Source organism: Ceratotherium simum, chromosome 22 (assembly GCF_057802395.1).
Source record: "Ceratotherium simum simum isolate JZ-2026a chromosome 22, ASM5780239v1, whole genome shotgun sequence".
Lineage (NCBI taxonomy): Eukaryota > Metazoa > Chordata > Mammalia > Perissodactyla > Rhinocerotidae > Ceratotherium > Ceratotherium simum.
The window spans coordinates 30,953,556-31,094,373 of NC_141921.1; the positions used below are offsets into that span (position 1 = coordinate 30,953,556).

At 48.1% G+C, this 140,818-nt stretch overlaps 4 protein-coding genes and 1 pseudogene across 14 annotated transcripts; 4 read left to right on the top strand and 1 right to left on the bottom strand.

Annotated features, from left to right (window-relative positions):
- The first annotated feature begins 5,659 nt into the window (after nt 1–5,659).
- On the top strand, nt 5,660–11,812 carry SLC30A2 (solute carrier family 30 member 2). Its single transcript, XM_087445752.1, has 8 exons — nt 5,660–5,681; nt 6,078–6,326; nt 6,906–7,052; nt 7,788–7,941; nt 8,699–8,855; nt 9,612–9,717; nt 10,807–10,941; nt 11,423–11,812. Exons 1-8 carry the CDS (start codon nt 5,660–5,662, stop codon nt 11,566–11,568), a joined length of 1,116 nt encoding a protein of 371 aa, XP_087301878.1. The 3' UTR covers nt 11,569–11,812.
- A 3,368-nt stretch (nt 11,813–15,180) lies between these two features.
- EXTL1 (exostosin like glycosyltransferase 1) lies at nt 15,181–28,282 on the bottom strand. 2 transcript variants are annotated; one of them, XM_004425760.3, is made up of 11 exons: nt 26,661–28,282; nt 21,434–21,524; nt 21,023–21,130; nt 20,033–20,152; nt 19,332–19,464; nt 19,026–19,132; nt 18,129–18,218; nt 17,307–17,393; nt 16,749–16,909; nt 15,568–15,739; nt 15,181–15,408 (listed from the first exon to the last, which is right to left on the bottom strand). In XM_004425760.3, exons 1-11 carry the CDS (start codon nt 27,431–27,433, stop codon nt 15,226–15,228), a joined length of 2,025 nt encoding a protein of 674 aa, XP_004425817.2. In that variant the 5' UTR covers nt 27,434–28,282; the 3' UTR covers nt 15,181–15,225. The 2 variants fall into 2 exon arrangements, with proteins under 2 accessions (XP_004425817.2, XP_087302653.1); XM_087446527.1 differs by having other exon boundaries at nt 15,181–15,385; nt 15,533–15,739.
- A 13,854-nt stretch (nt 28,283–42,136) lies between these two features.
- On the top strand, nt 42,137–72,866 carry PAFAH2 (platelet activating factor acetylhydrolase 2). Of its 10 annotated transcripts, XM_087446531.1 has the most exons (15): nt 42,354–43,291; nt 45,637–45,751; nt 45,962–46,039; nt 47,188–47,387; nt 48,614–48,754; nt 49,735–49,888; nt 50,692–50,788; nt 54,167–54,205; nt 54,882–54,950; nt 55,343–55,484; nt 56,413–56,526; nt 60,104–60,195; nt 61,681–61,851; nt 63,929–64,083; nt 68,415–70,266. In XM_087446531.1, exons 5-15 carry the CDS (start codon nt 48,665–48,667, stop codon nt 68,507–68,509), a joined length of 1,218 nt encoding a protein of 405 aa, XP_087302657.1. In that variant the 5' UTR covers nt 42,354–43,291; nt 45,637–45,751; nt 45,962–46,039; nt 47,188–47,387; nt 48,614–48,664; the 3' UTR covers nt 68,510–70,266. The 10 variants fall into 10 exon arrangements, with proteins under 10 accessions (XP_087302661.1, XP_087302658.1, XP_087302663.1 ...); XM_087446533.1 differs by lacking the exon at nt 47,188–47,387; XM_087446530.1 differs by lacking the exon at nt 45,962–46,039.
- Nucleotides 72,867–112,403: 39,537 nt separating this feature from the next.
- STMN1 (stathmin 1) lies at nt 112,404–118,165 on the top strand. Its single transcript, XM_004425757.3, has 5 exons — nt 112,404–112,482; nt 114,132–114,204; nt 114,980–115,152; nt 117,034–117,225; nt 117,650–118,165. The coding sequence occupies exons 2-5, from the start codon at nt 114,192–114,194 to the stop codon at nt 117,719–117,721; spliced, it is 450 nt and encodes a 149-aa protein (XP_004425814.1). The 5' UTR covers nt 112,404–112,482; nt 114,132–114,191; the 3' UTR covers nt 117,722–118,165.
- An 11,663-nt stretch (nt 118,166–129,828) lies between these two features.
- Nucleotides 129,829–130,654, top strand: LOC147914123 (actin, cytoplasmic 1-like; annotated as a pseudogene).
- Nucleotides 130,655–140,818: the final 10,164 nt, after the last annotated feature.

Sequence of the window (140,818 nt, forward strand, 5' to 3'; positions counted from 1 at the left end):
AATTAAAATAAAATTTATGCTATGAGAAAATGTTTTCAGTAAAAGAAAGTATAAGGAATGGAGATATTTTTTGTTAAGAAAGTAAATTTGTCTGGATGTAAAACTGGTTATGGCAAAGAAGAAAGAACAAATTCTGAATGTAAAAAGAAAATTATAGAAGTTTTGTGGAAGAGGAACCCTGAGAAGTGTTTTATGCATGGTCAAGCTGGCTAAGATTGGAATGAATTTAATTAAGTAAATGACTTTTAATATCAAAAGTATACTGGTGCAAAATTAGTATTTGGTTTTTCTCTCTACTAAAGGACAAAGTCTTCTCAGATCTCAGGTTGGTTCTTAATAAGAAATTATGAACAAAGTTTCTTTACCTTTAGTGTAATCTGCCTAGGAAACAAAGATTCTGTGTTTTATCAGGTCTTCGATTACTTAGAAAAGTTGAGTCTTTTCTATTAAAAGAGCTAAGATTTTGCAGCTATGTAACCACTATATTTGTCTTTGAAGTCTTTTTGTCACTTTGGTTAAACAGATAACTAAATATTAAGTTTTATAATAATCTGTGATCCTATTTAGGCAAGTGTTTTAAAATCTCTGATATTTTTGACAAACTTCCCCAAATCAGATTCTAAATGAAGTCTTTTTTGACCTCTAGCTAACTTTGGGATTTTTCAGAGGATCTCTGAAATATCTAAAAAGATTTGTTCTCTCTCCTTATGAAAAGATGGATATCAAACTAATGAGGCTTATCTGATATGTTAAATTACATGGGAAGCATTGTTAAGTAGCAAATAACGTAAGCCTTCTTTATACTATGTCTTTATTAGTATATGTTTTAAGAGTTCCAGAAATTACATGAAATTCTTGGAAATTTAATATCCTGGTATAAAATGTTGTCTGTCATCAAAATTGAGGCTCACACTAAACATGAGGAAAGTGCTTTAGCTGAATTTCATGCGAAGGCAGTAACAACAGAACCTATAAAGGTTATGACGCACATAGATGAAGCTCATTCTCCTTCTGCAAAAAAAAAAAGACCTTTCCTTGTCAGACTTTTGCCAGCCAGATATCCTCTAACATGGCAACAGTCTTCTCCCGAATCAGAGAAATTAAGATGGGTAAACAATGGCGTTAAATTAAAGGAACAAACAGGGCTATGGGAAATCCAAGATGGCCACTTGGCTCTTCCTGGCTACCTGGCAAACCCCATTTTTCATTCCTTCACCCACCAAAGTGCATTAAGAAAAACTATTTCTGTCCCCAGAGGCCTCAAACTTCTCCCTCTGGATCCTTTAAGCACCTACAGCTAAATTTCATTCAACTGCTACTTAGTATGGGTTATTACTATGCTCTTGTTATCGTACGTACGTTTTCCAGATGGGTTAAAGCCCTCCCTTGTCACAAAGCTGATGCTCTCACAATGGCAAAGAAACTGTTAAAAAATGCATTTCCCACTTGGGGTACACCTTCCACAGTCTCCAGTGATCCAGGCACCCACTTCACTGGGCAAATCATATGAACCGTAACAAAAACCTTTCAAACTTCTTGGAATTATCACTGTTCCTATCATCCTCAATCATCAGGCAAAGTTGAGAAAACTAATGGAAAAACTGGATTCAAGCAGAAGAAATATTAAATTAGATGGGACAACAGGAACTGAGGAAGATGCTCTAATGTTTTGTTTTTCCAGATTTAAAGAAATCTTTTCTCTTAAGCTAGCAACAATTTGGTAAGATATACCTTTGTGAACAAAGATGAAACATTTACTTTTTCTCCCTACCTTATCCCTCCAGAATTCAGAAACTCTCAGTGAGTATTCTCATTTTCACTTATATAAATAATCAGGCCAAGTTTTTAATATAAACAAATTAGTTTTACTGTGATTATCTTTGGTAAAAAAAAATTGAGGGTAATGGTAGAGAGAAAAATTATATTTGCCCCTTTGTAGATACAGGATTCTAGTCATGTTAATTGTCTTTGAGATTTTGTTATATACCTGCAAACTGGACTCCCCTGGCCTAGGGTATTACTTTTGGTCTCACTGACTGTTCACAGTACCCTCTTTGGAAAGCATGAACTGACTCCACATGAGATAGTCACCAGCAGATCAATGTCTATTGGTACAATCTACTCCTGATCCCTTGTTGTCTTATGCTAGTATGACCAGATACTGTAAGTCTCTGAGATGTCTTATGCTCGAGCCTATTATCAACAGGTTAAAGAAGCTTTCCCAGATCCCAATTTAAAGGAGCCTGTTGGTCACGGTCTACAGCCTGGTGACTGGATATTCTGTAAGTATCATCAGAGAAAGACAGCCCTTGGGCCCCATTGGAAAGGACCTGACCAAGTGCTCCTAACCACCTACACTGCTGCAGAACTAGAAGGCATTGAACCTTGGAGATACATCTCACAGCTAAAGAAGGCTCCACCTGACATCCAGTCCTGCACAAACGCTGGGGACCTCCAAATCAAGTTGACTAGAAGAGAGGCAGCTGACACTAAGGCGGACAACTTTCCCAAGATGGCCAGACCACGCCTGTATACCTTTTACTCGCTGTTGCTTCTTACCTTATTTTCTTTCTCTCTTTCTTGGAAAGACAATACTCATCTGTATCTCCCAATCTATTACAAAAGGGGGAAATCTTTCTGACTATTGGGTTTGTCATCAGAAGCCCCATTCTGTACATGAATCTAGAGAATACTTTAGTACATTTAATTACCTATCTCTCTGCCATTCCTCCCCTAACTCACTATACTAAGCGTCTAGAACTTCTTGCCTAACCAATCAGACCTCCAGAGATTTAAGAGGCAACATTAAATACCTCTTGTTTTACTTGGGTAGACACCTCTGGCAAGGTAGAGACAGAACTAGACACAATTCGGGCACAAGCCAAATGCTTAAATGCAGTGCCCCCTGACATCCTCTGGTTCTTTGATCTCTTTAGCTGGCTGCCCTCAGGAATTGCCTCTTGGTTTGGGTCTATTCTCCAATTTGGACTTAGCATTTTGTTTGTTATTATAGGAATTCTCCTTGTTGTAAAACTTCATCTCCTCCGCATATCTCAATGTTATAAAAACACCACTTGGATAATGGTTACTCAACACTTTGAAATGATTACCAGGGCTTATGCAACTTCACATGAGAAACCTCAAGGAACTGCAGCAGATGATTACCCTTAAAAGAACTTGGCAGTAGAGCCTTTCTCTGCTCTGATGTTCCTGTTGCTCAAATGCGGCCTAAAGGCTCCTAAGGAAACTGCTTTCCCTTCTTTGTGGGACATCACATACTGGGAATAAGCCTTTCTGGGCGACAAGGGACCATGCTTTGATGGTTGGTCAGAAATGCTTTCCAATAGTTGATCAGCAATGCTTTCCAGTGTTTGATCAGCAATGCTTTTGAAGAAAGATCTTGACCAAGAGGAGAAAATGTGCAAGATGACATGAGTGGAGCCATATTAAAATAGAGCCAGAGCAGCCATTTCAGAGGAATTGCCTTGCATGTCTTGTGTTCCTTATCTTCCAAACTGCAGCAAACTGCCAGCATTCCAAAAAGTCAATAAGGCCAAGAGTATCCTGCTTGTAAGGACTGATGAAACTGGACTTTGCTGATGACCAAACGCTAACCAGTGCATGAAGTACAAGTCTAGCCTTTTGCCTGTTGACCCAATCTCAAGCCAATCTATGAAGTACAAACCTAGCCTGGCCTCATCCAGCACCAGTGAACTCTTCCTTAATACAACTGACCTCATCCTCCTCCTTTTTTTCCCACAAAAACCCTGAGCCCCTCTCTTGTAATTGGAGCACGTTTGAGTTTCTACTTGAATCTGTGCCTCTCAAATTGCAATTCTTGAGTCCCCAAATAAACTTCTTGCTTCTCTTGCAGTTTATGCCTCTTACTTGTTAACACCTGGAACCTGCATTTTAACACCTTCTCCAGGTTATGCTGAGCCCGCTGGGTCTTAGACTACACCAGGAAAGCCGGGAAGCATAAGGTCAAGGTTTTCCACACTCAGAGACCAGAGGAGGTGGAAAGGCACTCAGTGGGGACCCAATCTAGGCACGCATGCCACTGCTACCCTCACTCCTTGCTCCTAGTACCCTAACAAGATGACTCTTGTTGGGGGAGAGACTGAAGCAGCCCTTCCTCGTCCTCAGGGTGCAGCATAGACTTTTGTGTTTGTGAAGGTCTACCAAAGCCATGGTCCCTGCGACCAAAAGCGCTGGGGATGACTGGCCAGAGAGGTCGCCAGCCCAAAGTTCTTTCTATATAGAGGGTACCCCTCAGAGGCCAGCGTCGAAGCCACAGCCCGCCCCACCCCCCATCGCCACGCCGCCCCCAACCGCTGTGGGAACGGTGAAACACCATGCATAGCAGCTTTCTGGGGCTCCAGTGAGCTGCTGCGGGGCGGGGGAGAAGGGGTGGTGGCGGTGGTGTCAGCTCTGCCCAGATGGCGACTGCTGCTGAAGCGCGACACTGCTCTATGGAGGAGTGGAGAAAAAGCTGGCCACCCCAGATTCTAATCAGAGCGCGCAGGAGAGGAGGAACTGGCGCTGCTTCAGCGGTGAGGATGGGTCGGTGAGGTCCAACCACTCCTAAGGACGGCTACTGCCCCAGCCTAAAGGGAGGCATACCCCCATCCGAGGAGCCCCAGCGGGAACGGAAGAACACGGCCGACCTCAGGGATCTGCAATGTGAGGGAGGAAACCGATCAAGCCCGCGGGAGTCTCCAGCCTGAGGTGAAGACACAAGGCTAGCCTCACAAGCCCTTATTCTGAGTCTAAAAGCCACCTTTCTGCTCTCAGGGGACCCAAAGCGGATTTCTACGAACCAAGGTCCGAGAACTTCTCGGTGGCACGCGGCCAGCCCCGCGCGGGGGAGAGTGCGCGCAGCCGTCGCCCAGTCCTAACTCAGTAACACCAGGCGGCAGCGCGGGGCGGAGGCGGTTAGGCTTTTCGTCCCAGGCCAGGTCGCTCCAGGAGCGCAGGGGCCCGGTGCTCGGGTGCTGCGCCGGGGCGTCCTTTGCAGCCGGCCACCTCCTCCCCCTTCCTCGCGGGCTTTTGCACACGACGCGCCACGGGCCGCTTCACACCGGGCGGCGGAGGCCGGATAAAGCGGGCGGACGCGGGGCGCAGCGGCGGGCGCCGAGAGGCAGGAGCGCTCGGCGAGCGGAGCAGGTGCTGGGGCAACAGCGGGACGGCCCCACGACGACCCCGGCAAGGCCCGGGTCGGAGCAGCGCGCGAGGGGCGCACACGCCGGGGCGGCTGGGGCGGCGCGTCGGGCCCTGCCGGCAGGTGAGTGCGCGCCGCCGAGCGTCCCGCGCGCAACTTCAGGAGCGCACTGGGCCCGGCGACAGCGCGCGGCTTCCGGGACCCAGCGCAGGGCGCGCGGGGCCGCATGGAGGCCACGGAGAAGCAGCATCTGTTGGACGCCAGGCCCCGAGCCGGGTAAGGCGAGAGCCTGGGAAGGAGCGGGAATTTGAGCTGCATCAGACGCACCTCCTCGCTCGCCATCCTGGCAGTGGATGGTTTGGGCGGCGACTTGAACTGGGACCACACAGGAGGGGTGGGGTGAGGTAAGGAAAAGGGGAAATCGAGCGTGGGCACGGGGATCATCCCTCTTTCGCGGCTGAGCAGAGATTCTGAACCCTGCGACTAGTGGGGAGTCGGATGCCTGAAGCCCCGCCCCCAGGCCCGGCACTTTGCCCCTGGCAGCCCTGCCCTGAGAGGCCCTGTGTCCCCAAGTGCGCGAGATGGGGGTCTGCCCTTTTCCCTGAGCCTTAGCGTTGTTTCTTCTCCGTGCTTGGCTGGACCAGCCCCGCCCCTTGGCCAGTTCCCAAGGTCTTTGCCTCCTCGGGGCCCTGGGAGGGATGCGGGAGGAGGGAACACCCTAGGCCAAGGCCCCAAGACTCCTGGACTGGTCGTTCCCTCAGCACCCACCTCCGAACACGGGCTTCTGGTCACTCCTCAAGGACTGTCGAGCTTGGAGTGTCCTTAGCTGTTCTTCCAGTTGGACACATGGGAATGCCAAGGCCCCTCAGAGAGACAGGACTGGAGTCAGCCCTCCTTACCCCATCTCGGAACTGAGTCTCCCCTCTCTCTTCCTCTGCGGCCAGGTCTTACAAGGGATCTCTGAAGCAGGATGGGTCTGGCTGGATCCCTCTGCCTCCACCTGGCCTGGACTTGCAGGCCATTGAGCTAGCCACTAAAAGAAACCATTACTGCCACGCCCAGAAGGGTCTTGACAGTCACTGTGACCCCAAGAAGGAGCGAGCAGGGCGCCAGCTCTGTGTGGCTTCTGCCATCTGCCTGGTGTTCATGATTGGGGAAATCATTGGTAAGGACTTTTGTGCTAATTAAATGAAATTGATGCATGGATAGTCTGGATGATCCAAAAGGCTTTCTCCTGGATGTTCCCAGTAATATTAATACTAATAGCCTTAATTATTGAAGACTTACTATGATAAGTCCTTTATTTACACACTATCTCAAGCAGTCCTCACAACAACCTTGTGCTGTTGTATGGGTGCTGTTATTTTCCTGATTTTATAGATGATGAAACTGAGGCACGTTAAGGTTAAGTAACTTGTCCAAGATCACACACAACTAGTAGGTAAGGGAAGGCCTGAGTGCCTAGAAGGAAAGAGCGTTTACTGAGTGCCTACCATGCTTTCCAGGCCCTGTTTGAACTTGATTTTCACATTTACCCTCTAAGTAGATGTCGTTAGTCCCATTTCACAGATAGCAGAAGTTGAGGCTCAGAGAAAATAAGTCACTTGTCCATGGTTACACAAGCCAGTGGATAGAGAGGTCCCCAATCCAATGTCTTTCTCCAGAGCCCATGATTTCCCTGCTGCACACAGTCTGGGAAGTTGGCTGATAAGGACCCTCTATCCTTCTGCTCCTGCCCCTGCAGGTGGGTACCTAGCACATAGCTTGGCGGTCATGACAGACGCAGCCCACCTGCTCACTGACTTTGCCAGCATGCTCATCAGCCTCTTCTCCCTCTGGATGTCCTCCCGGGCAGCCACCAAGACCATGAACTTCGGCTGGCAGCGAGCTGGTGAGGGCCCAGATTGGGATGGGGATGGGGTTGGGAGAGGAGGCTGGTCCAGACATGGGTTCTTGGGTGGCTGCAGTGGGTGGAACCCTGAGTGAGGCCAGGAGAGTGACCTGAATGGGGGAAGAGGATGTCAGTCTTGGCCTCTGTCCTTTGGGAGCTCTCTGTCTGATGGGGGAGCCCTGATCCTCTGTCCTCTGGGAACTCCCAGCCTGCAGGGAGGGAGACTTTACCTTCCTAAGAAATGAAATGGCCAAACTTCAAGAACAAATGACTGTGGCATTAACTCTGCACATAACTCCCTGGATCAGCTCTGGGGGGCAGGAAAGTTCAGCAGAGCCTTCTGGAAGATTCAGGCTTTAAACTCTTTTTAGTTCATCTCTGGGCTGTATTGTCATTTTCCTCTTGGGGGGAGATGATGACCCAGCCTCTCTTCCTCAGAGTCTCAGTTTGCCAGTTGAGCAATAGGTATAAATTTTAATCAGTCAGTTTCTTTACATGTAAAACAAAAAGGGTTGACCCAGATGATTTCTTAAGTTCCTTCCAGCTCTGACATTCTCAGATGTATGAGTGGTAGGGTAAGGTGCAACCATGCCGGCCACATCTTGAGCAGAGCTCACTCAGACCCAGACTCTGACTTTCCTGGGAGGTGGAGAGGAGACCATGGAGGGAAGGGGAGGCCTCCTTAGCCTTAGAGCCCCATGCTAAGATTGGTGTTGGGGTCGGGTTCTTCCTCAGAGATCCTGGGAGCCCTGCTTTCTGTGCTGTCCATCTGGGTCGTGACTGGGATACTGGTGTACCTGGCGGTGGAGCGGCTGATCTCTGGGGACTATGAGATTGAGGGGGGAACCATGCTGATCACGTCAGGCTGTGCTGTGGCCGTGAACATCATGTGAGTGTGGTCTTGTTTCCCTGTGAGTCCTCCCTCCTCCCACTTCTCACATGCTTACCTACGTGCCTGCTCTCGGTGGAAAGAGGCCATGCCGCACTCCAGTATGGGCCACAGGAAAAGAATTTCCCTAATGGTCTGAGCTCTGGCACCTGGAACACCTAGGTCCCGCCTTAGGCCTAGGCCATGGCCATCGGGAGTTACAAGTCTAGGGCAGCATCAACTCTACACCCCCTCCCATACATTTCGGTGAACAACCTGGGAGGCTTCATACCTGGAGTGGGGAGGGGTGAGTCTAGTTCTTGCCAGAGCGGATGTCCCTAGGGGCAGAATCCAAGTCCCTTTTCAAGCTGATGTGCCTGAAATTGGTCTCAGTGAGAGGCAGGGTGTTTAGAGCATGGGGGTCTCATTTGGGCTTTCTCCCTTGTTCAGTGGCCTTGGGCAAGCCACTTCCCTCTCTAGGCCTCAGCTTCCCTATCTGTGACATGGTGGGGGGAACTAGATGACCTCATGGTGCCCTCCTACTCTGAGATTGGACACTGGGGCATCTCTGTGCCCAGATTCAGCCTGGTTTCTGAAAGAGCTGAGCCCTTCCTCCTGTGGCCCTCTGAACCAAGGCCATGTGGGTTGGGTTCCTCACATGGCCAAAGGGCTCATGCAGTCTGGGGGGTTTAGATTTTTGCTCAACGGAGGCCAGCCCTAATGGGTGGCATCTACCTGCTACCTCAGTGAGCCCCTTGGCTTGTCTCCACTTCTGTAGAATGGGGTTGACTCTTCACCAGTCTGGCCATGGGCACAGCCATGACACCAGCCAGCAGCAGGAGAACCTCAGTGTCCGAGCTGCCTTTATCCATGTGATTGGAGATTTTCTGCAGAGCTTGGGCATCTTGGTGGCAGCCTATATTGTATACTTCAAGGTCAGAGCTTGGGACAGAGGGAAATAAGCTGTGGGGGTGGGAGAGAGCAGGGGAGTGTAGATCATCTGGGGGCTCCTCTCTGCACAGGTCCCTTTCCAGATTCTAGCTCCCTTCCAGCTCTGGGCAAAACGATGGGGAGAGGGAAGGAACATTTATCCAACACCTCCCATGTGTCAGCACTTCTGATCTTCATAACAACCCTGAAGGGTAGGTGGTGCTGTTTTCTGCAGCCCAGAAAGGTTCAGTGACTTGCACAGTGTCAAGCAGCTGGTGAATTGTGGAGCCAGATTCAAACCCAGGACTGTGTGCTGCTGAAGCCCGAACATTGCCTACCACATAGGGGCAGTGTGGTGTAGTGGAAAGAGCCAGTTGTTGGGTTTGGAGCCTGGCTCCACCCCTTGCTAGCTGTGCGATGTGGAGTGAGTCCCTTGTTCTAATTGATCCTCAATTTCTCCATTTATAAAATGGGGATGTTGGACCAAATGATGTCTAAGATTCCTTTTAGTTCTGTCCATGTCTCAGTCCCTTAGGCAAGGAGGGTGGGAAGGGATGGTGCCTTATCCTGAACTGTGGTCTGTCCTGCCTGTTTTTCTGGACACGGAATGAAAGGTAGAGAGCTGGGAGGCAGGGCCAGGGTAAGGCTCATGCCCACTCTGCAGCAAGACCCTCTCCCTGACTCAGTGCTGGGTGGGAAGGAAGAAGGGAAGCTGAGGTGTTGGTGGTGACCCCCAGCTCTGCCTTCCCCTTTTCCTGTAGCCAGAGTACAAGTGTGTAGACCCCATCTGCACCTTCCTCTTCTCCATCCTGGTCCTGGGGACAACCATGACCGTCCTGAGAGATGTGATCCTGGTGCTGATGGAAGGTAACCTGGGCTTGGGGCTCCCTTTGTGCTCTTGGCTCCCCAGCTCTAGTTGAAGTTCAGGGCGGGGGAATCCCAGCACACTGGCGGGGAGCTGTGGTCTGGAGCCTGGCATAGGCTGGAAACTTCCTGGGGCTCCAGGCCAATCTTGGCATCAAACTGGGCCCTCAGGTGTGGCTGTTCCTGGAAATGTCCCCTGGACCGTGCCTTACCTTCCCCCTGGCTCCAAGGGTGCCTCCTCCCTGCTGAGATGTGTCCTCCCTGCCTAGTCAGGTGGCTTCTGGGTGGTGTCTGTAGCACCTGACACTCCAGCCCTTCCCCATATACTTCCTTTCTCCAGTTGCCTTCCCTCAGGCAGAAAGGGGTGAGGATTATGCTTCCCATTGCACAGGGTGGCAGACAGAGACTCAGAAAAAGACAGTCAGTGTTGGACAAGGCTACTGAAGCCACTCCAGCCAGGCCTTCCTTTCTGCGGCTCCTGCCTGGGGAGGACATGGCTGGGCCTCGTGGGGTGGCAAATGGTCTGCCCTGAGTTACCACACTCATTCATTGGCTTTCATGGTGCCCTAGGGTCTTGAGTCATGTGCCTCTGTGTGGTCAAGGTCAGTCTGAAGTTGGGTGCCAGTGTGGGGTCAGCAGGTGTCCAGGTGCAGGTCAGAGATTTTCCTCCAGGGTGACTGACCCAGATAAAAGTGATGATGATAATGCTCCATGTGGGTGTGGGGATCCCCAAGTTCCCTTCTTTCCTTCTTTCTTCCATTCAAAAAAATATTTGTTAAGCATCTACTATGGGCCAGGCACTGTTCTAGGCACTGAGGATACGGTGGTGAACAAAACAGTCCTGCTCTCAGGGAGTTTCCATTTTAGAGGGGGAGACAGACAAGAAACTAACAAATAAGAAAATTTCCAATGGTGTGGAGTGTGAAGAGGAAATTACAACAGAGTGACGTGATGGAGATCATTTGGGAGGTGAGGCAGTGTCGGATCTGCCGGCCAGGGAGGTCTTCTGTGGGGAGGTGACATTTGAGGAGCAGGAACGAGCATGGGTGGGAGGAAGCAGTTTTCTTCAGCCCCTGTCCCTGCTGTCCTCAGGGACCCCCAAGGGCGTGGACTTCACGGCTGTGCGGGATCTGCTGCTGTCTGTGGAGGGGGTGGAAGCCTTGCACAGCCTGCATATCTGGGCGCTGACCATGGCCCAGCCCGTGCTGTCTGTCCACATTGCCATCGGTGAGTGGTCAGGATACTCAGGGCAGGGTGAGGGAGAGAGGCAGCCAGAGGCCTGGGGCCATCCCCAAAGGGTCCAGCAACCTCAGATGCTTGCAGAGCCCACGTGTTGAACCCTGCCCCATGCCGAGTACTTTACACACAGTATTTCATTTGATCATTTATAGATGAAGAAACTGAAGCTGGGGGTGGAGTGGGATGGTAAAGTCACTTGCCCAGGCTTCTACAGCTAATAAATGGCAGAGGAAAGATTCCAAGCCTTAAAGCCAGTGCTTTTCCTGCCCTTTCAGGATTGTGCCAGGCACGGGAAGCAGAGGGTTGCCTGGTGCAGGAGTGGAATCTGGGTGTTCCTTGATGGCTCATGGTCCCCCATCCTGTTCTGCTGGGGGCTGGGTGTAAGATAGGCTCCTGATTGTTCCTAAGGGCCCAAGAGTGAGTAAACGCTTCTCTGGTGCCTCCCCTGGTGTGTCCTCTTGGCCCCCAGCTCAGAATGCAGACGCCCAGGCTGTGCTGCTGGCGGCCAGTGCCTGCTTGCAGGGGAAGTTCCACTTCCACACCATGACCATCCAGATCGAGAACTACTCTGAGGACATGAAGGACTGTCAGGCATGCCAATGCCTGTCGGACTGACTGCCTGGCCAGGTGCCAACTGGGGCGTGGACAGGACCTGCAGATGGCGGGGCTGAGTGTCCCCCAGGCCCAGCCAAGACTCTGCCTACCCCGGCTGTAAACCGGGGTCCCTCTCCTGACCTCTGCTCCATGTTCACTGTGGAGGAGCCTTGCCCCACTCCAAGGATGGGGCTCTTCCCCTAAATCCCCCATCTGACTACAGCCAGCCTCAGGATGGGGACTCGGCAGGTGCAAAGCTAGTGTGACCCCGCTGCTCCAGCTCCTGGGTCGGCTCCTGGCGGGGCTGGGTTTGTGCCTAATCCTCAGCTAATGCTCTCCTACCACCAGCCTCGGGAAATGCAGGGAGGCACATGAGGAGTGATAGAGGAGACTGGCCTCAACATGCCCTCGCCTACCTGTTCCATTTCCCTTTTTCAGTGTGTCTCGCCTTTGCCTTATGAACCTCTAAAGAAGCTCTGGAACAGAGCCCCCTCCCTCTGCCTCTAACAATATAGTTTAAAGGGACTATGGGGGTTGGGGAGCTGTGAGGACCCTGCACTGTCATATGTGTCCCCCTGAGATGGGGAGCCAGGGGACATTGAGGCCTGTCTGTGCCCTAGTCACTTCAGCTGTGAGCCAAATGTTTCCCTTTCCTGGAGGGAGGAGGTTTCTGAGTAGGAAAAGACCTGGTTTCCTGCTTCCTTATTCCCCAGCCCAGGAAGCTGTGCCAACAGCCCTTGCCATGGGGGTGAGAGGGCAGAGACTTCAGCTTGGGTCCTTCCCCAACAGCCTCACAGTCCCCAGGCCACTTCTCTTGCCCTGATGGTATCCCGGGGGTCGCAGAGCCTGAAATCAGATATGATTGGGCCAGCTCTGTTGCCAGTATGGCCTGACCTGCTCTGAACTTGGGGCTGGAGGACAAGGAAGGCCTGTGCACTGGAACAGGAGACAAGGGCTTCCTGGGGTATGTGTGAAGATTCCTGAATTGGGGGGTGGCTTGTGTTTACAAGATGCAGGGGGAGACCTGTCCCCAGTCTCACAGAGGAGGCAGCCTGCCCCGTCATCAGGTAGCCCTCATCTAGTGGTCTGTCTCTGCCATTACAAGCAAGTGCCCTTAGGCAATTCAGTGCCTCAGTCTCTTAGTCTGTCCCCTGAGAATGTTAACACCCACCTCACGGGGTTTTGTGAGGATTGGAGCCAAAGTCTGCGAAGCACCTGGTGGCTGTTGGAGAGTGGTTACTTTTATCACCACGCTGGAGAGATGAGGCCTGAGGCTGCCTTGCTGAAGAGCCAGGTGGGCTCCCCAGCCTCCCCAGGAGCAGCACTGAGTTTGTCTTGACTGTCTTCTGACCTGTGGCGGCAGGAGGAGGGGTTGGTTACTCACATTCCCCTCTGAGCCTCTCTTTTCCCATCTGTGAGATGACCTCTTTGTGCCTTTCCAGGACTGTCCTCTGGGGTTGCCTGTGATCTAGGTCAGTGGGTTCTTCAGCCCCTTAAAATGTGTGGAAAGTCATTTGTGTTGTCTTGGAAGTGTGTGTGTGGGGGACTGCTGGTGGCCGAGCTCCCCTCCACCCCAATCTCAGGGGAATCAAATATCCCCTTCCCCCCAGCCATGGCAGGCCCCAGGAACCTGGATCCTGGGCTTTAGTCCTTATACCCTCTCAAGAAACAGTCATTGCCATCCTCCATTTTTACAGATGAGAAACTGAGCCCCAGAGACATTGAGTCACTTGCCTGAAGTCACATAGCCAGTGCGAGGTGTCTGGGATTTCTGCCTCATTCCCCTAGGCTTCCCTTTACAGCAGGGGCTGGGGACCTGCTCTGGGCTGCATGTTGGTACAGTGTGAGCTGTTGGGCCTGGCAGTGCCCTCCCCATGGGCAATGCCATGCCAAGGCAATTCAGTGTTCTGGGTGCTGCAGCTGTGAGTGGGGAGGGGAAAGGTGCCTCTTTTCCCTGGCTGGGCCTGGCACTTGGCGTCCTCCCCACCCTGGGAAGGCTGCCTGGGCTGCAGCTGTGTGCTTCCTCACTCACCCTCAGCTGTTCTTGACTCTGGGCCAGACTGCCTCCCCTACCCTGTAACTCCCAGTCCCCACTCCACCTCAAGAATCTAGCAGCCCCATGCCACCCAAGGGAGAGCCCTCTGTATCCCCAGCTATGATTGGCTCCAGGGAGGACCTGAGTCATCCCGGGGCTGGAGGTCAAGCTGGAGGATGGGGGTGGGAGGCCTTGGTGAGGCCTTGGGGGACGGCTTGTTCCTGCCAGAGAGCTAGTCACGGGAGTTTCCAAAGCTGCGAGGCCATCAAAGCAGGAAAACACCGGACACCTTGGACATGGGCTGGACCCACCACCCCCACCCCTCTAGAGTCACCCCCCCATCCCAGAGTCCCCGTCCCGCGCAGCTGCTGTAGGGGTATTTATAGCCTGAGCGTGAGGGAGCAAGGACACGCGCTTTATTTCGGAAGCGATAATTCCAGTTCCAGGTGGACGAACCCGGGAGAACCCAGTGTCCCTTCACCCACTCCACTCTCCCCGCCAGGGCGCTCGGGACAGGCCCTGCTGCCACCCAGCCCACCTAGAAATGGCCCCTTCTTAGGCCTCGGTGTGTGGGCCAGAGGCGTGGGGCTATTCTTTCAGATCCCTCCCTCCAGTTTTCAGACCTCGGGCTGCACACCACCAACCCTCCACGTCCACAGGCCCGCTCTCCGACCCGACGGGTGTTTAAAACTTCAATGCCTTTCGGGGAGGAGAGAGCACGGTGCGGCGCTGACCTCTAGTGATCCAGGCAGGTAATGCAGAGCGACGGTCGTGCCTGAACCGAGGGTCCCAGGCCAGGCAGGGGCGGACCACCTGAATTCCCATCCCCTCTTTGCCCTCCCTATCCTGTTCCGCCGGGGTGGGAAGGAAGCCCCGAAACTGGCTTCTCGGCGCCTTTTTGCTCCATCGCTGGGGCGCGAGGATTGCGCCTGGCAACCCAGGCGTCTGAGGGTAGCTGCCTTCCCACCGGACTAGGAACCCAAGGAGGTGGGGGACAGAGTCTTGTCTCTCACTCCGCACACCGTGTCCACACTCCCGCCACCATAGGCACAGGGCCAAGCATGCAGTTGATGTCTCTTCCACCGATCTGTTCGTCAAATATTTGTGGCGCACCTGCCAGGCCAGAGATAAGAGGACACGACCCTGCCCTCCCGGGGCTCCCAGGCCAGTCCTGGCGCCTGACGGTGTACCTTGCAAGGCAGCGTGAACTGTGTCGGGACTGCAGGAAACACTGGGCCGTGAAAGCGCAGAGAAGACCAAACCCATCCGGGGCGGGGATGGGGGTCGGGCAAGTCCGTGGAGGAGGCGAGGATCTGAAAGACAAGTAGAAGTCAGCTCGGCAAAGAAGCCGAGAAAGGCATTTCAGGCAAGGGGTCAGCGCTGGCACCGCACAGCATTAGAACTGGCGCCGTGGACCTGGGAACGAATGGCGGCTAGCTGCGGGACTGGAGAGTGGGGTGAGGCCCCGCCCCCTCGGGGCGCTAGGGCTGTGATTGGCCAATAGAGATGTGTTGGCTAGCTGGCGCCTTGATTGGCCAGTCCCAAGGGAGGGGGCTGAGCCTCCCTTCCTCCTCCCCCCGCACCCCCCCCCCGGCAGGTGCAGAGTCCCCTGGGAGCAGGGCTGGGGTCTCAGCTGGTCCCTCCTAGGGCTTCTCCAGGCTGCGATACTTCTTGCGCAGCACGGACACCGAGTCCTTGAAGAGCACTGGGTCCAGACGGAGGCGAGAGGACACCAAGGGCATGCGGCCGAACCCTGCCGCCAGCTGGTTGATGCAGTCGCGGACTGGGGGCTGCGGCTCCAGCCTGGGCCCCCGGCCCTCAGGCGCCTGAGAGAGAGAGGAGAAAGGCGTTGGAGGGTTCTCTGTCCTTCCGACACTCCTCTGTCCCCGCGGCAAAAAGGATTGGAGTAGACGGTGAGAGGGAATCCTCCCTCCCTTCCCCACGCAGTGCCCTCCCAGGGCCGATCTGTCTCCCTGGATCCTCACCAGTGGAGGTCTGGCCTCCTGGTTCTGCTTCCTATATGGCACCTTGATAGGGGGCAGCTTGGTGACAGTCGCTACTAGGAAGTTCATCAGGACGTCCACACAGGTGGGTGCTTCATCTGCCAGGGTCCTCAGAGCCTTGGGCAGGGAGTGAGTGAAGAGTGTGTGGTAATACCTGGGAGAGGGAAGAGGACAGGGAGAGGCTGCAGCCGAGTTCACCCCCCCACCCCAGGCCCCCTTCTCTTCCCTCTCCCTTTCAGCCCAATCCCTAAGCTTTCGAAAGCCCTGCCCCCCTCTCTGAGCCCTGGCCACCCCAGAGAGCTCCCGCTCCAAGTACAAACTGCCCTCCACTGTTCCATGCTCGGTGGCTTATCTGCAGCCAATGGTGTACTCCCTGCCCCTCTCTCACAGCTCCTTGGGGCCCCCACCCCTGGGCTCTGAGGTCTGAACTCAGACAGAGCCACATTGAGGGGAGGATCAGCTGGTTCCAAGGCCATCAAACATGGCAGTCCCAAGACCAGTTTCAGGAAGGCTGTGGGTTCACCAGGCTGCTGCTGCTCCACGTGAGCCTTGCTTCTCACAGCCCACCCTGCAGACATTAGGGGCATTCTTCACTCTACTGAGAATTTCCTGCAGAGCTCCTAGGTAAATCTACAAGAGGTTCCAGGTTACACACATTTGGTTTAAACATGTTTAAGGAACTCCTCTAAAGAGGCCCTCCAGAATTCAATCCCTGTCCCAAAACCAGGGCGCATCAGGCAGCTTCTAGAAGGCCTGGAACAGTCCCCAGTCCATCACACACACATTTATAAAGCATCAGTTCCATTCTCTTGTCACTCCCTGCCCCACCAAACCCAGACCCTGTCCATACCCTCTGCATGGCTCTACTTAACACCAGCTACCATTTATTGACCATCTGTGTGCCAAGGACTTCTTTTGGTTTTCTCATTTGATTATCACACCAGCCGTGTGAGGTGAATACATTTTACAGAAGAGGAAACTGAACCTCAAGAGAGATGAAGAGACTTGTCCATCACACAACTGGGAAGTGGCACATCTGGGTCTTGACCCTGGATCTCTGGGCTCTAGGCTGATTGCTGTGTTCACTCCCATGCCACCCTGCTCCTGGGTCAAAGAGGGGGACTCTGGCCCTCTGATCCCAGTGCCAGGGCCATCATCTGTACCTATGGTAGAAGGCAGCCGAGGTGAGAACCATGGAGAATTCGTTGGCCCTCTCAGCAGTGTAGCCCCAGCCACCTCGGGCCTCATCCCAGAAGTGGCTCCACGTCAGAAAGCCCACCATCCGCTCCGGGAAGCTCTGCCACACCACAAAAGCAAAGTCCACCTGGGGAGATATTTAAGTGAGCTGTGAGGAAGGACTTCCCAACCAGCCAGGAACATCCAGAGATATGGAGACAAGGCCAGCCTGGCCAAGGGGACTCAGGGGAGAAGAGATGGGAGCATGAAAATTTCCAGGGGATTCTCAGGGGGACTTTGCTAACTGGGAGCTAGAAACAATGCTTTTTCAGTTGGGAGCTGAAAATAATGTTTTCAAAAGAGTCTGTGGAAAGCTCCTATTAGATTTCTAAGGAAGAGGCTGATTGGCTCGCTGGAATGTTTTCAAAAGCAGGAGGCTGGACCTCTTGGCCTCTGGTCCTCCCAGCTGTGGGAGTTTAAGGGGCTGCCAGGGCCCTCAGCTCTGTCCCTATCCATACTGGGCTCCTCCCAGGCCCCGTCCTCACCTCACTTGTGGAAAGACTGCTGTGGGCATCAAGGCTGAGGATGGCGTCGCTGCTGATGGCACTGTACGGGAAGAAGCGGTCACTGACCTGCAATGGGAGGGAGGTGAGGGCAGCTCAGCTGTGGGAACCCTCCCCAGGCTCCCACAGTGAATATCTAAGTATCTGTTAAGCAGGAGCCCTTGCAGCCATGGTGTAGAAGGACGGGCGGAGAAAACAGCAAGGCTGCCCAGAACTTGGACCTGAGGGACTCATTTGACCTCTCTGGACTTCACTTGCTCCTTTGGAATGGGGCAGTTGGTGTCTAGAGGCCCTTCCAGTTTTGACACCTCAGGATTCCTCTGTTGTCACATGAGATGCTCACCTCAACCCTGGCAGGGGTTGTCAAACATCCTTCGTTTGAAAGAAACAGGTCCAGAGAGATGAAGGGACTTGCCCAGAACCATACAGCAAGCAGATGGCTCACACCATCCCAGGTTCCCAGAAGCCACCCTCCTCTGGCCCAGTTTGCTGCCGTTTGTCCATATTTCCTCTAGATCCCAGCTTTCTCTTCCATCCCTCATCCGAGACATCCAACCTACTCCCTCTCCCTTCTAGCATCACAGAAAACCCCAGTTCTCTGGAAGCACAATTCACCAAAGCCAGGGATGAAAGAGAAGCATCTCTGTTAGGCCTGCAGCCGGAACCCACTGTCTGATTTCTTCAGGCCCAACTTGAAGTCCAGCTTTGGCTCAGGCTCACCTAAAGCACCCTGTGTGTGCCCTCCCCAGTTCCCAGCATTCAGGGGCCGAGCAGCCCCCCACACACCCGGTCCCCATCCCTCACCTTCCTGTGCCCCTCACTGACTGTCAAGGGCACTGTTGTCTCCGGCCACCTGGGTGGGGGCGGCTTCTCGCTGCTCCAGAGAACCAAGATCTAGGAGGAAAGGGGTGTGTTCCTGAAGGCTGGGGCAGAAAAGGGGGTCCCAGGAGTGATCTTTCTCAAGGTGGAAGAGGTATGGGAGATGCTGTCTATGTGATTTTGGGAGGAGAGTTTAGTTGAAGTTGAGCTCCTTTCATTGCTGCCTTGTTTTTGCCTCTGGGCTTCTGGAAGGCAGGAATTCCTGTGACATGAAGGTAGCTACCTGTGGCATTAGAAAGCAAGAGAGCCAGTTGTGGTAGCCCCAAGCCTGGGCCCTGACTCCGTGCCCCATCTTCTCTCAAAGGTTCTCATTCTCTTCCTCCTGCTCCTTTATCAGTCCCAGCCCAGCTCAAATGCCCGTCTCGGGAGCTGCTCTATCTGTGCCCTGGCTGATCTAACTGCTTGCTCTTATTCTCAAGCGTCTATCTGGCTTCTCTGGAAGTGAGATTTAACAGTCTGCATGCTAGGAAATGCTAACTGAATCCGGGTCTGGGGCAGAATCCTTTCCTGCTTTTTCTCTGCATCCTCAGCATCTAGTCCAGGGCCTGGCGCTCAGAAAAATGACTGCTGGATTAATAAATGAATGAATGCCTGTATATTTACTTCTCCAGCCTCCTCAAGAGGGAGGGAGGGATGGAGGTGGAGGAAAGGAACAAGAACCTTGGGGCTTATAGAAGAAGTCAGCAATGACACTTGAAAATCCTTCCCGTGCCTTCCCCCAAAATGTGTGGTTATCCTTGGGGCCTAGATGTCTTGGAAGGCCCTACTCTGTCCCTTGCCCCCACCCTGGATCTCGGGACCCCAGCTGGCAAGGGGGCAGACCTGGGCACAGTGCTGGGAGCCTGCCACCGCCTGGATGAGCTTCAGTGGGGGCTTGCCTGGGGCCCCCACCCAGATCAGGGCGCTGAACCTGCCCACAGGGCGAGAGCCTAGGGGAATGAGACACAGACTATTAGGGTGGGAGGGGACAGAACCCCCTGGAGGTTCTGACCTGAGTTGGGGACTTGGGAGCCAGGAGAGATGTTGGGGATTTGGGGAGGGGCTAGGTGGGGCTCTCTGGTTGAGGCTGCGGCAGACTTGGGGGGAGTTGACTAGGAGAATTCAGGTTGTCCCATCCCCAGGGCATACCCTGTTGTATGTGGTAGAAGGGGAAATCCGAGAGGCTTGTGGAAAAAGTAGGCAGGGCCAAGAGTGCCCCTGGGGGACTGTTCCACTGTAGCGAGGGGTGAGCAGATACTCCCAAGATCCGGTCCTGAATAATCTATGAAATGAGAGAGGGCTGTGCAGAGGGAGTGGCCAGTGTGGCCGTGGGCAGGCTCTGAGGCTGTCAGGACGTGGTGTAGCCCCCCCCCCCTTCAGGCTCTGAGGAGGGCAGCAGCTGCATCACCAGATCATTGGGGACAGAAGGATTCAGATGCAGAAGTCCAGAGGAGGGGGCACTCGGTGATGGTGTCCAGAGGTGGCAGATGGTGGCAACCTGCTGCCTCCTTTTCCTTCCTCACTCATGGCAACATCACTAACAGGTCATGACATTCTTTCCAGACCCAGAATCCCTCCCAACATAGTGCCCCAGGCAGCCACTGCCCATCCACTAGAATTGGGACATGCTTTGAAATCTATTTGCCACAGCTGTCCCTCTACAGATGGGGAAACCGAGGTCAATATTGGAGAAGGAACTTCTCCAAGAGCTCAGAGCCAAGTCTCAGATTCAACCCAGGAGCATCTTCAAGGGGGAAGCCCAAACACGGGGGCAGAGGAGGTAAGTGGAGAGGGGTGGGGATGAGGCAGGAGCCAAGCGCCAGGGCCCCCATCAGGTGAGTCCCCCTCACCTCCAGAGTGGTGTGGATGACCTTCTCCACTGAGGAGAAGTAGGCATCCCATAGAAACTGGGTCTGCTGGCGCAGGGCGAGGACCCGTGTGAGGGGCATCTCCTGGAGGGCAGCCAAGACCTGGGGCAGAGAGGGAGAAAAGGAGAGGGCATGGGGCCGTATCAGGCCCCGACTGACCCTGGGGTGGGGACAGCCTAGGTTGGAGGTCTGGGAACCAGAAACCCTCTCCCACAGTTCTCCAGGTGGCTTAGCAGCAGCCACCATTGGCCAAGTCCCAACTAATTTAGCAATCTAGAGTTCAAGGGTCACACAGAGCTGAGTATAAATGCCACTTAGTAACCGTGTGACTATGGACAAGGTACTTAACCTCTTTGAGTCTGTTTCCTCATCTGTAAAGTGGGGATAATAATAGTACCTGCCTCAGAGGGTGGTTGTGAGAATTAAATTAGATGATACATATTAATTGCTTAGCACAGTGTAGAGGCTTTAGGCATATGGTAGCTATTGTTATGAACTCCCCACACCACTCTCGCTTCTCAGGGGATTCAAGGCTCACACATATGTTTTTCAGAGCAGGCAAAATGAGTTTCATCAGATGGAAAAGTCACTGTGCATTTTGCTTTCCCACCCCAAGCTCCAAGAGCGCACTCAGATTTTGGATTTTTTGTGGCCTTCCCTTAAATTGGATATTTAAGCAGTGATGGACCACTAGGACTGGGTCCATGGAGATCATCAGGTCTAACTTATCCCATTGTACAGATGGGGAAACTGAGGCTGGGAGAGGCTCGGGACTTGCTCTCAGAACCCCCTGGAGTCTCTGCCTCCGTCTGATCCTATAGGAGCTCCAGAGGCTTGGGGCTGGGGGCAAAATCATCAGTATACACAGATGGGGGATAGGAATGAGGACTGAGGCCAGCCTGGTGGCCGGGATCCCGGGGTCCTCCCATGTCCTGGGTTCAGTCCCACCCCATGGGCAGGGCCCTGAGCTACCTGAAGTGGGAGCCTCTCGTCAGCTATAATGGCTGCCTTGGTCCAATCGATGACCTCAGAGAAGGGCAGCTCCCAGTGAGGGCTGAGAAGCACAGGGATGCAGCCAGCCTGGGGGGTAGGGGGGTCAGTGGGGAACCCAGTCCCACCCTGCACATACTCACCCCCCTCCCAGTTCCAAGTCAGCAGCTGCTGCTCTTGGGGGCAAGCAGCAAAGAGGAGAGGAAAGTGGGTTTTTTAGGGGGACGGTTGTTCTGCAGAAGGTGCAATGAATGTGGCCTCAGGCACACCTGAGTCTCAGAGTAAAGGAGGGAGCAGCTCACTGCCCCTGCCCACTGGCCAGGGCCCAGAGTACCCTGCCAGCTCAGGACTGTGGAGGGACAGGGACAGGGGGTGCCCAAGTTGGGGTTGTACCTGCAGGGCTTGGAGGAAGTGCAAGGCATCAGGATGGCGGCCAGGGATGAGGCAGAAGGTGGCATTGGGTAGCGTTGCCCCAGGGTGGGTCCTAAGAAGGCACAGGAGGAGGTCCTGCATATATGAGGCCTGAGACAGCTGCCCCTCTCCCCACCTGGCTCCCTTGATGGCCCCCCAGCCCCCCACACCAACACTCCCAAATTCACAATGTGCAAACCCACCATCGGTGGGTGTTCTTATAAGTTAACAAACACTCATGTACTCACACACCACTCACTCACACACTAACACAAACACAAGCCTCACCCAGGGTTGGGCCAGGAGGCAGGAGCCTGGGTTCCAGCTCTGCCTCCGCCTTTGGTGGCTTACACACCTCCCTTCCCTTCTCTGGACCTCGGTTTCCTCACTTGCAAAATGGGAGGTGGCAGGACCTGCTGTTTCCAAGGCCTTCTCTGACTTGGTCTTGCACATGTTTGCCTTCCCATGGCTCTGCCTCACGCAGACTCTCGGGCAGCCCTCACCTGCATGGCCTCCATGCCCTGCCCTCCTCCCATCCCCAGAGCCCAGGCCCATGAAAGGCTCCTCTGTCATGAGGTGGGCTGGGCCCCCAGCCTGGAACCACACAGGAAGCTGCTGCCCGAGGCCCCCTTGCCCAGAGGACAGGCCTTCTCTGTTCCTCCCACCTCCTCCCCCCAGCCAGAGGGCCATACTCAGGCTATGTGTGCCCGTGGAGGGAGGGGCAGGAGCCACAGCCACCTCGCTGGGACTGCCCACCAGGGAAGCAGCGCCCATGGGGGCAGGACTCCGGGCTCACAGGCCTGCTCAGAGTGGGACTGATGAATAGGACCCAGAGGGTCCCAGGACCCTCCTCAGCTACAACCTATCTGGTTCTGAGTCTGAACCTTCAAGAAGCAGTCTTGCTTCTGGAGTACTTAGCCTCTGGACCAACCCCCATTGAACAGATGAGGAGGGGGTTGAGATTAGTCTCAAAAAGACCCAAGGACTGGCTCAGGGTCTCAGAAAGGGTTGGGGTAGAGCTGGGTTATTTGAACTACCCTAGAGCTGCTGCTTCGGGGTCTCCCAGAGGATCCCTGCCTTCTTTCTCCAATGCTCAAGTGTCCACCAGGTGTCTCCTGTAAGAAGCCACAAGTTAAACAACAGGACACACTCCACCTCATTAAAAGCCACAGCACTGGCAAGCTACAGCCCTCTCCCCCTCCCCCAAAAAAGCCCTAAGAGATGGGAAGCCCCTAAGTTTAAGGCTTCAGAGAACCCAGAGCAAAGAGCGTGCTGAATAAACCACCCCTCAGTCGTCATTAACCTCCACCTCCTCTGTGTCTTTGCATATCCATCTTCCTCAGCCTGGAGCCCCCCTCCCTGCCTTGCAATTCCTCCTACTCAGTCTTACTGTTTGAGCTCAAACATCACCTCCTCTGGGAAGCCCTCTTTGATCTCTCCAGAGAAGGCTCCCTCCTCTCTGCTCCCACAGCCAGTGTATGCACTGTAGTAGTAAAGAGCCAAGCTAACCTCTATTGAGCACGTGCTTCCTTCCAGGCACTGTTCTAAGTGCTTTATATGCATTAACTCACTTCATTCTCACAGCAACCCTACGAGACATGCGCTCTTAGTATCCCATTTTATAGATGAGGAAACTGAGGCCTAAAGAAGTCACACAGCTCTGAAGTAGAGGAGCCAGGCAGGCAGCTTGCACAGCCTCTCTCTGCTTAACTATGTGGGTCATAACCAGTGACTTGTCTGTCTCTGCTACGAGACGGAGCTACTTGAGGGCAGGGGCTGTGCCTCCCTCCTCTCCGTATCCCCAGGGCTTAGCAGAGCATCTGGCAGAGAATGGACGCTTAATGGGTGCTTAATGAATGCTCAGTGTGCAATAAAGGATAGACCCAGGACCAATGGGTCAAATGTCTGAAAGGTTAGTTTCAGCACAAATTCTAGTAATGGAGCTGGCTGGGAGTAGCCAGTGAGTGGCATTGGGAGGTGGTGAGTTCCCCATCAGTAGAAGTAACTAAGGTAACTAAGGTGTTTGCCAGGGGGCCTCAGTGCCCAAGGCTGGAGTTAATGTGGCTCCACTCATGGCCCCAGGGCTCAACTGGGGCCTGGCCACAGTCAGGGCTACATTGTGACTTCCATCTGCCCTAGGCACTTTGGTCTCTGCGCCCCCTCTGCCATAAAAAAATTATATGCGATAACTGTGTTGGTATAAAAATGAATGTATTAATATTAGATATTAAAACATTTTCTTCTCCTTAAAAGTTGTTTTTCTTCTGATTTTCAAAGAAACAAAAATATTTTCATGGACCCCTAAAAATATGGGTCCTGGACACTGTGCCTTCTGTGCCCCTTGGAGACGGGCCAGGGGCCTTTAAAACATGCAGTGAATTTATGTAAAAAAACAAAAAAAACCCAAAAAACAGGGAAGAGCATATATACATGTTTGTACCCACACAGTACCTCAGAAAAGAGAAACTAGAAACAGTATTTTGGCTCCAGGAAGGAAAACTGGGTGGCCAGAGACGGGAGGGAGGGCGTTTTTACTGTATACGCTTTTGTGCCTTTGGAATTTTGTACCATGTGAATGAATTCCCTATTCATAAAAATAAATAAATAACAATTTAAATGGGTGGAGGCTTATTCCAGAGCAGCAGGAGACTGTTCAACAAAGGTGGAAAAACACGGGCTTTGGAGCCAGAAGTGCAGGGTTTAATTCCAAGTCCGCTGCTGCCGATCAGAAACGTGAGGGAGGCCATGGTGAATCAAGGAGCTTGTCACCAAGGGCCCTTGACACCCCTCCCCCTCTCTGAGCCTCAGTTTCCTGTTCTCTGAAATGGGGATAATAATGCCTCCCTTGAAGTGTGCTTGAGAGGGTAGCCATGACTTATGGAGAGGGGCTGCCACAGCACGTGGCCCAGGGCAAGCTGTCCCCAAATGTTGGCTCCCTCCTCTTCCCCCTCCCACCAGCAGAGTGAATGTGGGACAGTGGCCGGGATTCTGAATCGCCTCTTTCTCTAGCCAGCACTTGTTTATTCAGGCCACCTTCAAGGGGCTGGCCCTGTGGCTGTAGGCTTTCCTCTCTCACTCTGTCCCTATACTGTCTGGCTGGCTCAGGCCGCTGTCTGGCACTTCAGGGTAACTGAGGCTCAAGCTACCCTAGAGATGACAAGCCCTTTTGCTTGCAGGTGGGCTGAGGCCAAAGACAGAACTTCTTGAAGTTCAGAGGACAGTTAGAGGCTGCTAGGCCTCACACCTTGGAAACAGACTTATCAAAGAGGCTCTCAGAGGGTGGCCCACGCTGATTAGAAAACCTTGGCCAGGGCTGGCCCCATGGCTTAGCGGTTAAGTGCACACACTCCACTACTGGCAGCCCAGGTTCAGATCCTGGGTGTGCACCGACACACTGCTTCTCCAGCCATGCTGAGGCCGCGTCCCACATACAGCAACTAGAAGGATGTGCAACTATGACATACGACTATCTACTGGGGCTTTGGGGAAAAAAAAAAGGAGGAGCATTGGCAATAGATGTTAGCTCAGAGCCGGTCTTCCTCAGCAAAAAGAGGAGGATTAGCATGGATGTTAGCTCAGAGCTGATCTTCCTCACAAAAAAAAAAAACAAAAAACAAACAAACAAAAAAACCTTGGCCAGTTCTGGCCAATTTTGGATCAATCAGTAAACATTTAGTGAGCACCTGCCTACTGTGTGCAGTTCCCTAACTTTCAGTTTCTCAAAGAAATTCAGGCTGAAACAGCTTTTAGATTGACCAGTAACCAGTTGCATTTAGGAGTAACTGAAGTCAGCTGAAGGAAGAACTTCTTGTAAGCAGGAAGAACTAAGTGCCTGCTCGGAAAAGTGGGGTGGGGCAGACAGCCTTGTCACGAAAGGTGAGCTCTGTCTGAGCTCTGAGCTTCAGGTGCCTGGGGCGATCCCCGACTTTACTGGTTACTGCCGAGGATGCCCACTAGGGTGGGTCCTGGCAGAAGGGCCGTGAGGGCAGACGGGGGCAATTCTGTTCTTGCCCCTGGCTTTGAGGCTCCCTGGAGGCCATGTGCCTTCAGGAGGCAGAGGGATTCCATTCTCACAAGAGCCCTTTGGCTGAGAGAAGCCCCAGAAGCCCCAAGCAGAGGCAAAAATGGAGCTTGGCCACATGAAGAATTCCTGGGAGGGAAGTGGAGCTCAGAATGGCCTGTGTTGTTCTAGCAGAGGGAGGGAGCAGGGAAGGATTCTAGAACGACAGGTTCCGACTCAGGTCTGCCTCTGGAGATAGGGAGGGAACTCTCTGCTGCAGGGGCCCTGGACAACCTCAAAAGGCTTTCTTTCTTGCTTTCCCAGCCAGCCTTTGGATCCTGCTGGCCTCCTCGGGGTGCAGAGGGATTAGGGTGCTTAGAGGTTAACTACTTTATCACCTGAGTTGTGTCACTGCAACTAGCCCAGGTGGAGAGAAGTTTCTGAATGAGCTCTCCACGTCCCATAGGCCCCCATGCCCCTTATATGTATTCATGCACTCTCACTGGCAGGAAGTTCTTCTGTACGTCTGATCTAATTCATATTTGCTGTAACCAAAGGCTGTTTCCTTGAAAATTAATCCCCAAAATTAGACATAGGAGCAGCTTCCATCTGTGACCAGTTACTAATCTCCATGGCTCTGAGGCATTTGACGGGGTTGATCATAAACTCTTGCTTAAAACGCAGAATTCTAATTCTGAAGGCTACCAAGACAGGCAATTCTGGATTAAAATACTGGCTGTGCTGTTTCTGGCTGGGTGGCCTCAGACAAGTTACTTAACCTCTCTGAGCTTCAGCATCTGGTACACAAACACTTAAATGATAGCAATTAGTATATTTTATTATAATCATTATTTATAAAAGTACTTAGCACAGAGTAAGCACTATAGAAGTATATATTAAATAAAATATTAGGGAAGGAGGGATTGGAACAAGAGAAAAAGAGTAAGTAGGAGTGAGACATGTTTTATGTTTTTAAAAATCCCCAAGGGAGAACTGCAAAACTTACCTTGGACACCCGTTGCGGCAAATCACCATCTTGGTGCTAGTGTTCTCTGCTGTCTAACCTGACTCCCTCCTGCTGCAGCTGAGGCCTAAATTTACCAGGACTAGCTGGTTCTCCCATCTCAATCCTGCCCTCCACTGGGCCTCTGGGCTTGCTCCCATCACAGACCCCTCCCATCCAGCCCCCAAGGGGAAAAGTCCACTTACAGCTTGGGTCCATGGTTCTGCTCACAGCGCCCATCCCAGGGGCAGACAGAGAAGTTGGTGCCTGCCGTGTGCCACCCACCCCTCTCCTCTGCCAGGGCTAGCTGGGCCACCCTGGGTTGGGGGCTGTGCTGCTGCAGCTGGCCAGGCGGCCCACCTCGCAGTGGGTGGGCTTCAGGGAGAAGCGGGAGGGCCACGTCAAAGCCGTGCCGGAAGGTGTCCACTGTGGGGCTGGCCTTGGCCACCATCGCCTGTCCCAGCTGGAAGGTCCTGGGGCAGGGGGCTGGGTGGAGACTGAGGACCAGATGGTTCCTGCCCCCATTCCAGTGCGGGGGCACCGGGCTGCACTCTCCAGCTGGGGTGTCGGGGCTGAGGAGGAGGAGGAGGCAGGCCTCGGCAGGGCTGGATGTGTGGTAGCGGGAGCCCTCAATGGAAGCCAGGATCCTGCGGCGAGTCTCCGAGATCAGTCCAGCTGCCGGGTACACGAATACCTTGAGGCCGCCACCCTTGCACTTCGAGGTGTCAAAGCAAGCTCCCCAGTCGCAGCTGCCACCACGGGGGGCTTGAGGAGGTTGAGGGACATCTTCCAGGAGCTCCCTAGGCTGGGAGAAACTCTGCAGGAACTCTGCATCCAGCCAGTGGGGCCAGCCTTGGGGGGTCCCTGCCCAAGGCCTGGAGGGCACTGCCAGGCGGAGAAGGGGGAAGAATCCCAGGAGGATGAGGAGCCAAGAGGCCGACAGTGCCAGCCAGAGGGACTTTCTTCTCCATGACTGCATGTGGCCACCCACAGCCAGGGCTGGGGGAAGCAGGAGGAGCAGGGGCCTGAGGGTGGGCCGCTGGAGCTGGAATCACCCTTCTAGTTCAGCGCCCTCATTGTACAGATGGGAAGAATGAGGCTCAGGGAGAGCAGGCTGTCGGCGTAGGGTCAACAGTAAGTCACCGGCCGGCCAGGCACCAGGAGGCCAGGTAGGACCCAGCTTTCTAGCTTTGCCTTCCTGCTGTCAGGACTCTGCTTCCTCGGCCTTTGGACAACCAAGCCAGCCTTTGCCCTCCCAGCAGGGCCCCCTGCTCCTGGATACTGCTCAGGCTGTTGCAACCCCTGTCCAGACTGCAAGGCTGTGTCCTTCTGCCCTCCTGGCTGCACCCCCTGACCTTGGCCTCAGCGGAGAGGAGGCCCGTCTGCCAGGCCATGGGGGACCCGTCAGGGCTCCCACAGGAGGCGGCTTGGCCAGAGTGCAAGGCTGGATGGAACCAGGGATGGCCTCCCCAATCCTCCCCCTGCCTGAGCAGCCCCTGAACAGCCCTGGCCGTCCCTGTGCCCAGAGGCGGGCACTCCTGGGCTGCGGGCCCTGCGGCTGGAGCTAAAATTAGACCCTGCGCCCCAAGTGAGCTATCAGGGTCAGCTGAGGTCAAGGCCTGGGTGCAGCCAGTGCCCCTGCCTTAGGGACCAGGAGGGCTGTGGGTCCTGGTCCTCTCCCACTCTGTCGCTGTCCCCAGCTCAGGCAGCTCTGTCCCTCCTCCCCCAACTAGCAACTGGTCCTGCACCGTCTGATTGGAGCTATTACGGTACAGAGGCCAGGGACCCTGGGCCAAACCTCTGTCCCATGGGCCCCAAGCCCTGCTGGTTTCTTCTCCCGGTCCCCCTCGGGGCAGCAGTCTGACCAATCTAGATCTCTTTCCTAGTGGCGGCCTGGCTCCTCCCCTGCCAGCCGTGATTTGCTCCTGGCTGGGAGGCAGGGTCTCCACTTAACCCCTTCCAACCCAGATTCCTCAATTGCTAATAATAATAACCAGCAGGGTCCACAGCTCACCGTTTGCCTTGAGCTCTCATAGCCTCTGTCTCTGAATGATCACATCAACCTTCCAAGGCCGAGGTTTATCACTGTTGTTTTCTACAGATGAGAAAAGTGAAGGTCTTAGAGGGAGTGGTATCTTTCTAAGGCGACTCAGCTAAGAAGTGGCAGTGTGGGGATTTGGACCCTGAGCTCCTGACCCTAAGCCATAGAGTTTCACACTGGTCACCCCAGCTGGGTCTGAGTGTGGGGAGTCTGCAGATCAACAGATGAGGTAAGTGAGGTGTTTAGCGGCTGAGGCGGGGGGAGGCAGGGTATCGGGTAAATTGTTCCCCACTATTCCCAGGATTGGTCCCTCCTCCTTCAGCACCCCTTACCCGCCATCTCATCCAGCTCCAGCCTTTTCAGGACCCCTCCTGGCATCTTTCACTCAGGTGCATAGGTCTGCCATTGCCTGGAGTTCTGTAGGGAAGATCTTGATGCTTATTCCAGCCCATATGGGAAGTTCTTCCTGAGGTTGAACTTGATTTTTCATCAGTCCACACCCCTTTGAGGGTTTCCCTTGCTCAGTGCCTTGGTCTGTGCTCTGTGAGGGGAGTGGGAATGGGTGACGTTGCCCATTTAGGAAGCGCTGAAGTGATGGGGGAGACGCAGACGTGGCTGCCAGGAGACCCAATCTAATGAGGGAGGCCACAGGGAACCAGGCAGACCTGGAATGGATGCTCCTTCTACCCCTTACTAGCTGGATGATGTTGGGCCTCTGTCCCCTCATCGCTAGACTGGGGATAATGATATCCATCATGAGATGGTTGCCAGGTTAAATCCAGGCCCATCTCATGGGGGTCTTCAACAAGTGGCAGCCTCCTTTCTTTGCTGGCCTTCCCCTGATCTCAGGGGGCCGCTACTCTGATGAGGGGGCAACCATGGGAATGTTATGCCCTCGGTGGGCAGCCAGTCCAGGGGTGGGGCACAGTTCATGCACTCAATAATGTCCTCAAAATGGCCAACAAAGGGGGAATCTGGCCTCTTCACACGACAGGGTCGGTCTCTCCCTGCACGCATCAGGTTCTCCCCTGCGAAGGGAGGACTTTGCACATGCTGTTCGCTGCTCCTGCCGTTCACCTTCCTCTGCTAACCCTTCCTCATCCTGCAGGAATCAACCGAAGGCTCCCTCCCTACAGGAAGTTTCCCTGACTCTCCTCAGGCTGGGTTAGGGCCCTCTTCTAGGGTCTCATGCCATTTCTTCATCCCTCTATCCCTGTACTCATTCATTCATTCATCCAACAAGCACTTGTAGAGTACTAAATGTGGACCAGGTTTTGTGCTAGGCATGGGGATAAACACTGAATAGCACTAACAGCTGGCGTTTGTATTACACTTGCGTGTGCCACGCTCAGCTCTAAGTGCTAGTGTATTTGCTCATTTAATCCTCTCCTCTGGGGACTTTGAGGAAGATATTATTATTATCCCCATTTTATAGATGGGGAAAGAGAGGCCAAGGGAGCTTAAGTAACTTGCCTAAATTCCCACACCTTAGCCAGGATTTGGACCCCAGCAGTCCATTCCTTTAACCGCTGCACCATTCTACCTCCTGAGGGAGACAGACACGGCCTCACTGAGTTCACTGTCCCGGAGAGAGACCATTAATCAGGCAATGACAGAATGAGGGGAGGGGGACTGCCTACCCCAGGGGGCCAGAGAAGGCATCTGAGGCAGTGGCACCTCCCCTGAGACCTGAAGGACAACAATATGTTTTTTAGAAAAATCACTGTGGCTTGCTCCGTGGGAACAGACAGAAAATGGCAGGAGTGGAGGCAGGGACAGCTTTTTTTAGGGGTCTGTCACCCCACAAGTCATGCATTTGCTCATTCCACAACTATTTAATGAGCCCTTACTGGGGGCCAGGCAGGTTCCAAGGGCAGTGGACAGGCGGACAAAATCTTGTCTTCCCAGAGCTTACATTCCAGGGAGGGGAAATCAGCAATAAACAAACCAAATAAATAAAAGATCTCGTATGTTATTTGGCAATAAATGCTGCGGAGAAGGGGAGGGGCTGCAATGTGAAACCGGAGGATCAGGGCAGGCTGCACTGAGAGCTGACATTTGAGGTCAGGGAATGAGTGGGGTGTTTTTCTAGGGGAAGTTCATTCCAGGTGGGGAAGCAGTGCCTGCCACGTGCCAGGCATGATCTGACCTTGTTTTCACAGCACCCTTGGACTGCAGGGGATAGGCTGACGTTGGGGCAGAGACAGAAGCAGGGAGCCCTTTGGGGTCAGGTGAGCCATGATGATGGCTTGGATTGGGGTGGCAGGAGTGAAGGGGGTGAGAAGTAGTTGAATTCTGAATATATTCTGAGCCAGGGCACAACGACAGACGTGCTGATAGACTGGATGTGAGGTTTGGCCTGAGCCACAGGTGGGATGGAGTTGCCATCATCCAAGATGGGGAAGACTGAGGGGGGAGCCGACTTGGAGGCTAGGAATCATGGCTCATTCATCCTTCCCACCCACAGCACTAGTATAATAAATGTCCAACAAATGCTTGTCGAATGAGTGAATGGACGGATGGATGGACAAAGTTGGGAGCACTAGGAGGCCAAGGCCAGCTGGTGAGGGGCTTGAGGGGGACACCTGATCCTGCCCCAGCTCCCCCACCCCCAGCCCTGGGCACTCTGGCTGGCTCATGCCCATGCCCACACTTGTGTACATACACAAGCCCTCTCCTACCTTCATCCCTGCAGGCGAGGCTCTCAGGGCAGCTGGGGCCTGGGCTTGTCTGGACTGCGAGTCACACGGTTGCCGTGGGGCTTGGATAGAGGAGGAGAAGGCAGGGCATCCTGGCAGGCAGGACTGAGCTGGGCTCACCCTAAAAATACAGCTCTGGGCTCTGCCAAGGGCTTTGGGGCCTCCATCGGTCTCTTCAGGGCTCATCAAAGCCCCCAGGAGTTCCTGTCCTATACCTGGGCTCTGATCAGTGGGATAGAAGGCAACACTTTGGGGAGAGGAAAGTGGGACAGGGCAGGAAGGAGAGGACAGCAGTGAGGGGGAGGAGGGGAGGAGGAGGGGAGGGCCTGAGCTCTGGTTCAGTGTGGGGAGGCTTCTGAGAGGAGGCAGTAGACGGGTTTCTGCAGGGCAGGGATGACGCAGGCCTTCATGTGGATTTGAGGATGAGGAGGTGCTCTGGGTGGCATCCTGGAGCTCTGAGCACTGCAGTGTTTGTTTCATGGCCCTGGTGGTATCACGCTGTCTGGAGGCTGCCTGAGCATGGGGTTGCTTCCTGCCTGAGGTGCCAGGTGTCATATTGGCCAAGGTGCCCAGGCAGAAAATGGAACTAAGATCACTGCATTTGATCTGAAGTGTTCCCTCTTTGCACCCTGATTCTGTCTTCCTCCCACCCTTCCTTCTCTAGGTTGGGCCTGAAATCTCCAGAAGGAATATATCTAGTCTTCCAAGAAGAAGGGGCCTGGAGCACTATATAGTGCTGTGGTTGAGAGCACAGCTCAGGTGCTCTTAACAAGCTGTGTGTTCCTGGGCAAGTTGCCCCACCTCTGTGTGCCTCTTTTTCCTCATCTGTAAAATGCTGATAATAGCTCCTTTCTCAAAGGCTTCCTGGGAAGAAAATTAAATGAGATAATGAACGTACAACATTCAGCCCACCATGCCTGGCACAGAGCAGGCACCTAACAAAAGGTAGACTCTGTCCCTCCTCAAACCCAGGGGGCGGTGAGATGACTTGCCCAGGGGCACCGAGCGGTCCGTCTGGGGTAGATCAGGACCAGGACTTGGTTTCTCCCTCCGGCACCCATGTTTTGCCTGCTGCACCTCCATCTCCGTTCAGGAGGAAGGAAGATGCTCGGAGCTCCAGGAGACGATCACCGTGGAAACCCATCTGCTGCTTCTTGTCTGCTGCTGTTTGTTCCCCAGCTCTGAGCTGCCTGGGTGTCTCACGCAGAACTAACAAGTGCAGGGGGCTGGAGGCTGTGGCAGCCTCTGGGGTCTCAGCTCTCACTTGGTTGAGCACAGATAACCCCAACCAGTGGTGAATCCCCAAGGGACCCCAGGACATGAATCCAGCTGCAGCTAAAGTGAGTTTGACCCGCTTGGCTCCACCAGGATGCAGAGCAGTTCCTGCCCATAATGGATAACCCACACCTAGACCCCACCTGGGGGAGTGCCAGGGGAGCAGCCCAGGGGACCCGGAGATGGGAGTTGGGGAGAGCAGGTCTGGCCTCTTCTCGTCCCCCCAGCACTGCCGCGTGACCTTGGACAAGTCACATCCTTTTTTCTGGGCCTTCCATTTCTCATCAGCAGCCTAACATAGTAGCAGGATAAGGCTTTCCAGAGCAAAAAGATCTGGAATTCTTACTTAGAAGTAATTCTGACACAAGTTGGTAGGTCAACCCTTCTTTTTCGCATCTTATCAACACTTGACTTGGTTAAGGAAATACAAAACTTGGAAGTGAGACAATGAGGAGACTGTGTGACCTTCTTCGCTCCACTGAGCATCATCTAACAAGCCCCCAGGGGTCATTTGACTCCCCATGTGTTTGGGCCCAGACATTTTGTGTCTGAGAACTAAGGTGCTAGTTTGTAGAAAACAGATAAGATACAAATGATTTGTGTATGACAGTGATACAAATCATTTCTGACCATTAGAGATCACCCCAAAGGTTATAGCTTGTGCACTGTAGGGCATCTGCAGTTTGGAATCTGACCAGCAATCTTATTCCAGCATTCTCTGTGCTTCATTGACGATCATCAATGAGTCCTCTGAACCAGCTTTGTCATCCTGAGAGTTTCCTCATGGATGAGTGAAATACACCTTTGACACACGCTCACTATGCATTTGTATGATAATTTTTTTAATGAATTATTATTTTTTTTTAAATTTTTATTTATTTATTTATTTTCCCCCAAAGCCCCAGTATATAGTTGTATGTCATAGTTGCACATCCTTCTAGTTGCTGTATGTGGGATGCGGCCTCAGCATGGCCGGAGAAGCGGTGCGTCGGTGCGCGCCTGGGATCCGAACCCGGGCCGCCAGCAGCAGAGCGTGCGCACTTAACCGCTAAGCCCCGGGGCCAGCCCCGATAATTTTTTTTAACATTTAGAACATTGTGATCTGATAGCTCACTGAACCTCATTTTCCTCTTCTGTAAAATGGGGAATTTGAGGGAGGGGCTGAGACATGTGTGACCATGTGACAGGCACTGTTGAGCTCTTCAGATCCATGACTTCATTTAAGCCTCACAGCAAAACTGCGAGGGCTGGCGGCTATCCTCCACATTGTACAGGTGAGGTTAGTGAGGTTCAGAGAGGTGAAGTGATTGCCCCAAGGCTACACAGCTAGTGAGAAACAGCGTAGATTTGAACCACTGCATCGCAGGGGGCTGATTCCTGCTTCACAGGTTTACTGCAGGGCTCCTTGAGTGAGATGACACAGGGAAGGTGCTTGGTAAGCTGGACAGGTGTGCACACATGTGAATAATTACAGTCAGCCCAAGGCTGCATTCCAACCAGCCACACCTAGACATGTCCCCAGGTCTGGGTTCCCCTCCCCTGGGAGGTGGGTCTCTGCTTCCTGTAGGGTGGGTTTCTGTTACCTGGAGAAAGCCAGAGGAGGACTGAGGTGAGCAGTCATCGCTGGGCCAGCCCCTCGCACACAGGACACCGTCCCTGCCTGAAACTGCACGCTGAGCTTTCAGCCCTGGCTGCTCCTTTGGGGCCTGTATTCCTGGGAAAGGGGTCTGGGGAACAGCAGGACAGGACAGGCCAAGAATGCCTGGTCTTGAAGTCATTCTGTTCCATCCTCCTGAGTGTTTGCCCTGACTTAGACCCTCTCTGAAGGCTCCAGAAGCCATGCCCAGCCTCCCCCAAGTTCCTAACCCCTCCCAGAGCAGCCCACACCCAGACACCTCCACCTCAGCCCTGGGTGCCAAGGGGTTAATCAGTGGAGCCAGTTTGGCAAATGTTTACCTAGCAGGCAGGCTGCTTCAAACCTCAGGTAATTAACAGCCTGCTTTCCAAAGCCAAGGCAGGAAGATTTATTTCTCCTCTCCTCCCTCCCCAGGGATGCCGCTTGGCAGAGTAAACACAGCTTTGTGTTGGCTCTTTGAGGAGATGCCTAGCGGAGGGGGTGGGGAGTGGTGCTGGGGGCAGGGTTCAGGCCTAGGGGAAGCAGGCCCAGAGGTGGGCTCCAAGAAGGAGATGCAGGGGGCTCAGTCCCATTTCACTGGGACCCTCTCGACCCTGGTGCTTCTCCATGTGGCCCCTGTGACGTGGCGTGCCCCCTCCTCTTGGATCTGTGAGTATAACAACTGTCTTTTCAATGGCAAACATCTCCTGATCTGCTGGCCTTGCCATACCTAAATAATAATAAAACCTATATTTTAAAACAAACGCCCTCAGTGGCTTCTATCACAAAGAATAAAATCCAGGCTTCTTTCCGTGCCTTAGAAGGCCCTCCGTGGTCTGGTCCTGCCTGCCCTCCATGACCTCGTCTCCTGCCCCCTCCCTGGCTCACAGTACTCCAGCCCCACTGACTCCTTTCTACTCCTTAGACCCAGCAAAGCCATTTCTACCTTAGGACTTGTCCTCTGGCTGTTCCCTCTGCCTAGAACATTCTCCCAGAGCTCAGTATGGGTGGCTCCTTATCGACATCCCAGGCTCAGTTTACATGTCGCCTTCCCAGGCGTTCTCTGAACACCCACCTTCAAGGAATAATAATAGCTAGCACTTCTTGGTTGTTTTCCATTTGCCGGGCACCATTTTATTCACTACCCATGTATTCACTCTTAGAATCCTCCCAACAACCCTATAAGGTAGGTTATTATTATTTCCATTTTGCAAGTGAGGAAACTGAGGCTCAGAGAGGTAAAGTGACATGACCAAAGTCTTACAGCTAACAGGCGGGGGAGCTGGGACTCAAACCCAGCAGCCCATTTCCAGAGTCCACACTCTGAACCACTGCGCCTTATTTCCTGGTGCAGAGTAAGTTCATAATAACTATCAGCTATTTTTATTATTATTGCTCTTGACAGAGGCTGAATTTCACCCACCCATTTTCTTTAATTGAATTTGAACTCCTTTAGGCAAGTCACTCACTGTCCGGTTTGCCACAGTCCCTCCTGCTCCCTATTGTCTTACACCAATTTACCTGACTTGCTTGGACCCTGAAGGCATTCGTGTTTGCAACCCCTGCTCTGGGTGCCTCTTGCCCATTCACTCATTCTTTTTACCAACATCCACTGTGCCACGCGCTGTACTAGGCTCACAGAGACAAATAAGATGGCAACCTTGCCCTCAAGGAGCCCATGGCTGTGTGGGGAGGCAGATCTGCACACAGGTCCCTTCACTGCATTGTTATGTGTGCTGTCACAGGGATGTCAGTGAGAGTTAGGGAAGCACCAAAGAGCACAGGGGGATTCAGCCAGGAAGGACTTCCCAGAGAAAGTGACATCTCTGCTGGGCTTAAAAACTGGCCAGGAAGCAGATGGGAAAGATGCCCCACAAGCAAATGAACACAGCACCAACAAATGCACGGAGGTGGCTGGGTACATGCATGTCTAGGGACCAGCTGGTCACTTTGCATGAGAAGGAGGAGTGAATCTGACTGGCTGAAGGAAGTTGATCCAGATCTTGAAGGGCTTCTGGGCTTCTGGTAAGGACTGCACCCTTTGTCATGGAGGCCGAAAGCAGTCCTAGAAGGATTTTAAGCAGGGACTGACACGGTATCGTTGGTAAGGGTTCCATCCCCTCCCCACCTGCATTTTCCCAAATGCTGAGAACTTGGTACCCACCAGGCCAGCTCATGTCCTGCAGGCTGGCAAGCCTTTACCAGGCATTTGATGAGCTTGATGATAACAAGGCTGGGGGCCAGGAACTCAGGCCTTCCTCAGCCTCTGGGTGTCCCTGAACTGGCCTAGCCTCCAAGAATCATTTTTGATGGGAGATTCTGGGAAGCAGGATGTAGCTAAGGCCAAGTAAACTCCTGAAGGCATGGAAGGAGCCAGAAAGTAGGAAAGGTAATGCCCTCACCAGTTTTCCCCTCCAGGTAGGGGTGGGCAGGCTGCCCGGTCCCTCCCTTTGCAGGAAGCCCCCTCAGACTGGCCTCCTTCTTCTGGGCTCCATGGTCCCTCCTCATCTCAGCTGGGGCTCCGGCAACTGCCTTGGGGGATATCTCCCCAGCTGTCAACTGTAGGCCTGACAGAGGGGGAATGTTGGAGCAGCCTCAGAGACCCCAGTTCCTCCCCTTTCTCTCCAGCCAGGCATCAAGGTATGGTAGCAGAACAGGGAGATCTGCATTTCCATCCTGGCTTTGCCAGTCATTAACTATAAGACCTCAGGTAAGTCACCTGGGCTCTGTGAACCTGTTTCCTGACGTGCAAACTGGGAATGGCACTACTGACAACTTGGAATTATTGTGCCAACCGAACAAGATGGAGTATGCGAAGAACTTGGCACAAACACGATTCTCACCAGTGCTGGCCGCTGGCCGCCAGAGTTCATCAGGTGGAGGGTGGCAGCGATGGAGTGAAGGTGGACGTTGGATGGACCATGATGGATTCAACACATGTTTCGGCAGAGGAGACAGCAGTTGCAAAGGCATGGAGGGTGACAGGGCGTGGCAGGATTGGAGAATGTTATGTTCCCAAGCTCCAGCTATGCCTGGAGCAAGGGGTGGCTGAGAATGAGGAGATGGGAGATGAGACAGGAAAGATCAGCTTGGGTCAGGATGGGAAGGGCCTAGAGCGGGGCTAAAGGGCTTGGGCTCCATCTGCGGGCTCCTTGTCCTGTGGCGTGGCAGTTAGGACTGTGGACTGTGATCCGTGTGGACCTGGACGCAAATTCCAGTTCTGTTACTTGGTTTGGTGGCCTTGAGCAAGTCATTTAACCTTCTGCCTTAGCTTGAGTTCACCCAAAAGCAGACTCTGGGACTTGGGGGCTGGCAGTCTGCTTGGGAGGTGATTTCAAGAAGCAGAAGTGAGGGCATGGGGAAAGCATTAATGTGCGAGTTCCTGCCTTGAGCAACTGGGTTTAGTTCCCCTGGGGACTCTTTGAGAGACGGTATGAAATGCACTTCAAAATCAACCTATCTGAGGATGGGGAGGCATCAAGTCTCTTGATGGAAGAAGGTTGCCCTTGGGGTGGGTAAGACCCTCCCCCTCCTTCCTGGTTCATAGATGCCTAAGAAAGCCCTTGGGCAAGGAAGCAGAAAGAAGCAAGACCTTGAGTGGAGGGGCTCTCAGCTTGCTGGAAACCATCACACTGGCAAGGGAGCTCGTAGAAGGGATTGGCGATGTGAGGCAGGTAGCAACGCCATCTACTATTACATCTCGAAGACTGCTTGCTTGTCTGAAAAATAAAAAGACTATGACATACTTTCCAGGAGGACTAAATGAAGAATTTGCAAGTGCCTAACGACATGTCTGACACATAGTAGATAATCAAGAAATGGTGGGTATGGTTGGGCTCATGCCAGCTCCTCAGAGAAGACTTCCCTGACCATCCTATTGAGAGAAGCTCACTCCTTTTATTCTCCGCCAAAGCATCCTGTCTATTTCCTCCAGAGCATTTAACATAGTATGGAATCTTCTCGGTTATATGTTTGCTTATCATCTGTCTCCCCTGACTAGAACGAAAGCACCATGTGGACAGGGAATTAATCTCTCTATTCACTGCTTGAGCTCCAGCACTGAGCACAGTGCCTGGGACACACTAGGTGCTCAATAAATATTTTTTGAAGGGAAGAATTATTATGGTAACAATAAGAGAAGGACAGTTCCTGTTCCTGACCTTTATTAAGCAGATATTCTGCCTGTTAACAGGATGTTAAAAGAGGATTCATCCAGACTCCTGCTGGGTCCCAATGCTGAAAACAATAGGTGCAGCTATATTCAAATCAGGACCCAAGTCAATTCCTCCATCACTAGCCCATTGCCTACTAACTTCCAGGCTGTGATACAAGAAAGAGCTAAGAGTATTCTAGCAGGTTTCCACTAAAGGGCAAGGGTATTTGGGGAGAGCTTGTTTGAAGACCAGTGATTTGAAAAGAATAAAGCCATCACATAATTTTGCTCCTTCCCAGAGTCAGAGTTATAGAGAGAGAAGCTAATGAAGTCTAAACTTCAGAGTCCCTTCTGAGGCCCTGGGACTGTGTTTACGCAGTCATTTGTTTTGCGAAACCTGAAAAAGTAAGTTATTTTAAAATTCTTTTTCTTAAAGAAGGTCCCTCCAAATTGTATAAGCTTCAAGCCCCAAAATACCTGGATCCTATCAAAACACCTCTGCCCGCTATCAAATCCAAGCAGTTTAAGTAACCAGTGATCCACGGGTTAGCTCCTTTAATCCTTGTATCAACTCTGTAATGTAGATACTATTGTTATTCCCATTTACAGATGAGGAAACCGAGGCTTGGGGAACAGTCGTTGCCCAAGGTCTCACAATTAGGAAGTAGTAGATCTGGGGTTTAAAGTCTGTAGCCTGTCTCCAGAGCCCAGACCCTTAACTATAGTGCTTTTCAATGGTATATATTTGTTTTCTTGTCTACTTTTCCCACCAACCATGAGGTCCCCAAGGACACGAAGACAAGGCATTTCCATACACCCAGCACCTAGCCCAGAAGAGACATCAACACATATTGGTATGTAAGAAAAAGAAAAGCAGGCCCTGACCTCCAGGAGCTGGCCTGGCACTCACAGCTGGGCCTTGGTGTTTCCGGCTGAACATAATTTCACAGAACATCAACATCAGACAAGGCCACTCTGTGACTATGATGGATCAAGACACAAACAGGACCACTCCATAATCATGTCTGAACACAGACAAAACATGAACATGGTCCAAACCACAAAAAGGACCACGCATCCCCCTATCCTGGCTAATACTGACTATTGCTTCTTACTAATGACACCTTTAACTTTTGTCTGGTCTTCCCTCCTTCTGGATAAAATTTATTAAGATCCCCAGTCACAGAATTACCCCGACTTCTTACAGCATCTACAGAGCAAAGCCCTGCCTCCGTAAGCCCTCCCTGAAATCATCTAACAAAAGCCCAAATTCTATAAGTTCCTTCTGACACCCTCTGTCTGAGATGCCCCCAAATTTCCCCATCGTGTGCATTCTCTCTCACTGCAACGAGTATCCAAATTCTTCAATTACAGGTGTGTTTCTGGTGGTCTTTGACTGGAACAGCATTGATACAGGAATCATCCATTGATGGATCATTGAGCATAAAATATCATTGTCAAAATTTACAAAATGTTACTCCTCCAAAACTGGTTGATGATGATAGAAAGAAAAATAGTGGTTCCCTCTGAGGGATTGGGATGAGTGGTTATAAACTGAGAAGAGACACAAGGCAACCTTTTTGGGTGTAAGAAGTATTCTACATTTTGAACCAGTTGATGGTTACACCAAATATTAAAAAAAAAAAAAAAGAAGGTTAATCTGTTTACTTAACATTAGTGTACGTTACATACTTTATTGTATACATATTATACTTTGATTAAAAAAAGTGTTGTCCACCAACTTCAGCAGGTAGCGGGGAGAACAGGAAATCCAAAACTGGTCACTCAAATACCAACTTAAAGTAACTTAGCAACAAGATAAAGGCCAGAGTGGGATGGTAGCCAACTGGAAGGGAACCTTGGGCCGTTGGAAAAGATCTATGATGAAAAGGCCGGAAATTCAACTGCTTGCTGAAAACTTAAAACATTTGGGTTGTTTATCCCAGGAAAGACTAGATTGGAAGGAAATGCAATTGAACGCAAGTATTTTATTTTACAATAGGAAAGAGTTTGGGCCCAAGGGCAGATCTTCCTAACAGTGACAAAGGAGGTAAAGGAGGCTGTGACGTCCCTGTCCCTGGGAAACTTAAAACTCCATTGGCCAGCATATGTCCCCACTGTAGCCTGGTCTGGGAGTAGGAGACAGAGAAACCACCGCCAGTTGCCCCTTTCATGACTAGGGACTCTGGTTAGTCATAGTGCTCTGGGCCAGCTGCAGAGCACCGATCAACTAGCCAAAGGGAGCCACTCTCTGATCTGCCCTGAGCTTTTTATGTTCTGCCGCCACTGCCACCAACTGCAGCTTTAATTAAATCCAGAGCTTAATTACCACAGTGTGGTGCTGCCATCACTCTCTCCTGATGATTTATCTTGGCTCCTGGAAGGATGGTGGTGGTGACAGTGTGTAAGGAGGAGAGGTAAGCCTAAAGAAGTCTAAAGCCCGGACTCTGGACGCTGGTGATTTGAGGGTATGTGGGGTGGGTGGGTGGAGGGATCAGCTGTAGGACTCAGCACCTGACCTCAAAGAGCTCACAGTTTATTGGAGGGTTAAGACCTCCCACCTAGGAGATGGCACAAGGTGGTGTAAGCCCTGAAATGAGAAGTGTACACAAATACTGATAGGGGCAGAGGTCCCTTGGGACTGGAGGGATCAAGGAAGCTGCACAGAGAGGGAGGGCCTAGAGGAATTTTAAATGAAGAACAGGATTAGACAGGCCACCAGGCAGGGCAGAGCACCTAGTGGAGGGAAGAGCATGAGTAAAAGTGTGGAGGTAACAGTGAGAACTTGTTACATCTGGAGAATGGTGAGGAGGTAAACTGGGGGCAGTGCAGAAGAGAGGAGATCTCTGTCGGAGAACAGCATAAGCAACACTTCTGAGGAAGTAGGTGGGCAGCCACGTTGGGGAGAACCTTGAATGCCAAACCTAGCTGGGACTTCATTCAGTAGGTAGTAGGAAGCCGCTGAAAGTTTCTGAGCTGCCTGAATGATCCAAATTTGTTATGGAAGTTTACAAGATTCTTGAGGATGAGGCCCTGCCTACCTCCTCAGGTGTCTTCTCTGTCCATTCCATCTCTCACACGCTGTGCTCCACCCAGAGTGTAAAACATTCTTCACATTCCCTGTACTCCTGGCTAAGTCTTATTCCTTCAGTTCTCAATTTTAACAATTCTCTAAGATCTCTAAGATGCTTTGATGACACCATCCCATGTCCCCGAAGCCTGGGCAGATGCCCCCTTTCTAGGCTCCCACAACCTCCTGCGTTTCCCCTATTAGAGCACATATCACCGAGTTGTAATTATTCATTTGTCGGAATCCTTCGCTAGATTGTGAATTCTTTTGAGGCTAGGGACAGTATGTTGTTCACCACTGTGTCCTAAGAACCAGCATAGGGATGGAGGAGGGATGGAGGGGCTTGGGGAGGATCAGTGACTGCTCAGGCTCCTCCCTGTTCTCAGCCAGTGAGTCTCTGGAGAAGGACAATGGAAAATTGCAAGTGTCAACAGGTACAGGTTGGTAGGCAGTGTGCCCTTATTGTAAATTATCAGTCTCATATTAAATTATCACTCTCTAATTATGAGTACTGATAACGGAAGCAAAGTACTGGTGGAACAGTGGAACAGTGGAACACAAAACAGCCTCCATCCTCCTCTTCACCTCCCTAAGGATAAAGCAGGGTGTGGCCATTTCTAGGCACGCCTGGGAACTATTTGAGGGAGGGTGAGGCGGAGGGTTATCAACCGGGACTACAAGAAGTAACCCTCCGCTCGAGCCCTGTAATCGTGGCAGCGGCTCCTCGACCACCAGGGGGAGGAATCGCACCGCATCCTGGGCCTTGGGCGGTTTCACCCAACGACGAGGGCCGCCTAGAACTCTGGAAATTGTAGTCCCAAGGTCGTAATACGCAACTTACGCGGTGAACCTCGGCAGCGATAGTTCCGGACAGAGAGGCGGGAAATACTTTCAAGCGCCAACGTTGACTTCTGGAAACTACAACTACCAAAAGGCTACGGGCTCCTGGGCAATTTCTCGTTTCCGTCGAGCTGTCCGTCTGGGCTGCTTCTGAGAGGTCAACTTGACTGGGTAAGTTTGATTGGAGAACGCTCCGATTCTGAACTGAGGTGTCTGCAGACTCTTTCCTATTCCCGCCTGTTTGGGGGCTTCTCAATCCCAGGAACTCCACATTAATCTTTCGTCTACTCCGTTTCCTATTCAGATGCCTGCAGTATCCACTCGCACCCTTAACGTTCCCACTATCACCTCGTGCCTTCACTCGTGGCGCCCCTGGAATCCCACCCCGAGCTCTCGCTTTAGGACCCAGCCCCCACAGCCCCACCCTGAGTCCACAGCCCCACTTTAGACCCTTATAGCCCCACGCTGAGCCTACAGAATCACCTCTCTGAAACCTGGGCTTCTTTATGGCCCGCACCTTCTCTATGCTTCACTCTTACCCTCACTTTCCTGTTTTTCGTGCTGGTACAGAAGGGTTACCATGCCTTCTTCCCAATGCGCGGAAGAGCCCGGGTCCTAGTGTAGCTCTGCAGCTCTCTGGCTATATGACCTTGGGCGAATCATACAACCTCTCTGGTACTCACTCTCTTCATCTACATAATAGAGACGGCACTTGCTCTATCCATCTTAGGGTGAGGCTGTGTTGTGGAGCCGATAAGCTAATATGTGTGAAAGTGCTTTATAAACTGTAAAGCCTCCGCAAGCGAGAGAGAGAGTTTTTATTATAGTTATTAATGCTCTGGCACACTCTTATCTTGGCTGCTTTTCTAGCTCTGTCCCCTTGTTGCTCAAGCCTACCCCTTGGGCGCTTGGTGTCTCCGTTCTCCCAGAGCAGGATGGTGTTTCCTCACTTCCTCCAGAGACCCAAGGTCAGACTAATGAGCTTTAAGTCCCCGGAGAGCTTTGTCTGAAAGGAAGCCCCAGAGAAGTGCTTATCTTGGACTCGGTCCTGAAATAGCCGGTGATGAAAAGTCCACACAGCTGGCAGAGGGGCGGTGCCTGCTTACTGGAAACAGGGCCCCAGCAGGAGATGGACAGCTGCAGTGTAAGCCCTCTCTGTTCCCTCTCGGCTCTTTTGGGCCTGTTTAGTAGACTCTGGTTTTGGTAAGGGTGTCTCAGACCTGAAAAGGCTGAGAGGAAAGAATCCATTTTGCCATTTTGGTTTAATCCAGAAAGAAATGAGAGACCTTGGCTGGGTGTGATGAAAGAGACATAGCATTGTTAACTCATTGCAAACATTTTACGAGTACTTAAAATGTACCAGGCTCTAGGCAAAATCAATTTTCTTGTTTAAATTTCATTTATGAAATGTCCCCATTTTACGTATAAGGAACTTAGGCTCAGAGAGGTCATGTAGTTAGTTATGCAGTAGTCCCTCCTTATGTGCGGTTTTGCTTTCTTCGGTTTCAGTTACCCACGGTCAACCACAGTCCAAAAATATTAAGTGGAAAATTCCAGAAATAAACAATTCCTAAGTTTTAAATTGCATGCTGTTCTGAGTAGCGTGATGAAACCTTGCATGTTCCTGCTCTGTCCTGCCTGGGACGTGAATCATCCCTTTGTCCAGCGTATCCACGCTGTATTTGCTACCCACTCATTAGTCACTTAGTAGCTGTCTGGGTTATCAGATCAGCTGTTGCCATATTGCAGTGCTTGTGTTTAAGTAACCCTTATTTTTGCTTAATAATGGCCCCAAAGTGCAGAAGTAGTGATGCTGGCAATTCGGATATGCCAAAGAGAAGCCGTAAAGTGCTTCCTTTATGTGAAAGTTCTCGACTTAATAAGGAAAGAAAAATTGTATGCTGAGGTTGCTAAGATGTTTGGTAACTTTTATTATAATATATTGTTATAATTGTTCTATTTTAGTTATTGTTGTTAATCTCTTACTGTGCCTAATTTATAAATTAAACTTTATCGTAGGTATATATGAATAGGAAAAAACATAGTATATCTGTATAGGGTTCAGTACTATCTGTGGTTTCAGGCATCCACTGAGGGTCTTGGAACTTATCCCCTGTGGATAAGGGGGGACTATTGTAATAATAGTTATAATTGGATCTACCGTCTATGGTTATAGTGCCTTCTATATGTCAGCTTTACATACATTATTTCATTTAATCCTTTATTTCACCAGCAACTTCATGAGTGAGTGTTATTATTTCTATCTATAATTTATGGATAAATTATGAGAGGCTTAGAATTTAAGGAACTTGCTCAAGATCCCACAGCCAATTAAGTGGCAGAGGTGAAATTCAGACTGTGACCAAAGTCTTTCTTTTCCCACTATATCTTATTTTTAGATCAAAAAGGCAGAGATTAAAGAATTGAGAGGATTTAAATCAAAGCCAAATAAAGGAGCATTTATCGGGTCCCTTCTATGTGGGTAAAGCATGAGGAGAGATGGTTTGGTCTACAAAGAAATATAAAAGTCTTTATCTCTGTAGTATATCTGAAGAGATAAGGCATAAGTGTGTAAAAAATTAAATAGCATTCATTGAATAAGTTGATTGTGGAGACCAGTTATATGCAGGGCACTACGTTAAGCCTAGTGACTGGCAGGAACATGCTTCTGGGTGGCCATGGGGATTAAACCAATGAAATCATGGTCATTATCATTTCATTAATATGAAAGTGGTGGACTGGAACACCATATACACTCAGTACATGTTTGTTGCATGCACGCATATCTGAATAAAAGTCTTGTGTAGCATCGGGACCAGAGGGTCTCAAACCTTGCTGATCAGAAACACCTGGGAAGCTTTTAAAAACCAACTGACCTCTGGGAATGGGGGCCCTAAAATCTATATTTTTGAAAAGCTTTTTAGGTGATTGTGATGATAGGTTCAGGAACCTCTGATCTAGATTCTACTTGGACCACTTATAGGCAAGCCACTGATTGAAAACTGCTAGAATAGGTACCAATCCGAGAGCTGTCCTAAGGCAGCCTGTGAATGGGTACCGGATGGGGGATGTGGACAGTGGTTAGAGAGGAAGGAAGGTTGGAAGGACTTGGGAAAGCTTCACAGAGGACCAGAGATTTCCCTGGGCCTTGATGAATGGGGCAGGTTTGAATGGGTGGAAAGGCTTTTGGACAGGTACCACCACCACAATTGGCACCACCAATTGTTAAGATAAGGCAAGTAAAAGAAGGTAGAGACACCTGGGCTGATTTTCTTGGAAAATTCCATGGCATTTATTAGAAATGACTCTGGATGCTCTGTGTGGATGTTTCTTAGGCAAAATTTGCAAGTCAGATTGGATTTTCCCATCTCCCCATTCTACTTGGGCATCAGTGGATGCGAGCCCAGGGAATGCAGATTCAGTTTCATGTTAGCCTCATTCTGGCCAATTCTCTTCTTTAGTTTTTATTTATTTCCAAACTTAATTTAGTTGATGACCTTCCCAGAAACTTTCCAGGACTACCAGAGTTCTACTCCCCTTCTGTTTGGCTATTTTCAAGTCCACTCATCGTGATACCTGTCCCAAGCACTGTTCTCTATGCAAGGTAAGACCAAAATCTCTTCCCGTAAGAAGCTACTATTGTTCTGGTCACCCATTTCTGAAACCTGGCTCATCTTTGGCTCTTCCCTCTGCCTGGACTCCCCAAATCCACTCAGTTGCCAAATCCTATTGTTTCTACTTTTCACTCAGTCAACAAATTTCCTGGATACTGCACTAGGAGCTTTAAATGCATGATTTCGTTTTATCTCCATAGCAGCCCTGTGAAGATGGATAGTATTCTCCTTGTACAGATGGGGAATCAGGCTTAGAGAGATCAGATAACTTGCCCAAGGTAAGAAAGCTAGGCAGCAAAGGAGCTGGGGCTCAAACTTGGGTCTTTCAGACTTCATCTCTCTCATATCCATGACCTCATTTCCAGAGTAGATTCCAACTCCTTGGCCTAGCACTTGAGGGACTGCTTCCCTCCATATCTGGACACGAATTCCTTCTCTCACCTCTATCCATCACTGACTACTCGCTGTTTCTCACGTGTGCTTTCTCACCTCGGTGCGTTTGTTCACGCACTTTCTTCTACTTGAAAGTCAACTTTTCGCAGCTTCCCCTGCCCTCCACCCCCAAGCTAAAGGAGCTCGCTTTCTTGTCAGTGCTCCTGCGGTATTTTATCTGACCCTCTTTTATGACAGTTAGAACTTGCAGCTGCTTCACTGTCATGTGAGTGACATGTGTCTTGTGCCCCCCCGTAGGTCTTCCGTGTGTGTGCCCTCAAGGACGAGGGGAAAAGGTCAGGGTCTGGCACTAAGCAGCACGTGTTCAGCTTCCCTCTGGCTAATCAGTCCTCTGACTGCATCAGGAGCTTAGCTTCTTTTTAAAAAGAACTGGTTTATTTTTAAGTTTGCTTCAGAAAAACAAAATGAAGCGGTCTGTAGTAGAAAGAAAATCATTTATTATCTTCCAAAGTTAAATAGAATGACGTTAAAATTACTGGTTAGTTGGGGATTTCCATTGGAAGTTGGCAGTCAGGAGATCTATGTGTAACAATAGTTCTGCTGGTGACCTTGAGCAGCTCACTTAACCTCTTAGGACCTTGATTTCTTCATCAGTAAAGTGCATGTAGGTACTAGGGGGGTGAGTCGGGGTGGGGGTGATTGTGGGGAGGATTGACGGAAATGATCTCTAAGGTCTCTTCTTGCCCAGACATGCTTTGACTTGAACTCTCTGATCCATCCCAGAGCATCTTAAAGAAAGCAGAATAATGTAATGATTAAAAATGTGGGCCCAGGACTCTGTGTATCAGTTTAGAAGCTTTTGGCTCAAGCAGTACAAATCTGAACTCAGTTGGTTTAAACAAAAAAGGGGATTTATTGACTCATGTAACTAGAAAGTCTAGGAATTTCTAGATTTCAGGTTTCAGGTATAGTCTAATCCAGAGATTCTTAATGTCTTCACAAATATGACTCCATTTCTCTGTAATTCTTTCAGCTCTGCCATCCTCCATGGCTGCGACAGTTCAAGTGGCTACATCAGTTCAAGGCTTCCTATCTGCACATCACTCTAGTTCAAAACAAGAAAGATCTTTTCCAACCTCAACCATCAAACCAGAGTCCCGGGCTTTACTCTGATGGGACCAACTTATGTCATGTGTCAACTCTTCATCCACATACTGACCAGGGGATACCAAGGTCTGATTGGCTAAGGTCAATTAAGCCCATCTCTAGAGGTTAGGGAGTGGTCAGCCCTGCCTAAATCACAAGGCTGCTGTGTAGGAGGGCAGGATAGAACGGGTATGGAGAAGTTTGACCACGTTCTCTGCTATAGCTACATTGCCCATGATCAAATTCTGGCTCTACTAGCTATATGTTCTTGGGTAAATTACCTAACTTTGTCAAGCATCAGTTTCCTCATCTGTAAGATGAGATAACAATACATATCTCAGAGGATTGTTGTAAGGATTCAGTTAAATAATATACGTAAAGTGCTTAGTGTAGTTGCTGGCACAGAGTAAGTGTGATGATGATGATGGTGCTGGTGATGATGAGATTGAAGAGAGAGCAATGTTATTAGCCCCAATTTGGGAAGCAGCCAAGTTACAGGAATGTTATCGAGTCAGAAGTGTGCACACATGCAATGTTGAAGGCTCCTGTTTGATCTACTGCCAACATCATACTCTTCCCTATCTCTGCTCTTTTTTGCTAGAAATGCTTTCCTTCTTCTCCCCTGCCTTTCAGTCTTCCTCATATTTCGAGGCCTGGCATAAGTGCCACATTTATGGTCAACAGGTTAGGTCAGTGATTTTGTATGTGTATAACTGAGTCTGCCCATGAACAGGATCAGTAAGAGTTAGGAGCTCAGGTCTGCATTTGACAGCCCTGGCTTTGCCTCTTGTAAGTGGTGTGACTTGGGGAAGTTATCGCCTCTCTGTGCGTTAGTTTCCTCAGCTGTAAAACAGGGTCTTAATAGTACCTTCCTCAGAGAGTTGCTGAGAGAATGAAATGATGTAATGTATAGAACGAGCTTAGTTCAATGCTGACACAGTAAATAGTAGCTCTTAGTAGTTACTGTTATTTGTAGCCTCCTGAGGACAAGGTCTGTGCTGTAGTCTCTGCAGCAGTTACTGCTGTGCTGGGCACTAGTAGGTGCTGAGTAAACACTTGTTAGTGGGTTTTGAGGAGTGTGGAAGCTCTCTCTGCTTTTCACAACCGTCTCCTTGCCGCCTCCCCCGACATCAAAAATAGCAGCTCCTAGACCTTTGCAAAGTCCGTGTAGGAAAGTAGATGATGTGGAAGATTGAGTTGCAAGCAGTGAAGAAGGGGTGATAAGGAGGGTGGACGGGCGGCACATGAGACGTGTAAGCAACAGGAAACTAAGAGGGAACCAGCAAGTGGCTGTTCTGTGTTCCACCCTCTAGCCATCAAGTTCAGCGCTGCCCAAGTCATTGTTTGATTCAACTGGTGGTGAAATGGGGGTCAACCAGTCCGTGGGCTTTCCACCTGTCACAGGACCTCACCTGGTGGGCTGCGGGGATGTGATGGAGGGTCGGGGCCTCCAGGTAAGTGTCTCCGGCTCCGTCCCTGCACATCTTCGCTGCTTCCGCCTGCACTGTGACTTATCGATAGCCGTCTGATGGTGCAATTCTGAGTGGGGGAACTGAGTTAGAACTGAGTTAGAGCTGGTCTGGATTTGGTTATACAGCCCCCTGATCTGTCCTCCCTGATCTTTTTCTTCCTCTTTCCAATTAGAGACATCTCAATAGAGGTGATGGGTTCTTTTTTCAGCTAGGAGGAAAGGGCGGTTCTAGCTTCAAAGGCAGCTCTCAGATCCTCTCACTTGTCTTGAGAACAGATGCCTGATCCTGGGAAGGTTTTTGATCTCATCCTAATCTGAGTATATGAGAGGAAGAGCAGTGGACCATGTGCCGTTAGCCTTGAACTCCCTGACCTGGGTAGGAAAACAGTCTCCTTTTTCTCCTCTCCTGCCTTCCTCTGTTTTCCCCTCCTGCTTTGGTTCTGGACTTTCCCTCCATCAGTTGCTAGGTCCTTCTCTGCTGGCCCATGGACTCCCCCGCTCCCTTGTGAGAGGTGCATACTTCCTGGTAACCTCTCAGCTACTCCCATGTAAAATGAATGTGCTGTGTTCCCAAGGGCCAGCCTGGATGACTAGCCTGGGGGACCCACTGATGCCACCCCGTTCAGCACGAGGGCTAATCTCTCACTCTGGGGATGCCTCCAGGCCTGGGCTCAGGGCAAGATTTAAATCTTTCAGTGTCCTAAGCACTGAAAATATTTTGGTGTCCCCCAGCTGTAATTCAAATACAGTCAGCTCTTGTAAGCCTTACATGTAGGCTAAAAATAAAATTGCTTCTTTCTGGATTTTCTGAATGCAAAATTCAGGTATATGAATGGAAGCTTAAGTTTCTTGCTTTGGTGCCTGCTTTGCTGGTGCCCCAAACACCTGCTGAGAGTGTCTGCTGGGAAATCTAGCCGTGCTTGGGCTTCTTGCTCTGAGCAGCTGCCCTCTTCTTTCCTATAGGGGAGCTTCTTTCGACTCTTCTATCCTTGCCAAGAGGCAGAGGTGACCACGGAGCTGCCCCTGTGGATTCCCCGCTATGAATATTGCACTGGCCTGGCCAATTACCTGCAGTTTAATAAGCGCTGGGGAGGATTGCTGTTCAACCTGGCTGTGGGTAAGGACTGGCCTCACCCCAGATGCTTTCACACCTTCTTGGTTATGTTCCTAGGAGGTCCCCAGGCAGACACAGTACCTTATAGCTTACATTGTCCAGCCCTTTTGTGTGGGGCATCCATCAGCCAGTGTGGTGTAGAGAGTTGGGAGAGAATTATATGCATAAGAGCTTTGGTTGTAGAGTTAGACTGTCCTGGATTGGAATGCAGACTTGATCACTTACTAGCTGTGGGGCTTGGGCAAGTTACTTAAGCTGTCTGAATATCTGCCTTTGCAGGATGGTAGTGTGGGGTGTATGTAAAGTGTCTAGCACAGTGCTTGGGACATAGAATGTGTTCCAAAAATGGTGGCTGTTACTCGTTTGTTCAGCGTGTATTAATTCCACTCTGTGCCAGCTATAGTGTAGATCAAAGAAACATTCTTAACTATGAAGGAGCATACCGTCTCCTGCAATTCCCACCCCCAGCTCTCCCTTCTTCTGGGTAGGATCACACTGAATCATCCACTTCCCCCAAAGACTCCACCATTAGGAACTCTGCCCACTGCCTTGGCATCTCTGGGATTCACCCCGTAGTTGTTAGGTGCTTCCCCTCTGGATTTATCATCCCATTTTCTATTGTGTTCATGCTCCCTGGGGAAGAAAAGGGGAAAGAATAGGTGATTGATTGCCTTGGGCTGCTCAGGGGCGAAACATGGTTCACTAGAGAGGAGGGACACATGTCCTCACCCATGCCTGTGCCCAGGCTGCCCTTGGGATTACAGCTCTGGGGCAGCCAGAGATTCTATAGCCCATGTCTTTGCTAGGATCTTGTCGCCTGCCTGTTAGCTGGAATGGCCCCTTTAAGACAAAGGACTCTGGATACCCCTTGATCATCTTCTCCCATGGCCTGGGAGCCTTCAGGTAAGAGCTTCTCTTCCCCAGACCTTGTCATATTCCTTGCCTGGTGACAGCTGCTGAGTCTTGACTTATTCTCAAAGGGTGGAGAAACAGATATTTCCATCTGCCAGCTGTCTTTTCTACCATCTGCTTCATTCCAGAGCATTGGGTCCATCTTCTCTCAAAGGCCTTTCCCAAGCCCCTTTCACCTGCTTCACGTCCTTTTAGCAGGCTTCACGTCCTTTGCTTTGCATGTTCCAGCCTTTATATAAATAAACACTTTTAGCTTTCTTCCTGTAGAACAGCCCAGTGGCACTGTGGTGCTGGTGCAGTGGTGAATAAGATAGACGGCTCCCTGTACTCGCCTCCCCTGGACAGTTCAGCCACACCGCCTGTGCTCTGGGTGAGCTGGGACAGCTATAGAACTCTCTGAGCCTGGACTTCATCATCTGTCAAATGGGAGTGCCGCTCCCACGGGTGGTTGTGAGGATTCAGTTAGTCTGGCACCTAGTAGGTGTACGTGCATGCCAGGTCTCCTGTCCTTTTCTCTACATGGAGGAACATGGGAGGGTGGACTGTAAGATCTCTTCTACCAGACTTCAGGAAACGCTGGCCTGTGTTATAAGTCATAGCCATTCAGGATTCTTCCCATGAATTCTGATTTCTACCCCTTGGTGTGCTGGATAGCTTAATAACCATAGTACATGTGTTCCTATTTAAGCTTGTGAATGTTCTCTCTATAGGTTCATTCATCAACGTGTAAGTCTAGTTTCTGTCCCAGAGTGTTGCACATCTCGATACATCTATTTTTGCCTCCCCATCCCCCAAACCATTGTCCACACTGTAGCCAGGGAGATCTATTTTAAAACCAAATGTGAGGGGCTGCCCCGTGGCTTAGCGGTTAAGTGCTTGCGCTCCGCTGGTGGCAGCCTGGGTTCGGATCCCGGGCGCACACCGACACACTGCTTGTCTGGCCATGCTGAGGCCATGTCCCACATACAGCAACTAGAAGGATGTGCAGCTATGACATACAACTATCTACTGGGGCTTTGGGGGAAAAATAAAAAAAAAAACAACCAAGTGTGATCTTGTCATTCCAGCACCTAGAACAGTGCCCAGTAGGTGCTCAATAAATGTTTCTTGAATGAATGAATGGATGGATGGATGGATGGATGTCACTTCCCAACTTAAATATTTTTAATAGCCCTTTGCACTTTAATTCAGTTCTTGTCATAGTCTTACCTGGATGCAGGCCCAAGAGAAAGTTCCCAGCCTCGTGTCTTGCTACTCGCCCCCCTCCAGCACACTGACCTTCTTTCACTTCCGGAAAGGCACTCTGTCATTTTCTGCCTCAGGGTTTTCATCTGTGCTGTGCTTTGTGGCTGTTCCCTTTGCCGGAATATTTGCTCTTCCGCTCCTCTCTTCCTTTTTTCCCTCTCAGTCTTTTGCCTGGCTAGTTCCAAATTACCTTCAGGGTCTTGGTTTGGATGTCACTTCCTTAGAGACACCCATCCTGACCCCTATATTATATCGGGTTTTCCAATAACGTGCTTTCATGAGACAATCTGTACTTCTCAGTACTTAACATAATTGTAATGAATTAATTATTTTGTATGATTATTCTTTAATGTCTGTCTTTCCGACTAGATTGTAAGCTCCATGAATGCAGAGACCATGAGTGTCTTCTGTCTCTCCCAGTGCCTAGGACAGTACCTGGAAAGTAGTAGTTTCCTAATAAATATTTATAAGTGAAGACAAGGGCTTTGTTTTGCTAGGTTCTCATTCATTCAGCAAATGTCTGCTGAGCACCTGCTCTGGGCCAGCCCCTTAGCATGAGAAGAAAGTGGGACATATTGAGATAGACAAATCAAGGAATCTGCTTCCACTGGAGGAGCTGGAATATGGACTCCCATGACTATAGCCCGTGGCAGGAAGTGGAGAGTAGATGTGGAGATGGGGTTAGAAAGGCAAGCAGATGGTTTTCAATGTTGCTTTCTTATTCAATAAACTTAGTATCTGCCTTGTGCCAGGGCCTGTGCTGGGATGGGGTATTCAGTAGTGAATAAGATAGAGTCCCTGCCTTCAGAAGGATTGTAGTCTAGTGGGGAAAAGAAGCTAAGAAACATTTCTAAGCTCACAGGTATTTTATATAAAGAGCAGGTGAGCACATGACTGGGTGAGCCAGTTATAAATACTCTTCATTAACAGGAGTGAAATTTCTAGAAAAAGGCAGGGATGGAAAGGGACATGGTTTCCTCTCGTGGTTAAATCGGGATCTGAAATCCTTCCCATGGGTCACAGACCTATGACTTCCCACCCCAGGGAAGAGTATGTGCATTTAAATACTCCCTAACAGGTTTGCAGTGTGCCGTTGTCTCCTTTGGTTCCCACACAGTCCTGTGAGGTAGGCGAGGGGGATGCATATTTTACAGATGAGCACACAGGCTCTGAAAGGCAGACTTGCTCAAGGTTGCACAGTTTGAACTGGTTAGGGATCAGAAATCTCTCTGGCTCTTTAAGTTCAGTTCACGGCCTCCCCCAGAGAAGTGGGAGAAGGTGAAAAGAAGCTTAAGAAACTGACTTTCCTGAATCAGTTAGGATCCAGGCAAGTTGTATTTAACAGAAAAACCCCAAACAATAGTTACCTAAGTAATATAAAACTTGTATCTTGCTCAGATAAAAGAAAGCTGGAGGTAGACAGAGCTGATATAGTAGTTCCACAAAGTTATCAGAGAACCAGACTTGTTTTATAATCTTGCTCTGTCACATGTGGCTTCCATTTCTAAAGCTATCTAATGACCCAAGGTGGTTGCTTTAGCTCCAGCCAATACATCCACATTCCAGGCAGGAGGAAGCGAGAACTCTCCTGAAAGTTCTATATAAAACAGCACAACTGCTTACATCCCATTGACTAGAGCTGCTCTCTCCATTATAATAACTTCTAGCCACTTGTGGCTGTTGAACATTTGAAATATGGCTGGTCGAAACTGAGATGTGCTGTAAGTATAAAATACACATTAGATTCAAAGACCTCATATGAAAAAGAAGAAAGTATTTCATTAATTTTTAAATTTTGGTTATATGTTGAAATGATAATGTTTTGGCTGTATTGGGTTAAATAAAATATATTATTAAAATTAATTCTGTTTCTTTTTACTTTTTAAGATATATCTATTAGAAAATTTTAAATTACTTATGAGAGTGGCATTATATTTCTGTTGCTGGGCTAGAACTTAATCATGCAGACAAACCTGGCTGCAGGGGAGGCTGGGAAATGTCATACTTTGGTAGTATGACAGTGTGTCTTCAGCTGAAAATCAGATTCTGTTATTAAGGAGGAAGGCAAAAATACATGTTTGTAGTAGACAGTAATGTCTGCCATATTCCTTTTTTTCTGGAAAGTTGGAGGACAGACAAAAAAATCCACATGCTAAATCACAGGTACGTATTTGCATATTTAAAGAAATATTTGCATATTTAAAGAAATAGCCAGAGCGGCCAGCCCTGTGGCAGAGCAGTTAGGTTCGCACGCTCCGCTTAGGTGGCCTGGGGTTCACAGGTTCGGATCCCAGGCACAGACTGATGCACCGCTTGTCAAGACATGATGTGGCGGCATCCCATATAAAGAGGAGGAAAATGGGCATAGATCTTGGACCAGGGCCAACCTTCCTCAGCAAAAAGAGGAAGATTGGCAATGGATGTTGGCTCAGTGCTAGTCGTCCTCACAAAAAAAAAAAAAAGAAAGAAATAGCCGGAGTCCCTGTCTTCAAGGAGCTTACCAACTAACTTGGGAGACATGCAATATATAGACAATAAAAATGCAGTTGTTGGAAGTAGCCAAACTATATGGGGATGGGGGGGGTGGGGGTGGAGGAGATGAGTCAGTGTATGGGGTGGGAAAACACCATGGATTGATTGCATGTGCTTCCTGGAGGAGGACACTTGGAGCCTTGGTGAGAAAAGGGGTACGCTGGCTGGAGAAACACCTTGAGAAGGCTGCTACAAATGCAACTTCCTCTATTCAATCTTCTGAGATGGCCGCTAGCAGAGCATGATTGGAGTGAGGGCTAAGGGTGAGCCATTTTGATCACTTCTGTGTTCCCTCCTGAATCTCTAGGACACTGTATTCAGCGTTCTGCATGGAGCTGGCCTCCCATGGCTTTGTGGTTGCTGTACCAGAGCACAGGTGAGGGATGACAGTGATAATGAACTGTCATGGCTGAGTGCCTGCGGTGGGCTAGGATATAGGCTAGTCCCCTATCGATACATTGTTTCCAATCCTCACAACAGCCAAGCAAGGTGGCTATTATACCCATTTTAAAGGTGTGGAAACTAAAGTTCAAAGACGTTAAATAACTTGCTGAATGTGCCATAGCTGAGTTGGGGTTCAAACCCAGGTGAGTCTCCAAAATCCCTGTTTTTCCTACTCTCCTATGCATGCCCTCAGATCTTTTTCCCTGCTAGCCAAAGGATGATCTAGAGTGTCTTGGCTGAAAAGGAGGATTTGGTAAAGGGGAGAAGCTATTTCTAAGCTCAAGAGTGTCTTCTGGTTTCTCTCTGGTGGCATGTGTATTTCAGGGACGGGTCAGCTGCGGCCACCTGTTTCTGCAAGCAGGCCCCCGAGGAGAACCAGCCCACTACTGAGTCGCTGGAGGAGGAATGGATCCCCTACCGTCCAATTGAGGAAGGGGAGAAGGAATTCCATGTTCGGAATGGCCAGGTAGGCTTGTGCCAGCTGGGGAGGGACAGTTCGTAAGCCTGTCCTCCCTATTCTGTACTCGCTAAGAAAACTTTTAACTAACCTGCTCTCTGGAAATCTCCATCACAGCGGATCTGAGCTTGCCACATCAGGAAAAGGGGGTGTTAATCAAAGCTCTTACACTTGCAAGTGACAGAAACCAACTTAAGCTTGTTAGGCAAAAAGGAGAATTGATTGGGCTTATATAAGCAGACTGTAGGGAGGGCAGGACCCCAGACTCAAATGCGTCAGGACTTGTTTTTCATTCTCATCTGTCTCTTCTAGGTCAGAACCACCACGCTTGACAGCCTGAGCTTGCGTATGTCTGACCTCACCATCTGAGAGAACAGGGCTGTTTTGGGGTTGTTCCCCCTGCCCCAAGCTGCAATATGAAAAATCCTGGAGAGAGACTCCTAGGCTGGGGAGAAGTACCAAAATGAGAAGTTCCCATCAGAAATACATTGATAGATTTTTTTAGGGGGGAGAGCAATCCTCAAAAGTCAGGGTTAACAGGAGAAGTGGGGGCAAGTAAGTGCTAGGCAGATAAAAACAATAGATGTGTGCTATGAAGGGGCAAGTAGGATCCAGTACTGGGTTGATAACATGAATCTTCTTATTTCCAACTGTTTTTAAAACACTTTTGTATGCATTGTCTTATTTGTCCTGACAACTCCGTGGGTAGGTGGGTAGAGTCTGAACGGCAGGCCTGACTCCACTGTACTGCTAGGTGATGCTTATGTGAGCCGTGGCGAGGGAGCTGAGCCTTTCTCAGAATGTGGGCCCCACAGTGCTTGCTGAGATGGGGTGGGCACACTATCCTTGCATTCTTCCCTGGCTCTGTAGGGGAGTGAGATTCTCGCTGGATAGTTGTGCAGTGTTCCAGCTCCCACTGGGATTGTCTCTGTTGCAGGTGCATCAGAGGGTGAGCGAGTGTACACGGGTGTTGAAGATCCTGCAAGAAGTCACTGCTGGGCAGACTGTCCTCAATGTCTTGCCTGGTGGGTTTGATCTGATGACCTTGAAGGTATGGCAGTGGTTGGAATGACTTGGAGCGCATGTATTCATCAGGACTTTCTTGGTTACAGATAACAGAAACCTAACTCACTAGCTTAAACCCAGAGAATTTATTGGCTCAAATAACTAGGAAGACCAAAGACGGATTGGCTTTAGGCCAGTGTAGCTAGATCTGGGGTCTCAAACACTATCATCAAAGCTCTGGCACTCTCTCCCTTCTCCTGGCTCAGTTCCACTCTGTGTATGTGGGCTTCATTCTCCATTAAGCAAGAAAGGTGGTAGCTGACAGCCCGAGCCTGCATTTCAACTCAGCTCCGGATCTAAAAGGGAAAGAGCCTCTGTTAGCTTTCACTAATCTGGGAAGGCTGTGGCCCTGCTTGGGTCACGCACCCCTTCAGGGCCAATCACTGTGCCAGAGGGGTAGGGTATTCTGATTGGCCTGCCTAGATTATACAGTCACTTCTGGGTCAGGGGAACCTGGCACCAGGACTGATGGCCCCCCAGGGCCACATGGATAAGGGAGAGATGGTCTCTTCCCTAAAGGAAGGGCTATGGAGCAGTGGACAACCTGTATCTACTGCAGGCTAAGTCCTTCCTTTGAGGGACTCCCAAGAACCCTCCTAGGAGGATAGAAACCATCCTGGCTTTGGAATTTGATGCCTATGAGTGTACACTCCACCATCACCACCACCACCACCAATTTTTCCCCCTAATTCCAAAGTAGCTCAGGATCTACTCAGAGAACCAAGAAATCAAACAAAAGCATGAAGAAAAAAGAAGCAAAGAATTTTTTTTTTGACATTTTGATGTTTATCCTTCCAGTTCATTAAAATGCATAGCATAAATGTATGTATTTTTTAAAGCAATAATGTTATCATTTAATACAAGCTGTTTTGTGGCCTTTTTCTTCACTTAGCAAACCACTGTGAATGTCTTCTTATGCCAGTTAATATTTTTCTGTGGCATGATTTTTAATGTAATCTTCTACCGTGTGAATGAGAATGGTACATATATAAAATAACAATTACTGCTTTGTGAGTACTTTCTATGATAAAGGCTCATCATACGAACTTATGAAGTAAGCTTTATTATCTCTCTCTTTTTTTTTTTTGTGAGGAAGATCAGCCCTGAGCGAACATCCATGCCAATCCTCCTCTTTTTGCTGAGGAAGACCGGCTCTGAGCTAACATCTATTGCCAATCCTCCTCCTTTTTTTCCCCCCAAAGCCCCAGTAGAGAGTTGTATGTAATAGCTGCACATCCTTCTAGTTGCTGTATGTGGGACGCGGCCTCAGCATGGCCGGAGAAGCAGTGCCTGGTGCGCGCCCGGAATCTGAACTCGGGCCGCCAGTAGCGGAGCTCGGGCACTTAACCGCTAAGCCACGGGGCCGGCCCTTATTATCTCTTTATATGGAAAGAAATCAAGGATTAAAGAAGCTAGTTATCTACACAAGGTTATACAACTAAGTGGTAGAGTCAAACCTTAAATTGGAGCTTTTTGATTCCAAAGCCTGTGCCTGTAGAAAATATCTTTTAAAGGCTCTGGTGAAGTCTTCCAGGGAGAAGCATCTGCCTGGATGGCCAGTAGGTAAGGCAAAACCTGAAATCTAGACTGCTTTTACCAACTATTTGGTGTGTGTTGTCAACCCTCACCGGACAAGCAGGTCCCCTAGTCCCTGACGTCCAGGCCTGCCTGCCTGTGAGCCTGAGACAGGTACTGGGGCATGGCAGGCTACACTGTGTTTGGATTAGTCAAGAGGCAGCCTTCTGGAGAAATACAGAATTTAAAACGCTAAGTAAATTTTCACCTGTCAGATTAAGATCCAAAAATTAATTACTCACTCTGTTGGCAAAGCTGTGGGGGAGTAGATACCGTCTTCCATTGTCAGGGAGAGTACACATTGCCCCAAGCAGGGCAGTTTTGCAATACTGTCAACAGTACAAATGCACATATTCTTTGACCCAGCAATTTCCAGTTCTGGGAATTTATTCTACAGATACCTGCATACATGCAACATGATGTATGTACAAGGTTAATCATTCCAGTGTTGTTTGTAATAGCAAAAGATTGATAGTATCCTAAATGTTCATCAGCAGGGGAACTGGTTTAATAGATTGTGAAACAATGGATGTGTTTGTTTGGGTGATATAACACATAAGCCCCAAATCTCAGTGGCTTAACACAATAGAAATTTATTTCTATCCCGCATAAAGTCCAAAATGGGTGTTCCTGTGCAAGGGGTGACTAAGGGATCCAGGCTCCTTTCATGTTATAGCTCTACCCTCTTCACTTGTGAAACCCACCTTCACCGTGTATGTTAAGCCAGGAAAGGGAAAGGGCATGGAGCTTTGTACGCAACGGTTTTTATGGACCAAGCCTGGAAGTGGAGCTATCATTTTCACTCACATTCTATTGGCTAGAACTCAGTCACAAGGCCACATCTGTATGGAGTCTAGCTGTGTGTCCAGGAAGAAGAGAACAGATGTGGTGATCAGCTAGCTACCGTGGTGAAACCAAATCTAGGTGTACAAAGGGATAAGGAAGCTCATTATGTACTAATATTATTGTACAAAAAGGAAAGATACAATATCACATGTAAAAGGGGGGGAAAGTATGTATTCACGTTCACTTGTATATGCATAAGTAAGCTATGCAAAGACACATAAGAAACCTGTTTGGAGGTGGACAGTGGCCAACTATGTGGAAGGAGAACGTGGTAGTAGGGAGCCTTCTCTGTATACTCCTGATGTTAGAGTTACGTGGATATATTGACGTATAAAAAAAGCTGAAGAGGCCCCCAACCAAGTTGTTGATCTGAAGGTACTGAGCAAAGGGGGAGAATTTAGATACAAGGCCTTGGGGTAGAAATTGAGGAGCGCACAAGTTCAGGGCAAAGGCTGGGCAGCCAAGCCTAGAGAGATTTCCTGAGCCCTTTAGCAGGCAGCTGCAGTGGCTTTTTATATAACTAGGCCCTGAAGGCTTCTGGGGACAAACAGAAATAGGTACTTGCGGGGCATGTTGGAGCGAGCAGACTCACTCTGCTGGATAAAAGTCAGGACAGATATCCAGAGGAAGTAGAACCTGAGTTGGTTTCTGTACAAGCAGGCCTTGCTTCAGAGTGACGTGGACGGGCAGCAGGAGCTCCCTCGTTCTACCCTCGACGTGGTGCCTATGTCATCCTGTAGGCCACTTATAAAGCAGGGATCTAGAGGATGGAGAGAGTTCTTATTCTTAACATGCTCTTACACTGATGGGTCCGTGTGGAATCACATCATTTCTATCCATTCATTTATTCATAGATATTGGAACGTCTACGCTAGTCCAGGTATTGTAGGTGGTAAGATTACAAAAATAAAGATGAAAAACATTATGTTCAGAATTCCTGCGTGCAGAAGGCCGTTCAGTCCAGAGATTGCCTGCCCGGCTGTTCTCCAGCAGGCAAGAGGTTCCTAATGTATAGGGGGGAGCTCACTCGCTGGATTGGGCTTCTGCATCATCGTCTCACTGTTCCTTTCTCTTGCCGCTGAAGAATTCCTTCAGAAGCAGCCCTGCATTTCGGGTTTGGCTAAGTTCTCCACTTTCCTCAGGGCAGCATCGACATGAGCCGTGTGGCTGTGATGGGACATTCGTTTGGAGGGGCCACAGCTATTCTGGCTTTGGCCAAGGAGACCCAATTTCGGTGAGTTTCCCAGTGATGCTGCTGTTAGCTCCACGCACCATTCATTCATTCAGCAAATATTTGTTACACAAGTATTATGTGCCTGGCACTGTTTTGGGGGCTGAGGATTCAGTGGTGAGCCGGAGAACAAGGTCTCTGCTTTCATGGAATTATGTCATTGTGGGAGGAGATAGACTAGTAAACAAGCTAACAAGTCATCAAATCCCCAGCACCCAGGTGCAATGGAGACAATAAAACAGGCTGATATGCGAGAGTATCTGAAGGCTTCTTTGAGAAAGTGCTGTAAGCCAAGAATGGAAACGTAAAGAAGTCAGCCATATAGAGGTGTAGGGGAAAATCATTCTAGGCAGAGGGAACAGCTAACACGAAAGCCCTGAGGTGGAAAGAAGCTTGCTGTCAGGGTGGGAGGAGCAGAGTGGGTGAGGGGGAAGGAATTCAAGATGTGATCAGAGAGATCAACAGGGGCCAGATCATGGGGCCTTTGGCCAGAATAAGGAAGTTAGGTTTTATTCTAAGTCTGATGAGAAACCATTGAAAGATTTTAAGCAGAGAAAAATCTTACTTACACTTTAAAAGATCCCTCTGGTTACTGTGTGAAGAGTAGATTGAGCAGGAGGAGACTCAAAACAAGGAGGCTACTTAGAGGGAGGCAATTTCAGAGTCAAGGTGAGCGATGAGGGATTTGCTTTAGGATGGAGGTAATGGGATGGACAGAAGGGAAGGGAGTCAGGCTATGTTTTAGAATTTTCAAGACTTAATGATGTATGAGGTGAAAGAAAGAAGGGAATAAAAGTTTTTCATTTTTGTATTTATCATTTGAGTGGAAGATAATTATCCATTATTGAGATGGAGAAGATTGGAGGAACATTGATGGAGAGAGGGGCACTAATTTTAGGGCCTTTGTTTTGCCCCTGGTGACAGAGATTACTGCTTGACAAACTGGCCAGGTCTTTGCCTTGTGGCCCCAAGGAGGCTTTTCCTGACCTCCCCCACCACGTACACTGTGGACTCACATAGCACCTTATGCACTCAGGGCGCTAGGCTCTATTTTGTTACCTTGTCTGTTCTGTCTCCCCTTCTAGACTGGGAGCCCCTTGAGAGCAAAAACTGTGTCATTTATCTCTGTATCCACGGCATAGGGCTAGGCACGTAGTAGGTACTCAATGAATGTTGAGTGAATGAATGATTAAATGAATGAAGTGCCATTTTGTGTAACTCAAGTCAGCTGCCTGAGAGTAGATCCAGGAGAATGAGAAGGTCTGATCCTTGCTCTCAACGAGTTTAAAATCTAGAAGGATGTTTGGCGACAGATAAAAGCTATCTCTATCCAAGGTCCTAACCAAAGGGCGTGGGCCCTGGTACCTCCTTCCTGGCTTCCAGAGCCTTCACCCCACTGGAGGGAGGAACTCCACCCCTCCCCCACTGCCCTCACTGTTCTTGCCTGGGCTTCTGCATGGCGGTTCCAAATGTCTGGTCCTATTCCAGGTGTGCTGTGGCTCTGGATGCTTGGATGTTTCCTCTGGAACATGACTTTTACCCCAAGGCCCGAGGCCCTCTGTTCTTCATCAATGCTGAGAAATTCCAGACAATGGAGAGTGTCAACTTGATGAAGAAGATATGTGCGCAGCATGAACAATCCAGGATCGTAACTGTCCTGTGAGTAAACACCAAGGTCATGATCCCTGGTGTCCTCTCCATTCTCTCTCAGCTATGTTGGCTACCTTAATTTCTTCTGAATTATCCAGCAGTTCTGCCCATTACTAGAATATATAAATACTGCCTGAATTTCAACATCTTAATTTCTTTAGAATTTCATTCTGTCCTTCTCCACTTTGCTGTACCAACAGTGATTTCCTCACTAGTTTATATGACTTTATGACCAGATTTGGCTGTTGCTTCTGGGAAAAGGGTGCTGTGGGATTGTGTGTTGGAGAGGAAGAGGTGTGGGTCTGAGTGGACTCCAGAGATCTCTAACCTCATTTGGGAATTTTACTGGGTCTTTTGAAGAATGTGGATATAGTAGACCTTTGACATTCACAAGATAGATTTTCAGAGAACTTCATGTATACCTAAATTCAGATATCTTCCATAAACCACCTATATTTTGCCTAAGAGAAACAACATTCTCTTCACTTCCATCACCAGCATTATCAGATGGTTTTCTTTCAGAAGCCATTTTTCACAGAGAGAAAATTTTTGAGTGACTTTAAGAAATGTACTGTACACGGGAAGTGGCTTAGAGCTACAAGTGCAGGGCTGAAGGCTCACTGACCAGCTCTCTGACTTGCACCTGCCCTGCCCTCGAGCCCAACAGCACACATGCTTCCAGGATCCCATGTCCTGGTTCAGCAAGACAAGGTTAACTGCATGCCACGGACCTGTGGAATCACTCAGGTAGTTGAAATGCCAGATCCAAAGCCCTGGAATGCTTGGGGTGTGCTGGTAGTCAGTGGCTTCTTCCCTTGCTCGTCTTGGCCAGGCCCTCTTCCTAGGGGCCGGCCCCCTCCTTTCATTTTGATTTCATGGCAGCAGAAGACTGCTTGAAAGTTTCCCAAGCCACTCAGATTCAGGATAATTGTGACCTCTGGAGGGAAGGAAGGTGAGAGCAGTTGGGAAGGTGTACACGATGGGGATTTAACTCTCGGCAATGTATTATCTTACACTGAGTGCTGGATACTCAATTATCCATTATATTATTCTTTACACTTTTTCATGTGTCTTAAATAATACCCTTTTTAAGTCAGTTTTTCTGCATGATATGCAAGTTTAGCATTTAGACTTTTCTTCCCTCATTGAATTGACTAGTAAATTTAGTTATGAATAATTTAGCCCAAAATGAACCTAGCGAGAATTTCTCCTTTGAATTAAATGTATTTGATGTCAAAGGACTTAAATTCTAATCCAGAAACCCTCTTTTACGAGTACTAGCCCTCACTCTTCTTTATTTATTTATTTTTTTGTGAGGAAGATGAGCCCTGAGCTAACATCCGTGCTAATCCTCCTCTTTTTGCTGAGGAAGACCGGCTCTGAGCTAACATCTATTGCCAATCCTCCTCCTTTTTTCCCCCAAAGCCCCAGTAGATAGTTGTATGACATAGTTGCACATCCTTCTAGTTGCTGTATGTGGGATGCGGCCTCAGCATGGCCGGAGAAGCGGTGCGTCGGTGCGCGCCTGGGATCCGAACCCCGGCCGCCAGTAGCGGAGCATGCACACTTAACCGCTAAGCCACGGGGCCGGCCTAGCCCTCACTCTTCTGAGTACTTAAATAAAGGCAAGCGATTCCTTTTTCCTGTTTACTTTGTGGAACAATTCCGAAGAAGGAGTGAATATGTTTTGTGAATGTTCGGGAGCCACCAGGTAAAAGCTACGGTGTAATAGTTGATAATAACATGGGGCTGGCAGGTGCTGCAGGCCTTGCCTCCTGGCCCCTGGCCCCTCTCTAGCTCAGCCTTTTCCCTGCGCTGTCAGGCATTGGGGTCTAGGGGTTGAAGCAGCTTTGAGGCCAGGCACACCTGTGTTCAAATCCTGACTCTGTCCCTTACTAGCCATATGACCTTGAGCAGATGATTTCTCTGCTCTGTCAAAGGGCAAAATATTTCCCTTACAGGATTGTTGTGAAAATTTACTGAGATAACGTGCATAAAGCACCTTGCAGGTGGAAGGTGCATCACAAATGTTTGTGTGCCCTAGTCTGCAGATCCCTACCAGTTATTTGTTTTTCTTTTCCTCTAGTGGTTCTGTTCATCGGAGTCAAACTGACTTTGCTTTTGTGGCTGGTAACTGGATTGGTAAATTGTTCCCCACTCAAACCCGTGGGAGCTTGGACCCCTATGAAGGTCAGGAGACTGTGGTGCGGGCCATGTTGGCCTTCCTGCAGAAGCACCTTGGTAAGGAGAGGACTGGGGCTTGTGGGGCAGCCTGGGAGTCCTTAGATTTCCCTGCACAGTGGTCTGTGGCAATCTCACAGGAGATTTATGGCAAAAGGAAAACCCGAGTGAAGGAGAGAGTTACATAGAATTATAGAAAGAATGCTTAGCTGAAAGTTTGGAAATCCTGACTCTATTTCTTACTACCTGAATGACTTTGGCCTAGTCATTTAACTTCTCTGAGCCTTGGTTTCCTCACTGTAAAGGGAACAGTCGCTTCTCTACTCCACTACCTCTGTGCTAACTCATTATCACTCACCTTATCTGTATGGTGGAGGAGGTTCTGATGATAAATGGGCTAAATTTGTGGAAGTGCTTTAAAAAAACAAAGCATGGAAGGATTATGACTAATGTCATAAATCACAGACCAGCTAAATGGCAAGGCCTGTCGAGGTCTTCGGTCCAGCCTTCCACCCAGAGGGGATGTCCTCTCCTATCTTCCCTGCCACGCGGTCGAGCAGCGTGGAGAGTGCACTGCTATGAGGGTCAGCCCTCTCCACCACTGGAAACTTTAATGGTCTTAAGAGTTGATATTCTAGTTAAGCTTTTTTTGGTTATAAGAGCTAGAGATTCACTAATTTACCTTGAGAAAAAAGGGGAGTTTGTTTATGAAAGTACACCTGGCCAGGTGGGAAGTGAAAAGCTACAGGAACCAAGCTAGCTTGCAGGACTGACTTCTCTCTGGTGTCGCTCATGGGCTCAGTCTCTCTGTTTCTTCCTCTCCTGACATCTCCGTTTCTTTTCACTCCAGTCTGCATTTGTCTCCTTTCTGCTCTGTATTTTTTGTCTTGCTGATAGCATCTGTTTTTCAGTTTTTCCTTCCTCATAACTTTGGTTGGCTTGAACCGCTCATGGCTTGTTCTCTCCATCTTGTGGCCTCTTTTTGTCTTCAGCTCCCACCGTTCACTGCCATATTTTCTTGGATTTCTTAGACCAGATTCCCAAGAGAGACAAGTTGATTGTACCAGCTCATCTTTACCTGCCAAAACCCGTTGTAGGCCACTGCCCAACCTAGGCCTGGAGCTCTCCTGATCAGATGGCCCTTTCTGATCCAGTCAGAATGGGGGATGCTACCATTATCTGCATGAGGCCGACCCCCCAGCAGGTGCTGTGCATAGGGCAGTTTGCTTTAGAAGGGAGCCAGTCTGGCCTAGGTTTCTCAAGTTTGACCCAACTCTAGCCTAAGACTAAGATCTGATACTTTGTAACTCCTCCCCACTTTCCCTGGTTATCCCCTTAAGAGCTACCCAGAGAAGCCTCAGACCCCTTGCACATGGCAGCTCTTTAGATATTTGAAGTCACCTATGGTGTCCTCTGTTTTCTGTTCATTAAGCTAAGTGTCCGTGGTACCTCCCTCTGTTCCCCTGATGCCATTTATTATCCCCCTTGGATGCACTGTTTGTTGGTGTGCCTTTTAATGTGTGGTGCCCTGGCTTGAACACAACATACTAGCTATGGTCTGCCCAGAGCCTTGTCCAGCTGGACTGCTGCCTCTGTGCTCTGGACACTAGACTTATACTTGGATGCCCTGAGTGCATTAACATTTCCAAGTGCCTGACAAATTTGGTTTGGATTGAGTTCGCTTTTAAAACATATCTGTCCTTTTATAAATGTATTGGCTTTTTTAACCTAAATTTGCATTTTTGTATTTACACCTGTTCGTTTCATCTTGCTCATCGTGAGTCATTGTTCCAGCCCAGGTTTAGAGACTTTAGGGTTAATAGAGACTTTAGAGTGCCATTCTTATCACCTGGTGGGAGAGGAGTGGATCCATGTCTCAAGACTTTAAGGGGGCCTGACTACATGGTCCTCAGCCCACTTTCCCTGTTTCCTCTTAGGCACCATGCCATTAGGTAAGAGCTAAAGATGACAAGGGAGCCCACCATGGCATGATTGGGCTCCCTTTAGTGGCGATGCCTGTTGAGCTAAGGTGCTCATTACTGGAGACCAGCAGAAGAAGAGATGGAGGGTAGGAGAGTCTTAGACTGTCGGAGGAGGATTGTTGAGGACTTACTCTGTGCCAGGCCTTCCACTAAGTGCTTTAGATGCATTGTCACTTGTAATCCTGAAGACAGCCCTTTCTAGTAGGTACTTTTATTATTAACTCCATTTTACAGATGAGGATATTGCAGCTTAGAAAATTTAAGTAATCTGTCTGAGGTTATCTAGTTATGCAACCCATTCTTCTCTTCCCATTCTCTCTCCAATCAGGCTTTTGTATCCCAGTCCTCCATGAAAACTGCTTTTGTCAAGGTCGCCAGAGACCTTCACAGCACTAAATCCAGTGGTCGGTTCTCATTCCTCATCTCACTGGAATTCTCAGCAGCTTCTGACAGAATGGATGACACCCTCTTCTGTGAAACCCTGTCTTTACTTCCAGGATACCTCACTATGGATTTTCTCCTAGCTCAATGTCTGCTCCTCCTCGGCCTACTTTGCTGCTTCCAGGGCTCAGTGCTTGGACCTCTTCTCTATGTGTATCCCCTAATCTCATTTAGTTTCATGGCTTTAAAGTCATCTCCATGCTGACAATTCCCCTGCTACCTACTTGACATTTCTGCTTGGATATCTGAGAGACATCACAAACAAAAACCAGTTTCAATAGTAGTAGTCACTCCATCCTTCTAGTTACTGAAGCCAAAGTCCTCAGTCTTGTCTTTGTCTCTTCTCTTATACCTCCCCTCCAACCCTCAGAAAATCCTATTGGCTCTGCCTTCAAAATGCATATGGAATGTCATCACTTTGTCACCACCGCCACAGCTGCCACCCTGTCCAAGTCATCTCTCACCTAAATCACTGTACGAGTTTCCTGACTGGTCTCCCAACACAGTCTTTTCTTAATCGAGCAGCCAGAGTGATCCTGTTAGAAAGTAAGTCTGATCTTCTCAATCCTCTGCTAAGAATCCTCCAATGGCTCCCCATTTCTCTGAGAGTCAAGGCCGATATACAGCATCCGATCTGGCATATATGATGTGGCCCTCCAGTCCTCCTGACCTCCTCTCCTGCTGCCCATCCCCTGGACTACTTCACTCTCACTGCACAAGCCTCCAACACTCCTGCTTCAGGCCTTTGCACTGCTGTTCCTGCTGCCTGGAACGCTCTTCCCATATACTCTCATGGCTCACTCCCACCTCCTTCAAGTTTTTGCTCAAATCTCACCTTCCCAGTGAGGGCCACCCTGACCACACATTTTAGAAGGTTGACCTTCCCTTTCTCCCCTCACCCTCATCCCCTGGCCATGACCACTGCTTCTATCTGGCTGTGGGTTTTTTTCTATAGCGTTTATCACCTTTTCATATCCTATGTAATTTATTATGTTTAACGTTATCTCTGCCTATTAGATCGTGAGCTCTCTGAGGATGAGGATTTCTGTTTGTGGATGTATTTTTAGCACCAAGAGCAGACTGTGGCACATAGTGATGTGCTCAGTATTTTTTGAATTAATGAATATGTGGCACTTATTTGTTGAGGACCTATTCCATGCCAGGTTCTTGGCAGGGCACTGGGAATCTAAAGATGAAGGAGAGTGTCCCTGCCTTCTGTCCCAGGCTGTGTTTGTTTTGAACAAGGACACCCTTTGCCTGCTCAGCTGTGCCCAACTCCCTCAACCGGAGGCCTTGGCCCCTTTCTGTCTGTTCTTCCATGCGGTTAGACCCATGTGCCGGTGTTCCCAGGGCCCTCTCTTGAATCATACCTGGTGTTATGCTGCTCCGTGATGTTGCCACCCTGTTCCTTCTGCCCTGCACTGAGGGGCACTGGATTTGCATCCACTGGCTGGGGTGCGGAGGCCCTCTTCTTGTTCAGCAACATCCCTGAGCTTGGAAGTAGGATTTCCATTTTCTCACCCTTTCTGACCAGAGTTTGAATTCTTTCTCTACCACTTACCAGCTGTAATGACCTTGGACAAATCAGGTAGCTTCTCTGAGCCTCAGTTTCCTCAACTGTAAAATAGGGCTAATAGTATTTAGCTCATAGGAATATTATGAAAATTAAATGAAACATGTTTAGCACAGTCCCTAGAATGAATTATCCTTCAATAAATGTCACCTTCTGTTGTTATTATTGTTACTGAATTTTTATGGATTAAGCAAGTCATTTATGAAGCACATTTATAAGCGCACTCAATGAATAGTAGTTACCATTACTGCTACCACCATCACAGCCACCATAACCAGTCCTTTTAGTATTCTAGGTGCTCCTCTGCTAGGATAACCCGCTAAATCCATGGTAGCTACTCTTTGCTCTAACCTTACAACAATTTACCTAACCTCTCTGTTTTTTTTTCCATTCAGACCTGAAAGAGGACTATGACCAATGGAACAACCTCGTTGAAGGCATTGGACCATCACTCACCTCAGGGGCCCCACATCATCTGTCCAGCCTGTAGGCACAACTGGCCATTTGTAAAAGGTCGCTGAGCTGAGTTCCCATTTGGGGCCTGCCCAGGGACACCCATAGCCTCCTCAGGAAGGTAGTTGGTATGACCCTTCTTCATAGACTGAGAGGATGTAATCATACTGCTGATTGGATAACTGGGTACTTTGATCTTGGATTTGTTGATCTTAAACTCATGGTGGGACTTGGATGGCTTACTGACTTTCTGGGGCCTGAGCCCTGATGATGTAGGGAACAAGCAGTGGGGTGGGGCTGGGGGCCCCCAAGCCCCAAGCGGAGCGCTATTAACCCAGCGAGCCTACTCCCTCACCTTGGGCCAGTGTGGCTTCTGCAGTGGAAGAAATGAAGCCAAAGAACGGAGGGAAGATTCCCACCTTCAGGACCTCTAGCCCAGCCTGGCACTGTCTCTTCCTACCTCTCAGCCTTCTCCCTTCCCAGGGCCTTAGTGAGTTACGAGCACTTTAGGTAACGTTCGAGGATATGGACCATCAGATTTTCTGTTTATTTTCAAGCCTTCCCGTTGAATGAATCGTAGTACTGGGCACTGACTCAGGGCTCAGTTACACTTGTGCGCCCACGGAGCGGGGCAGACAGCATTGTCCTCGTAGCATAGAGAGAGAAGCTGAGGTACAGAGGGGTACCTCAGAAGCTCTAGATGTCTTGGAATTTTGCTAAAAACATATATTGACAGGAAACAACACAAGTAGGTTGAGATGAAGAAGGTGGAATGACAGTGTTAAGTAGCCATTTGAACAGGCCCTTGCCACTAGAGGGAGGTAGTATGGTCAGTTAGAGTTCAGGAGGCCACCCCTAGAGAGGTCTTGCCTCTTATCTCAGATATCATGAGCCTCCAACTCACTCAGAATCAGGGCGCTATAGTTGTCTGTTTTCTGGCTCTGAGGCCCTAGCCTCAAATTTAAGTGAAGATATAGACTGAATTTCCATTCTGTTCCATTTATACTATGAATGATATTAATACTCATGTTTGCCTAATGATATGTTGGAATAATCTCCCTATTTAATCTGCATTAGAGCAGGATGGGGAGCCATCTGGCAATAACTTTTCCTTCTGTCTTTCTTTGTTCACTTACCACTTGTGCCCATGTGGAAGAAAAACTTTAAAAGGAAGGAAAGTCTTCCTTGGGATCTAGTTCAAAGCTGTCTGGAAACATCAACATGAAACACCCCTCCCTGCTGCTCTAGACCTCTCACCTCAGCCCAAGTAGGGGAACCCAGAGGAGGCGAGAGCAAAAGGGCAATGCAACTCTACATAGTCAGTCCGAAGTCATTGCCACCAAAGCAAGCTGGGACTAGGGCTCCCACCTCTCAGCTCTTTCTGAGGTGAAACGTCAGATCCATTGAGGCTATGCACCTTGGGAGGATCTGTGAATTTCTGTGAGACGTGGCGTCCGGGGATATTGTGAAAGCCCTGGGCCGTAGCTGGGTTTTGAGTCCTGTCTCCACCACTACTAACTGGGTAAATTTGAGCAAATTGTGTTCTCTTTCCAGTCTCCATTCCTGCGTTTCTAAAATGAGGATTAAGTAAGAGGATGTGTAACCCATGGGTTTCATACTTTCCAAACATAGGAGATTTTTCTAGTTATCCTGTAGCTGTTGTTTTCTAGCTTAATGGCTTTGGGGCAGGTAAAATGACCCATATGGTTTTCATCCTGAAACTTGCTTGTTGGCCAGTGTGAGGTCAATTTTGTAAATGTTCCATGTATGCTTAAAAAGACTGTATATTCTCAAGTTGTTGGCTTGCTGTTTTACTCAACATCACGTTATGGATTTCTTTCTAGAGAGTGCATACAGATCTATAATAGGGGCTTCCCACCCCCAAATGGGGACTGGCGCCCCTCAGCACTCACAGAACCAGTAGGTGCCACCTGTTCTGCCTGGGCCTGGTTCTACAGATGCTGAGGAGCCAGTTCTGGCAGCATTAGCACGTGAGACCCAACTTACCTTAGACCCATAAGTAATGAGGGTATATTTTGTAAAGACTTGGAGCCTCCCTAGAAAAAGAAATTGTTCAGAAACTGGATCCATCTCCTCCATTCCGTTCATGTTCTGGTAATGACTCGTTTATCCAGCAACATTGGAATAGGTAAATTTTCCATATAATTGAAAATTATCCTTTAAGTCACAAAATATAATATTGACTATTTTGAATGGTAATTTACCAAAAAGATAACACAAACACTTTTTCATGTGAACTGACCTCATTTAACTTTTTTAGGATGTTTCAGTCAGGGTAAACTAATTATATGGCAGTAACAGGCAACCTCAAAAAGCAACAAAAGTTTATTTCTTGCCCATGCTACTTGTTCCCTGTGGGTCGGCTGGAGGCTCTGCTCTGCATCATTTTTATCCTCACTTGGGGACCCAGGCTGGTGAGCTGCCACTATCGGAAGTGCTGCCAGTCACGTGGTGGAGCTCGAAGAGAATATGGTGAAACACCCGCCAGCTCTTGAATCTTCTGCCCAGAAGTGACACTCGTTATTTCCGTTCACATTTCATTGGCCAAAGCAGGTCATCTGGCCATACCTAACATCCCATGCCATCCCAAGAGAGCAAAAACATCTGTGACCAGGTCTAATGTTGGAGTAGTTGCGCCACCTGTCTAGGAAGATGTGGGTAGCTGTTTGCACCTACACTGTGTGGCCCCTGGCAGCTGTCCTCCCAGTTCTTTTGATTGCTTGCATAGCTTGTGCCGTCTCCCTTGTGGTCAGGAGGCTAGCCTTTACTCTTCATTGCCTTTAATGTGCCAGCCCCTAGCAGCTCTCCCTTTTCGCTAACTTGGTCATCCACATTATTTACAACCGTCTAGAGTAAAAAGTAGTCACTGAGAGAGGGCTCTAGGGACTCTCCTGCAACTGAAGTGCACTGCCCTTAGTGCTTGGGCTCTGTAATCCTTCCTGTGACTGCTCAGGAGGGGTATCATAAGAGCTTTGGTCCTTTGTCCTGGTTTTTGGTTAGCTTCTAAGGAATCAAAGAACACTAGATAAATGGCCTTTAGATAAGCAAGGTAGGCCTGCATATTAATTGGCATGTACCGATAAATTGCATTCTAGTGAATGCTTTCCAAAAGCAAAGATGTCTTGGGTTTCTTTTGCATCTTGTTCCCCGTCCCATTATAGGACTGTACTCATGGAGGCCTCCTAGTAGAATGTTGTGAACTTTCTGGTCATGGGATGGTGTATCAGTTAGGAGGAAAAGTAAGTAAATACCAGATGGAATGAGATTCCTTGTCTGTCTCACTTCCTGGACGTGTCAGGGTGAGGCTCGCTGGGTTCTTGCTATGCCCCCAACACAGTCCCCAAGCCCCTTTCCAGTGTATGTCCTGACACAGCTGTCCCACTTGCCCTTCTTCAGGAAGACTACTGGGGTCTTGAAATGTCAATTGATGGACTCCAGCGCCATGTCTTAGCCTTTGGGGGCCTTCATCTGCCCCCTTTTCTTCTGGGGCCCTCCTTATCCCTGGGCCTGCAGAGTGACAGAGGGACAGGAGAGGCCATACTCTATACTCAGGACCCATCCTCATTAGGAAACTCACTTCCTGTCCCATCACAGCCAGAAGCAGAGGCCGAGTGTCCCTGGCCATGGCTGCATGGCAAGATGACGATGATGATGATGATGATAACCATTGTAGTAGCCAGCATTTCTTGGGCGCTTCCTGTGTGTCAGGGGCTGTGCTCGATGCTTTATATGCGTCATCTCATCTGCTTCCCACCCCATGACGTCAGGTGGAATTAGCCTCATTTTATGTACAAGGAAACAGAGCCTTAGAGAAGTGATTTGATCAAACTCCCACAGCAAGAATTTGGCAAAGCTGGCACGTAGGCATAAAAATCCATGCTCTTAATCACTGGGCCATACTGCTTAATATACGTACTTGATTTTCCCCTTCCACTGCCTCTTTCAACTGTCAGGGTATGAGGAATGAAATTTCATGATACATTGAATCAAGAATGTGAAACTCTCCAGCAATTTCTATATGACTTGCACTGAGATTCAGTGACATCCTCAGCACTGGTGAGAAGTCGGTTGGGGAGAGGACTCTGCTTCACCGAGGACTGTGGGCCAGGCGCTCTGTTGATTTGATAGATGAGGAAAGCAGTTCAGGGATTAAGAACATGGTCTTTGAAATCAGACAGCTCCAACACTATTAGCCCTGTGACTTTGTGCTAATTTATCTACTTCTGTAAGCTTCAATTTTCTCGTTCGTAAAGTGGGAATTCCAATAGTGTTTACCTCTTAGGGCTGTTGTAATAATTAAATGAAATAATGCCTGTAGAGCGCTCGTCACAGTGTCTATACTGAGGGCATAATAAACATTACCTATGACAGTATTGGTTTCTTCGGTCCTCCTTACAGACCTATAAGGTTAGGTATAATTTGCCCTTGTACTGAATGGCCGCGGATGGTCTTGGTCTAAGTTCTTACGCCAGCTTCTGCGGTTTCAGTTACCTCCCTCACATAAAGCCTGCTAACTGCCCCTCAACTACTGCCATTGTGTGAGGCTGGAACTAGAATAAGAGAGAGTTTTTCCCTTCTCTTTGCTCTGATTTCCCTGCTCCTCACATCAAAAGTCAAAATCCATACCATAGTTCTAGCTTTGCAGGCTCTCTTCACCACCAGCGAAAATCTACACTTTTAGGTTCTGGTTTGGGTTTTAATTTCATGCCTGATCATCCAAACGCACACATCTGTGCCAGATGTAAAGCGAAGGTCCTAATATGTTGAATGGGAGAATTGGAGAGAAGATCTGTTTGGACGGGTTGGCCGAAGGGAAGAGGACCTGGGGATAGGGACTTTGTAGTAGAGGCCAGTTGCGTTAATTTTTGTCTGCTGCCTTTGAGGTGGGAGTGGGGGTTGAAGTGCCCCGTGACCTCGGGAGAAACTCCCCAGGGCTGAGAATGGCTGCGAATTACCTCTGCACAGCTCTCTCCCTCACTGCCATATCCGGTTTCCTACCAGGTCCTCTTGTTTCTTCTCTCTTGGTGGTTCTCAGGCCCAGCCAGCCCTTTACATTTCGTTTGAATCTAGTCCCTCCGTCAATTCACCCCTGGAATAATTTTTAGTCTCCTGGACTCTAATCTCTCTTTCCCCTGCATTCTGCCTAAAATACCACTTTTGTATCAGATCTGCCTAAAATACCACTTTTGTATCAAAATACCTACCTGGCAACGTGATCTAATGGAAAGAGGACCAAACTGATTGTCTGGAGCCCTGGGTTCTTGTCTCAAGTCTCACAGTCTCTCTCGCTCTGTGTCCTTGTGTGTATGCTCTTCCTCTCGTGACTTCAGTTTCTCTGTCTATAAATTGGGATGTGGGTGGTGGTGGTTGAATTGGCTGATCCCTGAGGCCCCTTCAGTACTGGCATTTCGTGTCTGTCACTGAGTTGTCCAGAATCTACAGGACTCCCTTTTTCCTGTGTAATTGCATCTCAGCCCCTAGTTCTGTCTGGCCTTACCCTGCCTCGCCTGTCCTCTGCTTCTTACCGTGCACTCTTCTTTTTCCAGTCTCCTTAATATGCCCACCTGCAAGCTAAAGATAACATGTTAGGCTTGTTCTGAGCAAGGTTGTAGTTAATGTCTTATGGGGCCAGGGACCGGGGTAACACACCCATTCCCCAGACAAACATGCCTGCCCTGTCTTGTGATGTTTTCTTGCTTTTAGGGCCTTCCCAACCTCCCTTCTGTATACCCAAATACTGCTAACCCTTTAGGCTCGTTTCTAGTTCCACCCCTTCTACGAAAGCCTTCTTGATTAGATTCAACGAACATTTGCTCTCTTGGCCTCCTGCTCCCCAAGAGAAATACATTCTGTGCCATATTTAGTATTGCACTTTATTACGTTGTTCCAGGAGCAGGACCCATCTGTTGGACGGGAAAAGCATCCTCCTGTTGACTGACATGGGGAGCGGGGATCACTGTCCCCTCCCTCCAGCCCCTCCTCATCAGCAGGCTTCTTGTTCCCCAGCCAGACTTGGAACAGCTGGTGTTCGCCCAGCCCTCTGATGTCTCCAGCTGCCCCTGCTTCCTTTTCTTTTGGTTTTTCCAGATGCCAGCTGTGGGGCCCAGGGCAGAGCCCGCAACAGTGCAGCCGAGGGCAGCTGGAGCGAACCGAGATACATGGACATGTAGCATTCGAGAGTTAGAAGGAGGGCAGAACTGAGCACAAATCACACTAATGTTGAAAATGAGGGAAAGCAGTTTGCCAGCTTATTTTTCCCATCTTGCTTCCATCTAAAAAAAGAAGCAGCTCAGAAATACAGTCCTCTTCAGCCTGCTAAGCCAGATGGTCCCTAGATGCTCAGCCTGCCAAGTGTGCATGTACAATTATTCATCTTCGTGGAATCACACCCAGGTCTGAATCCAGACACTGACACATTTTTGCCATTTGATCTGGAGCCAGTGAACCCTCTGAGCCTCTCTTTTTCTGTAAAATGGGGTCACTAATGTCTGCTTTGCCCACCTCAGGAGTTTTTGTGGGGAGAGAGTTTCAACACATAAGATGTAAGAGCACTTTGTAATTTACAAAGCCCTAGACAAATATGTGTTGCTATTAATAATAAAAGTGCCATATTTTGTTTTTGCCATAGTGTGCTACAACTTAATGAGCACCTTTCTGTGCCAGAGACTATGCTAAGTGTTTTACATACACTGTAGCCTTTAATCCGTACAACATTCCTGTAAGGTAGTGCATGTTATCCCCCCACACAGATGAGGAAAGGGAGGTTCAGGAAGACTTGCTAGCCCAGCCACAGTCAACCAGCATGTAAGTGCTAGAGCCAGGATTTGAACCTAAACTGTTGGGTTCCAAAGTCAGTGCTCTTATTTCCTGTTCGTTCCTGTCTCACAAAAAGAAAGCGGTTCTTTACCCTACATAGGCTAAAGTAACCCACAATTTGATCTCCAGTGCAGGCCCTAAGCAGTTGGGTCATACAAAGAGTCATTTTTATTGAAGACCCGACTGAGTCCCGACAGTACACTTTGAATTGCTTTTCTAGCAGTAGAGGTGGGCTGGTTCCATCCATCCACCCATCCACATCATATAAAGTTAACAATTCAGGGAACAAACCCATTAGTACCTTACTCTGTAAACCATGGAGCCAAGCACCTGGCAGAAAAATTTTAAAAATCTCTAACCCACATATTGTATTTCATGATTCTCAGCTCTAGATGCACATCAGCATCACTTTGGAACTATATACAAATATAGATGCTCTGGCCATATCTCCAGAGACCCAGAGAAGCTGATTCAGAAGGTATAGGGTAGGGCCCAGGTGTGTGTGTGTGTATGTGTGTTATAAGCTCCAGGGCACAGCCAAGTTTGAGAACCTTTGCTGTGGTTTAACACTGCGAGCCTCTTTTCTCTTTTATGGAACAAGAATAATTGCTAGCTGAAAATATAGAATCATTAAATTTTAGAATTGGAAGAGCCTTTAAATCTTTTGGTCCATGAGGAAACCAAAGCTCAGAAAAGTTCAGCATGTAGCTGGCAGATTTGAATTAAAATCCAGATCTTCTAACTTCCAGTCTAGTGCTGTAGGTACATCCTTGGGTGCCAGGGTTTTGTTGGATTATTAAGAAAATCCTTAAAAAAAAAAAAAAAGAAGAAGGAAAGAAAGAAAATCCTCAGGACTCACCATGACATCCATGATTTCCAGCATCCATACCTTGGAGTTTGTGTGTAGGGAAGGAGACTGGGCTGAAGTCCTGTGAGAATCCACTTGGATGGCTGTTCTCACGTGCATTCATTCATTTTACAGGCACTTACTGAGGCCTGTACTATGCTGGCCCTGTCCTCGTGGAACTGAATCTAGAGGGCAAGGAAGGCAAGTCAACAGGCCCTGTGTGATGAGTGCTGTAATTGGGGATGGGTGAGGCTCAGAAGTGGCACAGGGTGAGGAGGAAGGCTAAAAAGGCTTCATAGAGTATCATACACTTGAGTTTGGTATTTGTATTAATTATCTATTGCTGCGTAATAAATTACCCCCAAATTTAGCAGCTTAGAACAAACATTATCTCACACTTTATGGCTCAGGAATTCTGGAGTGGTTTAGCTGAGTGGTTCTGGCTTAAGGTCTTCCATGAGGTTACAGTCAAGGTGTCATCTGGGATTACTGACATCTGAAGACTTGACTGGAACTGGAGGATCCACCTCCAAGCCCACTCACATGGCTGTTTGTAGGAGGCCTCAGTTCCTCACCATGTGGAGCTCTCCATAAGGCTGCTGCTCAAGATGGTGGCTGGCTTCTCCCAATGCAAGTGATCCAAGAGAGAGTAAGATGGAAGCTGCAATGTCTTTTCTGAGCCATCCTTGTAAGTCATACTCTATCATATCTACCATATCATATATTACACAGGTCAGGCTTATTCATTGTGGGAGGAAACTATCCAAGGGCATGAATACCAGGAAGTGGGGATTATTGGGGGCCATCTTGGAGGCTGACTACCATGGTATTGAAGATGAATGGAGTTTTCCAGATGGACAAGGGAGAAGAAAGGCCTTCCAGGCAGAGGAAATAACATGTAAAGGCACAGAAATGTAAATAGCAGAGCATAGTATGTTCAGGACATTGTAACTGGTTTGGAGAAAATAGGTGAAAAATAGGGATAGAGGAGAGCTTACTGTAGACATCAGAGAAGGCCTTCCAGGCCAAGTGAAGGAGTTGGGCCTTTATCATGTAGGCCAGTGGTTTTCAAATGTTTCTGCACATTGGAATTGCGTGAGGAGATTTTAAAACTTCCAATGCCAAAGCTACACCCATATCAATTAAATAATCTCTAGGAGTGGACCCGGACATCAGTAGTTTTAAAAGTTTCTCGACTGGTTCCAATATGCAGCCAGGGTTGAGAACCAGGGCTGCAGGCAACATGAAGTAACTGAAAAGCTCGAAGAGTCACCTGATCAGATTTCCAGTCTCTTCTCAGTGGTGAGAAAGTGTAGCTTCCCTTCTTTGCTCAGCTAGAAAATTAAATCTTAGAACTGGAAAGGCCCCATCATCTGTACTCACCCCCTCACTCAGGTAGTATATGTTTCATCATCTCTACTACCAAAGATTAAGCAGAAATAGCTAAACTTGAGCAGCCCCAAGTAAGTTCCCAGCATCCTAAATTGCCTGTTATTTATAAACTTCCAAACCTAATGTTGATGCCAACATTCTTATATTAGCATAATTATTCTTGAGGGTTTTTTTTCCCACTTAACACTGTCTCATGTATGTATTTCTCTATTTCTGCATGGTCCTCACATCCACCAGTCTGAGGCGGTAGAGTGTACAGGTTAGGGGTGTGGCCTTCTGTCCGAGTCAGGTGGACCTCTGGATTTGAGTCCTGATGTCATCACTTACTAACTTGTTGGGTGACAACATCTCAGGGCTTCAGCTAACCCATCTGAAAAATGGCGATGCTACCTGCCTCTAAGATGCTTGAGGATGTGAAATGAGATCATGCCTGTCAAGACCTCTGCTGAGCGCCTGGCACGTAGTTAGTGCTCGGTAAATGTTTGTTGTTATTCGGTATTCCAAATGGCATTTTTTAATATTCTGTTGCATCAACCTCCCCCCCCCCCAGTCTGGTCTGCTTCGCGGTTCTCCCCATTGCCAGGGTATTTGAGCCATTTCTGGTTGTTTTTACTTATAATGTTATACATTTCTTTGTATAAATTGCTGGGGTGTTTTTTTAAATTTATTTCCCTAATTTTTTAGGTGTAGAAACTGAAGATTGGAGAGGTGAAGTAACCAGTCAAACAAAGGTCATACTGCTTGTTAGTGGCAGAGCCACGACTGGGGCCCAGGTCCCAGATACCCTGAGTCTTAACCTTGTGTTCTTTCCACCCTGCCACCCAGCTCCCACACTCACTGGAGACTTCAAGACTGGCCAATCTTGCCTTCGCTTCTCTAGGCTGAATGATTCAGATCTCCCATTGTGTCCTCTGACATCTCTCCCACACTTTCATCATCCTAGAGGTCCCTCATCAATCCAGTGTAATTGGAGCAGCATCCCTGCTGGTCCCCTGGGGAGTGGGAGCAGACGATGACTAATGCTTTGGAGACCTGGACCCATCTCTTGGCGCCTCGGGATCTCTGTTGGTTGATGTTGTGCAGTCAGATGGGGATGGGGATCCTGTCTGACTCAGACATACCACTCCCTCATCAAATCCACCTTCCCAGAACAGTAGAGCTTAAAGGGACTAGGGAGATCATTCTCCAACCTAGCCCCTGTTATTTTAAAAATGAGGAAACTGAGGCTCAGTGATGCAGGTTGATCAGGCAGATCTGGGACTGGGAGCCAAGCCTCCTGACTCTCATTATGGTATTGGGGAGGAGGCACTGGAGCCAGGCAGGACTGGGTATGAATCCCAATTGTGTGAACTTGGGCAAGTGAGTTAGATGATGCTCAATGGCGATTCCCAGCTCAGGGATGTTATAAGGAATAAATGAGATAACTAATGTAGAGTAGGCAGCACTGTGCTCAATAAATAGTGGTTATCCAGTAGAGCATAGTGGTTAAGAGTTGGGGCTTGGGGGCTAGAGAAACTATTCAAATCCTAGACACCCACTTATGAGCTGTGTAATCTTGGACGACTTATTTAACGAGAGCTAGTTACTTACTGAATTTACTTGTTCCAGGTATTATGCCAAGTGCCTTAGAGATCTTATTTCATGTAACTTTCCCAACTTTTCCCTACGTTTTATGAGGTAGGTACCATCAGTATCCTGATTTTATGAATGAAGATACTAAGGCATGGATCGATTTAGTCATTTTACTTCACCATCCCATATTTTCTGATTACTCTCCAGTTTGAATTCTTTTCTGCCAAACACACCCATCTTCTCTCTCTCAATGCTTAAGAATTGTCTCCTGCTTTTGAGCTTTGGAACAGGCCCTAGTCTTTTGAATACCCCCTTGCCTCTTCTCTTCACCAAGTTCTGTCCCTCCCCGCTGTTCCAGCATTTCTGCTGACTCTCCTCCTCTGAGAAACCCACCCTGCAGGCCTCACGCAAGCTGCTCCAGCATCTTCTTTCTCCTGTCTGCTGTCAGCTCCTGGATCTCTTCCTCAGGTTTGTTAGATTCACTTTTCTTGGTGTTTATCTCCTATCCAGGTCCTCATTGTGCGCCCTGATTCCACCTTAACACAAAGGACAGATGTCCCTGGGCAGTTCAGTTCAACCAACATCATACCTGCCTGTGTCACTGCTGGACCAGGTTGGGTTACTGTCCTGACCTTTAAGCCAGGCTGACAAATCACATACTCAGCCCTGCTCCATAAAAACAAAACTCAGATTTCACACCCAAAACGTGTAAGTCTGAAAACATGAGTGCCGGCAAAAATGTAGGGCCTTGAGAACGCTCGTACCCTTCAAGGGGGATGGCAGTAAGTCGACGCAGCCACTTGGGAAATATCTCAGAGCTGAAGATGCACGTACCCTACTACCAGCACGTCTGCTCCTAAGCATGTGCCTAAAGAAACCCTTGCTCATGTGCACAAAGAAACAGACAAAATGTTTCTTGCAGCATATAAATGTTTCTTCATAACAAAAGTTATTGTTTCCTAAAAAGCTCCAACTAGAGTTTTAAAAAATGATTAAAACATTGAATTTTTTAAAATCAGATTTCATTAAAAACATTTTTTTTATTGTGGTAAAATATACATAACATAAAATTTACCATTTGAACAATTTTTTAGTGTACAGTTCTATGGTATTAAGTACATTCGTGTTGCTGTGCAGCCTAAAAATCACGTTTCTTAATGAGTTTAAATATCTAGATGGTAGAACCCAGTAAATTAGGAAACACCTATGTTGTTAACAAAACATTAAATAACCAGTGTTTTACCTTATCCTAACATTTAACTGCCTCTTTTTTCTTACTGACATAAAAGATAGGTGCCATTATTTTTTTTCTTTCTAATCTTTGTGCCTCTGTTTTTTCCAACTTTTTATTATGAAAAATTTCAAACATAAAGAAAAGCTAAAATAGTACAAGGAACATCTGTAAATCCATCACCTGGATTCAATAATTTGGAGACTCTTATTCATGCAGTTTATAAAATGTCATCTTCATGGGTCTCGAGTTAGTTCCTGTTTCCTGTATCCCATTCAGGTCCATTTCTTTCTGGAATTCCTTTTTCATTTTGCTAGAGTACGCATACTGTTTTGAAAGGATGTGTGAGAGAGGAAACTTGGAAACCTTATAGGACCTCTGATGTATATGCTCATTTGACTGGGAAGAGAATTCTAGGTACAAATTCATTTTTTCTCTCAGAAGTTTGAGGGCCGGCCCCGTGGCTTAGCAGTTAAGTGTGCGCGCTCCGCTACTGGCGGCCTGGGTTTGGATCCCAGGCATGCACCGACGCACCGCTTCCCCGGCCATGCTGAGGCCGCGTCCCACATACAGCAACTAGAAGGATGTGCAACTATGACATTCAACTATCTACTGGGGCTTTGGGGACAAAAAAGGAGGAGAATTGGCAATAGATGTTCGCTCAGAGCTGGTCTTCCTCAGCAAAAAGAGGAGGCTTAGTGTGGATGTTAGCTCAGGGCTGATCTTCCTCACAAAAAAAAAAAAAAAAGTTTGAAGACCTCACTCCTTTGTTTTCCAGCATGCAGTACTGTTGCTAAGAGATCTGATGCCAATCTAAGTCTTGGTCCTTTATTTCTGGCAACTTTGGAGGCCAACCTTTATCCTTATGGTCAGACATTTCACCGCTATGTTCCCAGATATGCATACTTTTTTAAATTTTATTTATTTATTTTTCCCCCCAAAGCCCCAGCAGATAGTTGTATGTCATAGTTGCACATCCTTCTAGTTGCTGTATGTGGGACGCAGCCTCAGCATGGCCGGAGAAGCGGTACGTCAGTGCACGCCCAGGATCCGAACCCGGGCCACCAGCAGCAGAGCGTGCGCACTTAACCGCTAAGCCATGGGCCGGCCCCCAGATATGCATACTTTTTTGATTGAGAGATGTTTATAAATAAAGGACTTGTTTGATTAGTATAGATAGCTGGTATGGGTTTCCTCTGAAGTGTGTGAGTTTTTCTTTCCCAGAGGATCTCTTTCCTGAGTGGGAGGTCTGACTGTGGGCTCTGATAAGTGGGCAGGGCCTGTCAATAGGCAGGCTTCCGTATAGGCAATCTTGGGATGCCCATAAGTGGCAAAATGAGTGGAACAATGTGTTAGGGGTCAGTTGCAACTGACAAAAAATAGACTTGATCCAGATTAAGCAAAAAGAATTTATTAAAGGCTTAGGAAGCTGGAAGTAGGGTTGCTGGCTGTCTGCATGTTGGCAAGATGGCTGCCAGCAGCCCTAGATTCCTGTCATCCTATAGTCCACAGTCCCAGAGGAAGATCCTGAGATGTTCTCTCCCAGGGACCATATTATTAGACCTCATGGAAGGAGGCTGACTCTGCTTGGATTAGGTACCCTCCTCTTGGACCAGTCACTGTGGACAGAAGGTAGGGACAGAAATTGACGAGGCCTGAGCCATGCCCACTTTTTATGCTTGGGGCAGGCATGACACTGTGACTGACTGTTTACCAGAACCATGTGTGATGGCAGAAGGGCAGGCAGCCCCCCAAAGGGCAGAATTCCAGGCAGATAGACCACCCATAGGCTCATAAAGATTCTAGGGCATTTCATTCCTGGATGGAGTTGCCTCTTTCTTTCCTTTCTGGGACCTCTGGCTTTTTCACTTGGGAACTCTCCCTAAGATCTCTCACTTTGTTTAGAAAGCACTTCCAATACCTTTAGCAGATTTTAAAGCAGCCATTCAGCCATGGATGCATTGACACAACACTATTCATATGAGGACATTTACCCTAAAAACCAAATCATTAAATTTATAACTTTTTTTACTATCAAGTGGTACATGCAAAGCAGACGTTCATTTCCACTCTGAGCCCCACTCAATGCCAGCCTTCACCTCTGGAAATCAGGAATGATCCTCAGTGGAGAAAGGGTCAGAGACATGGTGGAAATCAGGAATGGAGTCAAGGTCAGTGGTGGAATGAAAGGGATAGAGTAAGTGTCAGAGAGAAAGTAAGGATTGGATATGCCTTTCATAAGCTACTTGGTAATTTTTTTGATGGTAATTTTATATTTGACTCAATTCTATCAAAATGTCTCCCATGTCAAAATGTCCCCTATATCAAATTGCCCTGCTTTGAGTTGCAGTTGGACTGAGACTCAGATGGCTGACTCCCAGGCCAATGCTCTCATCAAATAGGGCACAGTCTCCCAGCAGAGTGGGCCCAGGCCCAGGCAGGGCAGATTCCATGCCCAGACTCTGCCCTCGTTTGTCTCCTGTGGGTCACTGCCTGAGTAGTTGGCCTGAGCAGATGCTCCACCCATCCTTTGTCTCCCTCCCCACACCCCTTCCTCTCCCTCCTGGGTTGCAGATCAGGAAGGTGAGTGTGGGCAAGGGTGAGCTAGCTGGCTGCTTCCACCCCCAGCTCCCACCCCCAGCCCCTGCTGCTCAATCTCTCTGGCCTCCTTGTCTTCCATAAATAAAGCTGAAGCCCAGAGGATGCCCTCACCTTCCTGCTCCACCCAGTTCAAAACTCTGGAGCTGCAGGGCCTGTAAGACTTCCTCTGACCTGCTTTGGGTGGCTGGGAAAGAGATAGGCCACAGCCCTTGGATCTCTGGACCCCTGGTGGAAACAGAGCAGTTGCCTCCCCAGGGAGCAGTCCCTCCTCACTTTAGGCTCTCAGCCTTGAGTTGCTATTTTTATTTGTTTTTTGTTTTGCTTTCTCTTCATTTTTTTTCCCCCTTGTATTTTCTCATACGCCCACTCTTTGAGTAAGAGATGCTGTCTTAGCTCGGGCTGCCGTAACAAAGTACCATAAACTGGGTGGCTTAAACAACACACATTTATTGCTCACAGTTCTGGAGGCTGGGAAGTCCAAGGCCAAGGTGCCAGCTGATTTGGTTCCTGGTGAGGACCCTCTTCCTGGCCTGCATACAGCTGCCTTCTTGCTGTGTCCTCACATGGCAGAGAGAGAATGATCTCTCTTTCTTCCGCTTCCTATAAAACCACTAATTCCCTGATGAGGGCCCCACACTCATGACCCCATCTAAACCTAAGTACCTCCCAAAGGCACCACTTCCAAATACCATTACATTGGGAGTTAGGGCTTCAACATATGAAATTTGGGGGGCCACATTCAGTCCATAATAGATGCTTATTGTAGAAATTTTTGAAAAATACAAAAAAGTAAAACAGAAGAAAAGTACAACCTGTCGTACCATCTAAAGGTAAATAGTGTTAGAAACTTCTAGCATATTTCCTTCAAGTATTTCTCAATGCTTACTTAAAATATATTTATATATCATACATAAAACTTTGTATTCTCTAAGTATTTTTCCATATTAACCAATCTTTATAAACATTTTACAATATTTATGTATTCACCATTTTAAATGACTGGATAATATTTTACTCTATACCTGTATCATAATTTATGTAAGCAATCTCCTAAGTTTGGATACTGAGGTTGTTTTTACTTTTTTACTGTAAAAATTAACGTATTCCTTGTGATGGAACTGTTCTGAGTCTTGATTGTGGGGGTGGTCCCACAAATCTACAAGTGATAAAATGGCATAGAATTAAATACACGTAAATGAGTGCACATAAAATAGTGAAATCTGAATGGGGTGTGTGGATTGTATGGATGTCAATTCCTCAATTATGATTATACAAGATATTGTTGTATATTGTATATTGTAATGATACAAGATGTCATTATGATAGACTGAATGTTTATGCCTCCTCAAAATTCATATGTTGAAACCTAATCCCCAGTGTGATGGTATTTGGAGGTGGGCCTTTGGGAGGTGATTAGGTCGTGAGGGTGGAGCCCTCATGAATGGGATTAGTGCCCTTGTAAAAGGGACCCCAGAGAGATCCCTCACTCTTTCCACCATGTGAGGACACAGCAAGAAGGCGGCCATCTATGAACCAGGAAAAGAGCTCTCACCAGACACGTAATCTGCCAACACCTTGGTCTTGGACTTCCTAGCCTCCAGACTGTGAGAAATAATTTTTGTGTGTGTGTGAGGAAGATAAGCCCTGCACTAACATCTGTTGCCAATCCTCCTCTTTTTGCTGAGAAAGATTGGCTCTGGGCTAACATCCGTGCCCATCTTCCTCTACTTTATATGTGGCACGCCTGCCACAGCATGGCTTGACAAGCGGTGCATAGGTCCGCGACCGGGATCCAAACCTGCGAACCCCAGGTTGCCGAAGCAGAGTGCGTGACCTTAACCAGTATGCCACCGGGCCGGCCCCAAACGTTTGTTTTTTAAACCACCCAGTCTACGGTATTTTTGTTACAGCAGCCCAAACAGACTAAGACAGTTACCACTGAGGAAACCTGGGTGAAGGGTATACGGAATCTTGCAATATTATTTCTTACAACTGCATGTTAATATAAAAATTAACTCAGAAAGTTTTTAAAAATCCGCTATAGTAGACATCTTTTGTATGTACATGTGTACATCTCAATTTCTAATTATTTCCCTTGGGTAGATTCCTATAAGAGAAATTATTCATAAGAAAATTCAGTAAGAAATAAGAGCTCTCAATCTCAGCACATTGAAGTTTACTGGCCATCACCCAAGAAGCCTTGTAGGCATAGAAAACTGGTATGTATGTCAGCAGAGGAAGAGGGGCTAGCTATACTCACAGACTGTTCTACAAACCCAGAATGTCAGTTCACTAACTTACAATGAAAAATGTAGGTGGAGGGGACCAGACCCACCCTGCCCCACCCACCCCCCGCCATCCCTTGGCCAGAGCTTTGCCTCCCTCTAGGCCCTCCACTGGCACAGCCACATTATAATCAGAAGATGGGTGATAGGGGTGCAGTCCAAGCAACGGGAATTAGGTGACATGATCCCAATGTTAAAGCCATCAGGCTAAGGCCTGCTGCACGCATCTCCACAGTAGCACTAAACCATCCACCAGGGGCAGACGTGGATTCTTAGGCCAGGGCACCTTTCCCTTAGCAGTGCTCGAATGGGGGCAGCCTATATTTGCTTCTGTAACTCTCCATTTCTGTGCTCCCAAGGTTTACTAAGCCCTGTTCCAACCAGTACATTGTTTCTTTATGTGTGTAGATATATTCTAGCGCGTTATAGCCAAATCTTGTTGGCCTGAGAACCCCTTTGTCTCATTAAGGCTCTTGTTCTTAACCCCTGGTTCAGTGGACCTCTGGAAGTCTCCATCCCCCCTGAGACTGCATGCAAAGTTTTGAGTGTATGGTCAAATGTGCATTTTTCTGGAGAGAGAGTTTGTTATGTTTATCAGATTTTCAGAAAAGGATATCAATTGAATAGTGAACATCACATGGCCCCCATGTTCCAGGCCTTGTCCTGAGGGTTTGACATACCTTATCTCATTTAATCCCCACTGAGGTCAAGAAAGGTGCCCCCAGTTATCAGTTGGGAAAGTTAAAGAACTGCTTTACAGTGACTCTGTAAATCTCTCCTCTGGTACAGTCGATGTCTGTGCTACGGGGAAGTCTTATTTCTCCCCCTTTCCTCTTCCTAAATGAAGAAAAAAGTTATCGACAACAAGCACCCACACAATCCGTGCCAAATGAAGCTGTGGGACGGCTTTGTTGATTCTGCTGCGAGACTGAGCGCTGCTGTCTGTCCCAGCTTCTCTAGTTACCTGCTTTACTTTCCTATTCACAGGTCCCTGTGTGCACTCAGATTAACTCAGGGACTAGCACCTCGTGCATGCATCTCACCCACTTTACAGCCTAGATGCCATCTTCTCCTATAAATGCCCTTTCTTCCAAAAAGCAGGCCCGCTGTCTCCCTTTTACTCTCCCTTTTGCTCCATCAGAGTCTAGAACCTTCAGGTTTTCTAGAGGATCACTGGTTGTTTTTTACCAAAATCGGTGTGCATTTCCGTCGGCTTTCCAATAGAAAGTCAGGCAAGGGGTTATTCAACATTCACGTATTCACTGAGTAGTCGTTAATTTTCCAGACACTGTTCTAGGCGCTAAGGATGAGGATGAACATCTTTGCCCTCACGAGCTTCGCTTTTAGGGGCAGAAAACAGACAATAAACAAATAAACAAAGATATAGTCGGTCAGATGCTTTTAAGTGCTAAGAAGAGAAATAAAATAGGGGCGGAGCATAGAGAGAGCCCGGGATGAGGCGTTGCATCAGATGGTCAGGGAAGGCGTCTGACAAGTGACAACCAAGCAAAGACCTCTGTGGTGTAGTGGAGAAAGCATGGGTTTTAGGGTTAAGCAGGCCTAAGTTCAAGTCTTTGTTCTGTACTTTTAATTGTGTGGCCTTGGGCTAGATCCTGAACCTGAGCTTTAGTTTCTCCATTTACAGCATGTAGATAAAAGTTCCTGCTTTATGAGGATGTTGTGAGGTTGGAACAAAACGGGCACCAAATACATAAAGGGGAACCACTGTCACAGCTTTTGCTAGATGATCTTGAGGGTCCATCCAGTCCAAGTTTCCCTTATTTTTGGAGGGTCTGACCTGGATGCTGAGTCCAGCACCAAGATGAGATCTCAACCTTCTCTAGTGATGATGTAGATGAAAGTCACCCTGTAGCAATATGAACACTCCTCTCTGCAAAGAGAGGCTTTTTGTTTTAAGAAGGACTCCTCATATTTCTCCCTTCTCCTTGTCTCGTAGGGTGTGGTCTTCAATCTAGTTCACTGATTGCAAAAACCTGGATTGATTCAACACACTTGATCTATTTTCATCTCTCTACCACTTGCTTAAAATAAGGAGCTCATTGCTATTCTGCCCACGGCTGCGTCTAAATCATAACTGGGCTGGGAGTTGAATACATTTTTCTCTCTTCTGCTAAACACCATTTTTATCTTCGCTGAGCCCACAAGTCCTCAGATGACAGTGTGTGCTTTAGCCGTCCACGGGTGGCCCTGAAGGAGTACACAGGTGTTAAGGACCCCTCCCTAGCTCAGAGTGAGCTTCCCTCCCCATGCATGACCTGTTTGTCTCCTGCTGAAAATTCTCCCGCACCTGAAGCTAGCCGAAGCCACCTTCCAAGCTGTCACCAGCTCCTCCTCCGTTTTCACCATCCTTGGTGGGGGTGGGGGGCTTTGTGAGCTTTCGAGGCTCCAGTTTCTCCTGCAAAAGCTTGAATCTAAGCACCTTCTGGACTGAAGTCTCTCCTTTTTGACCTTTGTTATAAGAGGTAGAAAATTAGCAAAATGAGGAATTCAAGGAACTCCAAAAAGCAGTTTCCTAAACATGAATTAAAAGAGACTCTTGACTCCTAAAAGGAATGATGTCATGCTCTAAATTCAGCCTAAGCTCATGCTTTTTCATCTCTAATCTTCTCCCATCCAAGCCTTAACTCCTCCCACGTACCTCCTCTCCTCCTTCCCATGAGAAGGGTCAGCATTATAATCATCTTTTGACAGACAATCCAATCAGCCCCGCTGGGGAGGGAATTGGTGGCTTGGTCCAGATTAGGATGCGAGGCTCTCCTGAGGACAGACCAGAGCCTGAGGTGTGCCTCGACTGCCTCATTATTTTAATCATTAAGAATCTTTTCTTTTCAGTTAGCCCCTGTGCACTTATGATAAGAAATCCTTGCCCCCACCATCGCAGACATCAGGTATAAGGAAAGGCACAAGGAAAAAGAAGAAGTACCCTATTCTGCTGTTGGGGAAACTGAGGGTGACTGGGAAAACAATGGGTAAAGGCCCCAAAGAGAGTCAGGAATACAGGATACAGCATCAGAGCCAGCCTCTGCTTCTCAGCCAGCATGGCTCAGAAACAGCACTAGGAAGGAAAGGGTTTTCCAGCAGGGGAGGCAGTTGGCAGTGAGCCAACTAAAAGAATGGTGAGAAAATAGGCTCTGAAGCCAGTCAGCCTCTATCCCATCCTGATTCTGCTGTTTACTAGCCTTGTCACCCTGGACAAGTTACTTTGCCTTTCTGAGCCTCAGTTTCCTCATCTGTAAAATGGGAATCATAATATTTCTACCTTGAAGAGTTGTTGTAAGGATTGCATGAGATGATATATTAAAAAGTGCCTGGCACAGTGTGCAATAAACAGTAGCTATAATTATTAAATGCCTATGGTGTGCTAAGCACTGTGCCAGTCCCTGGAAATACACAAATAAGGCAGAGTGCTCATCTTTGAGGAGTTGATTGTCTTGTGGACAGGACAGGCAAGCAAACATTTACCACACAGTGTGCTGGGAGTGGTGCTGTCTGTAGCTTGGAATAGATCTCCCTGTCTCTAGGTGCAGTTAATTGTGTGAGAACAGAGACTGAACCCATGACGTTAATAATGGGAACATAAAAAATAATAATAGCAGATAGCAACGGGCCATTTCCAGGGAGAGGGTGTAAAATGTCACCGTAGCCAGCGATTTCGTTTTACCCTCTGCAAGGCCTTATAAGATGTGCTGATGAGTAACTGAAGAGCTAAGTGTGGCTTTTCTGGGGCCTTAATAAAAATAGTTGTCCCTAAGGCCCTGAACGTACTAACCCCCACCCCGATAAAGGCCAGCAGGGTCGGGACTGGCATGCTGTGGGCCCCCAGCCACCTCGAGGGGGTGAATAAGTAGCAAAATGGCCGAAGGGTGATTTGGGAAGAGGCTGCTGGTCAGAACCTGGTGCATCTATTACCTCCCAGTAAGCAGATCCTTTGTATGAGGTCAAGGAATTTAGGAAAATGCCTTTCTGGGGGTTTAGGAGGAAGTGAAATCTTCTATCCTGACCTTCCCACAACGGGCTACAGGGCAGTGGCAGGAGAGGCAGGAATGATGACAGAGGGCAGTCTGCCCTGTCGCTGGGCCAGTGACACCTGCCCATACGTGGCGCTCCTTCCGAGGGTGTGCAGGCACGGGTTCAGACTTGAGGCCTTGTCCACCCTGCTTTGTGTTTGCCATGTCACTTTCGTCTTTCCCCTCCTGTGCATATGATACTTGACAGGGAATAAATTGTTTTCAGCCTGGGATGCCCACAGATTCTATAACAGCCCTGTGAAGCAGGCACCTGTCACTTCTTAGGAAACTGAGGCTCAGAGAAGGTAAATGGCATATCCAAGATCAAGTAGCTAGAAGGTGGAAATTCCAAGACTAGAGCCCAGCTCTGCCGGCTCTGAGGCCAGTGCTTCCACTGTTCTAGATGCTTCCCTCCCCGGGGCCAAGGATTTGGGCTTTTGCTAAGAAGGAGAGGTTCCCCCAAAAGGCCAAGGGATCGTTGGCCTCAAAGCTTCCTTCCTTTTTCTGAAACCACCTTTCATGTGGGAGGTCACAGGGACATCAGGGAGCCAGTGGTGGGGGTGGAAGGAGCCCCACCTTCAGAGTCAGGAGGTTGGAGCTCTCCTCCGACTCTGTGCCATCTCTCCTGTGGCCTTGAGCAGGTCGCTGTACCTCTCAGCGTGATAGGGTCCTTGTCTACTGCAGGGAATGCTACATATACCTCTCCCTCCCTCTTGGGTACGATGAGAATAAAAGTAACAGGCGATGTCAGAAATGCTTTGAGAATGTTAAAAACATGATTCTGAACATCGTCATCGAAAAATGAGGGCTGGTGGCTCTCAGATTGTTTCTTTCTTTCATTGATTCGCTTAATGTTGGAAAAATGTTTATTGAATACTTGCGTATTCAATAATACGTAAGTATCTGCCCCGTAACAGATACTGTGTTAGGTACTGGGGACTCAAGGGAATCCCCAGGCTTCGAGGAATTCATAGGGAGGAGAGACAGATCTAAATAAATAATTATGGCATGTAGACATGAGGTGTCCAGAGGTGCTGTGGAATGTAGAGGGGATGTGGTGAGCGGCTGTTGGAGGCAGAGAAGGTCCCACAAAAGGAGGATGAGTAGGACCGTGATTGGGATGGGAGGTATGGAGGGGAAAGGCAGAGGAAACAGCATGCACAACGTTATGTGAGTAGTTTAGCATAGCTGGAGCACGGGTTGTCTGAGGGAAGTGTGGTGGCTGTTTCTTCCTTTTTTTTTTAATTGAAATATATTCGACATATAACATTGTGTAACAGGGGCTGTTTCTTATTGTCAGAATGGAGCCTAGTGCTCACCCTGGAGTTCTCTCTGGGGCACGTCTAGGTGTGTATATTGGTATACACACTCCACGTGTATTGGTTTGCCTCTCTGAGTTGCAAGAAGCAGCCTACATAAATGAGATCTGTTGAGCTTGGCTATGAGGTTCCACAGGAGGAGAGATTTTTAGGAAACTATCTCAGCTGCTAACCAGACATGCTCTGGGTCCCTAAGCTGCCAGGTCAGTGTGGTGCTATTCAGGTTACAACCTGAGCTCCAGGGTCCCACCTTCTTCGTGAGCACCTGGTGTTGGTTGGTGGTGGTTCCTAAGAGAGAGAGGGTCCAGTTGCACTGGTTTGCTGCTGACTGGTCTAACTCGCCCCATCAGGCAAGGTTTTCAGCCAAGCCACCATGGTAGGAGTTGGTTTCCATTGGACCCAGCATATACCAGGCCATCCCATCCCAGGTCCAAGCAGGACTGGTTTTAATCACAACCCACTACAACCTTATGCAGAGAGAACTCCAAGAACTCATCTCTTGGACAGCATTTAATCTCTACAGACTGTGTTATCTACTCTCTGAGCCCTTTTCAATTGGGACATTAGGGTCCAAAGTTGCCATTTCATGATTTTTTTTCCTTCTTTAATTTATCCTGATCTTGACTCAGTTTCCCCTATGGAGAGCTTTGTGGATTTCTTCCTGGGACAGAAAGAGTTGGAGCTGAGGAGGAACCTTTAGAGAGCACAGTCCAACTTCACAGATGGGGAGAGTGAGGCCAAGAAAAGGCAACAGACTTGCTCAAAGTGGCACAGCAAGTTAGCTGCAGGGCTAGACCTAGAACCAGGGCTCCTGACTTGAGTGAGATTTTCTGGTCAGTATGTAAATGTGCTTCTGTGCTACTGAGGTGTTCATGAACCCACCTGCTGTGTACACGGTAGTGTGCCGGACCCTGGGAAGAGGCAGCCACATGGTCCTGGTCCTCTAGGAAGTTTACAGCCAGGGGCTCAGAGCACAAATAGAAATGATAGTTGTCAGATGTAAAATGGCCCTGGAGGAAGCCAAAACAGGCAAATTTTACTATGTCCAAGGGAGAGATCTGTAAAACTCTGGGCACCTGCGTGACACTCCATGACCTTCTGAGAAAGGTGATCAAGATTTTTTGTTTCAGTCTTATTAGAACCCGACAGGCCACAGCAGGACTTCTGGACCCAGCCATAGGCAGGCAGAGAGCAGTGAGGAGCCTGGGGAATGGAAAGGGGGTAAGATTGGGGACCCCATTGCATGCGGCCTGTTCCCTATGCCATCTGGTCTTGCAGATCCCTGCTAGCAGCCCAGAGCAACTAGGGAGCAGGACAGGGGTCTTTGAAACACAAATTACTGGTGCTTACAAAGCCATCGGGCATGAGGCTGTTTGTCTTTCCTCTCTCCAAGTGGATGAGGTTTATAAAGGACAAGTGGCGTGTTTTATCTGGCTGGCCCAGTGTCCCTCCCATGCAATGGCTAGGGGATGCTGTCAGAGGCTCCTGGGAGGGGCAATGGACTGGCTTCCAGAAAGACAAGTTAAAACCCAGCTCCAAGGTAAGCTCCAGAGCCTGGACCCTGGCAAATGAGTCTTTTGGCCTGGTTGCCATGGAGACAGACAGGCAGCAGCTGCGAGGGAAGAGGGACCAGCAGCTTCTCGACATCTAGGATTCTGAGACAGCCATGATGGGGGAGGGGGCTTCACACTGCCCTTTCTCCCCCAGATGCAGAGGCTCCTGTCTGCCCCCCAACACCCAGACTCGCAGGATCTGGTGAGTTGCCAGGGTGGCAAAAGGAGACCTGGCAGTGCTGGCTCCTGAAACCCCGATTTCCTGCTTCCAGACCAGCGCCCTCCTGCTGCACCACGATTGCCTCCTGCTCAGCTTTGGGAGCAAACAGATCTTGCAGCACTGAGCTCCCGGGCCCTGGGAGGGTTCCCAAGCTCCCTCCTTGGAGGGGATAAGTCGTTAGAGGTGAATCCCAGAGTGCTGGCCACCGGAGGCCAATTTGGCCCCGCGCTCTGTCACTGTCTCTCTGGAAAACCTGGCAGAGCCTGTGTGGGGATGTGACCAGCCATTGTCTATGAAAGGAGCTTGAAGCTGAGCCGAGAGGGAACTCGGCAAATGATGGGGTTTATTGTTCTCTCATTTGACGCTACACTGATATCATTAATTTGCAGCTTCAAGCCCTGTCCTCCCTAGCCCGGTGGAAACAATCCTTGGCTCTCCCCGCCTAAGGGTTATCTCTGGAAACCGAAGGTGGGAGAGAACGAGCCTGGGATCTAGGTCGCCTGAGTCCACTTTCCCGGCAGAACTGCCAGGGGGTTGTGTCTCAGCATCTCAGTTTCCTCCTCTTTGGTAAGAGGTGAAATGAGGCTGGTATTGTCTGGGGCTTTGCCATCCTGGGCATTGCATGCGAGCAGGGTTGTTACCTCAGAGAACAGAGCCCTAGTGTGGAGGGACAGCGGAAAGCGAGAGAAATGCAGAGGCTGCTACTGACCAGCCAGGGCTTTTGATGTTGCTGTTTTAATTATCAAGGTAGTTCGTGTGTGTGGATAATTAAAGAAAAAAGTCAATGCCAAAGTACAGTAGATCGAGAAAATGACCCGTCACCTCAAGCCCCAACCCCTCATCCCTGCTGGAAACTACTGATCATTTTGTTGTGTATCTTTTCAGACTTTTCTCTATGCTTATACTTTTTCCCCTATATTATTATTTTTTAATTACACAAATGATACGAGAACATGTTTTTATAAAAGACACAAACACCACAGGTAAATGTAGAGTCAAAAGAAAAAGTCTCCTTTTAATCTATTCCCTTCACCAGAGACGGCTATTGTTAACAGTTTAATGTCCTCCATACATTTAGGTACCAACACAAATACACAACTTCAGCTTTTCTTTCTTTGATATAAATGCAATCATAAGATCCACATTGTTCTGCAAGTTGCTTTTTCTGCCACAATAACGTGTTACCCTGTAGATTTTTCCATGTCGGTATACTGCCCCTATTCTCCATAACTGCTGCTTAATAATCTGCATTATGGATGTTCTGTACTTATTTAAGTGGTCTCCTCCGATAGACTCTTGAGTTGTTTACAATCTTTTGTTATTAATATAATGCTTTGAGCACTTTTGCATCTTTTTATGCAGGGTTTATTTCTAGAAGTAGAATTGCTAGATTAACATGTCTCTATGTCTTTAATTTTTCTAAATACTGTGGGGATTTGTTTTTGAGTTTGTTTTTTTTTTTAATTATCCAAGACATGGATGGCCATTGAGAAAAAGTGGAAAAGTATAGAGAGCTATATAGGGGGAACAAAATCCCTCCCAGTCCTCCATTCAGTGGCCACACTGTTTACTTTTTGGCATGTTTCCTTCCAATTATTTTCTATGCCTGCTATTGTTACAGTGATCAGATCATACCCCATAGATAATTTTCTATCTGTTTTTTTTTTACTTAAGCATTTTCCTATGTCACTAAACTATTTTTGGAAACATCCTTTTTATGATTTCATGATAGGTATTATACGTACATACTATAATTTTCTTTTCTTTGTTGTTGGACTTTTGTAGTTGTTAAGAACATTTTTTTTTTCCACTATGATAACACCTCAGCAAACATCTCTTTGCATAAATCTTTGGCTGACATCCAATAATTTCCTTAAGCTAGATTCCCAAAAGGAGTATTACTGGGTCTAGAGGTAGGAATTTTAGTGAATCTTTTTTTAAGTTGAATTTTGAATTGCTAATGTGTACACATGGTACAAAATTCCAAAGTACACAATGAAAAAAATGTCTTTCTCCTATTTGGTCCCTCAGCTGTGGTTTTCCTCTTTAAAGGCAACACTATTACCTGGTTTTTTGTGTACCTTTCTTAGGAAAAAAAAAAAATATATATATATATGTATAATATGTATAAACATATATATTCCCTTTTTCATGTAGAAATAGTAGCATATCAGATACATATTTTTGCACTTTTCTCTTTTCACTTAATATTTCTTGACAATTGTTCCATATATAAAATAGAGAACTGCCTCGTTTTCTAGATGTATTGCATGGAATTTCTTTAAATGGATGTGCTGTGATTAAACTAATCAATTCTATTGATACATTTTTAGGTTGTTTCCCATCTGTTGCTATTGGAGCCATGCAGTAATGAATGTCCTTCCGTGTAGAGCATCTTGTCCACATGCTTGTGCATCCACCTGTAGAGTGGATGCCTTTAGGTGGAATTGCTGGGTCCCAGGGAATGTGCACGTTACATGTTGGTAGCTATTGCCATCTCCGTAGAGGTGACCATTTCCTCATTAAAGGGTATGGACTGTTTTTAAAGCTCTTGATTCAAATGGCCAAACTGCTTTCCAGAAAATTGTTACCTCTTTACACTCTCACCAGCGATACGCCAGTGCCCTGTTCACTCCTCCCACTGCGTACCAATAGTATGGGGACGTTTGCGGAGTTTGCCCCCAATTGTCGTGTTTTCAAAAGGATCTGTGAAAGATTAGCAAAAGTGAGCAAATAGTTAATTTCTAAAACTTTCTTAATTAAAAACACAGGATCTGAGAGAATTTCCTAATCCCAGTTTTGCCACAAAAATATGTGACCGTGGGACATTGCTTATTCTGAGACTGTAATGTCTTAGAGATGTCGTGAGAAGGAAATGAGATAACGCAGTACGGTGCTTGACACGTAACAAGGGCTCAAAAGGAGGTAGCTACGAAGAAAAGTTCCTTAAGGAAAAACTGCCGACCTCCGAGTAATCCCAACTGTGAGGAAGGGAGCCTTCCAGCCTCTGAAAAGTAGGCTGGGCGGTGCCAGCTTTGTTCTTTCCGTCAAATTCTTCCATGGTCTTTCCTGCTTCGAAGAGGAAAAAGGAAATCTGGTCACCAGCTCCTGGAGAGAAACACCCCACACCAGGACTGGCCCTTAAGAGGCGCTGGGGTCTGGACCTCACCCAGATTCGCCCTATGCACCCTGGAGGAACTGAAGCAGAGTTTAGTCTTCACCCTCCGTGGAGGTCCCTGCCGCGGAGCTTCCACCGCCTGATCCGAGCCTGGGAAGTGGGAAGGGCTGACCCAGCCCTCCTTTTCTTACCCAAAGCTAACAGCAGGCGGCTGCTGCGTGTGCCTCCCGGGGTCCTACGTTTCGGAGGTGCCTCGGTGGGCGTGCAGCTGTGTGTGCACTGGCCTGGGAGGTCCTTGTGAAATCTCCTTCGTGCTGTTCTCTGCAGCTCTCGCTCCCTTGCAGCCACTCAGGCGCTGGCTGCAGGGCCAGGCCAGAGACAGCCCACCCTCTCTGAGGTGCAGCAAGTGGCAGGGAGGTGTCACCGGGGCTCAGCTGGGTGCTGGGAGCTGCAGTCCGGTTTGGCCAGCCGCTGCCCGGGTTCAGGATGGCCCCAGTGGGCTCCGCACCGCCACCAGGCCAGCGAGGCTTGGCCTCCCCCATCTCCCCGAACAGAGCTGCTGCACTGAAAAGTCAGCTGCTGGAGACGCCATTTCTGTTCCCACCCTTGTCTTGGCTGAGGAAGAGCCAATCACGATCCTGTGTGTAGCTATGGGAGCTGCAGGTGGAAACTGCCTGGGGTGGGAGAGCAGATCTGTGGAGCGAAGCGAAGCCATTTTCTGGGAGGATTTGGAGTCATTTCCACTCATGGTATAATTATCATGTTGGAGAATCTTAGCTGTTCCCTCCACGCCCACCCCCTTACAGCGTGGTCTTTCCTTGATTCTCCAGGGAGAACTGACAGGGACAATATGGTGTAGTGCAAAGATTGTGCCACGGAGGTCTGGTCTAGCCCCGAACCTAATCTACTCTCTGATTGTGAGAAAGCAGTTCAGCCCCAGGCCTCAGTGTTCTCCTCTATAAAAGTGCAGGGAAGGAATAAAATCAGACCATGTGAAGGAGTGGTGAGGTTGTGGGGAAATGGATTCTCTCCATTTGTCCTTATCTAGTAAAGCTGAAAATATTCATGCTCTGTACCCTGACAATTCTGTTTCTCAGTTTGTACCCTGGAGAAATATTTGCACGTGTATTCAAGGAGGCTGTCCATTGCAGGACCTTATCTGATAACAAACCATTGAAAATTGCTCAATGGCTGTCAATAGGGAGAGTATAAATACAATTGGGTCTATATTCATGATGGGTCACTCACTATATTGCAGTTAGAAGGAATAAATTAGATCTATATATACAAGGACATGGATAGAGCTTCAAATATACTAAGTAAAAACAGAAAGTTGCAGAATACTGCATACAACTTAATACCATTTTTGCAACATGTCAAACGGAACTGGAGATTTTCTGTGGTATATTCAAACATACGTAAAAGCATTTTATTTAAAATGAAAAGATACTCTCTTAATTCATAAGAATGGCTTTTTCTGTGGAGAGGGGCCGGGAGTTGGGATAGCTAGTGGAGGTGAAAGGGAACTTCAGCTTTGTTTGTAATATTCTAATTTTTTCTTTAAAAAAGTGACAATGCATTCATGCATAAGGAAATTTAAATTGTATATTCATAAAGAAAACACTGAAACAAATATGTCAAAATATAAACAATGGTTAATTCCAGGTAATGGGAAATATGAGTAATTTTCTTTTTTGTACTTTTTGAGTTTGTTTTAGTTTTTTAAAATGCAGGAAAGGGGTTCAAGGGTGACTTCCCTCAGCTCAAAGAGCCTGTGACAGTGTGACTCTGGGTCGGCATCCCTGAAGTCCTAGCCCCACCCTGAAGCGCTCACAAGGCCTTGGATCTCCTGCCCCAGCCGCTCCCCAGTCCTGAGCCCAGTGTTACCAGTTGAAACCCAAGGGCTCCAGAGAGGGCAGACCCCTTGCAGTTCACTCCTGTGCCAGGCTTGCTCTCTCTTCTGGGCGTGTAGCTTCCCTATTTCCTCTTCCTGGCTCCCTCTTCGCTTCCTCTCAGCCTGCAAACTCTCTTCAGGTCTGGCCTTCCCTGCTCTCCCTCCTCTGCCTCTGTTAGCTGCTGCTCCTGTGGTCCCTCAGCACTCGGAGCTGACTGTCTATTTACTGGGAGCTCTTGAGGCCAGGGACTTGCCTTCCTCATTCCCACACTCCTGGGGCCTAGCACGGGGCCTGACACTTGCAGAGTTCCTCAGTAACTTCCTGTTAAATGAATGGACAATCAAGATCAAAAGCAGCAACTTCTTCTCTGGGCCAAGTTTCCTGGTGTTCTTTCTACAGACTCTGAAACTCGGGGGGCTCCACTTGCTCAAGGTAAGAGGTAAAACCAGGATTTGAACTCAGAGACTCAGGCTCCAGAGATCACACCATAACGACTATGCTTTGAGGCCTAATGCCCTCAGTTTGTTCATCAAATATGTATTGAGAGCCTACTATGTGTCAGGAAGTGTTCTATAGTAAGGAAGAAAATGGGCACAGCCCTTGTTCTCGTGGATCTTAAATTCAAGCTGGGGGGCGGGGTCACAGAAAATAAATAAATATATAATTTGCCTACTTGTGATAAGAGGAATGAAATATACAAAACAATAGCAGGAACAGGTCGGAGAGTGGGAGAAGATCAGGAGTTCAGTTTTAGACACATTTAGTTTGAAATGCCTAAGAGACAACCAAGTGAAAATGCAGAGTAGGAGTTGAATAAATAAGACTAGAGTCCAGGGCATAAGCCCAGGCTAGATATATAAATTTGGAAGTCGGCAGCACGGATGGTATTTAAAACTATATGACTGTCTGAGATTGCCAGGGGCGTGATTGGGTGGAGAGAAGAGGTCCAAGTTCTGAGTCCTGTCATACTTAGAGGTGAAAGAAATGAAGAGGAGCTAGCGAAGGAGACTAAAGGGAACTTCCAGTGAGGTAGGAGGAAAACCAGAAGAGTATGGAAGCCAGGTGAATAAAGTGGTTCAGGGTCAGCCGTGGCAAGGATGATGAGGATGTGCAGTTGGCCATTGGGTGTGGTAACATAGACGTCATCTTGACGAGAGCAGTGACCATAGAGTGGTGGAGCACAAGTCTGCAGGAAGAGGGTTTAAAGAGAAAAGGCAGAGAGGAGTTGGAGACAGCAAGAATGACAACCCTCTCAGAGAGTGTTGTTACGGTGGAGAGCAGAGAAGTGGGGGACTCGGGAAGGAGTCAGCAAAGGGTTTTAGGGTGGAATGAATTGCAGCGTGTATATATGCTGATAGGAGAGAGCTGGTAGAGGGGGGAAAACTGATGCAGGAGAGGGATGGAGATGAGCACAGGTCCTCAGGTCCTCCTGTTCATACTTCTACCCTCTTCTTTCTCCATCTCTGTTTCCCTGTGTTCTCTCCTGCCCTCTTCTCCCTGCCCCACTTTTTCTCCTTGTAATGAGCCACCATAGTCGACCTTATCTCTGCGAGCGTGCAGCACAGCAATTCCCTGTTCCAGGAAGGATTTGCCAGACCATCTTGACCTTTCTTCATACAAAAGCAGTGCTCTATCAGGCCACCAAAACAGGATATCTTCTGTCCCAGACGAGAATGTGTTGAGCACCGTAGGCCTCAGTAGCCTCTCCTTCTGCCTGGTGTCATACGCCACCAATATGGTTGACCTTTTCTCTGGTGAGTATCTTGTCAAGGACAGGGACTCCACATGATGCTTCTTTGGGTCCCTCATGGTACCTAGTTGGATGCTGTGCAAAGAATATTCATTTAATCAACATTTACTGGGTACCTACTGTGTGCCAGGATCTGTGCTACATGTTCCAGATCAACAGTCCCTACCCCAAAGAGCTCACGGTCCAGACAGGAGGCAGACGTGTAATCAAATAATAGCAAAGAAACTTTCAAGTGCTATACTAGAGAAATGTAAGGTACAGTGCAGGCTTAAAGAAGGAAGAGGTTAACTCTGTGGGGGAGGGGACAGGAAAGACTTCACAGAGTGGGTAGCAATGAGGGGGCACTTGAAAGATGGCCAGGAGTTTCCCGATGGACTGCAGGGGAGAAGGCATCACAGGCAGAGGGAGGGTGCAAAGTCACAGAGGTGCAGAACAGCACAGTGTGTTTGGAAAAGGACAAGTCTTTTGATATGATGGTGCAGCGGGTGGGGCATGGCAGGAACAGTGGGACAGGATCCTGGAGAGATGGGAAAGAGTTAGATTGCCAAGGGCCTCGTGTGCCATGCTAAGGAACTTGCCCTTTAATCCCATGGGCGTTGGTAAAGTGGAAGGATGGGACCAGATTTTTAGAGAGAACTCTGTGGTGACTGGAGCAGAGGTTGACTTGCTTTTGGCAGTCATGATAAAAAAAATATGCATTTAATTAGACACCAATATTTATTTATTTTTTGTGAGGAAGATCAGCCCTGCGCTAACATCTGTTGCCAATCCTCTTTTTGCTGAGGAAGATTGGCCCTGGGCTAACATCTGTGCCCATCTTCCTCTACTTTATATGGGATGCCACCACAGCATGGCTTGATAAGCGGTGCGTAGGTCTGCACCCAGTATCCAAACCTGCCAACCCCAGGCTGCCAAAGCGGACCCCGTGAACTTAACCACTACACCACCGGGCTGGGCCCTGGATGCCGATATTTAAAAATCAGGAGATTTCACAAGAAATCCTAAATTCTAGCTTCTCTACCCACACATGGTTCCAGGATAGCTATCAGCCATAGCTAAGTGGGAGCCCCCTGTTTTGGATTGAATTGAGTTCCCCCAAAAGATGCTGAAGCCCTAACCCCCTGTACCCGTGTATGTGACCTTATTTGTCAATTGGGTCTTTGCAGATGATCAAGTTAAGATGAGGCCATCAGGGTAGGCCTTAATCCAACATGACTGGTGTTTCTATAAAAAGGGGATATTCAGACACAAAGACAGACACATAGAGGGAAGACAATTTGAAGTTGTGGGGAGAAGGCCATCTTAAAGCCAAGGAACGGCTGAGGCTACCAGAAGCTAGAAGAGAAGCGTGGCAGACTTTCCCTCACACCCCTCAGAGGGAACCAACCCTGCTGTCACCTTGATTTCGGACTTGTAGCCCCCAGAACCGTGAGATAATGAACTTCTGTTGTTTAATCCACCCAGTTTGTGGCACTTTGTTAAGGCAGCCCCAGGAAAGTAACATACCCCACCCCTCCCACCTAGATGGGGCTGCTCTCTCCAGTGATTTGAGTTGGCAGGCGCCCATGTTGGGAATGGATTCGAGGGAAGGGGCAGAACGAAGACCAATGAGGAGGCTGCGGTGGGAATCCAGCAGAGTGGGGTCTGTGAAGCCGGCAGCGCTGATGCTTGCTAATTGATGCAAGGGCTTAGCAGTAAGCCCCAGAAGGTCTATAAATCACCCCTGAGCTCCAGTGACACATCTGCTTTTCTTCCCCTCGTATATTTTGTCTTGCACAGCATCCCACCCTTCTCCACCTGACACCCCAGCCACCCCCACCTTCCGGGCTTGAATTCTACTCGGTATATACTTTCACCCGCCTTGGAACTGGTGTGATTTCAGCAGCCTTGGTTTCAACTTCCTGTGACAGCTGTAACCTCTGTTCTCACTGAATTGCTAAGATTGCTGATAAAAGCCAACTGCTCGGAAGTTTTGTAAGTAACTGGCAACATGTTCCTGTGCCAGGCTGTGGAAAAATGGGCTATGGAATGGCCCAGAAATTTAATGAATTAAAAGTAACTAGTAACTCCTCTCTGTTTCTAGGCCCACAAGTGCCCATTCAAGAAAAAGACTAGATCTAAAATGAAAATATCCTCCTAGCCCCATGTGGGAGGAACAGTCCATTTACCTGTTCAAAGCCCCAGAAGCCCAGCAGAGGGCGAGTGCAGCAACCTCACCATCCCCACGCCATCTTTCTTGCTCACATTTTGACTATTTGGAAAAGATTGGTTGGAAGAAACAATAGGAAGCAATCACCCCAGCCTCCACGTTAAAAGAAGTGTTACTGGCTAAGGAGACTTGATGCTACATGCGAGGTGGTGTCCTGAATTGGATCCTGGAACACAAAAAGGACCCCAGTGGAAAAATGGGGAATCCAATTAAAGCCGGCTGTTTAGTTAATAGTAGTGTACCAACATGAATGTTTTCATTTGGATAAATGTACCAAGATTATGTAAGATGTTAACATTAGGGGAAGCTGGCTGAAGGGTATATGGGAATTCTGTATACTACCTTGCAACTCTCTGGAAATCTGAAATGATTTCAAAATTAAACATTTGAAAACAAGTAAAATATATATTTTAAGGTGTCCCTGGGATAGTACTTTTTGAATTGCAAGAGACCAGACTCCAGAAGACACCCTCAGTTATACTGTCTGACCCTCAACCCTAAGTGTCAGTTAGTGGCCAAAAAGACGTCAGCCAAACAATTCAACATTTGCCAAGTGTCTATTTGTGGCACTGTAGGGATACCAAGACAAAATCATATCGAATCCTGCCCTCAAGGAGCTTACTCTCTAATGAGGGGGACAAAGATGTGAACGGATCACTACAATACTAGGCATGGTGTGTGGGGGTCACAGAGGTTAATCAAGACCTTGAAGGTGGAGAGAATTTCAATAGAGACAGAAGCCAAGAGTCTCAAGGCTGAGGGTTGGTGTCAGTAAAACACTGGGACATATTAGGTGTGTGACTTTTCAGGGAGCTGGGAATAGTCCAATAAAGCTGAAACTTGGAGGGTTGGGGGGAAGTGAGGGAGAGGTCTCAGAGACATAGGAGGACATAAGATCAGTGAGGAAGACAACATTCTTTTCTATTTTTAAAACACAATTGTTTTATCATTAATAAAATATGTTCCAAACTTTAAGAAGTTTGGAAAATCCAGAATAATACAAAGAAGAAAACTAAACTCAATTGTTATTTTACCTTCCAGAACAAATATTTTGGTGCATTTCCTTCATTATATTTTGCTCGCAGTTGAGCTCATATTGTACACACAGTTGAGTAGACTTTGTTTGTTTCACTTGGCATAAGATCACAAGTCTTTCCCCGTCTCGTAAAAAAAGAATCTTAAAGCCTGAAGGGAAGTCACTTAGTCCATCTTCCTCCTAATGCAAGAATCCTTCTTCAACATTGGAGGCTGACTCAAAAATCTTTGTCTGGACACATAGCAAGGATCTCATTCATTCTTTAAGAGGTCCATTCTATTGTGAGCTAAGTCCAATGATCCAGAATTCTTCCATGCATCTTAATTGTGCTTCCCTATAACTGTCAATTTTTGAGATGACAAATCTTCAAATACATCAAGAATCAAAGAGAGCCAGCCCTGATGGCCTACTGGTTAAAGTTCAGCACTCAAACAGCTTCAGCAGCCCAGGTTTCCTTCCTGGTTGTGGAACCACACCACCTGTCTGTCAGTTCCGTGCTGTGGTGGTGGCTCACACAGAACTAGAAGGACTTACAACTAGGATATACAACCACGCACTGGGGCTTTGGGGAGGGGAACAAAAGAAGATTGGTAACAGATGTTAGCTCAGGGTGATTCTTTAAAAAAAAAAAAAAGAATCAAAGAGTCTCAGGGTTTAATTGATCTTGAGGTAGACTGCAGTTACCTCATGGAGGGTCTCAAATGCCACGCCAAGGGCCCTTGGACTATAATCCAAAGGAATCATCAACTTCTTTTTTTTTAAGTTTCAGGAATTTGAATTTATCTCATATGATTTGTCCCAAAGTTTAATTCATCAAATGTTTTCAGGCAGAGAAGTGGCATGATCAGAGCTGTACTTGAGGATTAATACCATAGCTGTCACCCACAGCTATGGGTGGGAGACACCGTCAATAGGGTCAGAAACCCAAATAAATAGGGTTTATTATGCATCAGACACAATGCTAGGGACTTTCCATGTATTATTTCATTTAGTCCTGACAACAAAACTGTGAGGTAGGGGCATTATGCCCATTTCACAGATGATGAAACTCAGGCCCAAAAAGGGGAAGTCACGTGCCCAAGCTCACACAAGTGGTAACTGAACAGTACCCGCAGCATCATTTAAAGCACAGAATTCAAATTCCTGCTGTGACATGAATTAGCTGTGTGACCTTGGACAAATGTCTAAAGTTCTCTGGGCCTTTCCCCCCCATCTGTAAAATAATAGGGTTAGCCTGATAAAACAGTTTAGAGTGATTGCTGAGAGCATAGACTTGGAACCAGACTGCAAGAGCTTCTCTGTAGCCTCGTTGGACAAGTGATTTAATTTCTCTATAGGCCTGCTGTTGACATTTGCCAGATCCAAGGCTGGAGTATAAAAGGGAAGCCCACGTACCTTAGGTCTAAGTGTGTAGAGTTATACATTAAGCTAACAGACTGTTTTTTAAAAATATGTTTTACCCTTCTACCTTGACAAATATACCTTCCATAATAACTTAGAAAGCCAGATTTTGAGTTGAGAATTCTTGGATACCTTGGTGTTTCGGGTCAGAATGTGGCAGAGCCAGCTCCCTTCTCTTCCTAGTCCTGGCTCCTGTGCACTCCCAGCCCACAGGCCCAGGTTCTGTCCACACCCTACAGGTAACCAGCCCTGGGCAGGGGGGTGCACTCACTGGCCGGGAAGTTTGCCCTTGGGAGGATGGACCCAGGGAAAGGGCTGGTATAGATGCTGAAAGTGGACTCAGGCCATTTGGACAGGGAAGGTTGGAGTACCTGGGTACCCAGAGGGTGGTCTAGAAGGGGTGCCCAGTCTCCAGGTGGACACGTCTCCTTGGCCCCAGGGGACTCCTTGCCTGTGAGAATGGGCACAGCTGGAGGAGGGTCAGACTGCAGCCCTTTAAAGTGCAGGGCCTAAGGCAAGGACCCTGTTCAACACCTCTAAGGAAGGTACTGTCTCTCTCTGCCTCAGTTTCCTTTAGGGTGACTAACTCACCCAGGTTTGCCTGGGACTTTCCCAGCTTTAGCACTGAGCATCCTGTATCCCAGAAAAATCCCTCAGTCCTTGGGCAAACTGGGACAGTTGGTCACCCTCATTTCTTCATCTTTACAATTAGGTTAATAATATCTCATAAGATTGTTATGTGGATTAAATGAGTTATCGCACATGCAGTGTTTAGACTAGTGCTTGCCACATGGTGAGTATTCTATGAGTATGTTAGCTAGCATTTTAGCTAGCATTTTCTCCCCAAAGCCCCAGCACATAGTTGTGTATCCTAGTTGTAGCTCCTTTTAGTTCTTCTATGTGGGACGGCACCTCAGCATGGCTTGATGAGCGGTGAGTAGGTCCACGCCCAGGATTCGAACTGGCGAACCCCTGGCTGTAGAAGCGGAACGGGCGAACTTAACCACTACGCCACTGGGCCAGCCCTATTTTTAATTTTTTGAGGAAACCCCATACTTAATTTTTCCGTAGTGACTGTACCATTTTACATTCCCACCAACTGAACACAAGGGTTCCAATTTCTCCACATCCTCTCCAACACTTGTTATTTTCTGTTTTTTTGATAGTAGCCATCTTAATGGGTGTGAGGTGCTATCTCCTTGTGGTTTTGATTTGCATTTACCTAATGATTAGTGATGTTGAACATCTTTTCATGTGCTTATTGGCCCTCTGTATATCTTCTATGGAGAAATGTCTATTCAAGTCCTTTGCCCATTTTTTTTTTTTTTTGTGAGGAAGACCAGCCCTGAGCTAACATCTGATGCCAGTCCTCCCCTTTTTTTTCTGAGGAAGACTGGCCCTGAGCTAACATCCGTGCCCACCTTTCTCTACTTTATATGGGACGCCACCACAGCATGGCTCAACAAGCGATGCATCGGTGTGCGCCCGGGATCCAAACCGGCGAACCCTGGGCCTCCATAGCGGAGCGCGCACACTTAACGGCTTGCGCCACCAGGCCAGCCCCGCTTTGCCCATTTTTAAATCAGGTTATTTGGTTTTTTGTTGTTGAGTTTTAGGAGTTCTCTATATATCCTGGATATTAATCCCTTATCAGATATATGATTTGCAAATATTTTCTCCCATTCTGTGGGTTGCCTTTGTATTCTGTTGATATTGTCTTTTGATGCACAAAATTTTTAAATTTTCATGACGTCTAATTTGTGTATTTTATCTTTTGTTGCCTGTGTCTTTGGTGTAACATCCAAGAAATCATTGTCAAATCTGACATGGTGAAGCTGTTGTCCTATGTTTTCTTCCGAAAGTTTTATAGTTTTAGGTCTTACATTTAGATCTTTGGTCCATTTTGAGTCAGTTTTGTATATGGTACTAGGTAAGAATCCAACTTTATTCTTTTTTTTTTTTTTAATTCTATTTATTTATTTATTTTTCCCCAGATCCCCAGTAGATAGTTGTATGTCATAGTTGCACATCCTTCTAGTTTCTGTATGTGGGACGCGGCCTCAGCATGGCCGGAGAAGCGGTGCGTCGGTGCGCGCCTGGGATCCGAAACCAGGCCGCCAGCAGCAGAGCGCACGCACTTAACCGCTAAGCCACGGGGCCGGCCCCCAACTTTATTCTTTTGCATGTGAATATCCAGTTTTCCTAGTACCGTTTGTTGAAAAGACTGTCCTCTCCCCATTGAATGGTCTTGGCACTCTTGTCAAAAATCATTTGAGACAAGGGAAACAAAAGAAAAAATAAACAAGTGGGACTTCATCACATTAAAGAGCTTCTACATGGGTCGGCCTGGGCCGGCCCGGTGGCGCAAGCGGTTAGGTGCGCGGGCTCTGCTGTGGCAGCCCGGGGTTTGCAGGTTCGGATCCCGGGCGCGCACGGACGCACTGCTTGGCAAGCCATGCTGTGGCGGCGTCCCATATAAAGTGGAGGAAGATGGGCATGGATGTTACTCAGCAAAAAAAGAGGAGGATTGGCAGATGTTAGCACAGGGCTGATCTCCTCACAAAAAAAAAAAAAAAAAAAAGAGCTTCTACAAGGCAAATGAAACCAGGATCAAAATGAATAGGGAACCCACCAGCTGGGAAAAAATATTTGCAAACCATATATCTGACAAGGGATTAATCTCCATAATATATAAAGAACTCACACAACTGAATAACAAAAAAAAAAACAACGCAATCAAAAAATGGGCAGAAGAAATGAACAGACACTTCTCCAAAGAAGATACACAGATGGCCAATAGACACATGAAAAGACGCTCAACATCACTAATAATCAGGGAAATGCAAATCAAAACCACACTAAGATATCACCTTACACCCGTTAGAATGGCTATAATCACCAAGACAAAAAACAACAAATGTTAGAGAGGCTGTGGAGAAATGGGACTCCTAATCCACTGCTGGTGGGAATGCAAACTGGTGCAGCCTCTATGGAAAACAGTATGGAGACGCCTCAAAAAATTAAAAATAGAAATACCCTATGATCCAGTTATGCACCCCTATGTTCATCGCAGCATTATTCACTATAGCCAAGACATGGAAGCAACCCAAGTGTCCCTTGACTGATGATTGGATAAAGAAGATGTGGTATATATATACCCTGGAATACTACTCAGCCATAAAAAAAGACAAAATCATCCCATTTGCAACAACATGGATGGACCTGGAGGGTATTATGTTAAGTGAAATAAGCCAGAAAGAGAAAGACAAACAGTGCATGATTTCCCTCATATGTGGAAGATAAACCAAGACACGGACAGATAGAACTGTTTGGTGGTTACCAGGGGCTAGGGGAGTGGGGGGTGGGCACAAGCGGTGGAGGGATGCACTTATATAGTGACTGATAAACAATAATGTACAACAAAAATTTCACAATAAAAAAAAATCATTTGACCATATATGCGAGGGTTTATTTCTGGCTCTCTATTCTATTTCATTGGTCTATATGTCTCTCTTTATGCCACTACCACACTGTTTTGATTACTGTAGCTTTGTAGTAAGTCTTGAAATCAGGAAGTGTAAGTCCTCCAACTTTGTTCTTCTTTTAGCTATTATCGTTTAAAAGGTTCCATTCTATTAGAAAATGCTAAGTTGCAATAATTGGAGGCTTGGGTGAGAAAGAGGGAGAAGTTGAGGCTGACTGAAGTTTTAAACTTGGAAGGCAAGTGTCTAGCAAAGCCACTAGCTGAATGGGGAAACCCAGATGTGGTTGGTGGGAATGCATTAGTGCAATGTGGGTCATGGGGAGTCTGAGCGCCTTATGGGGCATCCATGAGGAGATGTCCTTTAGGCAGTTGGAAATGTGGTCTTAGAGTTCAGGAGAGGGGTGAAAGCCCAAGAGGCAGATGGGGGGTCATCCTCATAAAAGGAATCATTAGAAGAAGGCATGGACTTTTAGATAAGAGGGACGAGGGTTAGAACAAAGAGTTCGAAGACTGGTGAGACAGCAACATCTTGGCCCCATTCCACTCACACACCTGATATGTGTGCACTTTACCATATTTCATTGACTCAAAGGTGCTACTGATTTTAAGATCCCATTATTTTACGTACCACTAAGAAAATATGCTGTCGATAATTATGACATGCTATTTATTGACTATGAGGCACAACTGATTTCAAAGATACAAAAAGGTAGGGAAAAGGATACATCTTAGAATTAATTAAATAAGATATACGCCAGGCACTGTGTCAGGCACCATGGGGAGGGGAGTAGGATGCAGAGATGGAAAAGACCCTGCCTTCAAAAACTTCCAATCTCATAGCGACACCTGCAGACACTTCTACCACAAGACTGACTGGAACAAGTGCTCCAGTGCAGGCACCAGAGCTGCTCTGAGATCAGCCGCTGCTTGTCAAGTATTTATAGGAGTTATTAATATAAGCAGAATTGACAGCCATGTCTTTCATGGGATTTCTAGTCCTCCCCCTCCTTTTCCCTGATGCCTGAAATTTCTAGGGACAAAGCCTTTCAAACCAGTTTTGAATGAATTGAGATAACGAATTAAAACACCACATGGTGAGTGTTGAATTGGTACGACTCATATAGAAGGCAGTTTGGCACTATCCAAATACAAATGCGTTTGCCCTTTGACCTTGCAATACCACCCTAGGTATATATCTTACAGATATACTCACCCACATGGAAAATGCCATATATACAAGGTTATTCATTACAGCATTGTTTGAAATAGCAAATAATTGGGACTAACCTAAGAGCCATGGGTAGGGCACTGGTTAACTAGATTATGGAACATTCATACCATGGATCCCAGATCAAGGAAATGCTTGATGCACAAACAGGGAAAAGATCTTTGACGTGCATTATTAAGTAAAAAATGCCAGGTGCAGAACAGTTATAGTAGACTACCACTTCTATTAAAAATGGGGAATAAGAAAACATATCTACAAATGTGCTGTGTACGCATGAAGAAAGTCTAGGATACACAGGAATCTGATAACAATGGTTATGGTGGGGGAGAGGGAGGTAGAGAATTTGGCAGAATTTGGGGTCAGAGAATGGAGCAGGATTTTTTTAAAGATTTTATTTATTTTTATTTTTTCCCCCCAAAGCCCCAGTAGATAGCTGCATGTCATAGCTGCACATCCCTCTAGTTGCTGTATGTGGGACTCAGCCCCAGGATGGACGGAGAAGTGGTGCCTCAATGCGCACCCGGGATCCGAACCCCGGCCACCAGCATTGCAGCGCACGCACTTAACCACCAAGCCACAGGGCCGGCCCTGGAGCAGGATTTTTTATACTTTATTTCTAAACTATGTGAATATGTTATCTAGTCACAATGTTAAATCAATTGAATTTTTAAAAATACCTCATGGGAAGAGTTAACCCAGTGACTGATTCCCACCAAAGGGTGAAAGTCTACTCTTCATTCATTCGTTCCTTCATTTATTCAATAGCCTATAGTAATCAGGAAACTTCTCTGGCAGCAATAGTTAACAAGTATTAAGCACGTACACTGTGCCAGGCGTCGTGCTAAGAGCTTTCACGTACGTGATCTCCTTTAGTCCTCATCCCCCCTATATGGTGCAGAGTCTAGTATTAGCAAAGGGGAAGTTGAGGATGAGAGAGATTGTTCTCGCCTAGAGTCAACTGCGAACATCCAGGCCCCACCATCCTGGGCCAGACCCAGTTCTGGGCACTAAGGATACCAAGACAAAGACACAACCCCTGCCCTCCTGGACTTAATAGTCTAGTCAGGGAGACAGGCATGTAAAACAGCAGATTCACAGACGGGTTTTGAGCAGGGGAGGGAGTGTTGGAGCACGATGCCTTAGGATTAAGGGACAAAGGGAACAGAGAGGCTGGGGACAAGGAGAAAACCTCTCCCACGACACCCTTTTGCCAAGGACAAGCCCTGTAAGCAGCAGTGGAACCCGGGCGGCGCCTATGTGGGAGACAACCCCTGCAACCTCAGAACCAACAATGAACAAAGGCTGCTGGTGCTCTGTGAGAACAGAGGAGATCTGACAAACGCCCGGCTCGTTTGATCAGTGTAGACATCCCTTCTGGACTTTGAAGCCTGAAGTGCTCTCCTTTAGCTGTCTACACAGATCAAATAAGCTGGCTGACTGCCATATCTCGACTTCACTTTGTGCTAATCCATAGTCACAGCCAGCTCCACAGCGATCCAACCGAACCATCTGAGCAGAGGTAAAAATAATTCTCATGGGCAAAGATAGACAGTTCCAAGATGTGACTATTAACTCCTTGCTGCCACTTCAGGAGGGAGTGGATTGTGAAGTTAGTTTCAGGAAGCTTCTAAGAAGGGAGTGTCTGCCCCTTTGTAAAGTGAAGCAGCAAAGCTCTTTTCTCTCCTTACAGTTGAAAGCCCTTCCTGTTCCAGGGCTCACGTACGACACCCATAAGAACTGACAATAAAGAGCTGTGGTCTGGCTCTCAGAAAGGCAGCCCCACCCTAAAGAACAGGGATCATCCCACCGCACACCTTTTTATTCGCAGGATCACTCTTGGGGAAACCTTACCCCAGCCCCCTCAGTCCTCAAGAGGCAGTGAGGATCTCAGGAAATCCTTGTCACAGAGACTGGCTGGACCAGGCATCTAACAACAAACCCAGAAGCTAAGTGGCATCATTAGGAAAGATTAAAAATCTACATGAGTTCTAACATCTTCGTTCCTAGCTGTGGTTTCCATGGAAATAGACATCTGCTCTAGGGAGAAAGAAAAGGTGGGGGGAAGCGGTGTAAGTGCTTTAAAATAATGAGTGTTTTGAAAGATTTATTTTTTTTTCCTGTCACAACATTAATAGTCAGAAATGTGAGATTTTTGCATGGCAATTTCTTGTATTTGAAAAAAATATGCATCAAATGGGTGGGACCTTCTGCAAACCTCCAGATCAAGTACAAAGACTTCAGGATAAAGGTTGGTTCAGGGGATAATAGACCTCTTGGCCTTGGGATCCTTGCTCTTGTGTGTTGCCCGCTAATCTGTCACCTTTCAGCGAGGTCTTACCCCCACCCCTTCTCTGGCCTTTCTAACAATTTGTGAGATTTTGCTCAGAAAACCGACAGATGGAAACACCTGGCCGTTTCATGGCTAAGTTAGGTCTGAGAAGGGGATGCCTTTCAGAGCTCAGAATTTGAATTATTCCTGGTCCTGTTCACACGCTAGGGGAAACCACTTAGATTGGGGGCGGGGGAGAGGCCGACCCCACACAAGAGCGATTGTTGGAGAAAATGCAGCAACAAGCATATTTCAGGCAACAGCACGTTGCTAATTGTTTGCTTTGTGTGGTGTGTCTGCTGTCTGTATGTTCCAGTTTTCATTGTCCCGGGCACCTATTAATTGTATGTATCTGTAGCACATCCCTAGTGACTACCTGGACATGAGGAGTCTTCTTAAATTAGGACTGTTGTTTCAGCAGAGTTGGGTCAGTCATATTTGTTTCTTGGTTTGGGGAGATGGAGCCCATTGATTAATAAAATGAAGGTGTCTTTCTGCCCAGTCAGGATCTCAAAGCAGGTGCATTGGTGTACTGATACAACCCAAGGGCACAGCCTTGGTCAGGCACACAGCCTTGTGGGGGCGGGGGATGGGAAGAGGAGTCTGGGAACCATGTTCATTTTATTTATTTTTCCTCTGGGCTTTTTGTGGGAAGACCGAGGCCAGTCAAGATAGCCAAGGTCAGACCAATATCCTTTGTGCCTCTGCTGTGCTTCTGACCTATCCAGGCCAGGAGGAACCGTGACCTTGTGGCTCCTTTGTTTTGATTCTTAAAAAGGCCCAGCACCACTCTGAGGAGCACGTGCTCCGAGAACAAAAGCCACACTTCACTGCAGTCTGTGGAGCCTACCACTGCTACTGCTCTTCCTTCCCTATCATCAGGCGAAAGGCTAGGCGGGACAGATGGAGTCTGCACTTAAGCCGAATGACTGTTAGAGCAGAGATCACATACCAGAGCCTCACGCTTTTCCCCCACTGGTCTCTGCTCACCAGCTCAGGGACCCTAGGATGGTAGCCGGAACGCACACAGTGAGGAAAAGGCCACGCCCGTGACCTGTTAGGGTTCAGTGGGTTAGGGATTATGACGATGTCACAATACAAGTGACCCGCGGGTGTCGAGGTAGGGCGCCGGGTCCAGGGGGACCTTACAAGGGCATTGTCCTGTGACAAGGGCTTGGGCGTCTTAGGTGGCGGCCCAGGGTGGGGCACCGGAGGGGCACTGCGCTGTCCGAGTGCTGCCCCTGGGGCGATGCGGGGCACGTGGCTCAACAGAGGCGGAGTCCAGGCGGCCACCTTCTGAGGTAGGAGGGACCCAGCCCTGCCCTTTTCCTAGTGATGGGAGAGCTGGTTCAGACCCAAGCCAGGGGCCAAGGCAACGCCCTCTTCCGCGGCCACACGACCGCCCCAGCCCCCGGCTCACACCTGGGGAGACCCCCATATGCCCCCACCCCTTGCATTGTCCTCCTGCCCGGCTAGACTGGACTACACTTCCCGAGGTGCTCCGGGGTCCCGAGGGGCGGGGCCCACTTGGGCTGTGGGGGAGGGGCTGGCACGTGCCGCCGCTCTCAGCCAATGCGGAGCCCTGCTGGGAGGTCACGTGCCACTGTTTGGCGCTTTTGTGCGCGCCCGGGTCTGTTGGTGCTCAGAGTGTGGCCAGGCGGCTCGGACTGAGCAGGTGGGTGCGGGGCTCCAGGAGGAGGCGGCGGCCGGCTGGGGGCCGCGAGGGGGACGCGGCGGGCAGGAGGGGCCGAGCCATGGCAGCGGCCTCCCTGCTAGAGGGCGGCGGGCGGGGCTGCGGGCGCCAGAGGGGCTGGTGGGCGGGGGTCGCTCCGCTTTGTGTGTGGCTCGGGCGGAGCCTCGGCTTTGTCCCTGCTCCCTGGGGGCGCGGCTGTCGTGGGGAGGGGGCGCGGCCAGCTGGGCGAGTCTCGGGCGTTAGCCCCGGGGTGCCATCGAGGAGACAATAGGGGGCGTGGGCCCTCGTTTGCCTCCCGCCTTCCCCGTGCAGGCGCGGCCTCGCTGGGGTCCCCATTGTCTGAAGGGGTGGGGCGGCGCCCCCAGCGAGCAGCGGCTTTAGGGCCAGACTGCGGACGGCCAGGGCTGCCCCCTCCCCGCGACCGCCTTCGCCCAGTGACTGTGGGGTCGCGCCCCAGAGCTAACACCCCAAGAGTGCTCTCCTGTCCTCGCGGCGGGGGGCGCGGACAGCTAGGGTGGTGGGAGCGAAGGGAGGAGGTGGCGAGCCGACGACCGGGCTACCCCACGGCCGGTTCCCAGGGCCCTCCCCACCCGCCGAGCCGCGGCGGGGGTGGGGGTAGCTTCGAGGTGTTTTTGGCGGGAGTTGGGGGGGCGTCCGCGCGCGGGGCGAGCCCGGGGAGGGCGGAGTTACCCGGTTAGGACCGTTAGCCCCGCCCACCCCTCCCCTTCCCACGCGCGCGGGCTGCGGGGAGTTGTGAGTTCCGGGAGATTCGAAAAGGCGCGGGGAGGAGAGGGGCGGGGCCAGGGGCCGGAGCGCAGGGCGTGCTCTGATTGGCCGGGGGCGGCCTGCCGCTTTTTCTCCTGGGCCAGGGCCACGCCCATCCTAGGTCCGGTGCTCGGTCTCATGCTCCGCCAGGATTAGACCTTTTCGCTGCCTCTGGTTTTAATTTCTAGCTGTTGGGAATTTGTAATCCAGCGTTTTTGATACTAGCCTGGGGGTCCACAAGAATCATAACCTTAAAAAAATCAAGAAGGGATGTAGAATTTTTCGTGACATAAGGCAGCAAATATTATAATCTAAAACCTGGAGGTTCGTAAAATTGATTAATTTTGTCCATTGTTGGACAGGGAGCTTAAGCCCCAAGAACAATAGGAGTTCACCATTATTGGTTACTGTCAGCTTGGGCGTTTTGTTTTCCACTATGGCAGACACAGACAAAGCAGGGGTGGGTATTTCATTCCACAATGAGTTGTAGGCAGTATTAAGATGGCTCCGGTCTCTGTTGAGTTGAATCTGGAATATCTTCTCACTGTTTGGGGGAAAAATTTAGAGTTTATAGGGGGAAACAAAATCTTGTGACTTAATCTCATGTAATTTTTTAAATCCAAGAGTTGTCTTTTGAACAGGCAAGCTCAGTTAACTTGATTTTCTGCAACCAATGTTATATTTAGTTCAGATTTCCCAGTGTTTCAGTATTTTATAGATTTTTGTAATTAGAGTTAATGATGTCTTAATTCCACGGTAGTGATTTTTCTGACATTGATTTATGTGGATGTGATTTGCGGTTCCTTTGGATCGATGACATAGAAACGCAAAGAAATTGATTGCATGCTTTTGAAAATTGTTTTCAGGGCTTTCCTTGCCAGTGGATTGTGTAGAATACACTGCCTGTCTCTTGTCTTCTGTTCACCATGGCTTCTTCTGGTATGTAATCTATTTGGAAAAGCTGAAATTGTGATGGGCTTATGATTTTAGAATAGGAGATAGCTCAGGTCTTAAGCCTTTAATTTGGCACTTGTATTTTAGTCTTATCAAAAAATCTATTTTAGGGGCCGGCCCAGTGGCGTAGTGATTAAGTTCACACGCTCTGCTTCAGCAGCCTGGGGTTGGCAGGTTCAGATCCCGGGCTCGGACCTACGCACCCTCATCAAGCCATGCTGTGGCAGGCATCCCACATATAAAGTAGAGGTAGATGGGCATGGATGTTAGCCCAGGGCCAATCTTCCTCAGCAAAAAAAAAAAAAAGAAGAAGAAGAAGAAGGATTGGCAACAGATGTTAGCTCAGGGCTAATCTTCCTCACCAAAAAAAAAGAAAATCTATTTTGTAAATTGGAGAATAATTAAAGAAGAAAAAATGATTATCGCTTGAATGTACTGAGAGGTCATAATTAATTGTTTCATTATTAGACGATTTGGCTTGGTCTAAAGCAAAACTGGGGAGTTTTGCACAAGTCGTTCTTTGGTTCATGAAAGTGATTATCAAATACTGATGTCTCAGAATGGTATTTGTTAGTCCAAAAATGTTGAGCTTTGTTTTTCTGGGAGGTGGTAGTCAGATAACTTGTTGCCTGCAAACACAGCTTCCTCATCAGTCCTAATGCTATTCATTAAATTGATTTGGTTTTTAGAAAATTATAGAACAGTTTATTAGAATAGGAAAACCCTGTTTTTCTGAATACATTATAAATATCAAATCCAGATATCCAGGTGAAAGAATTGGAGAAGCGGGCCTCAGGCCAGGCTTTTGAGCTTATTCTCAGCCCTCGATCAAAAGAATCTGTCCCAGAATTCCCCCTTTCTCCTCCAAAGAAGAAGGATCTTTCCCTGGAGGAAATTCAGAAGAAATTAGAAGCTGCAGAAGAAAGACGCAAGGTAAACATCACAATTGACAGAAAACGGGTATTTATTCATGTAATGTGGCAAATCAGTTTTATTTCTATAACAGGAGGAAGACTGAACTGTAGTTACACACTGATTACAACTCTCTGAGAATAATATATCCCAGTGGCTGGAAGAACATATCTATCAGCCATCATTATTGAGCTCCTATTATGTCCCAACTCCTGTACTTATATTTTTCTCCTTTAATACAGTGACCCAAAGGGTAGGTTTTGTCTGGGATACTGAGATTAGAAAATGGTCTCTGGAATATTAAGTCATTTTCCCAAGTCATATAGCTAGTAGAACATTGGAGCCAGAATTCAAGCCCAGGTCTGTCTGAAACTTAAGTTCGTGCTTCTCATACTTTCTCTTTGAAAAACAGATTTGTTGGTGGATGATTCTTTTTTTGTCTCTTTAGGTTTTGGGGGGGTTTTTTTGGCTTGTGCGTGAGGGGGGTTGTTTGTTTTGTTTCTTGAGAGCTGTACAATAAAGACATTTTAAATTGCCAGTAATGTGATTGTGTTGCTCACTGTGCATACTGGTATTGTGGCAGCTTTTCTCTTATCTAAGCAGTTCTGTGATAAAGTAGCCATCTTTAAAAAGAACTAATCAGAAAAATCAACAAATATTAATTTTCTTGTTATAGGAAAATTAGGAACCACAGACGTTTGTAAATAAAAAATGAAAAGTATTCCTTATCCTACTGCTCAGAAATAACCATTGTTAACACGTTTGTGTATTTCTTTTTATTCAACATTGTTCTATTCATAACTTCTCTTTTAGTACCCCTTCCCAGCAACCCTGATTGGGGTGAGTGGGATTAATTTTAAAATTAGGAAAACTGGGGCACCAAAGGATGAAGTAGTTACCTGCCCCCAGCCAATACAGCTAGTGCAATTTGAAGTCTAGTACACTTAACCACACAAATACATGTATAGGCCCCCTTTTTAAGCCGCTGTAGCATGCGCCATGCACCTTTCAGTGCCACGTGCTGTATGTATGTACACTGACCCACCGTCTACACTGCGAATCGTTTCCCCAGGAAGAGTGGCAGTTTTGGCCACAGTACACCTACAAGAGATGCAGCCAAAGGCTGGACAGAGAAGTTTTTTTAGGAATCAGCCCTGGCCCTGTGGTCGTTAGCGTGTGCTTTACGTAGAAACTGGCTAAATGTAGTGAAACTCTTATCATGACTGGGATTTTGTAGAAAAGAAGGAACAGAACCAGTGGCAGATGCTCTGTCGTTTTCCTGCGAGTCAGTGCTTCCAAACACAACAGAATCTGTTTGGTAACAGACTATTCTGAGTCCGTTGAAGGAGGCACACCGTGGTGACAGAGCTCCAGTGGTCTAGAAGTTAATGCAGCTTCCACAGAGAAAAGCTAATAAGCTTTTCCTTGAAACAAATCCTCCTGGCTTAAATAGTAATCTGGAGGCTTAGTCTTAAATTTTCTATCATTCATGTATTTTCTTTTTATCAATTTATTAATTTTTTTATAATCTGATTTTCTTTGGGTAGCCTTTGAAGTTAAATAACCAACACTCTTTACAATAAAATTCCATTCCTAAGTGTTTATCACTTAAGTCATCTTGATACTGTTAAGCAGTAAATCTTATAAGGCTTTCCTTAAGGAATAATTGGGCAAGAATCTCTGAACAAGCGTGAGCAGTTTTCCAAAGTAAATACAAACACTAGAAAGAGTATGATTTTGATAGTATTTTGATAACTGATAATTCAAGTCCTGACTTCAGTATCATTTAAAGAGATCTAATTTTCTGCCTCTTTTCAATCCTCCCAATTAATAATTTCTTCTGTAATTTTAACTAATGCTAAATACATTTTAGAGAGCCTAGCCTGTTAAAATTTTTTCCAGTCCCATGAAGCTGAGGTCTTGAAGCAGCTTGCTGAGAAACGAGAGCATGAGAAAGAAGTGCTTCAGAAAGCCATAGAAGAGAACAACAACTTCAGTAAGATGGCGGAAGAGAAGCTGACCCACAAGATGGAAGCCAACAAAGAGAACCGAGAGGCGCAAATGGCTGCCAAACTGGAGCGTTTGCGAGAGAAGGTTGGTGTCTCAGCCTTGCTTTGAGAGAGGCTAAGAGCTTGCAGTTGGATGCACCATTGAAGTGGCTTGAACTGATTGCTTTAATCAAAGGTGTTTGGTGTCTTTGTCATCGACTTTGGGGCTTAACATCTTAAATGAGAAGTATCTTATTTTAAAATTAGATGGCATATTCAATAATTTCCAGCATAATTGCACATTCTTTGGAAGAGCAGTAGGAGGCTTAGTTGTTAGGTTCCATGAGTAATCCAGGAAGTTTGAAGGTGATGTCTTAGAACTCTAATTATGTGATTCCCATAGTATATCATTTTTATATACGTGTATATAATGGTATGTTATAGGTGTGCTCATGCTGTGTTGGGCCTCTTGGTGGGCATGGCTTGGCAGGCTTTTTATCTGACTGCTGACATATACTGTTTCTTCACAGGACAAGCACATTGAAGAAGTGCGAAAGAACAAAGAATCCAAAGATCCTGCTGATGAGACTGAAGCTGACTAATTTGTTCTGAGAACTGACTTTCTCCCCCTCCCCTTCCTAAATATCCAAAGACTGTACTGGCCAGTGTCATTTTATTTTTCCCCTCCTGACAAATATCCTAGAAGCTGATGTAGGACTGTATAGGTAGATCCAGACTGTAAGATGTTGTTTTAGGGGCTAAAGGGGAGAAACGGAAAGTGTTTTGCTCTTTTTCTAAAGTGTTGAAGTCTTTCTAATGTAGCTATTTTTCTTGTTGCATATTTTCTACTTCAGTACACTTGGTGTACTGGGTTAATGGCTAGTACTGTATTGGCTCCGTGAAAACATGTTTGTGAAAAGAGTATGTAGTGGCTTCTTTCAAACTGTTAGATGCTGAATATCTGTTCACTTTTGAATCCCAATTCTGTCCCGATCTTACCAGATGCTACTGTACTTGAATGGTTAATAAAACTGCACAGTGCTGTTGGTGGCAGTGACTTCTTTCTATCCAGGTAATAAATTGTCAAGTGATAGAGACCCTCCTAGTGTATATTTGTTCCAGATGAGGCCTTTGGGCTGGCAGAAATACCCAGCGCACACATCGCTGCAAGTTCTCTGTCTTCGAGTTTCTCCTGCAGAGTTGTTTGCATTGTCTTCATCCACAATTGTCACTTTGTTGGGGTGCCCCGGCCCAGATCAGCTGTTACAAGAGTCTTTCAGATGTTTATTTGCAAACAGGCATTTTTTTGTTCTTGTGTCCCTTTTAAAACGGCAGATTAAAGGCACAAATGGTGTTTCTAGAGAACAGTTTAGAGGAAACTTTAAGATCTTAGAGATATTTGATGGCTTATTTGCTTTATATTACAGCTGGGGATGGGAGTGCGTCCTAATACTTTCCTGCTATAGAAGCTGTGAGTCAAGAATCAGAATATTAATAAAACTTTCTGTGCCACTGTAGGAACTCCTGTGAGGAAATAAAGGGAGCCTTAGTTTCCGGAGGAGCATTTGACTTGGGTGGTTCAGGTTGGCGTCGCTTCATCTTGTATCCAGAGGCTGTAATGCTCACAGTTGTAATATTCACAGCATTGCCTCTCACTTCAAGGAAAGCCTTTGGCAGTTTTCCTAGGTTATTTAGGAAATAGCCTTAAATACGTATGAGTATTTGCTTCTCAGATATCTGTATAAAAGCTCTTGGAAGCCACGTACCTGTAGTGAGAGAGTTTGCGGAATGACTGCTGATACTGCAGTGGGTCTGCATGTCAAAGAGTGATAATAGCCTATCTTAACCTAACTCCTGTGTCATTAGGATTTAATGAGTGTGTGTGTCTGTACAGAGAGCGTGCTTAGAACTGTGTTTAGTCAGTCTTTAGCACTATATATAAATAATGATAACTATTATCAACCAGAGGCTAGTGAGTGAACCAAGTTTATACTCTTGAACTGGAAAGGGTTATGCAGCTTTTGTGTGCCTTGAATTGACTTAGAAATTTACTTAGACCAAAATGATCAACTTCACAGTTCTGAAAACAGCTGAATTTTAAGAGTTCTGGCCATGTAGGGCAAACAGGAACCAAATCAAGTGTAGTTTAGTATAACAATAGGTTCAGACAATATCCAAACAAATAGGACAAGGTGAGGCTTGTGTGCAGAAATTCAGCATTGTTCATCCTCGGTCTCTGACACATAGTAGGTGTTAGAGGTTTCCATGGGTGAGATGGTGCCTAGGGGAATCGAACACACCAGTGCTGAGTAGCTGGGATATAAAGACGACCTAAAGATAGAAATTTGGAGTAATGATGCTAGGTGTCCTGCAGATGGCAGTAAGCTTTTGTTCATATAGGACATGTGGGGAAGGGAACAGGACTCCAGAAGAAGCAAGAAAAGGGTCAAGATGAGCCTGAGGGAGGACCCCAAGTTAGTTACATCCAGACCCATGGTGGCCCTGGCTTAGTATCAGAAAGTGGTCTTGAGCTCCTATTTCATGACAGTGATGTGTCACAGGGGCAACTGAATCTTACCCACAAATTCAGAAGCCCTGGTTTTTCTATTTGACCTGACCTTTGGAGAAACACTTAGTCCTGTGCCTCAGTTTTCTCCTGGATAAAATGGGAAGGTTGAGCTGGGTTGAGTAATTTTCACTCAAATTCTTTGCATGTAACTTCAAAGGAAGGAGTGGTGGGTGCCCAGGAGCCTCTGGGGAGTGAGTGTATGCGTTCCTGGGCCTGGGTGTTCTCTTTCCTATCCTCAGAGTGCATTTCCTGGCAGCACTTCTGTTACAGGTTAGTCCTGTAAGGCCAGAGTGGTTTGACTGCAGCCTGGGGGCTGTCACCAAGGAGCACACTCCCTTCCCTTTGGCTTGAGTGGAAAATGAGGCTTGCCCCTTCTTCCTCAGGCTTTTGTGCTCAGACATCATGATTGACTGGCTTCAGTGGAAAAGAGGTTTGAGGGATGCAAAAAAGGCCCTTAAATCCACATTTAACCAGCACCTAGAATGTACTCCACGTTGGGCTATATGCTAGCAATGAAAAGATGAAATGGGGGCCCAGCCAGTATGTGCTTATTTATGCATGAAGCAGGAGGAGAGTTGTAGAACACAGCTGAGGATGCTGTTCTCGACCATACGCTTGTACTAAAGAAGTGTTCTTTAGTGGTTTGGTGGAGGGAGTAACCACAGGCTTTGGTGGTCTGGGAAGCTTAGTAGAGGGGGTAAGACTTGAGCCAGTCCTTTGAGAAGTCAGATATGGATCCAAACGGTGATTAAACCCTTGGCAAGCACATAATTGCAGCATGCAGAGAACCTGCCATAATTACTGGCTCATGGTGGGCTCTCAACAAAGCGCCCTCGCCTTTTTCCTAAGCAGTGGAGACGTTAGAATATGGGGATGGTAGTGTTCAGACCAAAGCCATTCTGAGGGAGAGAAAATGGAGGCAGGTTGGGGAGGAATTGGAGAGAGAGCACAGTGGAGGCTGTTGGAGCAGCACAGGGCTGAGGATGAGGGTCTGAGCTGGGCTCTGGAACAACAGATGTGACAGACACCACACTGAGGAGCATGGAAACTTGCTGCCAACATGGGCAACAGGAGGAGGAGAAATAGACGACCCACTGCTGACTGGGAAAACAGTGCTGCCATAATAAGCTACTGTTCATTGAGCAGTTACTTCCCAGTGTTGTTATGTAGGTTACCTCATCAGGTCCAACCTGTGAGGTAGGGGCTATTATCATCTCCATAGTACAGAGAAGTAAACAGATTTAGGAAGGTTACATAACTTGCGCAAGGTCCTAAGCCGGTAAGGGTCTAACCTGGGCAGCCTGACTCCAGGCCCTGCACAGGGAGGGGGGCTGCTCCTGCAGCTTGGCATCCCCTCTGTTGTCCGCAACAATTTCCCTCTGCCCCAGATTCAACCAGTGCCACCTGCCCTAAAAGGGCAGTCAGTGACCATCTCTTGTTATTCTGGCATGCCCTTGAAGAGAGATCTCACCCCCACCCCCCAGCCTTTGTTACAAAGGTGTTCCTTTCTACTAAGTGTGTTGCTCTCCCGGTGGAGAGTTCTGATTTCCAGCGATGTTTTAGCACTGCGTGTAAATCTGTCCTCCCAGAAAACGGTTTGGCCCCCTTACTGTTAGTTCAGTTGTCCAAATCACTATTAAATGGATTCAATTAGGAACAACAAGAAGGTGAAGGCTGGCTCCTTAGAGGAGCATCCCCTCTTTGGGTGGAAGGTTGGATCAGGTGCCCTGAAAGCTCCCTTCCAAATCCAGGCCTGTGGTTCTGGGTCTTCTCTCCCTGGTGAGACTGCAGACCCCTGAGATCAGGGACCGTGCCTCGGGCACTCAGGATTCCCCCACTGAGCTGAACTCCAAGGCCCCAGAAGCATTGCTGGCGCTTAAGTCTCTTGCCGTCTGCCTCCTCCCTCTTTTCCCAGGTTGAACAAAGGTCCACAGTGTCCCTGTGACAGGCTTGTGCCAGTGGAAGCTGGTATTCTGCATTTATGTGGCACAGGGAAGATTTTCTGACTTGTTTGGTACATGCACCCAGATTTTTAAAACTTAGTTGTGGGGTTTGATGAGCTCTGAAAGACGGGGCTCTGGCCCATAGCTGGAAAGGCCCAGCCTTCTCCCCGTGTGGTCAGGAGCACTACCTTCCCTGTCCTTGAGTGCCAAGTCCTACTGGGGCAAGTGAGCTGTGAAATGGATCCGAAGGAAGAAGAACTGGAGGCCAGAGACTAGCCAGGGGGCCGTGGCTGCCACCTCAGCAGAATGGTGGGTGCGAGGGGGACTGAGCCTCTCAGGGAGCAGGCGGCCTCTGGGCCCAGGCTTCCAAACTGTGGCCTCCCACTCCCCTCACTGGCAAGAAGCCCCAGTATCACCTGGGGTGGGGGAGGGCCTTGGTGGGGGCTCCCTGCTGAGCCTCTTATGTGCCCTCACAGCTCTCTGTACTTCACAGCAACAGCTAATAATTATTTGCATTATCTCAATGAAACCCAGAACAACCCTGTGATGCTATCATGCCCATTTCATAGGGAAGAAATGAGGCATTGGAGACTTAGATTAGGTGATTTGCCCAAAGTGACATAACTAGCAAATGGTGGAATCAAACTCAAACTTTTAACCTCCAGGCTATACTGCAGCTCCTCGTGTATTACAAATGCAGTGAATTATTACGCAATTATTTGTTTCAAGTGTTTCTCCCCACCTAGAATGAAGGGTCCCTGAGAGCAGGGATTGTGGTTGTCACGTTCACCACTGGGTCTCCAGCACTGAGCCTGGCACATAGTGGAAGGCTAATAGATAATGTGCTGAATTGTATCATTTTGAGTGGGTAGGTGACTCCTGTAGGCCTTGGGGCACCTGCTTTGTCCTCGTCCTGTGTGGACCCCGTGGGGAGTCAACCCAATTTTCTAGAAGCAAAGGATGGCTCTGCCCTGGCTTTGCAGACTGGCCTCCGAAGGCATAATCCTTAATAGCATCCTCGAGACCCAACAGCACGAACTGGTGGCCTGCAGCCAGAGTTGGTTCGCAGACATGTCGTGTTCAGCCCTTACTGTGCTTTAAATTTTTGAATTAGTTGACAATTAATTCTACTTGAAAATCTGGTTTCAGGCTTATCTTGAAAAACAGGGAGATCTGGCCACCGTGGGCTCACGGTCCCTCTCAGACACAAGCAGCAGGCTCTGGGCAGCTGCTGCCCCCTTGAGGTGGCACATGCGCTCTACAGCTCTCCCTGGCTCTGGCCCACTGCTGTCCTTTAGAGGACTGCGGGCCCCAGCCGCAGGCCTAGAGTTTGCAGTCCCTGACATAGATGACAGCAACTCCGTTGGTCAGTCATTTTTTTTAGGTTAAAAGTCCAGTCAGTACAAAAGAATATATCATAAAGAGTGACTCACCTTCCTTCGACGTCCCCCAGCTCCCCTCCCTGGAGGCCACAGGTCCCTGTGTCTCCTTCCACAGACGTGCTGCATTTCTACGAGCACAGTCACCAAACACCGGCCGGCACCTCTTGTGGGCCACACAGCAGCTGGGCATCAGAGTCACGTGGCACTTTTTCAAAATATAGAGACTCAGGACCGTTGTCAGACCTTTAAGATAGAATTCCTAAAATTGGAGCCTAGGTGTCTAGATTTTTTTTAAGCCCACAGTGTTTTCTGTTGCTCAACCAGGCAGGGACCACTGTACTCAGGATGCAACGTCCCAGGCACAATTCCCACTCCCCAGTCCCCTGAAGTCGGGTGGAGATGGGCCTGGAGCTCCAACCATCGAGGCCGCTGCTCCGAGTTGTGCAGACTGTACCCTGCACTGGGCACCCAGCCGAGGCCAGAAATCTGGCCATACCCTCAAACCAAGGCGCGTTACACCCCCCACCCCCACAGAGGGGTAGGCACCACTTTCGAATTATTATGTCAACTGTTTGATGCAAATACAGGGAGACCTGTACTGTGATGTGGGGACACAGGCAGGGGACCCTCAGTCTGGCTGCAGGCCCAGGATGACTTTCTGTAGGAGGTGATGCTTGGGCCAAGTTTGGTATAGGGTTAGAAGCAAAGAAGGCACACCTCTACCCTGTACTTACTTCTTCCTCCCAGCTCACTCCACTCCACCCCCGAGCCCACAACTCCCCATGCTTATCAGGGGCCACTGACAGGGACACTTGAATAACAGTGTACATCAAGAAGGCCCCGGGGAACAGACTGGGGTGGAAGGAGAGATCCAGCCATGAGTCAGAGCAGCGTGCCTGGCCTGGGGCTTCTTGCGGTTAATTGACTTGGCATCTTAGGGGAGCAGGGATGCAGGAGCCTCATTCCTCCTGGTAAATCTTCTGAGAGGCTCTACAAAGCCAGAGTCCACCTCTCAACAGCCTGAATCAGCGCTATCAAAGAGCAGTCCCTGGACCACTGCCAATCCACAAACTGTCACTGGTCTGCTATGAGATAAGTACCGAAATTGAAAGTAAGCATTTAGAAAGTTTTTAACAATCCAACAAGGTCTGTTGAATACCATTCAAGTCGAAGCTAGTATTTTGCATCTTTTTTTAAATTTCATTTTATCTATTAACATTTTTTATTATAAAAAATACATAACCGGGGCCGGCCCAGTGGCTTAGTGCTTAAGTTCGAATGCTCTGCTTCACGGCCTGGGCTTTGCAGGTTCGGATCCCAGGCGCAGACCTATACATCGCTCATCAAGCCATGCTGTGGCGCATCCCACATACAAAAATGGAGGAGGATTGGCACAGATGTTAGCTCAGAGACAATCTTCCTCACCAAAAAAAAAAAAATATATATATATATATATATATATACATATAAAATGTACCATTTTAACTATTTTTAAGTGTACAGTTCAGTGGCATTAAGTACATTCACAATTATTGTGTAACCATTACCACTATCTTGTATATTTCTTTAATTTTACAAAAGTTTAAGTGCTCAGCAGATTTAAAAAAAATTTTTTTTTAATTTGGTTTGAGAAGCAGCAGCCTCAATCTTGACCTGTGGGTTCCCAAAGCCTCAAAGGTTTGGGGGAAATAGGCCCTAATTGAAGGGCTTGTACATTGTTTGGCTTCATTTCCCCAAACTGTTGAGTTGAGATTTGCCCCAGAGAGCAGCGTGGGCTGAGGCCCAGGCTCCCTTGGCTGGAGGAGTGGAGTGATGGGCACCACCCTGGAAGGGATGGGAAGAGGCATTGCGCTCCCTGGGGTTAAACAAAAGGTCAGGGCAGGATGAGGGCTCTCCCTGGGTGGGGCTGCCCTGTGCGCCTGGGCAAGGAGGCCCGATGGGACCTGCAGGGCGTTCTGGCAGGCTTCCATCCTGACTCAGCCAGCGGAGGCGGGTTTGTTTAGAATTCCAAGAATGTCAGCTCCAACTGGAAGGGCCTTCAGTGACCCCATTGTCTACCCTCTGTTTAGAGGAAAAACTTGAGGCCAGAGAGAAAGGACTTGCCCAAGGTTACAGCCAGTTAGCGGTGGTCCCAAATCTAGGCCTTTCCATTCCCAGGCAGAAGCAGGGCAGAGCTGTCTGGAGTCACAAAGGATGGGACTCAAGTTCTAGCTCTATTAGCTCTACAGGAGCCTGGGCATCTGTACCCTCATCTGTAAGATGAGGATGATCCCTCACAGCTGGCTGAGTGCTGAACCTGTGCTGGGTTTGAGGAAGGGCCTAGCACAGGTTGGGGGATGGGCAGGACAAGTCAGTCCCCTGCCCCTCCCTGTCCCTTCCCGCCCAGTGTTCCTCCTGCCGACTGCAGGGTCTTCTCAACCAACGGCTGAGGGGACAGAGGAAGGCAGACCCTCTCCCTCCAGACTGAGGAAAGCAGGGGCTCATAATCCACCCCACTGGCCCATCTGAGCCTTTCCCTCCCCAACTGGCCGTCTCTGTGCTTGACTCTCCTGTCAACTCTCTGGGCATCTTAGGCAAATTTTTGTCCTTTCTGGGACTCAGAACATTTGTAAAATGAAGGAGTTGAACCAGAACTCAAGAGTCCATTTTGAGGAGTGGGTGCTAAAGTCTGAATGCTTTAAATTTCTGTGTCTTTTCTGGGAGAGTCAAACTCCCAGCAGGTCAGACTGGGCTGCCGCCGGTTCCTGGCCACCTGCCTCTCTCTGTCGTTGCCTCTCTCTGCACTTTCTCCCTCCCTCCTGTCTCTTTTCTGGCTGAGGTGTTTTGAGTGCTTACTATTTGCTACGTGCTTTTTAAGCATTTTACATATTCCATCTTATTGAATCCTTAGAACATCCTTGTGAACTACATACTATTCTTATCCCATTTTCCAGACAAGGAAACTGAGGTTCAGAGCGTTACATCACTGACCCATAGGCTGGTCAGTGGGAGAGACGTAGGTGGTGCTCTCAATACCATTCCCCAGATGGTCAGTTCCCATTCTGGCCTGAATTCACCTGGTTCAAAATGGCAGGTGCCTGTTCTCACCTCCTCCCTCCTGTTTTCCCTAAATGGGCTCTGACTCCCACCCCAGAGCTGCCCCCGCTGGCAGGATCACCAGGGCAGTCAGGAGGAGGGTTTAGCTGTTGGTGGGAAGAGGATCTCTTGTTGGTTCCAGTTTCTGACTTGTATCTCAGGTATCATGTCTTCTACCCTCAATCTGCTTCATCTCCTTCCTCTTCAAATGTCCAAGAGCTGGAAGGTCCTCTAAGGGATTACCCAAAACAAGCCTCTCCATTCATTCATTTATTCATTCACTGAACAAATGCATATCAAGTCCTCTTATATGCCAGGCAGCTTTACTCCCTGGGGACCTGGCTATGCACAAGGCCCTGTCCTCATGAGCTTACATTCTGGTGGAGGAGACAAACAAGAAAAGATTATGATGAGTACTATGAAGAAAGTGAAAAGGGAGGATATAATAGACAACGACTGTGGCAGGGGGTGAGGTTCTCTTTTTCAGGTGGGCAGGGGGCAGTGCATTCCTGGCAGAGGGAACAGCTAGTGCAAAGGCCCAAGGGCAGGAACCAGCAGGTGTGAGGAAGGAGCTCAAAGGCTGGATAAGATGAGCATGCGGGTCCAGTGCAAGGGGGGTGGGCAGGGCCAGCCAGGCAGGCCTATGGGCCAGGACCAGGGGGTCGCATTATGTTCTGTGTGTGATGTGAAGCCTCTGGGAGCTTTAAGCAGGGGGTGATTATGTTTGTAAAGGATGCTTAGGCCACTGTGAGGAGAATGGATGTAAGGGGAGCAGGAATGGGGGAGAGAGAAATGAGGGTGGCTTGGGCTAGGGTGGGGTCAATGGGATGGCGAGTCAAGGTCAGATTCAGGATCTATCACAGTGGAGCCAATAGGATGCTGATGGACTAGATGTGGGCCATGGGGTGAGGGATGACCCCTGGGTTTTTCACTTGGGCAGCTGAGTGAATGGAGGTGTCATCTACTCAAGTGAAAAAGCCTGGAGAAGGAACAGGTATGCGGGATGAGCGTGGAGAGAAGCAATTGTTACATTTAACCATCATGGCAGACCTTGCTGGCTGCCCTCAGTATCCATTCTCTCCTTCTTTTTCATAACAGAAGCCTGAAAGTTTTTTTTTCTTTAAGCATTGACCTTTCTGTCCTCTCCTTCTGCCTTTTGCCCTTTTCCTATCCTCCTTTTTCCTTCCAGGAGTGGAGACATGATACTAGAGGTACAGCAGCCATCTTGTGACCACGAGGGTAAAGGCCACATGATAAGATAGCTAGAACAGGGAGATGGATGGAACTTGGGCCCTTGATAATATCACTGAGCTGACATAACAGTCTTGGACTGCCTTTCCTCCAGGTTCTTGTTGTGGGAGGCAAATTAGTCCTTGTTCAAGCCTTTGTGACTTTTCATTGCTTGCTGCTGCATGCAGTTATAGCTAATGGAGTCATGTTGAGTTTGAGATTTTGGAGGAGAAACCAGAATTCAGTCATTCGTTCAAGAAATATTTATTGAGGACCTACTATGCACCAGGCACTGCTGAGAATTCAGCAGTGAATAAAACAGGTAAAAATGCTTGCCCTTGAGGAGTTTACGTCAGGGAGCATAAGCGAGGCCATCTTGTTACACTAAATGGCCCCAGCCCCTTCTCTGTGTGACTACTCGCTGCTCTGCATGTACTCTAAATTACGTTCTCCTTATTTGTGGCCTCCACTTATACATGTACTCCCATGTAGTTTGATAAATTAAAACTTCGTTTTATGAGTTTCTCACCAGGAACAGGCTGACCACAGGCAGGAAACACACCTACTAGTTATCCATCACAGCTGACAGAAGAATGGAACAATGTAATGCCTAGAGCCCATCATGCCTGGATACCAACATCCCTGGAGCCCTCCTTACTGCCCATTTTCCCTATATAACTGCCTCAAGATTCTGTAATCCTTGAAGATGGTTTTTTGAGACATTAATCTGCCATCTTCCCCATTATGCTGGCTTATTGAATTAAAACTTCCTTTCTCGATCCCTAACTCATTGTGATTAATTGGCTCAGATCACGGTGAGCAGAGTGAGCCCCTTGCTCGGTAACATTTATATTCTGGAGTAATCTAGAAGCCAGACTGACTTCTGGGCTATGCATTTTCATTTGATCCAAAGGTGGTAAGATTTGAACTATAAACAGGTGACAGGGGTAAAATGTGGCATGTCGGTTCTCGCAGCCCTCCTAACCCGTCCATTATGTTAGCAAATCAAAACAGTCGATGTATTTCTCTAGTGTTTTCTATGAGCCAAACACTGGACTGCATTCTCTCTCTGTGAGGGAGGCGTTCTTATTATCACCTCCATTTTGCAGGAAGGTAAGCAAGCAGCCTCCGTGACACAGCTAATAAATGGCTGTGCTGGGATTTGAATCCAGGACTTTCTGACTCCAGAAACTCCACTGCACTCACTGACCCCCTGGGCAAACTCTAGGCCCTCTTTCCTGCTCCCCTTTTGCTTATTGTTTGACGAACCATTTCCTGATTCCCCTTTCTCCTGGCCTTGGACAGGGGCTGTTTCTCTTATTCATCTGTCCGTTCCAGGCACCAAACAAGGGCCTGGCACCCTTCATTCATTCATCCCACTTTTCAAAAAGTTTTCTCTGCGCTAAGTGCCAGGAATACAGGACAAGTCACAGAACAGCACACCCAGCCTAGGAGAGGGAGAGGCAATTAACCGGCATCACAGTGTGATGGGTGCTCGTAGGGTATCAGAGGGGCCAACAGAAGCACAGAAAAGGGCAACCAAGTCAGACTGAGGTGGTGGGGACCAGTCAGGGAGGGCTTCCTGGAGGAGTTGATGCCTGAGCTGAGTCCCAAAGGAGAAGCAGGAGTTGAGCAGGTAAAAAAGCAGTGGTGGGTGTTTCCGACAAAGGGAGCAGCATGTGGAGGGCTGAGAGAGGCGAGATGGCAGCATGTGGGAGTGACTGGGCTATGGATGGAGGAAGAGTAGGGAGACATGAGGCTGGGAGGTCACAAGGCCTTGTCAGCCAAGACTAGGAGTTTGGACTTGATTCGGAAGGCACTGGGGAGCCACCGATGGGCGGTGAGCAGGGTGGGTCCTGATCAGATTTATCTGGGCACTCCATTATACTTGCTGATGGAATGAATGAATGGAAGAAGAAATGATAATATGCATGTGTCCTGCAGAGAGGAGGGGGTGGTTAAATGATCTGACAGTGGAAGGACAGGCCAGGCAGACCCCTGGACACCAGCCAGCCACTTCTCTCACCTCCTCCTGCACGACTCCCCTGCCCAGGCCACCAGTCACTTGCTGGGATCTTTACGGGAGCCTCTGCACTAGCCCGCTGCTTCCGCCCTGGCCCCTACAGTGTGTTCTCCAAGGCAGCCCCAGTGACCCTCTCAAGTCGGGTTCTCCGCCCCAGCGCTCTGCCCAATGCCTTTACCATCTCAGCTACATCAAAATGGAAGAAGACATTGCTGTGTTTGTTATCCACAATGGCTCTGGCATGTGCAAAGCTGGCCTTAGTGGGACTGATGCCCCCAGAGTGTCATGGTAAACGTGGGACAGGACAGATATGTGGGTGATGAGCTCAGAGCAAGAGCAGTGTTCTGACCCTGAAGTGCCCCACTGACCTGGGCTGACATGGAGAAGGATCTAGCATCTCACCCTCTACGACAAGCTCGTGTTGCCCCGAGGAATACCCTGTTCTCTTTACCAAAGTTCCACCGAACTCTAAGACCAATAGGGAAAGATGACGCAGGTCAATACCCATAAGGTGTGCTGCTGCCCAGATCGAGTCCTCCTCCAGGTGGCTGTGGACTCTGCAGTGGTGCCGCCTCACAGTGCCTATTAGCGAGGGTTACACTCTGCCCTGCGCTGGCCTCTGGACCTGGCTGACCGTCACTTGAGAGATGACCTCATGGAAGAGATCCTGACGAGACGAGGTTACGGCTTCACTGTCACAGCTGAGAGGGAACTGGTGTGTGACGTGGAGGGAAAGCTCTGCTACATCGCCCCGGACCTGGAGCAGGAGACGGCCCCTGCTGTGTCCTCCTCTTCCTCCCCAGAGAAGGGCTGTGAGCTGATGGTCAGGAGCTCGCCCTGGGCAATGAGAGGTCCAGATGTCCAGAGCATCTCCCCCAGCCCTCCTTCTTGGGCTTGGAGTCTGTGGCATTTCATGAAACCCCTTTCAACTCGGTCCTGAAGTGTGATGTTGACCTCCCAAAGGACCTGTGTGCCCACCCAGCATTGCAGGGTGCCAACAGAATGCAGGGAGAAATCACAGCCAACCAAGAGGGTTGCTCCTCCAGCACTAAGAATCTGGGGTGGTGGTTTTCTTGCAGGCTGCTCTCTCCACCTTCCAGCAGATGCGGATCAGCCAGCAGAAGGAGGATGGGTCAGGCCCACCCACTGTCACTGCAAATGCCACTAAATGATGCAACCACAGAGTGTCTGTTGCATGAGTTCATTCACAAGTATAACTTTGTCCTGGCAAATATATACACTTATGTCAACCTCGTGAAGCTGGAACAGCTTTTGAGAAGAAACCTGCCCCTGATATTGAGATAAATATCAGCCCTGGGTTGTAAAATAAGTAAGTGTGTAAACAAACAAACAAATAAATAAATAAAATGTAAGTCAGATCCTGTCACCCCACTGCTCAGAAACCGCCTGTGGACTCCTCATAACACTAAGCATAAATCCAAAGCCCTCACCCCAGGAAGGCCCCGCAGGAAACTCGCTGATCTCGTCACATTCTACTCTCCGTCCTGCATCTTCAGCACGCCAGCCAAGGCCCTGCTTCACGGCTTTTGTCCTTGCTGTTCCCCCTGATCATCACACAAATGTCGCAAGGCCTTCCCTGATGACCCTCTCTAAAACAGCCACCTCCCTGCCCCCAGCATCACGCCCTATTTCCTTACCCTGCCTCAGTTTATTCATAGTATTCACGTATGTTCTCTTCTGCCCATTAGGAGATATGCTTCCGGAGGCCAGGGACTGTGTCTGTCCTGTCCCGTGTCCCTGGCACCTGAAATAGGGCCCAGCACATAGTAGGTAGGCTGCCCCATAAATACTTGTTGAAGGAGGATGCCTGGACCCCTGATGAACCTTGTGTGGCCCATACCCAGGAGTCACCCCGTTGCCACGACCTCTGTCTGTCTCCAGCTCCACTGCGTCTTCCACCAGCTGTTGGGGGAGAGTGGAAATTTCCACTTGAAGCTGGAAGGATAGCCACCTTCCCCGGGCTGGGCTAGACGGGCTGAGAGGAAATTTCCATGAACCATGTCTGGCAGCATGATGGAGTGGCCGGGGAGCCAGGGAGGGGCCAGGGGTGCTCAGGGACCTCTGTGCCTGCCCCCTGCCCACACTAGAGTGCAGGGTCTGTTTACAGATCTGCAGATCCGGAACTCCATCTGGGCTTATCACACACTAGGAGGTCCAGCCTCCTGCGGCCTGTGGTGTCCTCCAACCCTGGAGCCAGAAAGATCTTTAGCCATCATCAAGTTCAATCCCCTCCTTTTCCAGATGGAGAAACCGAGGCCCACAGAGGGGAAGCAATGTGTCCTAGGTCACACAGAAAGTAGTAACAGATAATGGACTCAAAGGCACTCTGCTGCCTGGGTCTTTGCTTCTCTTTTCTTCCATTCCTTTCCTCCCTCCTCCCCTTCCCTCCCACAGTCCTCCAACTAATTTTCCCCAAGTGCCATTTTGGGCTAGCCACGGTGCCATAGGCCCTGGGCTCCCAGCCTTGGAACCTCAGGCTCTTGAGGCCATGTCATTGCCGCTTCCTCCTGTCAGACTCCAGAGCTGCCTGCCCCTCCTCCCAACACTCTGTCCCTGCCGCAAACTTTGCCACACATTTAAAAATCCCGATGCCCAGGCTGCTTCCTGTGCCCATGAGATCGGAATGTCTAGGGGTGGGGTCCAGGCATCAGGATTTTTTTTAAAGATCTCTGGGTGATTCTATTTGCAGCAAAGTTTGGAAACCACTGTTTTAGCCTTGAATAATGGCACCCCCACCTCCTGTCCCTTGGCCCCCAGGCTGCAGACCACCTGGTGATATTTTTTTCTCCACATCTACTTTCTGGACACCTGGGCCTGGGCCCCAGGACAGACCTCAGCTGAGCCATCCTGTCTCCCTCCCGCTCCTGCCCTTTGCCAACAGGACTCTGGTCTGCCAGGATTGCGTGGTCTGACCTGCCTCACCAGTGCCAGGTACTCACTAAACATTTGCTGTTAATGACGTTAATAAATATTTGCTGTTAATGACCTCAGTCTGGCCAAGAAAATCCTTGATATGGAAGAAAGAAAAGGACTTTTGAGGTGAGGCAAACTTGGATTCTGGTACCAGCCAGTTCTGCTTGTTGTGTCTGGGTCTCAGTTTACTCATCTGTGAAGAGGGTGGAGCAGGCCTGAAATGCCTACCTTGTAGTTTGTTGTAAGGATCAAAGACACTACCTAAGATTTGTACAGGGCCAGCAGCTCCCAACCAGGTCCTCTGGGAACAGGCTGCTGTTGCCCAGATCGGGGGGAATGGTGACCGTTTCCACGGGTGGGAAGTGGAACCTCAGGAAGGAAGGTGGCTGTGAGCCTCCTGAAAAGGACCCTGCCCAGCGGGGCTTCCTCCCAGGACAGGGCAACTGCAGCAGAGGGGTGACTGGGGGGGTGCAGAGAGGAGGGGTGGGAGTCATAAGGGGTCAGCCAAAGAGTCCCTCCACCCTGCCTGGGAATGTCACGTGCTGTCCCTGGTGGGGAGTTCTCTTGGGAACCCACAGAAGCGCCCCCTGAGGACAGAATCAGGATTTGGGTACCTGCCGTGCCCAGAGGCACCAGTGCCCGATTACAACCACACCAGACGAAGAACACCTTTTCTACCTCTATATCATCCTTTTAGCTGTCAGGAAGGAGAAGCTTTAGACTGAATAGAACATGAAAACTTTGATCGCAAACATGACCAGACTTGTTAAGACCTGGAAGATGAGACTGTGATTGTCCACCTGAGAGGGAAAAGCTACAGGAGCGTCTCAAGCAGGAGCAAGAGTCTCCAGAGAAGTTAAAGGGGCTCTGGCCAGAAGGAATCCAGGGGCCGCCTGTGCCACGCAGAGTCGGCTCAGTCCATGACCGGTTCCTCTGGGATTTGTACTGTGAAGCCAGTCTGCGCGGGGCATTGATGGAACTGCTGCCAAAGGCCTGTGCGGCCTTGGCCAGGCCCCTTATTTCTCTGATCCTCCATTTCTCTAGCTGTGAAATGCCTCTGTTTTCAAAGGGCCTTGCCAGATTTTGCCAGTCTGTAAAAAGACCTGAGGTCTCTCAGTTCCAAGCGAGAAAATTAAATGTGTCCTGAGCCCAGAGCCTGAAACAAACTCTGGTAGACCTCAGGACGTCAGGCAGCGAGTCCGAAATCAGGCAGCAAGCTGAAAAATTATCTCCTCTGTAGCAGTGAGGAAATAAAAAGTTTTTAATTTGCTATTTAAAAGATGTTAATTGCAATGTTATTTTTAACATCTTTATTGAAACGTAATTTATATACCATTAAATTTACCTCTTCAAAACGTATAATTCAATGACTCTTAGTGAGTTTACAGAGTTGTGCAACCATCACCACAATCTAATTTTAGAATTAGATTATGATTCTGATGATTAATTCAACCGTCCCAAAGAGTTCTCTCATGCCTATTCCCCCCTCCAGCCCTGGCAACCACTAATCTATTTTCTGTCTTACAGATTTGCCTTTTCTGGACATTTCCTGTAAATGGAATCACGCAGCACGTGTTTTTTGCATCTGGCTTCCTTCACTGAGCATCATGTTTCTGAGCTTCATCCATGTTGTAGTGTGTATCCATACTTCGTTCTTTTTTATAGTCAAATAATATTCTATTGTGTGGCTATACAGTACCCATGTTATTTATCTTTTCATCATTGATAGATGTTTGGGTTGTTTCACTTTTGGGGCTATCATGGATAATGCTTCTTTGAACATTGTGTATAAGTCTTTGTGTGGACATATGTCTTCAATTCTCTTGAGTAGGTTCCTAGGAGTGGAATTGCTGGGTCATATAACTCTATGTTTGACTCTGAAGAACTGCCAAATTGTTTTCCAAAGTGGCTGCACCCTTTCCCATTTCTTCTTATCCTTGACACTTGTTATTTCTTTTCTTTTGATTTATAGCCATCCTAATGGGTGTAAAGTGGTAACTCATTGTGGTTTTGATTTGCATTCCTACAATGACTAATGATCCTGAGCATTTTCTCATGTGCTTATTGGCCATTCATATATCCTCTTTGGTGAAATATCTATTCAGTTTCTTTGCCCATTTTATAGTTGAATTATTTATCTTTTTATTGAGTTGTGAGAGTTCTTTATAAATCCTAGATACATGTCCTTTAGCAGATACATGATATTTTCAAATATTTTCTGCCAGTTTGACTTATCTTTTTTTTTTGGTTGATTTATCATAAATGTAAGGGTTTATTTCTGGACACTCAAGTCTGTTCCATTGACCCATATATACGTATTCTTATGCCAGTACCACAGTGTTTTAGTTATATAGTTCGATAGCATATTTTGAAATCAGGAAGTATAAGTCCGCCACTGTGTTCTCCTTTTTCAGAATTGTTTGGCCTATTTTGGGTCTTTTGCATTTTCATATAAATTTTAGGATCAGCCTGTCAATTTCTGCAAAAAACATCTGCTGGGAGTTTGATAGGGATTGACTTGAATATAGATCAATTTGGAGAGAATTGCTCTTTTAAAAACATAGTCTTCCAATCCATGAACATAAACTCTCTCTCCATATCTTTACATCTTTTAAAATTTCTTTCAGCAATATTTTGTAAATTTCATTGTACAAGTCTTGACTATTTTTATTCCTCAATATTTACTTCTTTTTGATGTGATTATGTGCAATGTTATTTTATTTATTTATTTATTTTTTATTAAGGTATAATTGACATATAACATTACATTAGTTTCAGGTGTACAACATAATAATTTGATATTTGTATATATTGCAAAATGATCACCATGACAAGTCTAGCTAACATTCGTCACAGTAAGTAGTTAAAAATTTTTTTTCTTGTGATGAGAACTTACAAGATTTACTGTCTTAGCAACTTTCAAATATGCAATACAGTATTATTTACTCTAGTCACCATGCTGTACATTACATTCCCATGACTTATTTATTTTATGACTGGATGTTTGTACCTTTTGCCTCCCTCCACACATTTCACCGCTCCCCCCCCCACCCTTTGCCTCTGGCAACCACAATCTGTTCTCTGTATGTGTGAGCTCAGTTTTTTCTCTTTTTTTTTAGATTCCACATATGAGTGAAATCATATGGTATTTGTCTTTCTTTGTCTTACTTATTTCACTTAGTATAATGCCCTCAAAGTCCATCCATGTTGCTGCAAATGGCAAGATTTCATTCTATTTTATGGCTGAATAATATTCCATTGTATATACCAAATTTTCTTTATCCATTCATCTGTCAATAAGCACTTAGGTTGTTTCCATGTGCAATGTTATTTTAATACTGAAAGAAAAAGATAAAGAAAGAAAACAAAAGTATCCTGAATATGCAGCATTTGAGAAATGATTGAGCAAATTATGGTCTGTTCTGTTGATGAGATATTTTGGAACTATTAAAAGTGATTGTTATGGGCCGGCCCCATGGCTTAGCGGTTAAGTGCGTGCGCTCCGCTACTGGCGGCCCGGGTTCGGATCCCGGGTGCGCACCGAGGCACCGCTTCTCCGGCCATGCTGAGGCCGCGTCCCACATACAGCAACTAGAAGGATGTGCAGCCGTGACATACAACTATCCACTGGGGCTTTGGGGGAAAATAAATAAATAAAATTATTTAAAAATGATTGTTATGTGTTTCTCCCAGAAAGATCACTCTGATCCTGTAGGACCATGGAGAATGTTGAGGGTAGAGACAACACCTAATTCATCTCCCTTTTCTCAGGACTGAGCAGACAGCCAGGCACAGACTAGATGCTCCATGTGGTAGCCACTAGTGCTGGCTACCAAATATTTGTTTCTTCTCCTGTTGTACTTGCCCACCCCTTGAAGTTAGTTGTGGCCACATGACTTGCTTTAACCAATAAAATGTGAATGGATGTGATATACGTCACTCCTGAGCAGAGATTTAAGAGCCAGTGTGCAACCTACCACACTCTTAACTCAGCAGCAGTGGCTAGCTGCACCTTCAGCCTGGACCCTGGAGGGAGGATGACAAGGAGGGTTGACAGCCAATCGACACATAGAGTGAACAAGAAATACAACCTGATTTAAGCTGCTGAGATATTGGCCTTATTTGTTACTGCAGCATAACCTAACTCATCCTGACTAGTATATGGATAAATGTTTGTTGAGAAAATGAATGAAACTAAAGAGCAGAACATTAAATTCTCTATCTTCTCTGATTAAAACTATGAAAAACAATGTCTGAATATGGGCTGTAAACTTAAGGAAATGAGGAAATTAAAGCCAGCTAGAGTGTTAGAGGAGGGGATTACGGTGAATTGTTTCTCTTTTAAATGTGTCTTTTGGGTTCCTGGACCCAATTCCAAATGTGTGTATATGGGAGTGGGGGCTTTCTACACAACATCAAGCAATTCTCAGATACCAGCATGGTGCCTAAGAATTCAACTCAACTCAATTTAACTCAATTCTGACACTATCTACCCAGAGATAGCATCAGATTCCACAGGGTAAGGGCTCAGTCCCACAAGACTGCCTCTCACCACACACACACACACACACACACACACACACACACACACACACAAGCAGCAGGTCTCAAGCCCAGGTTATCACCTGAGCTTCTGACTAACCAGCTATAGATCGGAGGTTCAATTAATTTGCTAGAGAGGCTCACAGAACTCGGGGAAACACTTATGTTTCCCAGTTTATTAAAGGATATGATTAAAGGATACAGATGAAGAGATACATAGTGTGAGGTCTGGGAGGGTCCTGAGCCCAGAAGCTGTTGTCCCTGTGGAGCTGGGATGTGTCAGCCTCCTGGTACGTGGATGTGTTCATCCACCTGGAAGCTCTCCAAACCCCATGCTATTGGGATTTTACGGAGGCTTCCTCATGTAGACATGATCAGTTGTTAACTCCATTTCTAGCCCCTATTCTCTCTCTGGAGAAATGGGGGGGCAGACCAGAAAATTCCAAGCTTCTAATCATGGCTTGGTCTTTCTGATGACCAGCCCCCGTCCAGGAGCCATCAGGATCCCACCAAGAGTCGCCTCAATAGGACAAAAGACACTCCTTGTGCTCTTTTTTTTGTTTGTTTGTTTTTGCTGAGGAAGATTGGCCCTGAGTTAACATTCGTGCCCATCTTCCTCTACTTTCTATGGGACGCTGCCACAACATGGCTTGACAAGCTGTACCTCGGTGTGCGCCCAGGATCTGAACCCTCAAACCCTGGGCCACCAGAGCGGAGTGCGCACACTTAACCGTTTGCGCCACCGGGCCGCCCGCTTCTTGTTCTCTTATCACTTAGGAAATTACAATGGTTATAGGAGCCCTGTGTCAGGAATGGGGTCAAAGACAAATATTAGAACAAGAGGGCCCGCCCCGTGGCTTGGTGGTTGAGTGAGCGCGCTCCGCTGCTGGCGACCCGGGTTCGGATCCCGGGCTCACACCGACGCGCTGCTTCTCCGGCCATGCTGAGGCCGCGTCCCACATGCAGCAACTAGAAGGATGTGCAGCTATGACACACAGCTATCTACTGGGGCTTTGGGGGGAAAAATAAATAAATAAAATCTTTAAAAAAAAAAAAAGACAAATATTAGAACAAGAGATGCTCTTAGTGTTCTTATCACTTAGGAAATTACAAAGATTTCAGGAGCTCTGTGGCAGAAACGGTGTTAGAGACCAAATATATATTTCTTATAATAAATAACAATATCACAGTGTGTTTCAATGGATATTCAGCCTCACTCATAATAGGAGAAATGTGAAGTAAAAGAAAACCAGATTCCATTTTTCACTTAGCGTACTGGCAAAGATCAAAAGGTTTGAAACCACACTCAGTCGTGGAGGGAAACAGACACTTTTATACATTGCTTGAGGGAGTATAAATTAGCCCAATGCGAAGAAGCACAATATAGCAGTATCATCAAAATCCCCTTTGATTCGAAAATTCTACTTGTAGGACTTCATCTTACAAATATCCTCACACACAGGCGAAAGAAAGTTCCTTCATTGCAGCATTGTTTATAAGCAAAAGACTGGAAACAATTTAAATGTCCACAAATAGGCAATCAGTTAAGTAAATTATGATCCATACATACAGTGGAAACTATTCCACCATCAACAGGAATGAGGAAGCCTTTTATGTGCATACAAGCAATGATCTCCAAGTAGAAAAGGAGGGTAGCAAACACTGAGTGGTACACTACATGTGTGTAAATAAACAGGGGGTACATACACACGTGGAGCCAGCTCGTTGAGTGAGGTGGGACTTGGGACTATTGTACCAAAGAAAACAGCTTTGTCTTGTGCCCCCACTGCCTGTTTAGACACTATCAGTGGGCTGGGTCTTCTTGTCCATTGGTTGAAATTTGAGAGCAGGTCCGTTGACTTCAGGGATACTCAGATGAAATTTGAAAAAAAGTTTCCAATCACTGTAACTCATGAAACAGTTTCAGCAGTTTGAGAAAGTAAGAGTCACAGCTTCAGGAAAGGAAGTTCAAAGGCTTCCTCTCCCCTACCTCAGGCCTGCTCTACAAGTGGAGCATCTTCTTTCCTTCTCCCCTCCTTCCCTTTCTATTAATCTCTTTTGAGCACCTATGAAGTGTCAGAACTGTTCTAGTCCCCGGGATGTAGCAGTGACCGGACAGGACTGATGACCTCCAGGGGCTTACATTCTGGCAGGAAGAATCAGACAGCACGTCAGGTGTGCTGAGTGCCCTGAAGGAAAAGAAGGCTGGGAAGGGTAGTTAGAGGTACCTGGCAGGACGGGAGTGCGGGTGGGGGTCGGGTACCAGTTTATATAGGCGGTCAGGGAAAGCCTCTCAGATAAGGTGACAGTTAAACAGAGATCTGAAGGAAGTGGGGTGGCCGGATGCTCAGCTGTTTGGAGCAAGGCCCAGCTTCATGGCTGTGGGATCTGTGCGGCCACACAGGGCCCTGTGCTCAGAAGTGTCCCATGCTTGGTTTAATGTTCTGCTGTCGCTGTCCTGAAATTCTTAATTTTTGAACAAAGGCCTGCATTTTCATTTTGTATAAGGCCCCGGAAATTGTGCAGCCAGTCCTATCTGGAGCAAAGTGAGATCCACGCAGAAGGAACATCAAGTGTAAGGGTCAAGTGGTGAGAATATGCTGGCAGCTTGGAGTCTGGACTGGGAAAGGAGCCCATGGCTGGCTTCTCTCTTTCTGCCCTTTGAGCCTCTACCCCCCACCCCCCCCACCCCCCACTGCTGGAGGAAAAGTTACAGGTCAGGAAAGGTCTGAATTAGCCAAGCATACTGTCTTGAGCGAGAGTTCATGCTTTCCAGGCTTCCCCTTTCTTGTTACAGGAGTGCTTTCCAGGAAGTCTTGGTCTGCTATCCCCCCCCCTCCCCCCCATCAGAGACAGCGATAGGTGGAAGTTGTTTGTTTGGGAGGTGACCCCAGGAAGCAGAAGAGAGAGAGTGGGGAGAGTGAGATAAGGAAGGAGGCAAAGCATGAAGAAGGTGTGGTGCAGATGCCTGTTTTAGATAGTGGAGCTGGACTCCGGACTCCGGGAAGCCTGCCGTGCAGACAGAATGCCTCCAGGCGCTGTCTTCTTTTGGACAGGAGGCTGGGGCTTGCTCTGACAGCTTCCATACACCATTGGGTGAGGGCTGTTTCCAGGGTATTAACTGCCTGTGCTTCCTGCACCTACACCTAAGCTGTAGCAGGCTGAGCTACAGCTGGGGAGGGAGCCCTGAGGCCAGAAAGTGGAAGCATGCCTGGGGGGCGCTTGGGATGGGGCTGGGGTCAGCATGCGTGGTACTGGCCTCCACTACTGAGCTGAAACCTGAGGTGGGCCAAGAAGGTGTGACTTCTTGGGTTTGCCACACTGGGGATGGTCACTGCGGGGCCTCCCATCTGCGGGTCCCTTGCCGAGAGCAAAGCGTCTCCACCAGCCAGTTGCTTAGGACACCTCTCCTAATACTAGGACATCCCAGGACACCTCCAGCCTCTTTCTGCTGAGGCATCATGGCCCCTTCAGGAGACCTTCCTGGGCTGAGTCTACTGCCGCTGACCCAGGCTGACTCTCTCCTGTGGCCCAATTCTGGCCTAGGGGCAGCATGCACCTGTGGCCTGCTTACCTGAGAGGGTAGCCAGCCCTTTGGGATTCTTGGGCAAGAGTCAGATACCAGGCCACAGAGTCCCAGGGGACACCCACCACCTCTCTGACTGGGGCTTGAAGCCCCCTCACTAGGCTTGAAGAGAGGAAAGCTACGCCATCCCATCCAACTCTCTCCAAAGCAAACCCTCTCTAATCTCTAACTCCATTCTCCACATTGCCTTCAAGATAAAGCCCTCCCTTGGCGAGGCTCTCCACATTCTAGCCTTTCCCTACCTCTCTAGTGTTATCTGCTGCCACCAGGTCCCCTATGCTCCAGCCCCAGAACATGATGGTTCATTCTCTAAACTTACCCCACCACTGACACCTCTGCTCCTTTGCACATGCTGTTCCCTCTGCCTGGAAAGTTCTTTCCCCTCCTCACAGCTTGGTGAATTCCTCATCCTGTA

What these genes read in the sequence shown, in the direction of transcription:
- SLC30A2 (XM_087445752.1), top strand. Translation starts at nt 5,660, where the DNA reads ATGCCTGAAGCCCCGCCCCCAG. An exon ending in CTTCGGCTGGCAGCGAGCTG is followed by an intron (nt 7,053 to 7,787) that starts GTGAGGGCCCAG and finishes GTTCTTCCTCAG; the next exon opens with AGATCCTGGGAGCCCTGCTT. An exon ending in GCTGTGGCCGTGAACATCAT is followed by an intron (nt 7,942 to 8,698) that starts GTGAGTGTGGTC and finishes CCACTTCTGTAG; the next exon opens with AATGGGGTTGACTCTTCACC.
- STMN1 (XM_004425757.3), top strand. An exon ending in CTGCAGAAGAAAGACGCAAG is followed by an intron (nt 115,153 to 117,033) that starts GTAAACATCACA and finishes AATTTTTTCCAG; the next exon opens with TCCCATGAAGCTGAGGTCTT. An exon ending in TGGAGCGTTTGCGAGAGAAG is followed by an intron (nt 117,226 to 117,649) that starts GTTGGTGTCTCA and finishes GTTTCTTCACAG; the next exon opens with GACAAGCACATTGAAGAAGT.
- EXTL1 (XM_087446527.1), bottom strand. Translation starts at nt 27,433, where the DNA reads ATGCAGTCATGGAGAAGAAAGTCCCTCTGGCTGGCACTGTCGGCCTCT. An exon ending in CTTCTACCACATACAACAGG is followed by an intron (nt 19,133 to 19,331) that starts GTATGCCCTGGG and finishes TCATTCCCCTAG; the next exon opens with GCTCTCGCCCTGTGGGCAGG. An exon ending in GACAGATCGGCCCTGGGAGG is followed by an intron (nt 15,386 to 15,532) that starts GCACTGCGTGGG and finishes CCGGGGGCCCAG; the next exon opens with GCTGGAGCCGCAGCCCCCAG.
- PAFAH2 (XM_087446528.1), top strand. Translation starts at nt 43,211, where the DNA reads ATGAAAAGTCCACACAGCTGGCAGAGGGGCGGTGCCTGCTTACTGGAA. An exon ending in TGGAGGGTCGGGGCCTCCAG is followed by an intron (nt 48,755 to 49,734) that starts GTAAGTGTCTCC and finishes TCTTTCCTATAG; the next exon opens with GGGAGCTTCTTTCGACTCTT. An exon ending in CATGGCCTGGGAGCCTTCAG is followed by an intron (nt 50,789 to 54,166) that starts GTAAGAGCTTCT and finishes TTTTCTGGAAAG; the next exon opens with TTGGAGGACAGACAAAAAAA.